Genomic DNA, 139820 nt, shown 5'->3' with positions numbered 1-139820 from the left:
AGAAATAAACATTTGTTTGTTGATTATTCACACAGTTTTACTTTAGAAATCCTTCTCCCCTCTGTGATTTTTGATTTTGTGACCTCCTTTCAAATTTACCAGGACATACTCCTTCAAGCTTTAACCCAACAAATATAATTTTTATTGTTTATTTCTTTCCCTCTGTTGAAGTGTTGGGGCCATCCATTTTGGTCACACATTTTGACGCACGCAGCTCAACAAATGTCGCAGCACTGACGTCACTGGGAGCATAAACCAGTTGAGATGCAGAGTTTCGTTGCCATTTCCCACCTGTCTCACAGGACAGCGCAATGGAAGCGCATATCTGGAGAGACAAGAGCTCGCAGGCAAACTTTTGCTCCACGAGGCCATTCCCGGAAGAGCTTGAAAGCTGGAAATCTGTCTGATACGAGAAGATCAGAGGATTTATTCACCGATTGAAGACCACGCCGACACCCAGCGCAGGTGGAAACCTACAGAGGTTCTATGTCCAAGGAGACAAGTTTTCCTTCTTGTGTAAGCAGTCGACTAACGGTTCATTTTTTCCCCTCATGGACGAATGAGAAATTACCAGTTTTGAGAGCAGAAATCAACGTCAAAGTAATTTTGTTCTTTTCATATTAAACCGGATAGGTGCATTTAGAGGTCTGGGCAGGATGAGGCAGTTAATGTGATGTAGGATCACCAGTAGTTAATCTCAGGTATTAACTTGTTGCATGCAATACTGATTGAATTATGTTATGCTGAGCTGTGTTTTGATTTGATTTGCTGTGCAAGCGCTGCTGAATTGTACATGGTTCATGTTTTGTCTGGCTGATCTCAAATCAGCCAGGAGTTAGAAGTTGGAGTTTTAAAAGTTTTTCACTCAAAGCAACTGCGGTTCGGGCCTCGCCCAACCACTCTTTGTTCCAGTTTTATTGCCGGAGATTTTCCACTGAGTTCCCGCCTCAGAGTTTATGACTCTTTGTTAAGATTTGCGGCAATCAGCTGGTTGAGGCTAAAGGGGCGTGGCCCCACCGTTTTATCAGCTGATCGCTGCAATCGAGACATCAGCACGACAGGAGGATCTCTTTACATTTAACCCAAATTACACATTTTGTCCATAAAACTACTGGTTTGATCTTCATAGACACTAATTGCGCATATATGTTTTTTTATTTTATTATTATTGTTAGGTAGTCATTTTTATTTCCTTTGTGTAGAATGGTGCTTGTTAGTTAGGTGAAGGTTTTTGGACCAGAATAATGGTATATCAGAATTATTTGGCTTCAATAAATCTTCATATATATAATTAAGAGAAGCATTTGTGTTTATTTCGTGCAAGAGTGATTTATCTGTCAAAACAAGGTCGAAGTTCCCCCACCTTCGGTGAAGTGGTTGAATAAACAGTGGCAGTTTGTTGTTTTGGTTAATAATTTGTAATTATTAGAGAGCTGTGAGCCCATAATCACAACACCAGAGGATATCTCTGATTTCTATTTGTAAGTAATGATTTTTGATTAATAAATTAAATTTTTTCAAATTATGATTTTAAATTATAATTCTTGATGAATATTAATTAATCAATAATAATAATCCTTACAGAAGTAACCCAGCCCACTCAAAAATGTATAAAACAGGTTCCACATAATTGTATTTTGTTAGTTGAAAGCAAAAAGATGAGTTAATCTTACCTTATGACATTATGGTTACTGGAATAAATTAATTTAATTCCACAAGCACATTTTTATGTGTTAGCTGGAAGTGAAACGCTAAGTCAAAAAATATCCAATCGAACCTATTTGTATGTTCTTCTTCAGGTGCTTTCTGATTTCTCTAACGTTTCCTACGGAGGATGGCTCTATCTTCCTGCAGTATGATCTGCTTACCTTAGTTTTGCCCTCATCCAGAGTTCCATTTGTTTCTCCTGTTGGTTCTTTGGTTAGAGCCTCCTGTGTGTTATGAGACAAAAACTTCACAGCAGATTAAAATCTATGAACATGTCAGTTACTCTCTCTCTGAATCCAGACTGGGTGCACACCCCGACTGAAGAAAGGAGGTGAAAGGTCAGGGCATGGTTCTTCATGTCAGCAGCTGATGGGGAGTTAAACCCCATAAGCTCAGTGGGTGATGATCTTATGTAAAACATCACCAAGGGCAGCGCATCCAGACACTTCATTTTTGTATCAGGACAAACTTTAGCCAATCGTTTTTTGATTGTGTGATTAGCTCTCTCAGCCGACCTGGTGAACGTGTCAAGCACATCTCTACATCCTTTCACACTGTTGTCAGTACCCATAAAATCAATAACAATTTCAATGCTCCAATACCTGTTTTCATGAGAATCTTATATGTAGATAATATAATAGAGTCATCCTCTCACCTTTACCCCAAAAAACATATTTATATTGTAACCCAGTTAGTTGCTACTTTATTGTCCGTTAACTAGTAGACAAAGTTAGATTTGTTCAAACCATTATTTTCCAAAATAATTTTTTGAAATCATCCCCAGAACAAAGTATTTATATCATTTACCATGGAGGTGTCCAGTGTTTTGGACAACCTACTTTTCAAGCACATTGATAATTTGATTAAATCTACCTAAATTAGACCTTGAAGGTCCTTCCCCAAAACCATGTTGTAATTATGAATCTGAAAATATTATTTAATATTTTAATATTTTATCAAATAATATTTTGGTCTGTTAAGGATTGTCCTGTGAATACCAGCCCAGTAAGGCGATGGTATTAGGACAAAATAGAAAGGTGTGAGACGAGCTCTGACATTATTGAACAGCATAAACTCTGCACATATATGGAATGAATTCACACAATTTCTTAAAATACAAGAATTTATTAACAAAAATAAGTCAACTCAAAGTCAAACATATTTCAATCAACAAACTCTTTACTATGCTAAAACAATCCAACTAAACTACCAAGCAGAATTAAAGAATAAAGAAGACTAATGGGCTATGTACAATATAAACAAGTTGATTAAAGATGCAACATTACCATGCAATGTTTATGTTTGAGAACCAAGGATTATCTTGAAGAATCTGGAAGTGAAGTTAAGTTAGTCTTGGAACTAACTTAGGCAATAATCAGCAAACATTTAGACAACCCTTCACAATGCAAGATCAGATAAAATATTATTTTAATAAAATAATGTTTTATATAATGATCTGCTGAATAAAACCAACCTTCTGGATAACTAATTCTCAACGGTGTTTAATTAACTGCCTTTATTTATTGAAATAATATTTGAAGAAATATTATTAAGGGAGTATTTTGGAAAAGAGCCAAATCTTTCTGGAGAAATGGGGCTTAATGGTGTTTACTTAGTTATCAAATCTAGTAAATGATGCTCAGGGACTATTATTCACTAGCTTGAAAACCAACAACCTTTCTGTTGACTAGCCTTAATGCTAACAAACACGTGTTCTTACCGTTAGCAGTTAAGCTAACAAAGAAGCGGATAGCTTAGCACCAGAATCAACACATACCTTTAAAATACCAGGGTTAATAAAAGGGTTAAATGCATAAGCGCGGACGGCGCGTTATGAGCGGTCTTCTGTTTAAAATCACCCTTCAAGTAAAGTTTATCTTAACTTTAAAACATACAAAGAACACAAACCGGCCTGTGTGCTACAGATAGCCTGCTAGCACTAAGATAGCCGGGTTCTACAAAACAAACTTCATAACATGAAAACGTTTAGATCATTTCATCCTAAACCTACCTGTTAATCTGCCCAAACTTAACCTCTGACCATGGTGAAGAAATGTTGTCCAAGGGGCGAAGCTTGAAGAAACGTCCACAGTCAACAAGCGGTTAGCTTTCAGTTAACCTCTGCGTTCGCTCTGTGAACAATAGGGTTAGCTCCGTAGAGCTGGGCGGCTCGCTCGGTCCGTCAACCAGCTGTTCATTACCGTAAACACGGTTGTGCAGGCCATGGTCTTCCTTCAGACTCGGCTTGTAGAAACAGCTTCTCTGCCGGGGATTTCTCTCGAACACCGCTTGCGTCTGCAGAGCCTCGGAGAGACAGTCAAGTAATGCTTGTACCTTAATTATCCCGTTCATGAATGAAAATACCGGATACACAGACAGTATTTCATTCTACTTAACTTTGCATATGATCGATGGCTTTGGATCCAGTTGAATTTATGTCTTTTTGCCAGCAAAAGACATCAGCGCGCTTTGTTTCCCTCCTATCCCGATGGTCATCGGTGTGGAAGGAAAGGTGGGGGCTTATATGCGGGCAGCGTCATCGTGGGAAGTCCTCTGCTACCCCCCTTCCCCCTTCGGAGCTGTGCTTTTATTTGGGTAATGGCGCCACAGGAAGTCCGCAGTTATCCCCTTTCCTGGCTGTGCTGGAAGAAGGTTAATGCACTTTATTTTGAAAAGTTCCAGAAAAGTATGTACTGGAGTTTTAATGTTGAAATCCATGGCTGTAGGTCCCAACAACTAGATAAAAGTAATTTGCATATTCTGTACACCCTTAATCATACCATTATTTAGTTATTCATTCCTGTTAAATATGTGATCACTATAACCAGTAATTTTTTTCCCCAACATATCCATTTCCATTTTTCCATCCTATGATTATTATTATTTCTTTTTCCTTTTTTTTTTTGTCCCCGACTGCCACGCAATGTTGAAGAGACGTGTCAACCATGACAGCCCTACAACATCCAGAGACTTGAGGTACTCAGGGCGGATCTCATCCACCCCTGAAGCCCTGCCACCCCGGAGCTTTTTAACCACCTCAATGACCTCCGCCTGGGTGATGAAAGAGTCCAACCCCAAGTCCCTAGCCTCTGTTTCCACCAGGGAATGCATGATGGCAGGATTGAGGAGATCCTCGAAGTACTCCTTCCACCGGACGGTTTGCCAGAATTGCTTCGAGGCCAACCGGTAGTCCTTCTCCATGGCCACACCGAACTCCTACCAGGTCCAAGTTTTTGCCTCTGCCACCGCCCGGGCTGCGGCACGCTTGGCCTCACGGTACCCGTCAGCCGCCTCAGGAGTCCCACAAGCCAACCACAGCCAATAGGACTCCTTCTTCTGCTTGACAGCGTCCCTTACTGCCGGTGTCCACGACCGGGTTCGGGGATTGCCGCCGCGACAGGCACCGCAGACCTTATGGCCGCAGCTACGGGCAGCAGCATTGACAATATATGCGGAGAACATGGTCCACTCAGACTCTATGTCTCCAACATCACCCTGGAATCTGGTCGAAGCTCTCCCGGAGGTGGGAGTTAAATACATCCCTGGCCAAGGGCTCCGCCAGACATTCCCAACAGACCCTCACTATGCGCTTGGGCCTCCCAAGTCTGTCCGGCTTTCTCCTCCTCCAGCGGATCCAACTCACCACCAGGTGGTGATCAGTGGACAGCTCAGCCTGTAGGATCTCAGCTCCTCTCCTCCTGGTTGGTTCTGGCAGCTCGTTATCAGCAGCTGCAACTCATCTCCTGATGAGCTCACGGGGCTTCTTAAGGTAGCTGCTGGTACAGGCCTTTGCTGGAACATAACCTGTGTTATGTGGACTGCCTGTCTGCCTACCTGCCCGGCTACCTACCTACCTGCCTGTCTACCTGTTGACCTGCCTATCTGCCTGCCTACCTGCCTGCCTGCACCTGGTAATATTCCCTCCTAAGGACTGCACTGTAAATATACTCACCATCAGCACTCTCTCCTTGGATTCCTGGATTCTGGCCTCCTCCCCTGGTTCCTGGACTACTCCAACTTAGTTTCCTAGGCAAGCCTACCCTAGAAATAAACCTCACTTACCATCTATATCCTGTGTGTTGAGTCTGTTTTCATCCTCTGGTTTGTTCTACTTTGACTACCTAAGTGATTCATGATAGTATGTTCCAGCACTCTAACCTGTCAAAGAACAATTCACAGGATGAACAGACTTCCATTAAAGAACACTTACAATCTAATGAAACCATGCTCCAACAGCTACTGCAACAACAAAGGACTACAGACTCCCATCTCACAGAACTTCATGGTATGGTTCATGCTCTAAGTGAAATACTAACCAAACTCTCACCTGCTTCTCCTACTCCTCCAGTTCAAATAGAGAATCCTCAATCGTCCACAACCCTCTCTTCTGGGATCCGTGAGCCTGACTTCCGTCCGTCTGAACTTTTTGATGGTAATCCTAATAACTTTGGTGGCTTTTCTCTCCAGTGTGAGTTAGCATTCAGTCGTTCCCCCTCTCTTTTCCCTACTGCTGCCTCCAAGATTACCTATATTGTAACCTCGCTAAGGGGACCTGCTCTGCACTGGGCGCACGCTTATTTGGCATCTAACCCTGTTGAGTCTCTTAGTTATGCTACTTTTTTCAGTCACTTTAAGAAGGTCTTCGACCAACCACTCCAGCAGGAGGCGTCGGCTAAGAGAATACTCACCCTCAAACAGGGAAGGAGAGCGTTGGCGGAGTTCGCCATCGACTTCCGGGTGGCAGCGCAGGAGGTGGGTTGGGATGAAGCGGCACTCAAGGGTATTTTTGTTAACTCCCTTGCAGATCAAATAAAGGACCAGTTGGTTCGATCCGCATTGACAACCGTCTGAGGGAGAGACGAACAGAAAAGGACTATAATTCCCAGTGGCATCACTCTCTGGCACCTCGAACCACTTTCCTCGACGCACCCACTTCCGTTCAAGCTACAGAGGGGTCTACGGAACCGGAGCCGATGCAGATTGGCCACACTTGACTCTCCCCAGAGGAACGACAACGGCGCTTTGAGGCTGGTCTTTGTTTATATTGTGGACAAAGAGGACATTTCATCGCAAGATGCCCTAAGAAGGGAAAAGAGAGAGCTCGTCAATAAAACAGGGGACGTTGATGAGCATATCCCATTTTTCCCCTGTCTCCCGTCCGTGTTTTCCGGCCACTATCATTGTCGGCCGAGATAAGTTCCCTGTTGACGCTTTTATTGATTCTGGTGCTGAACAGAATCTTATTTCCTCGGACCTGGTTAATAAACTTCAAATACCCTCTCAGCCTCTCAACCACTCGATTTCTGTCACTGGCATCACTGGTCAAAACATGTCTCAAGTGAGATTTAAAGTGCCTCAGCTTCACATCATCACCTCTGGTAATCATCATGAAAAGGGTGAGTTCTTTAATATCTCTTCCATCTCTCCACAATTAGTTTTGGGGTTTCCTTGGTTGCAGAGACATAATCCCACTATTAATTGGGTAGAGGGCAGAGTAGAGAGATGGAGTAATTTCTGTCTCCAGAATTGTTTAAGAACTGCCATCTCTCACTCTACTTAACAACTCAAACCTCCTGAGCCTGTTGATTTATCCAAAGTTCCACCTGAATACCATAATCTCGCACCTGTGTTTAGTAAACAAGGGGCTCTTTCTCTACCTCCGCATCGCCCCTATGACTGCTCTATTGATCTCCTCCCAGGTGCTCCGCTACCATCCAGCAGACTCTATAATCTCTCCGGACCCGACAAAGAGGTCATGAAAGAATACATTGAGGATTCTTTAGCTTCTGGGATCATTCGTCCGTCCACCTCCCCTGTTGGCACTGGATTCTTCTTCGTGGGTAAGAAGGACGGCACGTTAAGACCTTGCATTGATTATAGAGGGTTGAACCAAATTACTATTAAAAATAAATACCCACTACCACTTATTGACTCAGTACATGAACAATTACATTCTGCCAAGATCTTCACTAAACTCGACCTGCGCAATGCTTACCAATTGGTCCGGATCCGTGAGGGTGATGAGTGGAAAACAGCTTTCAAAACCCCCCTAGGACATTTTGAGTATCTGGTCATGCCTTTCGGTTTGACTAATGCACCCGCTGTTTTTCAGGCTCTCATTAATGATGTTCTTCGCGATTTCCTCAACCTCTTTGTTTTCGTTTATCTGGATGACATTTTGATTTTTTCCCAGGACATAGAACAACATGACCAACACGTCAGAACAGTACCTCCAAAGGCTTTTTGAAAATCAACTCTTTGTTAAAGCTGAAAAATGCAAGTTCAGCGTCACATCCGTGTCTTTTTTGGGTTTCATTTTTGAAGCAGGCAAATACAGAACTGATCCCGAGAAGACCAAGGCAGTGGCAGAGTGGCCTACTCCAACTGATCGCAGGCAACTTCAAAGGTTTCTGGGATTTGCAAATTTCTATAGGAGGTTTATAAGGAACTACAGTCAGGTCACTGTACCCCTCACTCAACTCACCTCCTCTCTGAGAACATTCCATTGGACCCCTGAGGCGGAAAGGGCATTTGGTGAGTTAAAGACTATTTTCTTCGGTGCCCATATTGACCCATCCTGATCCATATAAACAATTTATCGTAGAGGTTGATGCTTCTGACATTGGAGTAGGGGCCATTTTATCTCAACGGTCCTCTGTGGATGATAAAGTACATCCATGTGCCTATTTTTCTCGTCGCTTGTCTCCAGCAGAGCAAAATTATGATGTGGGCAACCGTGAACTTTTAGCCATTAAGTCGGCGCTTGAGGAATGGTGGCATTGGTTAGAGGGTACTGAAATCCCTTTTCTCATTTGGACTGATCACAAGAACCTCTCCTACATTCAAAATGCCAAGAGACTTAACCCCAGACAAGCCCGTTGGTCTCTGTTTTTTGCTCGTTTTCATTTCTCTATCTCCTACAGACCCGGTTCCAAGAACACTAAGCCTGACGCTCTCTCTCGCCAGTTCTCTCATTCTGACCAACCTAAGACTGAAGCCTCCATCCTCCCGGACTCTTGTATTGTGGGCGCCCTCACCTGAGCCATTGAGAAGGACATCAGGGAGGCACAGAGGTCCGAACCTGACCCAGGTACTGGCCCTGTGGGCAAGTTGTTTGTTCCCAACTCTGTCGTCAATAAAGTTCTGGATTGGGTGCACAACAATAAGCTGACTTGTCATCCTGGGTGACTCGCATGACCACATTTACCAAGAGGTATTTCTGGTGGCCGACTATGAATCTCAACATTAAAGACTTTGTTGCAGCTTGTCCCACATGTGCTCGGAACAAAAACACCAATCAACCCCCTGCTGGTCTTCTTCAACCTCTGCCCACCCCTAGCCGTCCCTGGTCCCACATGTCCATTGATTTCATTACTGGTCTCCCGCCATCTGACGGTAACACAGTCATCCTTACTGTTGTTGACAGATTTTCTAAAGCAGCCCATTTTGTTCCATTATCCAAGCTCCCGTCTGCATTTGAGACTGCCCAACTCCTGGTTCTCCACGTTTTCAGCATCCATGGCATTCCTATGGATATTGTTTCTGACCAAGGCCCGCAGTTCATCTCGCAAGTCTGGAAGGAGTTCTGCAAGGCTCTAGGGGCCTCCGTAAGTCTTTCATCTGGATACCACCCCCAATCTAATGGACAGACAGAAAGATGCAACCAGGAACTCGAAGCCTTAAGGTGCGTAATAAATGACAACCCCTCTTCTTGGTGCAAACATCTCACATGGATTGAATATGCTCATAACACACATACTTCCTCTGCTACTGGTTTGTCCCCCTTTGAGGCTTCCCTTGGCTATCTACCACCGTTGTTTCCCAGTATTAAATCTGACATCCTGGTCCCCTCTGTTCAGCATTATGTTTCCAGGTGTCGTAGGATTTGGCGACAGACCAGGAGGACCCTCCTACGCACTTTGGAACAAAATAAGAGGTTCGCCAACCGTCGCCGTTCTGCTGCACCTATCTACCGAATCAATCAGAGGGTCTGGCTATCTACCAGGAATATTAAATTAAAGGATACTCCCAGAAAGTTGGCCCCCCGTTACATTGGCCCTTTTCTCATTGAGAGGATCATCAATCCATCTGCGGTGAGACTCAAACTACCATCTTCCATGCACATTCATCCTACTTTCCATGTTTCTCAGATCAAGCCAGTCTCTGAAAGCCCCCTGAGTCTACCTACCAAGCCCCCTCCCCCCGCTCGACTCATTGATGACCACCCTGCATATACGGTCAATCGTATCCTGGATGTTCGGCGTAGGGGGCGTGGATTTCAATATCTTGTGGATTGGGTAGGATATGGTCCCCGTTCTCACATCCTTGATCCTGCTCTCATCACGACCTTCTACAAACACCATCCTGAAAAACGTTCTGGATTGCCTGGAGGCAATCGTTAAGAGGAGGATACTGTGGGATCTCAGCTCCTCTCCTCCTGGTTGGTTCTGGCAGCTCGTTATCAGCAGCTGCAACTCATCTCCTGATGAGCTCACGGGGCTTCTTAAAGTAGCTGCTGGTACAGGCCTTTGCTGGAACATAACCTGTGTTATGTGGACTGCCTGTCTGCCTACCTGCCCGGCTACCTACCTACCTGCCTATCTACCTGTTGACCTGCCTATCTGCCTACCGGCCTGCCTGCACCTGATAGTATTCCCTCCTAAGGACTGCACTGTAAATATACTCACCATCAGCACTCTCTCCTTGGATTCCTGGATTCCGGCCTCCTCCCCTGGTTCCTGGACTACTCCAACTTAGTTTCCTCGGCAAGCCTACCCTAGAAATAAACCTCACTTACCATCTATATCCTGTGTGTTGAGTCTGTTTTCATCCTCTGGTTTGTTCTACTTTGACTACCTAAGTGATTCATGATACAGCCCCTCTCTTCACCCGAGTGTCCAAAACATGCGGCCGATGGTCTGATGATACGACAACAAAGTCGATCATTGACCTCCTGCCTAGGGTGTCCTGGTGCCAAGTGCACTGATGGACACCCTTATGTTTGAACATGGTGTTCATTATGGACAATCCGTGACTAGCACAGAAGTCCAGTAACAAAACACCACTCGGATTCAGATCGGGGAGGCCCTCTCATCCACCGGGATAAACCCGGAGCTGGGGGGCAACAAGCAAACCCACCCCAGCCTGCCGCTTCTCCCCGTGGGCCACTCCAGAGTAGAAGAGAATCCAGCCCCTCTCAAGGAGATGGGCTCCAGAGCCCACGCTGCGCATGGAGGCGAGCCCGACTATTTCTAGTCGATATCTCTCGACCTCCCGCACAAGCTCAGGCTCCTTCCCCCCCAGCGAAGTCGCATCCGGGGATCGGCCCGCCGAGGTCTCCACCTTCGTCCGCCGCCCAATCCTCTTTGCACCGACAGTTGTTTCCATTATCTGCTAAACCTTAAACTTTACACAGTATTACACATTCCACTATTAGCTTTTTGCTTTTACTTTAGTCACAGTTATAAACCCATCACTTCATTCTTTTCATTCATACATCACAGCTGATTAACATTATACAGGTCCTTCTCAAAATATTAGCATATTGTGATAAAGTTCATTATTTTCCATAATGTCATGATGAAAATTTAACATTCATATATTTTAGATTCATTGCACACTAACTGAAATATTTCAGGTCTTTTATTGTCTTAATACGGATTATTTTGGCATACAGCTCATGAAAACCCAAAATTCCTATCTCACAAAATTAGCATATAATTAAAAGGGTCTCTAAACGAGCTATGAACCTAATCATCTGAATCAATGAGTTAACTCTAAACACCTGCAAAAGATTCCTGAGGCCTTTAAAACTCCCAGCCTGGTTCATCACTCAAAACCCCAATCATGGGTAAGACTGCCGACCAGACTGCTGTCCAGAAGGCCACTATTGACACCCTCAAGCAAGAGGGTAAGACACAGAAAGAAATTTCTGAACGAATAGGCTGTTCCCAGAGTGCTGTATCAAGACACCTCAGTGGGAAGTCTGTGGGAAGGAAAAAGTGTGGCAGAAAACGCTGCACAACGAGAAGAGGTGACCGGACCCTGAGGAAGATTTTGGAGAAGGGCCTATTCCAGACCTTGGGGGACCTGCGGAAGCAGTGGACTGAGTCTGGAGTAGAAACATCCAGAGCCACCGTGCACAGGCGTGTGCAGGAAATGGGCTACAGGTGCTGCATTCCCCAGACCTGGGCTACAGAGAAGCAGCACTGGACTGTTGCTCAGTGGTCCAAAGTACTTTTTTCGGATGAAAGCAAATTCTGCATGTCATTCGGAAATCAAGGTGCCAGAGTCTGGAGGAAGACTGGGGAGAAGGAAATGCCAAAATGCCAGAAGACCAGTGTCAAGTACCCACAGTCAGTGATGGTCTGGGGTGCCGTGTCAGCTGCTGGTGTTGGTCCACTGTGTTTTATCAAGGGCAGGGTCAATGCAGCTAGCTATCAGGAGATTTTGGAGCACCTCATGCTTCCATCTGCTGAAAAGCTTTATGGAGATGAAGATTTCATTTTTCAGCAAGACCTGGCACATGCTCACAGTGCCAAAACCACTGGTAAATGGTTTACTGACCATGGTATCACTGTGCTCAATTGGCCTGCCAACTCTCCTGACCTGAACCCCATAGAGAATCTGTGGGATATTGTGAAGAGAACGTTGAGAGACTCAAGACCCAACACTCTGGATGAGCTAAAGGCCGCTATTGAAGCATCCTGGGCCTCCATAAGACCTCAGCAGTGCCACAGGCTGATTGCCTCCATGCCACGCCGCATTGAAGCAGTAATTTCTGCCAAAGGATTCCCGACCAAGTATTGAGTGCATAACTGTACATGATTATTTGAAGGTTGACGTTTTTTGTATTAAAAACACTTTTCCTTTATTGGTCGGATGAAATATGCTAATTTTGTGAGATAGGAATTTTGTGTTTTCATGAGCTGTATGCCAAAATCATCTGTATTAAGACAATAAAAGACCTGAAATATTTCAGTTCGTGTGCAATGAATCTAAAATATATGAATGTTAAATTTTCATCATGACATTATGGAAAATAATTAACTTTATCACAATATGCTAATATTTTGAGAAGGACCTGTATAGCTGATTAAGAATCTCTAAACCTTAATGTTTTATTTTAATCATCAGTTCTCAATTGTATTTCAATCATATGTGTTTTAACTTGATAAATAAAGATAACTCATTTCATTTAATACTTGTAGAAAATAGAAAAGCATCATTCATCATTTCTTTGATTACACTTGTAGTTTATATTTATGCTAAAGATAAGACAGTTAATATATGACTCCATACAGGCCTCTCCAGACTTTTAGTTCCAGAATGTGAAAATATACTTATTTTACGTTTCATTGCTTGAACTGTGAGCATTTAATAATTGTCGCATGGATTACATGGAAAGTTTCACCTTATTTTGACAAGTCTCAAATACAAGAGGCTTCCTATTAAACTTTGGTGTTGCAAGGAGCCCACAAACAGGGAGGACACTGGGACATGTTGTGTTGTGCCTGACAGAAGAGAAGAAAAATACTTTTGTCAAGGTTTCTTTCTGCAAAGACATGAAGTCAACTACTAGTTTGATCATAGACTGCTGTTTGGACATTAACAGAATATGATTGAGCTAATTACAAGTCTAGCCAGTATATGTGCGAATGTAAATCTTCTTTTGAGGCAGACCTACATATAACCACATGAAACTTTCCATTACAGAGGCTTTCACGAGGCGTCACTGTAAAACTGGCAGGACCTGCAACCTGGAATCATTCAGCCGGACACCCACATAGTACAACATTGAGGGCCTGATCTTCAAAGATTCCAAAAAAGGACCGCTGAATTGCTTGTACAAAAAAAGAATTGCATGAGCAATAAGTGGGCGTGTTGCAGGGGGATCTACAAAGATTGCACAATGGACAACAGGTGCAAACGTGGTGCAGATCGCCCTATTTAAATGAGGAAATTGCGTGTGCTACTGATTGTCACCATGGAGAGCAGAGTGACCGTATAGGAAAGATGAAATTCAAAGCCATGGAGTAGTAGGTAATAATAATAATGAGAAGAAATATTATAATGCACATTATAAAAGCATTTGAAAAGATGAAATTAATAAAAGCTAAAGTTAAAAAATTAAATATCAATCATAAAACTTGGAAAAGCTGACTGTCATAGGGCCACACAAACTGGGAAACATCGGTAAAACTATGTAGAAAATAAAGATATAAGAATAGGACATTATGTAAGCAAAGCTGCAGATCAGGAGCAATAAAATATGAGGACAGTTGTTTTCATTTTCGGATGCCCTCCCAGGACACCCAGGGTTGCGCAGCTGTAAAGATGATGCCTGATTGCTTGGTAGCTGACCATCAGGATCACGGACACCATCAACCAACAGTTGAAAAGTGCTGTTCTCCACATTGAACTCAACCTACATACACATGAATGGTCTTAGTAAAGCCAACAGCATCTCAATAAAATTTTAAGCTGGACTTTGACCAGGCCAGTACAAAATCTTCGTTTTGATTTTTTGGAGTCATTCAGAGATGGACTTCCTGGTGTGCGTTGGATCATTGTCCTAGTTCACAACCTGAGCACAAGGACATTCTCCTTCAGGATTTTCAGGTAGAGAGCAGAATTTGTGGCTCTATTAATTATGACAGGACATCCAGATCCCAAAGTATCACACTAACACCACCATGTTGGAGCGTGATGCTCTTTCTTTGAAATGTTGTGTTAGTTTTACACCAGATACTTCATAACAGGATGCACACCTTCCAAACAGTTAAACTTTGGTCTCGTCGGTGAGTAGAGTATTTTCTCAAAGGTTTGGGGGATCATCAAAAGCTGTTTTAGCAAAGGTAAGATGGAATTTAGTGTTTCTTTAGATTAGCAGTAATATTGGCCCTGGACCATTGGCTTGCAGTACCTTAGGTATTGTTCTGGATTCTTTTGTGTTCTCCTAGATAAGCTGTTGTTTTGCTCTTGGAATAATTTAGTAGGCTACCCAGTGTTGGAAGGTTCACCACTGTTCCTGTTCTCTCCATTTATGGATAATGGATTTGACTTTGGTTAACTGCAGTTCCAAAGCATTAAGAATGGCTTTTTAACACTTCCCAGACTGATAGATGCTGAAGACTTTGTTCCTCCTCTGTTTTCAAATTTCTTTAGATTGGGTCATAATGTTTCTTTTTGACTTCCTACCCTACTTCATGTCATCAGGAAGCTTCTTTTAAATGATTTTAGTACTTTACAAGTCTGGTAGTAATCTGATAAAAATGACAAAGATAGAATATAGTTTGGACTTTGATCTTCCTTGGTGTGCTCAACTTGATCATGTACTTAAGGAAGTCATCATGATCTGCTCCTTCATGCCAGTTAACACTGCTTCTTCTCTGGAACAGACAGACTCAACCATTCATCTCATTGGTCACATGAGTTTAATCGAAGCTTCAGTGTTGCTGTTTTGGAGAAGGTGTTTCCTTCTTGACTTGCTCTCTTGCATAAGAAATCTGTGCATCTTTCAGTGAGCTGAAAGAGCAACATCAGTTTTACAGTACAGCATTTATTTCACCTTCTTTTGACTTCCTGATGTTATATAAATTACCATGTATTCACAGTAATAAATGAATCTGTCCCAGTGCCCTATCCATCATTGCACTGTGAGGGTTCAACAGCTTTTAATTACCATGTACTATTTCCCATCGTTACTCTTCTTCTTGTGCTGGAGGATTCTGTTCTGCCTGAGTGATATCCTGATCTTGCCGTCAGTCATGTACAGAGCCCTTCGGGTGAATTAGCCTTCATATAAAGAGAGACGTAAGGCCTGAGAAACACAAAGGTAATACAGTGTAACACCCCACCCCCCTCAAGGGTCACTGTAAACTCAATAGTGCTACTGCCTGCAGAAAATTATACATCTTTATAAACATTTAAATACCATTATAAGACATTTACATATTGTGTGTTGAAAAGTAAAGTTCTTTGCTGACGTTTTCCAACCTTCTTGCATAAATGTCAGCAATCCAGCCTTCAAAATTCTCTTCTTGCAGCGTGACATGAAGTGCTTGTTTCTGAATTACAGCCACATTATCAATGCTGAGATCCAGCCTGAGAAAAAAATGAAGTGTCAAAAGGAGCATTTCATTTCCATTAAGACTAAAATAATAACAAGAGGATGATAGCCTACCCTGTTGGCCTCCTCTCTGCACAAAGACAGTGCCAGACTCCATCATTGTACCATTCACCAGACATTAGGGTATAATTATAACTGTGAAATATTATAAAGCCATCAGCAAGAGAGAGCTGGAGGTCGTGACCAGTGGAGAGAATATTGCAAATGTCCTGATTTTCAACGTTTTATCATGCCATAAAACTGAACGCTGGAAATGGACTCTTTACTTGTGAGCTGCTATTAAGAAAAACAGCCTGCCTGGATGTGCTCCGAGAGTCCCGAGAGAGTCTTCATTGTCTATTCCCGACAAAAAAGGGAATCCAAAGAGCTGAATACAATGTGGCCTTACGAACAGCCTGCACAAACCAGACACAAGCTAATGTTAGAGTCCGAGGTGTGTGAGTCCTAGTCTCCCAAAAACAATTTACGTGATGTGAAAAATAGAAATAAAACTATGTGTTAATACTAATAATAATGAATGAATGGCAGTGTCCATGAACATCTGGACATCCCCCGCAATATTATTGCATGTTGGCCTTGCATTTCAATGGTGTACTAAGATGCAATTTGTATGTGAATACTGCTTCAGTACCACCATTAAATATTTGAAATTGTGGCAATTTGAACTCCAGTTCAGCCAGGATGCCAATGAGTTTTTCATGGACATTTTGCTTTGCAACTTAGACATAGTAAATATTGCAAAGGACGGGGGTGTGAGGGGGGGGGCTGCTTCAAAATCTTTGTAAAGACATAAATGTTGCAGTAATGACCCGAAAGTACACGTTACAGGAATTTTTTTCATGTTTAGACACATGTAAAATAAGTTTTTAGATACCCTGACATATGTGGTAAGATAAACACAGAGAGAAGCTTAAGTTACAGTTCCTGGCCTGTCCATCCACATTCCATATGTGTCCAGCGGAAAATTGTTGCTGTTAAAAACTAATATTAACAAGACAGTATTGCTCTTCTACATACTACTTTATACTAACTAACGGCTGTTCCCACAATTAATTGCTATTGAAAAATCTGATTGCTGTTCAAACACATGGGGGAGCGCTTTGCCCATAAGGAAACTGGGCATCCATCACTGACACCTACTGTCTTGCTGTACTTGCCAATCTCTGCATCTTCTGTCACATGATCCACACATTCACTGAGTGGTGCTCCTCTGAAGTTGTGTCTGTTGGTGAGAGGAACAAACATGGAAAAAAAAAAACCTCAGAAATCTAGTCTGGTGAGCTGATGATGTGAATGCTGCAAATATCTACTGTCTTACATCTGCCTGAGCCATGCTGGTAGGCCTCTGATGTAATACAATGTGTAGTTTGTTTGAACGTGATCCATATGGATCTACTTTGATCCATATCACATAACAAATCTGTCAGAAATTATAACTGCAGACTGCTTGTCCTAAGAAAGATAAAGAATACAAGATGAGGCACAGCATGCACCGACTCCTAACCCATGATCTTTCAAATCCACTGTCCAAATCTTTAAAAATCTTACAAATTGAGATACTTTAGCTGAACTCTGATTTCTGAGGACTATTCCCAGCAGTCACTGGGCAATACAAGGATACACAGGACAAATAACCTAACTGTATTTTTCAAATTTTGTTACATAATCAGGGACCCTTGCAACTTAGAGTGACAATTTTGGACCAAGAGTAGAAGCTGAAGTACCTCGAGAGAACCCATGCAGGTATATGGAAAACATGCAAACTCTTTTCAGAAATAGTCCCAGCCCTACATTGAAGTTTGTAGTTGCGACGTGACAAACTGTGCGAAAGTAGTGTGAATACTTTTGCAAGGTACTATTTAGCTGTTTGTCTCTTGTAGGGCTGAAAAAAATCAGATTAATCATAATTAATCTATTATTGAAATAATCGTCGACTAATTTAGTAATCGAATAATCGTTAACTAGAGTATACAGACTCTAAGACATGCCATTTGCTCAAAGTACAACCCACTCAGAGCAGTAATTAGGCCAAAATTGTACAAACAATATATACATTTTGTATTTAAGATGAAAAACTTTCTTCATCTGTAAATATGCTCTATCCAGAACTCCTCAAGTGGCAGCTTTAGCTTCACCTGGTTCAAGTTCTGTACATAATCTCCTATTAAGCTCCTTTTCCTATCCAATTATAAATCGATAAACTGAAAAAATAATCAACAGATTAATCGATCATCAAAATAATCCTTAGTTGCAGCCCCAGTCTCTAGTTAGTCAGTTTATTTTAGCAATAAACACAAACTTCATTCATAATGCAGAATTAATGGGTGTTCGTCTCGCAGCTGTTCATGCTAAATTGAAACAATTGTCTTTTTATCTTCTTCGGCCCCTTTATAGGCCATGCGTTTACCCGCCTCGTCATAATAATAACACACCTCTGTTTGGGGAACTCTAAAAAGAAAAAATACATCCTAATCGTGATTTTTTTCTTCAGACCGCCAACTCTTTTAATGAACCAGTCTTGCTTTACTATTGTAAAGTAAAACTGGCCTGGCCTGGCCTGGCCATAATGACAGTTTGTAGTTAAAATACTTCACAGGACTCTTGTTGATGTAGAAATGTTTCAGCTCTCCTCTGTTCTTAGGGAATCGAAGCTTCTCTGGAAGCTGAAAAATAGGCAAAACTTAGGAGGAGGTAGAAAAATGCCTTTTCCTTATAAATAAGTTTTGTCAACGTTGATTCTTGGTTGAAGACATTTCCGGCCTCTCAAGCAAAATTGCTGTCCAAAAAGGAAGTTTTCCATTAACCTTTTAACCCAAAGAATCGGAAACTGCACTTTTCTCATTGCTACTACGAGAAAACCACTGTCAGCTCTTAATTGTTCAATTTCAGCCACTCACAATGACCCTCATGGTATGTCTGATAAATATGAACCGCAGGTCTGCCAGGGAAAAGAAATGCAGTGATAGTAGAAAGAGAGGAGAAAATGAAATAATATAATTGTTGTGAAGCGACATCTTTGGTTTTGTTGTGGTCTCACAACAACTTTCCAAATTCTTTTAGTCGTTTTTTTTTCTATTATTTGTTATGGTTTTCTTATGACTATTATTATATTCGTTGTTATTCTAGTTCCCTTGTCTTTCTGTAGTTTCTAGTTTAGTTTCCCTTTTAGTATATCTGTGTTTATTTATGTTTAAATATTTGTTCACCTGCGCTCTTTGTTTACTAGTTTATTTTCTCTGTTCCTCCTCGTCCTGGTTCCCTTTCTGTGGTTTAGGATTTGTTTATTTACAGTCAGGGTTTCTTTATGTGTTCTTTATTAATTATTAGGTTTTGGTGTTTCTTCTATTCCCTCTAGTTTCTCAGTTTACTTTAGTTAATGATTATTCTAGGTTCTTATGTCTTTTTTGGTTTGTTATCTTCGTCCATAGTTTTGCTTAGTTCTGTTTCCTTGAGCTTTGTTATTTATAGTTTTGGTTTTGTAGTCAGGTTCTTCTGGTTATGTTCTCATCTAGCTTCTCTCGTGTTTCGTTTTGTTTCTTGCCTTGTCACCTTAGCAACTATTCACATTCCCTCAGTTCTCCACAACCTGGTCCACACCTGAATTTCATCTCATCTGATTATCTGCCCCAGTTTCTCATTGGCCCATACTCCATTTTCCTCTGTTCATAAGCTCTCTGTTTTTGTTTGTTCCTGGCTGGTTCCTTCCGTTCTCCAACCATGTCTATGTGCTTTTTGTACCATGTTCCTGCTAGGCCAATTTTGTAAGTTGTGGACTTTTTGTCTTTGTTAAGTACCTGCAATATTTTGCTTCGTTTTGGAAGAACCTGGGAAATAAAGCTGAAGAGTCCTTTAAACATGCCGCTGCCTAGCTCTTGTCTGCACGTTGGTCACTCTGAACCTCAGAACGTGACATAATAGTGAAAGATTTAATGCAGTGAATTAATCATTAGTAATCTTAGGAAACACATTGCAGGAGAAATAACTTAATTTAAACATATATGTTTTTCTTGATGTAAATACCTTTCCATATAAATAAATAAATGTTTTACATTTTTATCCTGGCATACAAATGGTATGTTGCCCATCTTTTTTAACCTGGCGTTTGGTTCTACAGAGCCCCCCAACCCCCGCCCCCCATATTTGTTGGCTCACCTAGTAAAGATGTGTAGAGAGCCTGTAAATTACTTCATTTTTGATTGCAGAATTATCCCACAGTTGTCAAGTAGCTATGCCAAATGTATGAGGGTCAGAACATACTCTGCATTCCTTGAAAGACATGTTCTCTTGTCTTTCCTATTATGATGTGTGGCTAGGAGAAACACGCCTATGTGTCGTTAAACAGGAAGTCAAAAGTCCAAATCCTGAATCAACTTAAAATGAAGAATAAACTAAGAAAATTATTCAGATACATTTTTTTGCAGTGCTTCCAATTGTGCCATCTGTGATTTTGTAAAACCCAGCTATTAATTTTTCAACATAGGATTTGTTTCACTGTATTTTACTAATATTTTAGGGTGTGCTCATGTTATTGCTAAACAACAGTAATTTATGTCATGGCCATTTACTGAAGTGTGAAAGAACCGTTGTAATTTGACCTTGTAGGATCTCAGCTCCTCTCCTCCTGGTTGGTTCTGGCAGCTCGTTATCAGCAGCTGCAGCTCATCTCCTGATGAGCTCACTGGGCTTCATAAGGCAGCTGCTGGAACACGTCTTTGCTGGAACATAACCTCAGTTATGTGGACTGCCTGTCTGCCTACCTGCCTCGCCACCTGCCTGTCTACCTGCCTGTCTGTCTACCTGCCTGCACCTTGTAAATACTCACCTAAGGACTGCACTGTAAATATACTCACCATCTGCACTCTCACCTTGGATTCCTGGATTCCGTCTTCCTCCCTAGGTTCCTGGACAACACCAACCTATTATCCTGTGCAAGCCTACACTAAGAATAAACTTCACTTACCGTCTACATTCTGTGTTTTGAGTCTGTTTTCATCCTCTGGTTTGTTCTACTTCGACTACCTTAGTGATTCATAATAGACCTTTTTTATCTCCAAAGTGCCTTAGCTTTTCAGCACACTTAGCTAACCAGCTAATTCTTTATTTTGCAAACTTTACTTCTGAAAACACTATTAGATTAGATTTTTAAAACTCAATGTGTGTTTCTGATGTTCCATAACTGTTATGTAGCATTTTGTTTATACTGTAAAGCCATGTGCAGCTGCAGTTGACTCTCTTATGAGACAAAACAAGGAATTATTAAAGGTTAACCACTTTATTTTCTGTAATTACAAAAATCCATGGTTAAGTTCAAAGTTGAAAGTTCATCCTGAAAGTGAAAGTGAATATTTTGTGAAATGACAAAAATGTACACACATGAATATCTCACCATGGCCGGTCTGAGCTAGAAACAAACGTAACGACCGATTAGGGCCATCTGCTGGCCTGCAGGTCCCAACAGAACTTAAATTCACACAGAACAAGCTACTTGGTGCATACAGTACACTAAGACCTCCGTAGCTTGACAGCAACCAAGAAAGAAACGGACCTTTCTGAACCCAGGACCTACCATGTTTTTAGGAGTAACTTTGTTGGCAGAAGGAGACTTTTGTATTTTAGCTTGTACGTATGAAAAATATGGTGTTATACAATGAAGTCGCTTTTCCAGTTATAATTACAAACTTGGTTTGCATCAGTCAGAACATTTCCAGTAATGTTAGTTGAAGGGATTCTTTTCACTCCGAGACAGATATTACCAAGGCGCTCTTTCACATTGATAACTTTAGAGTTTGCAGCAGAGGCTGTCATTTTCATTTTTTCTTTTGTTTTTTCACACTATCCTCTGAGTATTAAAGGCATGTGAAGCCACTGCAGAAGAGAAATGGAAAAGATTGGAATTTCTGCACATTCAGAGATGATAAACCACACATGCAGCAAATGCTACTTTTTAAAGTGTCGTTTGAGTGTCGTTGGGTTCTGCATGTAAATCAGCTGAATTGTCCTTCATCTCTTCAGCACTGATGATCAGACCTCCCTCCTACATGTCCTAAATTAATACTTCAGAATCATGTTAATACTACTGATGAACGTTCATTTCATCGAGCATTACTGTTAGAACTTGAGTTCCTTAAGATCCTTAAGGCCTGATCAGCAGCCCGTCTGCACTGGTTTACTGCCTGTAAGTCCCGAGCAAAGTTGGCATGAGCTCCCAAAATCCTGAGCAACTCGCTGCTGTTGGCTACATTATGAAGCACTCTGCAAGCACATTTAGGATATCGCGTTGCTGTATGGAAGAAAAACACAGCTACAGTGGCTTTACCACATTACAACCACAAACTTCAACGTATATTATTGGGATTTAATGTCATAGACCAACACAAAGTAGTGGATAGTTACAACTCAAGGACAACTTAAGATCTGAAAAGTGAGGTTCTCATTCGCATTCAAACCATCCCTTGCTGATGCCGAAACCGCTAAATAAAATGCAGTCTTCTGAACATATAACAGCTGCTCAGCCACTTTTGTCACAGATATGTTTGATGAAAGATTATTAAATTTATAATATCTAACTATTGTACATTTACTTACAGCCTAATACCAACAAACATGAATTTACAAAACATCCTACTATAATAATATGTAATTAATAAAACTCCAACATATTTATAGTCAAAGTGGAGTCTGTCTGGCTGTTCTGTTGCTGTCAGCGTGTCATTTTACCCGGTGGTATAAGTGTGGGCTAATATAATGAGCCCTGAATATGAAGGTGGATGCTTTAAGCATGAACCTGTGTATCTGTAATTATCATTTTCTAAGTCAAAATGGGAAGTAGTTTCTCAGTTACTGTCATGTTTTTACCTCTCAATGCGCTTGAGAAAAATACTCAGTTTCAAAATCATCAAAGAGGCATTAACCAATTTTTAACTATTTATCTGGGAACATTTTAGGTTAATACTAGAAGAAAAGGGTAACCAAATGGCAGACAAGATATAAATGATTAGTAAGCACGATGAGAATAACAAGAGTGATGAAGCATTCGCCACTAACGACGCTATGTGCTTCACAGCCATGTCTCTGTTTCTTTAATTAGTCCGAGCTATATTTAATCTTCTCCAGTTCAAAATCACTAATATTGCAACAGATCAAACCTAAATGGGATATTCTACACCGAACATAGACTAGACAAGCATAGAAGTCACATTATATGCACTCGTCAAACCTGGACTGAATTATTCTACACTGATTATTATATTATAGTGTGTCACCTAATCTTGTAAACTGGATGAATTGTCACACACCTACCAATTGTATAGAGGTGTTAAATAAATTCTTAGTTTATACTTAAGCTCTGACGTTTCTTATGAATGAAGAAGTTGTTGGACCACTTGAATATTGGACCATTTGCACATTTCTGGACGCCACCAGGCCTCCTGGCGTTTTCGGCCATTTTGTATCCAGGACAGTCCGTGCCTACAGATCCCGTCGGACATTGCGACTGATATGACGGGGCGCCCCAAGTCTGACGTCACAGGACACTATATAGGAAGGCGCCCATTTTGACCATTCGCCTTCAGCTGGAGACTGTGACACGGTTACCAACATCTGAAGCATCACCTGGAGAAGAGTCCCGAGTGGATTTCATTTATTCTCTCTCGTTGGCCAACGAAGAATTCATAACTGAGGTTTCTGGAATAAGAAGGCCAGAAATTTCACTTTGCCGATCGAAGACGTGAGTTTAACACGTAACTAAAAAACCACAGAGTTTCAAGGAGCCACCTTGTTTTGTCCTAGTCGACTGTGATGGTCAGATCATATTTTTCCCTTTCGCCAAGGAGGCCAGAGGACGAAGATTGACCGCTTTTTCTGAAGTTAACTGTGGACGCACAGTAACTTCCAACTTCCACCCCACTCTCTCTCAACTCCGCTCAGAAGGAAGACAACGACAAGTAAAACCCATCCTTTATTTTTTATTTCTTTCTTAGAAAGTCTGGGCAGGGTAGAGGAGGTTTTAGTGCGATGAGATTCGCTATTTAATCTAATGTGTTCTGAATGATATGTGCATGTAACCTTTTTATTGAAACCTTGATGTGCCGTGTTGGATGTCTGGAAGCCGCTGAGCTACCCAGCTTTGTGTGTGTTTTGCGGGGTTGTTGAATACCTGAGAGCAAGCGCAGGTGCGCTGTGAGACTGGACTGTTAAAATAACCTCATGGTGAAATTCCCCATTTTCTTTGTCTTCAACCTTACTGCTTGCTAGCTTGCCACCAAAAGTTTTATAACTCTTTGTCTGCTCAGGAGTTGGGGGAGGTTTTATGACTGAGTATAACTGAGCTACAGTTGGAGCTGCGCCCCACCTCCCCTCACCACCACATCTCTTTGTCATATTATCATTTTTGCCATAACTGCTGGTTTGATCCCATACTGCTGTTTTGCTTTATTTTGTTTAGTTAGATATTTTGCCTCTTTTGTGTAGAACTTTGCATGTTTGAGTAGGTGAAGATTATTAAATAGGAAGAGCGGATTGTATCAGGGCTGTGATTTAATAAATGTTCACATGGATAAACAGAAGGCGTTTTGTGTTTATTTTGTGCAAGAGTGATTCATCAGTCAAGATAAGGTTGAAGTTCCACACGTTTTGGCAGAAACGGTCGATTAAACAGTGACATCTCTGGTAATAGTTATTAATTATTACGGAGTATTTAACAGTTGTAATTATCAGAGGCGTTGAGCCACAATTACAACACCAGAAGACATCTCTGGTCTCGATTCATAAATGAGGATTTTGGTTAAGAAATTAATTTTGTCAAATTATGATTTTTAATTATAATTATTGATAAAGATTAATTAATCAATAATCATAATTCCAACAAAGTGTTCTGCTTCCACACTGGAAATATACCTCACAGGTGGAGTTTATAATCAAGTTTGCATTCAGTCTGCACAGCAAGAATCTGCCACAACATGGAAGCACACACATGAGAACCAACCAGATCACAAACCAAGCTCCTGTTTTCCACTCTCAGCCCTGTCTCTGTTAATAACAACCAATAAACAGATAACAATCTCTAACATTTGTGGGCCCCCAACAGCTCACTGTTTGCTCTGGCCCCCTGAGCGGTGCAGTATCTGTCATTAATTTCCGCCATGGTTTGCTTAGCTTCCTTCATTGTCTCACATTTTTGTTCGTCAGAAAGAGAGTTTGAGTATTCAGGTTTCAGTAAAGGATACTGCTTTGGCAAATCTGTCAAACCAATTAAAACAGAGGCAAAACTGTAAATTTGTAAATATCTGGATAATGTTCACCTTGGCAAATAGTTTTTTCTCCTTTCAAAATCTCAAGCAGTAGAAGCCGTTTAAACCTTTTGCTGCTTGGGTGGGAACAGCAGCTTCCAGGGGAAGGCCTTGCCCCTTGAATTTAGTTCCATTTAAGTTCCACTGAAGGACTTCTCCAGATCCAAGGTAATGTCAGGCATCTGCAAAATTTACCAAAATAAATGTAGGGAATTCTGATTTTCACCTTTCCATGATCTCAAATGGATGTATGATGTTCAAAGGTTATGATAAATAAAATACTGCTAACAGTCTATTTTTATGACAAAGCTGCAGACACATACATACATACAGAAGGAAGCAAGAATCAAAACCGGTTATTGAAGATTTTATAAAATATTTTTATAATTTATTGATGCCTAGACCGATCTCAGATGCTCCAGAACAAACTGCCCAAAATTTGACGGATCACTGAGCATTTTTACACTGTTTTGTTGAACTACTGGGTGTTGTCACCAAATCCAGTGTTTAACAGAAGAGTAAAAACTTTGTTTTATATAATTTTTAAGCTGCTGTCACGCTGTTTCTTACCCTTCTCATTTGTTAACCCATCTTTTAATTGGGTCAAACTGGAAAGACAGTTTATGCATTTCATGATTAATCTCATGGTTTCACGTCTATGAAGTATTGTAGTGTGTGTATTGGGATAAAGTTTGTAAAATGTTCAGTACTGTGTAAATATGGAGAAAGTTACGTTGTCTGTACAGTTGCAGGTTTGTAGGTCCCTCGATGTACCAATGGATTACCATATTAGCCAGATGCACACCTTCAAATTGAATGTGTTGGTATAAAGTATATGATCATAATACTGAAATGATTATTGATACTTTTATATATAAATATTTAGTTTGTGCCTCACCACTCACATTTGGCTCCCCTGTAACCTCTTTTACACAAACATCTCCTGGGCTGATGTCAAGGCAGGCTACAGCAAAACTTTGAAAGAAAGATAAAGCATTAAATTATTTATGTACACGCTAAAAAGGGACAAAACATGAGTCTTTAATAACTGTGGAGGTTCCTCCAGCTATTTCACAGTGCTAGTATTTTAATGTTTCTTCTACACATTATATTTGTTTGATGGCACTTTCTTGTATTATTTTGGATGTTTGCTAAGGTGGGTGCACACAGTTAGTAAACAGCCTATGTTTGTGCAGATTATTAATTGTTTGTTTCTTTTGCTGAGGTGGAAGGAACTGGCATATATGACGTGACACCAGGAAGTGGAGGAAGCCATCAGGCTGGGGAAAAGGGGGGACTTAATTCTGGAGAAGCTGTCAAACTCTGAAAGCTCCATTGTTTAAAAACTGTTTGGTGTTAGAATGTCTTAGTTTTTATATTAGTGTTGTAGGTATGATTTGTAAGGGTGAATTAGTTGTTTAGGTTTATTTATTGTTTGTCTTAGCCTTCTCATCCCTCCCTTCCTTGTTTCATGTAGGCTAGCCTGTATGTTTAAATTCCCTTGTGTTTGGTGTAATTAGTCATTACTGGTTTGTCAGTTTTTGTTAGGTGTTGGTTGATTCTTTCCTACGGGCCCATTTTTCTAGATTTTTTTTGTGTGCTTTTGATGGATTTTTGTCAACTTTCATGGAAGAATAAATGGAGGATATTTCTTGTATACTTTTGTCCTTTGTCTTACTGTTTGGTCCCTGACAATAACCCATTTTAAAATTGTTGGCATCTTTAGTGAGACATAAGTCCTGTACAATGTGACTAACAAAACTTTAATTTGCCTCTCATGAGTTTCTTGTTTTGTTGATTTCGATTGAAGCTTTGACTCACTGTAAGCCTGAAAAGTAAATTGTCTCTTCATCTTCAGTTTTCTAGCAGACACCTGATGATTCAGGTGTCAGAAGTGGCTGGTATTAAACTGTTTATGATTCCAACCACTCTAAAAAAAGTTTAGCTCCATCTAAAGTAAAGTAATCCCTGAGCATGATGCTGCCACCACCATGTTTCACTGTGAGTATGGTGCTCTTTTGGTGATAATCAGTGTTGTATTTGTGTCAAATACATCTTATGAAAATAAACCCAAAAAATCGTGTCTAGGGTTTATCAGAACATAACACAATTTTCCAAAATGTTTTGGAAGATTTTAGCCAGGCAAGGATGCTTTCTTTGGGAGAAGGAGGCGTTTGTCTTATAACAGTGTCCCTGACCACCTTCCCGTCTGTTTTAGAGGTTAATTTATTTTTCATAATGTCACTTTACCATTTTAAAATGTTTTCTTTAGTAACCAATGCATGATGGGATTTATGTAATGCCATGGAATGTTTTGTACCCTTCTCCTAGCTAACATCTTACTACAATGAGATTATTTTGATCCTTTCTAAGCTCTGCAAACTGTGGCTTTAGCAAGTGAGCAAACATTGAAAAATCCTACTCGGATGACTGAACTTAACTTTGTTTTATTCAGATTCACTATAATAGACGTCGGCTGCGAACTAAAGAAAAATACACTGCTCAAAAAAATAAAGGGAACACTCAAAAAACATTCTAGATCTGAATAAATGAAATATTCTCATTGAATACTTTGTTCTGTACAAAGCTGACAACAAAATCACACGAAAATCATCAATGGAAATCTAATTTATTAACCAATGGAGGCCTGGATTTGGAGTCACACACAAAATTAAAGTGGAAAAACACACTACAGGCTGATCCAACTTTGATGTAATGTCCTTAAAACAAGTCAAAATGAGGCTCAGTATTGTGTGTGGCCTCCATGTACCTGTATGACCTCCCTACAACGCCTGGGCATGCTCCTGATGAGACGGTGGATGGTCTCCTGAGGGATCTCCTCCCAGACCTGGACTAAAGCATCCACCAACTCCTGGACAGTCTGTGGTGCAACGTGACGTTGGTGGATGGAGCGAGACATGATGTCCCAGATGTGCTCAATCGGATTCAGGTCTGGGGAACAGGCGGTCCAGTCCATAGCTTCAATGTCTTCATCTTGCAGGAACTGCTGACACACTCCAGCCACATGAGGTCTAGCATTGTCCTGCATTAGGAGGAAACCAGGACCAACCGCACCAGCATATAGTCTCACAAGGAGTCTGAGGATCTCATCTCGGTACCTAATAGCAGTCAGGCTACCTCTGGCGAGCACATGGAGGGACATGCGCCCCTCCAAAGAAATGCCACCCCCCACCATTACTGACCCACTGCCAAACCGGTCATGCTGAAGGATGTTGCAGGCAGCAGATCGCTCTCCAAGGTGTCTCCAGACTCTGTCACGTCTGTCACATGTGCTCAGTGTGAACCTGCTTTCATCTGTGAAGAGCACAGGGCGCCAGTGGCGAATTTGCCAATCCTGGTGTTCTCTGGCAAATGCCAAGCGTCCTGCACGGTGTTGGGCTGTGAGCACAACCCCCATTTGTGGACGTCAGGCCCTCATACCATCCTCATGGAGTCGGTTTCTAACCGTTTGTGCAGACACATGCACATTTGTGGCCTGCTGGAGGTTATTTTGCAGGGCTCTGGCAGTGCTCCTCCTGTTCCTCCTTGCACAAAGGTGGAGGTAGCGGTCCTGCTGCTGGGTTGTTGTCCTCCTACGGACTCCTCCACGTCTCCTGGTGTACTGGCCTGTCTCCTGGTAGCGCCTCCAGGCTCTGGACACTACGCTGACAGACACAGCAAACCTTCTTGCCACAGCTCACATTGATGTGCCATCCTGGATGAGCTGCACTACCTGAGCCACTTCTGTGGGTTGTAGAGTCCGTCTCATGCCACCACGAGTGTGAAAGCACCACCAACATTCAAAAGTGACCAAAACATCAGCCAGAAAGCATAGGTACTGAGAAGTGGTCTGTGGTCTCCACCTGCAGAACCACTCCTTTATTGAGTGTGTCTTGCTAATCACCAAAGATTTTCCCCTGTTGTCTTTTCCATTTGCACAACATCATGTGAAACTGATTGTCCATCAGTGTTGCTTCCTAAGTGGACAGTTTGATTTCACAGATGTTTGATTAACTTGGAGTTATATTGTGTTGTTTAAGTGTTCCCTTTATTTTTTTGAGCAGTGCACACACCACTAGAACATGACTACTGTATGCAGGCAAGTATAATATTATAGATGTGATTAATGTTTGAGGGGTGTAACTAATTGTAATATTTTGTGAGCATCATCTTCTAATTCTGCATATTTCTGATTACATCTTAGTGATGTGGTCCAGCCAGTCCTTTAAACTTGATGACCATCCAGAAAGACAAACCGCAGGTCTCAGTTGCAGCATCCCATCCATGTCTCTGACCTTGCGAGAGATTTAGCCACACCGCCAGAGACTTTCTGTTCAGAAAGACATCTGCCTTTTTGTTCTGTTGAAGAGTTGTTCCAGGAACCGGTCACTCAGGTTGATCCTGCTGTCACCATTGTAAATACTTGTACATAGTTTTATTTTAAGCCTTTTGTGTTTTATTTGGGCCTGCAAGGGGCTGACTTTCCCCTGTTGGACCATCTTCTCCAGAATTGTCCTAAACAAGCAAAAGGAAAGAGGGAAAACCAAAAGAAGTATGTTAATCACTGGATGGATATTTATGAAAGTTAGAAAGATAGGAGTTTTTGAAACTGGACAGAAACTGACTGGAAAGAATGTTGTTATTGTACCTCCAAGCCACGGTGGCTGAGTTTTTAGCTCCAGTAAAAAGGTGGTGGTTCTCACCCCTGAGCTTAATAAACTGGCCCGTCTGCTCCTTTGTCCCTAAACAACAAAAACAACCAAAAAACCTATCTTGCTTAATATCAGTGTAAAAAAAGCCTTTTTTAATTTTACATTTGTCTTAATTTGCAGAACATATTAAAATATTTCTATGCAAATGCCTAAAACAAGCTATTTCAAACTTTTCACTTCTTTACTGAGATTTGCTTGCATTTGAAAGAGTATTTCTCTTCAGCTGTACGTGGAATCACAAATTATAATGCTAGCTGAATTATAAATATACTTTTAAAAACATACATAGCACATTTCTTCATCAAAATGAATATTTAAAAGCTTATTTATTCTCAATCACTCTCCAGCGATACGGTAGGAATACATAAAATCGTCCATTTATTCAGGTTAACTTTAATATCACCTGTAATGTCAAATTGACTTACATGAACAAATGACACAATACAATAAAATAAAAGTAACATAAACTGTTCGAAATCACTTGTGTTAAACGTTCACTGTGATGACTGCCAGCGGGAGCTCAGTGCCGACAGTCCGGTCTGATCTCTCCGGGTCTAGCTTGCTGACGGAGGCAAGCGGGCAGTTACTATGGATCGGAAAACTCCGAACACGTCGGAGCACATTTGAAATTAAGCGATGTCTTGATAAATCAAGCAGATTTTTCACGTCTACACAGTTATATTCCTGCACTAAAAACATTGTAAAAGTTCATTTGTGTCACAGAAAGTGTAATTTTTTACAGTTTACTCTCAGCTTTTGCCACTGTGGTCCGCCATGGCTGCCTCTGTTTGACCAAACCGCTTCGACCCGCAATGAATCATGGGAAAAGATGGACCGCGAAGGATACTCACAACCCATCCTTCAAATCGAGCAAAAGAAGGACACATTTGTCGGCAGCATCTGACAGACCTTACGCGCCGCACTGTGATGTAATCAGCCCACAAGTACGGACTTGGAAGGATCCAGCCCCTGAATTGGGACACACCCTCGGCCTGCACATGGATCCTCCTCCTTCCTGTATATTGACCAATAGGAGAGAAGCTGGAGAGAAGAAGGCAGCCCTCCTCATTTGCATAATGAAGCAGAAATGCATACGGTAAAGGAAAAAGAGAGACGAGGAAATGTAAAAAGAACAAAGGCATGTCTAAGGAAAAGAAAAAAGAAAATATATATATTTCTGCTTTTATTTTTAATTTTGTCAGGATCGGTCCTCCATAGTTTTTGAGCCTATATGTGAGTTGGAACATCAACCATGCAGTTCCCTGTTTGTGCATCACATAAATTAAATATTCTGTTGTAGCTACATGGCACCAACCCCCGTTTGGTTCTGTCCATTTTTTGCTGATCGGTTAATTCAAAGCTGCCTGACCTGGTTAGAAATAAATTTTTTATTAGCTCAAAATGATTCAATCCTCTCAATGAAAAGATTAATGTGTTTTGTCACAAAGAAATGTCTTTTCAGGTGTAGCAATGGGACATCTTAAGTTGGGATGTTGAAGAGAAACAGTTAAGCCCACAATTATTCATACCTCTGGCAAATTTAGATTTGAAATAATATTACAATTTTACCAAACTTGTTTCTTCTGACTGGAAGTTACGTTTTGGAGTGGGCCAGCCACAGTCCTGACTTGACTCTGGTCGAGACTTTGTGGAGGGACCTAAAGATTAGGGTGATGGGTAAGAGGCCATTTGAAGTCAAACACTTGGAGCTCATCACCAAAGATAAATAGTCAGAATACCAGTGGAAATATGCAAAACGCTGTTTAGGAATTATAACAACCGCTTGATTGCTGTAACTGTCAAAGATTTTTCCATTCCTATGAAGGGTGAAAATAATTGTTCTCATGACATCTTTTGATAAAATGTGAATAAAGACAGATAAATTACTATTTCTTCTGACAGATGCTTTTACGGATTATACTCACACAATACAAGGTGACAGAGCTTTGTTGCTGGTCCAAAACTGTGGAATGATTTACCATTACATGTCAGGCAGACTCCCTCTCTCACTGATTTTATGTCTCGTTTAAAAACGTACTTTTATTCCCTTGCCTTCGAACCAGTGTGAGTTGTTCTTAAACTCTTTGTGATTTTATTATTTTAATTATTGTAATTGTTTCTTTGTTTTACCTATGCTGCTTTATGTACTGTATGTGGGTCCTCTGCTAGTTCATTTATATTGTACAGCACTTTAGTTGGCCTTGGGTATGGTATGGTATGATACATTCTTTTTGTTTTCTTTTGAGTGATGTCTGTCTTATTTCCAATCAGAGACAATATTCTTGATTGAATAAAAATATTTTCAAATGTAAAAAGTGCCATCAGTATGAATTATGAACTGTATATAACAAAGTATAGGATTAAGCTTACTTAAAGTCTGGCACAAAATACTTGTACAAATACTGTTCAATAACATTCTCTAATACGTCAGTACAGATCATGTCACTTCCCTTCACAAAAAACAAAATAATGATTACAATTTGTCTTTGTATTTGCACCTCAACATGCATCATATATCCAGAGTAAAACCTCTAAATTGCTACCCTATCTGAGGGATAGCATCTGCTGTCTGGTTGCTGAAGGAGGGATCACAGAAATGTGAAATTTTTTGTGCCACTTTTCTTCAAAAGCTTCTGAGTGTCGCTGTCATGACAGGTCTTTGAATATTTCTGAGCAGAACGGCAAATTGGAGCAAAACAGAAAAACAACCACACTGCCAAGCAAAGCAAAGTCGCTTCTGCCTCATTATGCATGTTTCTGCTCGCCTCATTAAGCAAACTGGAAAAATCCTTCCTCTAAGAGCACCTTGTCTCATTGTTCTGCAATGGAAATGCTGCAGAAGGTGAACCTTGAAACTCTTCTGAGTGAAAATAAGTTTAGGTTCAAAGTTCACTGAGGTGCAGTTACACTTGGGGGCACGAGTTTCTTCAAGAAGCAATGGATAATGAAGAAATGAAATGAAGTATAATAAAAGCAAGAAAGACATTGAGATAAAAACTGATTCATTAACAGGTGGTGGTAAAATGTTGAATATAAAACAGTAAAACCATTGAAAAAAGTTAAGTAAAAAAAGTCACACAGGTAAAATATTTATTTGAGTAATTTGCAGTTTCAACATTTTATTTTTTCTGCCACTCACAAACTTAGTTTTAAACCTTTAACTTGGTCACATTAAAATGCATCTTTATCCCTCCAATTATCCTTTTAGTTCTCGGTACAAGAGAATATTGCAACCCTCGTACTCGTACTCGTCGTCTTCCGCTTATCTGGGACCGGGTCGCGGGGGCAGCAGACTCAACAGAGACGCCCAGACGTCCCTCTCTCCAGACACCTCCTCCAGTTCCTCCAGGGGGAGCCCAAGGCGTTCCCAGACCAGCCAAGAGACATAGTCCCTCCAGCATGTCCTGGGCCGTCCCCTGGGCCTCCTCCCGGTGGGACGTGCCTGGAACACCTCCCGAGGAAGGCGTCCAGGAGGCATCCGGTATAGATGCCCGAGCCACCTCAACTGGCTCCTCTCGATGTGGAGGAGTAGCGGCTCTACTCCGAGCCCCTCCCGGATGGCCGAGCTCCTCACCCTATCTCTAAGGGAGTGCCCGGCCACCCTACGGAGGAAGCTCATTTCAGCCGCTTGTATCCGGGATCTCGTTCTTTCGGTCATGACCCAAAGTTCATGGCCATAGGTGAGTGTAGGAACGTAGACCGACCAGTAAATTGAGAGCATTGCTTTTCGGCTCAGCTCTCTCTTCACCACAACGGACCGGCACAGCGCCCCCATTACTGTGGCAGCCGCACCGATCCGTCTGTCGATCTCCCGCTCCATTCTTCCCTCACTCGTGAACAAGACCCCGAGATATTTAAATTCCTCCACTTGAGGCAGGAACTCCCCTCCAACTTGAAGAGGACAAGCCACCCTTTTCCGGTCGAGTACCATGGCCTCGGACTTGGAGGAGCTGATCCTCATCCCAGCCGCTTCACACTCGGCTGTGAACCGCCCCAATGCATGCTGTAGGTCTTGGCTAGAGGGGGCCAGCAGGACCACGTCATCTGCAAAAAGAAGAGACGAAATCCACTGGTCCCCAAACCCGACCCCCTCCGGCCCTTGGCTGCGCCTAGAAATCCTGTCCATAAAAGTTATGAACAGGACCGGTGACAAAGGGCAGCCCTGCCGGAGTCCAACATGCACCGGGAACAGGTCCGACTTAGTGCCAGCAATGCGGACCAAACTCCTGCTCCGCTCGTACAGGGACCGGATGGCCCGGATGGCCATACTCCTGGAGCACCCCCCACAGGGCATCACGAGGGACACAGTCGAATGCCTTCTCCAGGTCCACAAAACACATGTGAACCGGTTGGGCAAACTCCGATGAACCCTCAAGCACCCTGTAGAGGGTATAGAGCTGGTCCAGTGTTCCACGGCCGGGACGAAAACCACACTGCTCCTCCTGAAGCCGAGGTTCGACTATCGGTCGGACTCTCCTCTCCAATACCCTGGCGTAGGCCTTACCAGGGAGGCTGAGGAGTGTGATCCCCCTTTAGTTGGAACACATCCTCCGGTCCCCCTTCTTATGAAGGGGGACCACCATCCCAGTCTGCCAGTCCAGAGGCACTGTCCCCGACTGCCACGCAATGTTGAAGAGACGTGTCAACCATGACAGCCCTACAACATCCAGAGACTTGAGGTACTCAGGGCGGATCTCATCCACCCCCGAAGCCTTGCCACCACGGAGCTTTTTAACCACCTCGGTGACTTCAGCCTGGGTGATGAAAGAGTCCAACCCCGAGTCCCCAGCCTCTGTTTCCACCACGGAATGCGTGATGGCAGGATTGAGGAGATCCTCGAAGTACTCCTTCCACCGCCCGATAATGTCCTCAGTTGAGGTCAGCAGTCTCCCGCCCCCACTATAAACAGTGTTGGCGAAGCACTGCTTCCCCCTCCTGAGGCGACGGACGGTTTGCCAGAATCGCTTCGAGGCCAACCGGTAGTCCTTCTCCATGGCCTCACCGAACTCCTCCCAGGCCCTAGTTTTTGCCTCTGCCACAGCCCGGGCCACAGCACGCTTGGCCTCACGGTACCCGTCAGCCGCCTCAGGAGTCCCACAAGCCAACCACAGCCGATAGGACTCCTTCTTCAGCTTAACAGCATCCCTTACTGCCGGTGTCCACCACCGGGTTCTGGGATTGCCGCCGCAACAGGCACCGCAGACCTTACGGCCACAGCTACGGGCAGCAGCATCGACAATAGATGCGGAGAACATGGTCCACTCGGACTCTATGTCTCCAACATCCCAGTATTGCAACCATGAAACAATATTTGAGAAATAAATGTTTCCATGTAAATCGCCTGGTGTTTAATGTGCAAAGACATTGGAAAAGTATGTTTCTTTTATTAAAGCTAAATTAATCCAAGTCAAAAAAGAAAACTTGATAATGAGCTTGTTTCTGATTTCTTCATCCTGCATCACTAGTGAACACTGGAGTTGGGGAATATCTTGTTCACATGCCAAATTTACAAAAACTTGCAAAATGCAAAAAGAATAAAGAGTAAAGAGGACAATGACACTAACTACTGCTGTCCACATGCGTGTTTCCACACATGACATCTTCTATAACTTTTCGTTAGCACATTGGTTAAGATTCAGGGGTTTTTTTGGCGGGGGGGGGGGGGGGGGGGTTATTAAAGCATATTATAATAAATCTCAAAAGATGCACATCAAAAGTTATCTGTAGATCACAACTAAAAACAAACAAGAAGATTTTTGTTGGTAGTTGAATAAAGAGTTAATTAACTAATTCATTCTTTTAGACTTTCTTTGTTCAGCACAAATTACTTACTTTAGTAAGTAATTTAGTTACTTTTGGTTACTGAGTTTTTCAATAAAGTTTTATACATTTGGGGAATTTTTTGTTCACAGACTGATTTCATAAGCAACTTTATTGTTAACAGAGTAAAAACTGAATGAGATAATATCAGCATATATTCAGTGTCAGGATGTCTCCTTACTGAAAATACAGTTTAATAGAAAATTAGTTTAAATGACAGAAACAGATGCAAGAACAGAAAAGAAAGAACAAGAAAATAAAAATAAATTTAAGCAATTTCTTTACTGTTCACTACACAAAGGCCAGAAGACAACGTTTTATTTTGAGTTGACTAGTTATTAGACTTCTTTAGCCCAGAGAAATATGTTAGCAAATGTACAGCCAATATGTGCTGCCGAAACATAAAGCTTTTAAAAGTCAGGTTTGGTTAGTTCGTTTGAGCAACCCCATCGTATTTTCAACCACATTTAGACAAAACTTTAAGTTTTAATCTGGACAGCTTTACAGCTTTCACTCTCTAATCACAACATCTGAGCAACATGAAAGTTGCTTAAATGGAAGTAGCTGTCACCATTTCTGTCTCAACATTTTTTGGGCGGGAAGGGCTCGATTGTGCCCCATAGCACTTTGATTAGTTATTTTGGTTAGTTATTGGTTTGTTCAATACATTTTCCAAATGTTAAGTGTCTGCTGAAAGTTAAAATAGCAACTATTTTTTAATATTTATTCCCTGCAAGTTTGATGCTTATTCAGAGATGCTTCAGTGTCATTCTGTAGGGAGGGGTGAGTTTGTGGAGTAGATGTAGAGAAACTACAGAGAAAAACAAACATTTCCTGGATTCATAGCTCACGGCATTGGACCAGAGAATGTGTCTAAAATCAGTTTGTCCACCAAGGCTGTAGCCGCATTCATCTGACCCAATAATTAATGATGGTTGGACATTTTCCCATACAAGAAAATGTTAGGGGCTATTTTTCCCATGTGTATAAAAGTACTTTAATGAAAGTTTGCTTCTTTGAGCAAGGTTAAATATCAGCAATTTAATTTCAAATTTAAGTTTTACAAACAGATAAATTTGAATAGTTGAAAATCCACCCCCTGAAGAAATGTTTCTTCTGCGTCCCTGAGAGAAGCAAAGTGTTCCCTGTAAAAGCTTTATGTCAGACAGGTTAACAAACTATGTCTAGTAAGAATACAAAAATTAAAGATATTGTTTGCGTTCGGAATAATGTTTTCTAGAGTTCTTAGAATCATAAAATTGGGTACAGAGCATAGCTTGCAATCCCACAAGTGTTCCTGCCATTCCGGACCATCCGCATGTATCCACCTTCACCCCAGCTGCTCCCCCAACTAGAAAAAAAGAGAAGAGAATGCAGTGACTCATCAAGGTAAATTATTATTGAAATGACACATTTTATTCTATATAAAAAGTGTTAAACAGACCTGTTTTTGATTATCCAGTAGTCTTGACCATCCTCAGAGCCGTAGCCAACCAGCAGCACTGCATGGCTCAGGTGGTCAGGGTTACAGTTGGGTTCGTCGTAAATTCCTGCAGAGAAATTCAAAGGCAAGGCTTCGTGTGAACTGGGGATCACTCTGCTCTTCAGTTAGTTTTAATTAATAAGCGAGATTAAATTTACATCTTACGAAATACATCACTAGTGCTACATAGTCAGGGGGTTATGCAGTTATTACTCATCTGTTACCATTCATGTCATTTTACATGGACGCTCAAACCAGCAACATTCCATTGGTACAGGTGTATTATAGTAATTCTAATTCAAAAGTGAAATGTATACAGTATAATATATAAATTAATTACACAAGCATATGTCTCTGTTGATTTTAATGATGAGGGCTTACAGCTACTGAAAAGCCAAAATTCTGTTTCTCTGAAATTTAAAATATTACATAATATCAATAAGCTAAACATTGTGAAAAGTGTGTCCATGTTGTGCAGTTATATTCACGCAATGCTTGGTCAAGGCTCCTTTCCCTTTTACAGCAGCTACATTGTTGAGTCTTGTGTATGTCATCTTCGTCATGCATATATACATTTATACATAAGAGCAACTTAGATTGGCTAATTAACCGAACATGCTTGTTTTGACCTGTGAGCTCAAGACAGAGAACCTCAGGAGAAAGCAAGGATCCACAGGAGAACGTTCAAAATCGCCGGCATCGGCCAATATTTGAACCCTCAGCCAATTAGCTGCAAGGCCACAGTGCTTACAACTGCACCACGGTTTTGAAGACTATCTACTGGACCACTGTTAACTCAGTCTGTGAAGGCAGCCTTCCCCATGATTATGTCAGCAATAACATTATATTTATGCTTTAAAAACTCTTTTGCTATTGGATATATGTTACATTCTGATAGTGTGACAAACTGAATTAACAGAAATAAACACAATATATCACTTTGGGTAACAAATCTGTATATGTTTTACGTGTTCTAATCTATTAAAAAAGGATCTGTTCATTGTTCTTTAATAATTTTTTTTTGCTAATGTGCACCGATTTGCAGAAATATACATTGATGTACATACATAAAGAAAATGCGCTAAAAACAAACATTTAGGTATTGATTTTGGACTGAAATCTCAATATTACCCCAGAAAAACTTCTTGCAGTCAGTTGCTTATATATAAATCATATGAATAAGAAGCACAAAAATGAACTTTGGTCTTTTAATTGAATGATGGTCTTAACCAACCAATGAGGACAAATATCTGGCTCTATGTGAGTTATTTGTTTATCTTCTGTTGCTGCTGCTGCTGCTGCTGCTGCTGGTGTTAGGCAAATGCAATGCCCTCAGGGATTTATAAAAGTTGGTTGGTCTGGCAGATAGTTATGCTGTTCAAAATTACAGGATAGCTAAGTTGAGCATAAATTAAATTAAACCATCCAACATATTTCATAAAAGCTCATTTATATTTAAACAGAACAAATATTGACCTGAGCTGTAGAAGAGGAAGCTTGCATTATCAGCATCAACAGCTACAGTAATTGGCCCGATGGTTGCCACAGCATCAGCCAGTGCCTGCTCGTCTCCTTTGGGAATGAACCTGTAGTCTCTTATATGAGCCACTGCAAGCTTGCTGTTGTAGAAACAAGGCTGCGTGTCCTGTGGAGAGAAATGGATCCTGAACAGTTCTTAGTTTGCCACAGTTTAGCCTTAAAGCGTAAGACTGGGCCTCACCACGGAGGTGTATGGGTAGGTGTCTGTCGCCTGCAGACCATTGCTGATAACATAGTCGTAGGCGTTGGCCATCCAGGCGCCGCTGCACCCATAGGTGCCATATGATTTGGAGCAGTCCACCAGGTTCTGCTCGCTCAAAGACACAAGCTGACCTGTTTTCTTGTAGAGTTGTCCTTCTATTGCCCCTGTGGTGCTGAAAGCCCAGCATGAACCACAGTAACCCTGAGAAGACAAACCACAAATTGTAGCTTTCATTGTAACTCAGTCTGGATGATACGTAATGAAACGACTGTTTTGACAGACGTCATCTTACCTGATCTTTAACCTCAGAGACATAACCCATGTTCCTGTAGTCAACAAACCAAGTATCTAGTTTCTTGGCGTTGTAGCGCAATCTTCGAGCCGAAACCTCCCTTCCTCTTGTCACAAACTGGGCATTGATGATTGCTCCCTGCAGATTTTGGTACTCCTGCCTTGTCTACAGCAGGAAATTACAGAAAAAAGGATGCACCACAGCACTGGACCTTGAAAAAACAGCTATAAATTCAGGTTCTAATAAGTTTTTATACGTAATGAGCTTGCCTATAGCAAGGCACACCTGTAGATAACTTATGTTATATTGCAGTGAGTTTGTAGGAAAGTAAAGAAATTGTTAGGTCTGGTATCTCAGTTGATGTTGTGTAACTACTACTAAAGTGACACTTGACGCTGTTGTTTGGCTGAGAAAGCAGCAACAAACTTAACGGTTTCTTGTAACACTGAAGATGTTTAAGGTCAACTTAAAACAGCATTTTGTCTCACAGATATCCAAGCTAAGAAGATTTCTTCAGTTTTCTAGAAGCTCAGATTACTGCTGGTACCTTTACAAAACACCACCTCAAAAATATTCGAACTATTCCTTTAAAAGCCTTTTTAAATAACATGTACTATGCAGAGATGGGTAAGTATGCTGACAAGGCTACTTGCTAAATATCTTTTTGACAACAGGTTTTCTCGTATGTCAGCACCCACCAACAGATTAGATCATGTGAGGACAAAGCCTAGAAATTTCAACTGTTTATGATTTTCTTTTTAGCTAGCTCTTAGTGTTTCTGTCAAAAGCACATTTAAGAGCAAAGCAGCCCTCCTTACAAGATCTCCATATTTATTCATGGCCATACTGAAGGACCTCCTCCCCATGAAAAAGCCTTGGTTGTGGTCTTCAATCTTCTGCTTGTTGTCCTCCCAGATGGCCCTCCGCTGCATGTTGTCCTGAAAACAAATCAAAGAATAAAAACTTAAGAGAAATAACAGGACATGTGCTCTTGATTGTGTCAGAGTGTTTTAACTGTCTATTCAGTCTCACTAATTCATCGTAGTTTATGCCATGGCTTTTTTTCCAGATTCCCCACTCAGTCAGGACCACCTCGTCCGAGTCTGACGACACCATCTGGGGGTTGCACAGCAGGACGGAGAGCAGTGCTGCCCTCAGCAGAAAACTGACCTGCCCAGCTAGAAATAAAGAAAATAAAAAGTAACAACCTCTCATTTCGTGGGGATTTTTGCATTCTATTATAAAGGTGGTGGCAGAAGTTCATTGACCCAAAAGGCAGCAAAACAACACTCTCAACCTACAGTATCTTCTTTAAAGCCCTAACTTTCATGATTACGTTATTCTCTTTTAAATCTTCAGTTTAAAAGCCCACAGACCCCACAGTCAAAGCTTTCTCCATCAAGTAAAATCATATTAATCTTGCGATACAAATCAAACAGTAGTAAGAGTTGAGTTTGTTTCCCAAATAAAACACAATTAAGAAGCCTGGGTTCCTACCTGCACACATGTGAGTCTGTTTTGTTCTCGTGTTCCAAGAGAAACTCCAAAAGCATACAGACTCCAACTATCAGCCTGCTATATAAAGCTTTCTGAAAACTACATGTTACTGCTGTACTTTTACCCAATCCTTAAATGAACCCCTGCGCCAGCACCTGACAGTGACATTCGTCAACAAAAATATGTTGTCTTCCCGGCTCTCACTCTGTACTGTCCTGTAGTTATCATTTAGAAACAGCTAAAGCTGCAGTATTGTTAATCCCTCAAATACATGTTTATAACTGAGCGCAACACCTGACATCCAACACAGGGAAAAGTGACAATGCATCTAAAATGATTAAAGTTTGCACTGAAACGACATCAAAAATCACACAAGTTACAGCCACAAACTTCAGTGTATTTTGGAGGGATTTTATGTGACAATAGAGCCTGACTGTGAAGTAGAAAGGAAATAATGCACATTTGTATTCAGCCAGGCATTGAGTACTTTAATCACCTTCCTCTACATGTGGAAGAAGGTGTTCTGATGTGATAAGACCAAAATTGAAGTTTGGTCCAACATGTAAAGCATGAAGATTGATGCTGGCAGTATCTTGCTGCTGCATGGCTTTTATTTAACATTGACATGGCAGCGTTTAGTGTTGATCATGGAGCTATTTACAGGTCAATCCTGGAAAATAGAGGCTGCAAAAGGACAACACTAAACATACAGCCAGAGCTACAATGGAATGGGCTAGATTGAAGCATATTCATGCTTAAGAAAGGCCTAGTCAAAGTCCAGACCTAAATCCAATTGAAAATGTGTGGCAAAACCTGAAAATTGCTGGCCACAAATGCTTTCCATCCAATATTACTGAGTTTAAGCTATCTTGATTAAAAGAATGGGCACAGATTTTGATCTCGAGATGTGCAAATCTAATAGAGACATACCCCGAAGACTTGCAGCTATGATCAAAAGGTGATCCTATTATTGGCAGATACCCACAACAATTTATCTGTAACACAACTTTAAAAACCATGCATTATTTTTCTGCGAGGTCACAATTATGCACAACTTTGTGTCGTTGTTACGTGACAAATGTGAAAAAGTTAAAAGGATATGAATACTTTAGATATGAACTGTAACTAGTATTCTTTGTTAAAGTATAAATGGAATTGAGGAATAAAAACATAGCCCGTCTTACCTTTAATTCAGTTTTTATGGTTTATCGTTTACATCTAGAAATTAGCTTATTATGTCTTTCTGAACCAAAACCTTCTCGATAAAGTTGCAAATCAACTAATATAAAATACAATATTATATTAATATGTGAAAGTTCATATACGTCTACATTAAACTTCGTCAAAAATACTTGGGCAAAAGTAATTATTAGTTACTTGAACGCAAAGCTTTGTATTTTTTTAAACATATAGTCAGCAGCGCACCCTGGTGGCGTTACTGTCTCCTTGCAGGATCCGCTGCATAGCCTGAGCTCAGCTGACTCGCTCCGCTGTTATTATGATGTCCGCGACGGGGCGACACCCAAACACGGTGCGGCAAAACAAGCAAATTACGCGCAGCATCGCGGCTAATGAGTGAGTGCGCATGAAGGAAGCATCATGAGTCACGACTGAGGTCTGGAGGATGTCTTTCAAGGTAAACCAGCTTTATCCATCCGTCTCTGTTCGGGCCTGGCTGAGAGGGCCTGCATCATGAGAGGCCAGATCGCAGCTGCTTGCTGCAGACTGCTGTATTGTCAGGATTTATTTGTTGACGTGATGTGTTTAAGCATGAAGCCCAAACAGGTGGCATTAGACTGACTTTAATCATACAATGTAGCTCTGCAGGTACATGCCTGGACACAATGGCTGCATAATAAAGTATTAAATTGCTTTCGATTCTTTGGCAAATACATCTTTCTAATGTGCACTTGGGTATTTGTGCACAATTCTAACTGCTCACAAAAGACTGGACGAGAAACACGCGTGAATGCGCCACTGCGCAAAACTTTTAGGTAATTCCTCGTTCTTTTACTAAAATGTTAAAGGGCTATTAATCAGTAGTTCTTTAGATAACCAACTAAACCTTGATGCATCTCCTAGGTTCTCTCAAGTCCAGATTATATTCCCTGCTTGTGAAGATCATGACACTTAGATACAGTAGATTTACTGTTGTATTTGTTGTTTTGTGTTGTTTTCATCTAAGAATTTCCCCCTACTTGCCCTTGTTTTTTTTAAACACACTGTACGAGTTTGTGTAATAGTCAAGAGCAAAGACTGATCAAAAAGAAGGAAAAAGCTGTCCATAGAAAACTGTTGAAAGACCTCGAGGAATCAGTAGAGTTCTTGAACAAGACCAATGAAAGATGACTGTTCTCTACTAATATGTGCATCACCCAGGTAAGGTATGAGAGGAGTTTGCAGCTTCTTAGAGAGAGCCTCCAGCTGACCTAAGGGCGCCCAGAGAACTTGAATTCCCAGTGGGAAGGTTGATCGATGTGTCAGCTGCGCACAAAAAAACTAAAGAAGGCGCTTATCTGCATTTAAACTGTTATAATTTACTGACATTACAGCTAATTTACTTATTTGTGCTGCTTGTTTCTGAGTTGGAAAAAAATGCAGGCATACATTAACTCTCTAGATAAGCGAGTATTTCATCTAAAGAAAAGTAACCCCAGAGCATGATACTCCCACCACCATGTTCCACAGTAGGAATAATGTTCTTTTTGGTAATGCCTGTCATGGTCCTAATGTTTCTAAACCTGGAATTTTAACGAGGGCCCATGCAATTTTGAGAACTACTGTTTTATAATGTAACATAGTACATGTATTCTGATTTAAAACACTTGTTAGCTTCATTAGGCTTTATATAATGGTAATTATTTCACTATATTTTTTTCTCTTCAGCTTCATTTCAAGGTAAGACAAACCATTCAAACATGTGTCTAGAAATAAAAGCCAGGCCCAAAATTGCTTGAATTTGTTTACTTTTACTGTTATGCTGGAGATGGGCCCCCATAGAAAATTCTGCTAGGTCCTTATTGCACCTTGGGCCTGCTCCTTATATTATTAAAGTTGTAAGCATAAATATCTGATATTCAGATCGTTCCTGATCCTGTTTCAGTTACAGGTTCAAGAGTTAGGGTTACCCAAAGAAACAGAAGTGTTGGGTTGCCAAGAGACCACTAAACTGTAAAAAATGTATGACTAACCTCTCAATGCAGACACAACACCCCGTGTAACATCTACACTTAGTGGCGACACCTGGACACACAGTACCGTGGTCATTGTCTACTTTTAGACTGCATAAGGCTATAATGGTGGTTTTAGTGTCAGTGGTTGTTGTGTGTATACCCTGCAGAAGGAAACACCCCTGGCTAACGCTGTGTTCTGGGCGGCGAGAAAGGGAAACCTGGCCCTGCTTCAGCTGCTGCTCAACAGCGGGCGAGTGGACGCGGACTGCAGAGACAGTGTATGGACGCTGCATGCCCTGGCTGCTCAGATGCGCGCTTTAACCATAATCCACCTGTTGTAGGGACACAGAGTGCATCGAGGTTTGCCTCTGTAGAGCATGTGTTTGTGTGTATATGCAAATATTTTATTTATCTGCATCTAGTGCCGTTTTCTTATCACCAAAGTGTTTTTTCTCAGATTTAAGGTATGTTGTGTCATTTCTGGGATTGTTTCCCTTGTGGCAGACCCATGTTTTTTGTGGTTTTTAATTTGTTTTGTTTTTTCCATTAGTTTTTTTTCTTGTCTTTGTAAGACAAAAATAAGGATGTTTTTTTAAAATAACACCTTTAAAGTCCAAGGTTGAAATAAACTTTATATACAAGATAAGCAGATGATTAAAAAACAGCAACTAAAAAAACATAATAAACATTTTAACTATAAAACAATCCAATAGATACTCTTAAAGCCAGAAAGAAATGATGTGGGACCAAATGTAAACAAGACTTTCAACAAGAGTTTCAGTGATCTTAGCACAATTCCATTAATATATGAATTGCTGGTATACATTGTTTAACAGCTAACAAAAAGCAAAGTTTAGGAATATTTAGCACGTAAAAAATAACTTGACAGGTTAAACATGTTTGTCAAATTTAAGTTGCTGGTCAAAGATGACGGCGAGTGTGTAGCAGACGATTTTACATGATCATCTAGAGAGATAAAAGACTGTAGAATGTTATAAGGAACATTTGCTTAGCAGTGATTAAGCTGCAGAAAATTTAAAGACTAAGAAGTTACCAATCTCAGCTAAAGAATCTGTAAAACAGCTACATGGCTTCAAATAAATAAAACAGGATTTCTGCATTAGGTGGCCAAAAGAGGGTATCACATTGAAAATAAAATAAGTCAAGCCATAAGCCAAGCCCTGCACACTCATTCACGCCTATGGACAATTTGGAGAAACCAGTTAACCTAACAGTCATGTTTTTGGACTGTGGAAGGAAGCCAGAGAACCTGGAGAGAACCCACCCATGCACGGGAAGAACATGCAAACTCCATGCAGAAAGACCCCCAGCCGGAAGTCAAACCCAGGACCGTCTTACTGCAAGGCAACAGTGCTACCAACTGTGCCACCATGCAGCCAGCCTAGAAATACTGTCCATGGAAATTACAAACAGGACCGGTGACAAAGGGCAGCCCTGCCAGAGTCCAACATGCACTTTTTAATCGACTGATTAAAATAACATGGTTGGTAATATTAAGGGCAGTTGATAGATTTTGCATCTTGATGAGGTTTCTTAGAAAGGTCAGGAAAGCAGATTGGAGGCGTAGTATCAAGTGGGCTCATAGAGGAGAGTGTGGGTGACATTGAGTAGCACATTGAGTGAAATGATAAAGAACCAGTGAAACAGACATAAACAACTTGGGATGATGAAAAGTAAAGGTAAACTTAAGAGGGCACTTCTGTTCCTCTAATATTTTAAACGTTATCATTAAAAACATAAGACCTGTTTTTTGTTTTAATTTTGTGCTTTTTTTGCTAACTTCTGTCTTTAAATGTAAATCCCTCTGTTGTTTTTTTTTTTTTTTCTCTTTACTGCTCATATATATTCTATATACTTATCAAAGGATTTTGAAAGATAGTTGGTTACAATGGGTTTATTTAGGGAAATGGGCTCAATGCAAATGCAAAAAAAACTTTTTTAGGTTCTAATTTTGTAAATATTTTTGAAAAACACATAATTTCCCTTTGACTTTACAGTTACACTCTACTTTCAGTCTATTAAATAAATCCCAACAAATAACTTAAAAAATAAGGCTTGATCAAATTGAAGATTGACAGTTTCATGTCATGCTGCAAATCTGTATTGAATTCCTGCTTACATTGCAACTATTTTTATTGCTGTTGCCAGAATAAAAATAAATGAAACCTTCTGCAGGGTTAACAAATTGCTTTTTTTTTTTGTTGCAGTATGGAACAACAGCCTTGATGGTGGCATCGTACGGTGGCCATTATGAGTGCGGCAAAGAACTCATTGTGCAAGGAGCAGACATCAATTATCAGAGAGAGGTAAATCTGCTCCAGGGTGCTACAGATAATCATCAAGACAATGCTGGAATTTTTCTCAACCATTCTTGTCATCAGAAAACAATTGCTGTTGTCCATGAAATAATCTGACCACCAATCTAACACACTCAGAGACAAGAACATGTATGCTTATCATATAACCAAGGTTTTTCTTTTTGTTGCTTTAATTTTCATATCTCGACATGTTCTTCATACAGGGGTTGGACAATGAAACTGAAACACCTGTCATTTTAGTGTGGGAGGTTTCATGGCTAAATTGGACCAGCCTGGTAGCCAGTCTTCATTGATTGCACATTGCACCAGTAAGAGCAGAGTGTGAAGGTTCAATTAGCAGGGTAAGAGTACAGTTTTGCTCTAAATATTGAAATGCACACAACATTATGGGTGACATACCAGAGTTCGAAAGAGGACAAATTGTTGGTGCACGTCTTGGTGGCACATCTGTGACCAAGACAGCAAGTCTTTGTGATGTATCAAGATCCACAGTATTCGGGGTAATGTCAGCATACCACCAAGAAGGACGAACCATGCCAATGCCAAACGTCAGTTTCAATGGTGCACGGAGCGCAAATCTTGGGCTGTGGACAATGTGAAACATGTATTATTCTCTGATGAGTCCACCTTTACTATTTTCCCTACATCCGGGAGAGTTACGATGTGGAGAAGCCCCAAAGAAGCGTACCACCCAGACTGTTGCATGCCCAGAGTGAAGCATGGGGGTGGATCAGTGATGGTTTGGGCTGCCATATCATGGCATTCCCTTGGCCCAATACTTGTGCTAGATGGGTGCTTCACTGCCAAGGACTACCGAACCATTCTTGAGGACCATGTCCATCCAATGGTTCAAACATTGTATATGTCATTCCCAAGACAAATTGACGCTGTATTGACCGCAAAAGGAGGCCCTACACCATACTAATAAATTATTGTGGTCTAAAACCAGGTGTTTCAGTTTCATTGTCCAACCCCTGTACATGCTGATACCTTGGTGAACTCTATAGGTGTGCTATGTAAATAATAGTAAAATCATTCATATAGAAAAAGGACAAATATGTTTCATGAATCAACCTTTATGTCTTCTTTTAAAAATGTAAAGCATATAACAGGCGTGAGTTGAATAATACGGTAAAAGTCTGTCATGTAAACACCTGTATCTATTTTTATCCTCAGACAGGTTCCACAGCTTTGTTCTTCGCCTCGCAGCAGGGACATTGTGACGTTGTGAAGCTGCTGTTTGAATTTGGTGCCTCCACTGAACTACAGACAAAGGTGTGCTGTGTGTAATGATGTTTACAGATTTCCAAATACAGAATATGAGCCGACAGTTACTATTAATACATTTCGGCTTTTTTCATTCTCAATTTGAGATTATAAGTCTCATGTTCTGTTCCACGTTTCGCAAACAGGATGGTGGCACGGCTCTCACCGTTGCGTCACAATACGGTCACTCCATGGTGGTGGACATCCTGTTGAAGAATGGAGCCAATGTTCATGAGAGGCTAAATGTGAGATCAACATCTAAAGGCCTCTTTCTCTCTCCTCATTGTCAGTCAGTCACACTTCATGGTCTTGTATTAAGTCTCCTTTTCTGTAAGATACCTGATGGTTAGTTGATCTCAGTGAAGCAGGAATCCAGTTTCTCTGGTTTCTTCAAACTGCAGTGTCACCTTGAACACGATTAGCATATGCCTGAAACTAAAACCTTACAGTGCAGAAATGGATTTAATAAAGTAATTATATATTACTTTAATTGTATATTTACTCTGAGTTTTGCTTCCCATGTTTGTAATTCTTTAGGATGGAGCTACCCCTCTATTCCTTGCTGCCCAGGGGGGTCATGTGACTGTGATTCGTCAGCTGCTGGCTTCAGGTGCCAAGGTCAACCAAGCCAGGGAGGTAATGCCTGCTCAAGCAAAAAGCATGTTACATGCCTACACTTGTAACCGGTTTGCTCTTAACCTTTGATATTTTTGTCCTGTCTTTCAGGCAGAGCAAGGCATTATGTTCTGCACTTTGTAACTTACAGTGGTTGTAGTATTGACAGACATTGTGCACTTTATTGTGGGCAATGTGCAGTGACGAGGTCGTACATGTTTGTAGGAGTAATGTTTTTAGGGTCTGGTTTTATGCCCATTTTCATAAATAACTTGCCAAGAGACAACAGTTGGAAATAAACAGGACAATAAAATCTGAGACATTTGCATGTAAATGTTCATTAATGTGTAAAGTAAATTCATTAAACTAAATACAGACTGAACAGGTTTTGTAATCATACCCATTATTGCCTTAAACCTCTTTCTTCTTTGAAGAGCACACAATATAGTTAAAATGCAGGAACACAAAGCAATGACCTCTTCCACTCCTTAGAAACTAGGAAGTTAGAATAAGTTTTTAATGAAATGATAAATTAAGCAGCCATCTCCTTTACATTAAGTGAGGTAAATGTATAAATCATGTTTTGTTTTTTGTTTTTTATTTTTGCCCACAACCTCTGCACCATCTATCTCTCTCCCAGGATGGCACTGCACCCTTGTGGATGGCAGCTCAGATGGATCACACTGAGGTGGTGAAGGTCCTACTTTTGCGTGGAGCAGATCGGGATGCTGACAGAGTAGTATGTTAATCTTTTTGGACTAATAAATCATGCGAAAGTAACCTGAGGTTGGATTGGATAGTTGTAAAAATGAACTTCTAATGTCTTACCCTAAGGAAATCTCATTGTCTGTGTTGGAAAAGGTCATGAAAAATAGTACTTTCTGTAAGGTTTTATCATGGATATTTCACATACTGTATATTTTTTCTATAATCAGCGCTAAACAAAACAGCCCAAAATGTAAATATTGTTATCAAAAAAGGCACACAGTCGTCTATTTGTCTCAGTGTTTATTTACAATAATTACTCACCTAATTAGAAAGTAAAAAGAACTTAGACCTAATTTGGAAGTTCTGGTCTCAAAGAATTGTAAGGTATTATTATAAATATTTTCTATATGTTTCATTTGCAAAAGGAAATATAAAAAAAAAAAAAAAGATTAATTAAATAACTGGTCTTTACTTAATATTAATATAATCCAGAAAGATCTAATTATAACTTCATCATCATTGGAGGTTCTTGCATGCCACCCCAACCCCCAAAACTTAACCATTTTATTCCTTTGTTGCTTAGTGTTGAGACACAGGATTGGTTTATGCTTCCCAAGGACTGTCATAGAGAAACTAGTTTGTGGCTAGTTAGAATAATTCCCCATATTGTACTTTTCAAAACCACCGATTGTTACTTTAATATGTTCAGGTTATTTGCCTCAGGAGTCTTCCTCAGCAACAAAAGGATTCGACCAGGCTGTTGCTGTTCTTGGAAATACTATTAAGTATTCTGTTTTAGCACAATATTAGTCCAAGAATGCTGGAATCTTTCCTTATAAACAAGAAAAATGAATAGCATTTCCACTGACGGTTCACAAGTATATTCATACAATATTCAACTTTGATTTTAATTTTTATGCTATGGACTTTACCAACATAAAGGGCCTTGCTAATAGTAAATATGTTGTAGCTAGAAAATCTGTAGATGTAGTTAAAAGTAGTTGAAACTAATTTCCGTATTGTGTCTTTTAATTTTCAAGGATGGATCAACGGCATTATTCAAAGCAGCATTGAAAGGACACAACAACGTCATCGAGGAGCTTCTTAAATTTTCTCCTACACTTGGCCTTCTCAAGGTTAAACATCTTTTAGCTATAATGGATTTTATCCGGTATCCCGCTGAACAGGAATCTTGAGATTTCTTACCGTGCAATTTACAAAAAAAAGGAAAGCTCAAACTGATAACAGAACAGGTTCTGTTCTTGTCTTGCCTCCAGAATGGTTCCACCCCCCTTCATGCTGCTGTCATGAGTGGAAATCTTCAAACTATTCTGCTGCTGCTTGGAGCCAACGCTGATCCCACTTTACCCAATGAGGTGACACATCTAACTTTGATGAGATATGCATAGATTATCCCATCTGCTAAAGCATTTTCCTGTGCATTCTGTTTTGCAGCATAATGAACTCCCTTCTCATCTTACAAAGAACGATCGCATTCTGAAGGTTTTACGTCAAAAAGTTAACGGAGACAGTTGATGAAAGCCTAGACTCTCCTCCTTCATGTCGGACTGTACATCTCTGATGTGTTGTGAGGGGGAAGAAAAACATTAACAGTGTCAAAACTACTCAACTGCAATATGTACTGTAGACGTTGCTTGGTTATTGATATTGGCTGAAATAAAGCTGTGAAATTATGAATAAAAAAGAACTGAATGTAAAATAACAAAAAATGCATTAGCCTTCTTTATGCTGTTGTTCCCTGGCACATGCATTTATTTGTTTACCTCAGGTAATAGAGGTTTTAAGGATATTTTGCTCATCATTTGCCTTTTCAATAAATGTATCAGTGTCCAGCGTTCGTTATGGTAAAATAATAAGCTTTGGAATGGGGGACAACATGAAGACACATTAACAATAATATAATGAATTGTGTAAACAGAATGTTTCATTTATTATGACAGAATTTTCAATTTAGTTTATTTATATAGCACCAATCTCATACCTAGTTATGAAGAGCCTAATTGGGTCCAGAATTATCCAATACAGTACATTCATATAGTCAAGTTCCAGTCCAGTTACTCATCTAATGTCAATTGGTAAAAACGTATTTATTTAATCTGAAGTGTGTATATATATATATATATATATATGGGGTCTCTGGGGTCCATTCCTCATCGGTTTAATGCCCTCATATACCACCTTCTTTTCTTTTTGTTTTTCCAAAGCTACAAGGCAAATTAGCCCTTCCTCCTCGTCCGATGATGCCATGACAGAAAGTGTGGAAGAAGTAGTAGTAGTCACCAGAAACGTAGGAAATTGTTCGCTGGACTATAAAACCTCAAACGTCCGCTCACAGTACACCCGACTCACTGGGACCTTCATAGGTTTACATGTTGTTGCTTGACGATCCAAACCCGTGAGTGCTGTGGTTGGCTATAGTCCAGAGCAGCCGAGAAGGTTCAGAGCCCCACTTTAAAAAAAAAAAAAACCTAAACACCAGCTACACCAACGAATAGGTCCAACAGAGTAGAGCAAACTCATATTAAATTTACATCTCAAGCCGTTTGGATGAGAGGCAGAACGTCTTCCAGAAACAAGAGTCCAGCTGCCTCCTACTTAAGCACCTAAAAAGGTTTGTGAAAGTCTAAAAGAACACCTGAGCCTTATGTCTTTCTTTCAAAGTATTTCTGAACGATAACTTCTGTGTAGTATTACAGCAATGGCTGAGTGTATTCAAGAATGAACATGAAACGATTCGGGATGATTGGAAGAAAGAAACTTCAACCCACAGCAGCAGATGACGGTCGGGTCACGTGACCACCGCGGAAGGCAGTTGAAGTTGAGATGCGGAAGAGAGACAAAACTTTGGAATATTTAAGGGTTCAACTGGTTCCAATATAACCCTTATGTAGCCGGACACAAGACAAGAACACAGTCAAGTTTTGATATTTTTTAAATCATTGCAGGCGGAGAGGTTTGAGAGACAGGAGGAGGTAATGGCCGGCGTCAATGTACAGGTAAGTGTCAGACTTCTGTAACAGTGACGCGACTCACCTGAAAACATGAGACACCAGCTTTAATAAACAATCTGACGGATTGTCCTTGTTTAAACTGCCACAAACGTTTGTGATTTTAGGAATTTTTCCTTTAAGGTCCTTATTGGCGCCCTTATAACTTAATACTAAACTTAGGTGATGGTTTGAAGTATTTAACATTTGTTTGATTTCTTGTGAAAGAAGCGCTTTTAAAAAGAATAATGTACTAATTCTTCATTAGAAATGTCAGTGTCGTCAATCTGTGGTTCTGAACATTTCTCTTTCTTTCTGTTAAATAAATAAAACTAGTCATAACTTGCCGTCTTATTTAATACAACTTTTCCTCCGAAAAGTTGTAAATAAAATGTTAGTGCAATGATTAATTAATTATGTGAGCCCTACACATAAAGTAGAATATTAGTAGGTGAAATAATATACTGTACATACATAGAAAAATAAACTCTCCTTTTGAATTTACTGTTGGCATCGTAACTAAAAATAGAAAGGATGGTGTGTTTATAACTGACGTCAGCTCTTTTTTAACAACCCTGATTATGTTAGCATCTATTTAAACAATTTTTAAAAATGTCTTCATTATTTCTTTGTCATATTGTTTGTCCTCAGAAAGCTATAGATCTGGCCAGCAAAGCAGCAGAGGAGGACAAAGCCAAAAACTATGAGGAGGCTCTCAAATGTTATCAGCATGCTATACAGTACTTCCTACATGCTGTCAAATGTGAGGAACCTTAGTCCTGCTTACTAGTCTACAAAGAATGAGACCCTTTATAGACTATTACCGTGATCTAATGCTCCCCGTGCTGTTGCTGCAGATGAGGTGCAGGGTGATCGAGCAAAGCAGAGCATCAGGGCCAAGTGTGCCGACTACCTGGACCGAGCCGAGCAGCTGAAGGTCTATCTGAAGAACAAGGAGAAGAGTCCTCCGGCTAAACCTGTCAAGGAGTCTGGGGATAAAGGGTGAGAGAGGTCAACAAATCAGAATTAAACTGGTGTTCAGGGGTGTTTGTTACCGGTGTAAACATTTTAACAATACCTTTGCGTTATAACTTAGAGAGAAAGAAAACTATTCTAATCTGCTATTTGTGACCAGCTGATTTATTTTTCCTTAAAATTCACAACTTATATCAAATGTTTAGTAAGATTGAAATAAATCTTAGTGTTGCCTGATTTGTATTAAACTTTAGGAAAGAAAATGATGAAGGGGAAGATGGGGAGAAGAAGAAATTCCAAAATCAGCTCTCAGGTGAATGAAATTATTAAATGATATAATTCTGTTACAAAAAGCAAAAAATACTTTGATGAATATGACTGACTTAACTCTTCTCTCTTCCAGGTGCCATTGTAATGGAAAAGCCAAATGTTAAGTGGAACGATGTTGCAGGACTGGAAGGAGCCAAAGAAGCGTTAAAAGAAGCTGTTATCCTACCAATCAAATTCCCTCATTTGTTCACAGGTATTTGCACAAAAAGATTTATCCTAAATCTAGGATAAAATTTACTGGAAACATATGGGCTGTTTCTAGATGAATACTGCCTGTGTTTGTGTAGGCAAGCGGACTCCATGGCGGGGGATCCTTCTGTTCGGTCCTCCAGGAACAGGGAAGTCCTACCTGGCCAAGGCGGTAGCTACAGAAGCAAACAACTCCACCTTCTTCTCCGTCTCCTCCTCTGACCTGGTGTCCAAATGGCTTGGGGAAAGTGAAAAGTGAGGTTCTGGTTTTGATGAAAAATTCAGTGTGAAAGAAAGAGAGTCTTGTAATTTTAACTCTGTTTCTAGACTGGTGAAGAACCTGTTTGCTTTAGCTCGAGAAAAAAGGCCGTCGATTATTTTCATCGACGAGATCGACTCCCTCTGTGGCTCGAGGAACGAAAACGAGAGTGAGGCCGCTCGCAGAATCAAGACGGAGTTCCTCGTTCAGATGCAAGGTGACCAGGAGGACGTACGAGTGCAGTTACTCAGAGCTAAAAGTTCTTTGCTTTCTACTTGACTCCTAGAATTTAGCTTTTCTTTTAAATATTTCTGTAAACAAACATGTAGAATATATAAACCTAGTAAACACATTTACTACTCCTTCAATTACCACCACTACTGCTAAAAATAACAATAATCTTCTATATTATGATCATCCTATAAGTGTGATAAATATTGTAATGATACAAAAAGATGAAATAATTAAATGAAAGTTAATATTACTACTGCTACTACTAATAATAATAATACGTTTATCATTGTTTTAATGATCTTTATCATCCAATGACTAGCAAACAAATACATAAAAAAGATAAATAAAAGACAAAAAAGATGAATAAAAACTAATACATTTACTACTACTATTAGCATCACAACTATCAACAATAATAAACATCATGAAATCATCATCATAAAATAAGTATAGTAAAAGACAAACTGCTTGCTCGGAGGTGCTAGTGCCAGAAATCACTGCTTGAAGAACACTCCTTCGTCTTTGATGTTTACTTTTCTAACTGTTGCAGCACTTTTCTCCCCTTAGGTGTTGGAAATAATAACGAGGGGATCCTGGTCCTGGGAGCCACAAATATCCCATGGACACTGGACTCGGCCATCAGAAGAAGGTTAGCTTAGCATGCTTCTAAAAGGTTTTCCAGAACAGGCTGTTGTCCAGATTGTGAGGATGGCAATGGGAACATTAAAGGTTAAAGGCCCTGTAAGGGTTTACTGAAGCTTTTGTTCTTGTGTTAGGTTTGAAAAGCGGATCTACATCCCTCTGCCAGAGGATCATGCTCGCTCCTTCATGTTCAAGCTGCACCTGGGCTCCACCCCCAGCGAGCTAGTAGAAGAGGACTTTGTGATTCTGGGCAAGAAGACACAAGGCTACTCTGGAGCAGACATCAGTATCATCGTCAGGGACGCCCTCATGCAGCCTGTCAGGAGGGTTCAGTCAGCAACCCACTTCAAAAAGGTCAAATGTCATCCTGCTTGGGCTATTTTTAACAGCAGCAATCAGTTTTCTGAAATTAGAAATGTGCCCTTGTTTGAAAGACATTTCCTTAATTATATCAATAAAGGGTATAAGGGTACATGGGTACATGGAGAAAATATTTGTTAGCTTCAGGGTCAGATAATGATCAAATGTTAGTGCAATAAACAGTTTTCAAAGCAGTCTTTTAGTAAATAGTCCCACCCTCAGAGATGAGCCTGTTGCTGCCGTTAAATGAGTTTTGACAGGTCTTTTGATGTCTTTGGGTTTGAGTGGTTCTTTTAGCTGCTTCTTTAAATAGATCTCATGAACTCACGGTAGTCTAAAATTAAACAACAGTAGCACAGAGTTGAGATATACAGGGGTCGGACAATGAAACTGAAACACCTGTCATTATAGTGTGGGAGGTTTCATGGCTAAATTGGACCAGCCTGGTAGGCAGTCTTCATTGATTGCACATTGCACCAGTAAGAGCAGAGTGTGAAGGTTCAATTAGCAGGGTAAGAGCACAGTTTTGCTCAAAATATTGAAATGCACACAACATTATGGGTGACATACCAGAGTTCAAAAGAGGACAAATTGTTGGTGCACGTCTTGCTGGCGCATCTGTGACCAAGACAGCAAGTCTTTGTGATGTATCAAGATCCACAGTATTCAGGGTAATGTCAGCATAACACCAAGAAGGACGAACCATGCCAATGCCAAACGTCAGTTTCAATGGTGCACGGAGTGCAAATCTCTCCTGTTTCCACCAGAACTGTCCGTCAGGAGCTCCACAGGGTCAATATACACGGCCGGGCTGCTATAGCCAAACCTTTGGTAACTCATGCCAATGCCAAACGTCGGTTTCAATGGTGCAAAGAGCGCAAATCTTGGGCTGTGAACAATGTGAAACATGTATTGTTTTCTGATGAGTCCACCTTTACTGTTTTCCCCACATCCTGGAGAGTTACGGTGTGGAGAAGCCCCAAAGAAGGGTACCACCCAGACTGTTGCATGTCCAGAGTGAAGCATGGGGATGGATCAGTGATGGTTTGGGCTGCCATATCATGGCATTCCCTTGGCCCAATACTTGTGCTAGATGGGTGCGTCACTGCCAAGGACTACCAAACCATTCTTGAAGACCATGTGCATCCAATGGTTCAAACATTGTATCCTGAAGGCAGTGCTGTGTATCAGGATGACAATGCACCAATACACACAGCAAGACTGGTGAAAGATTGGTTTGATGAACATGAAAGTGAAGTTGAACATCTCCCATGGCCTGCACAGTCACCAGATCTAAATATTATTGAGCCACTTTGGGGTGTTTTGGAGGAGCGAGCCAGGAAACGTTTTCCTCCACCAGTATCACGTAGTGACCTGGCCACTATCCTGCAAGAAGAATGGCTTAAAATCCCTCTGACCACTGTGCAGGACATGTATATGTCATTCCCAAGACGAATTGATGCTGTATTGGCCGCAAAAGGAGGCCCTAAACCATACTAATAAATTATTGTGGTCTAAAACCAAGTGTTTCAGTTTCATTGTCCAACCCCTGTAGCTTGTGAAGATCGTCTGAAGGTTGTGTGCTCCTGAGTCAGGTAAGTGGTCCCAAATTATTAATTCGTTTACTAATCACTACCATAAAGTGCCGGACATCCTTTATTGGCACCTCTGGCAGAGATGTTTAAAAAGCCTTTAAAAGTTGTAGCACACTGAGGAACTTTGAAAATCTTTCATTTGACTACATTTATCCAGTTTAAGGGGGCACTGTGTTCTGAAAATATGTTTTTGTTAATGGTTTGTGGCTGGTGGACCATTTCTGTGTTGATTTGACCACATGGTTTAAATTATTCTCCTAAAGTCCTAAAATTACCCATTTTCAATTTCCTGGTAGAGGCGCCCCAAGTTTTATTTAAAATCTCTTTGTATTTCAAATAATCCATGATACCATGTTGGGAACTTTTAAGGTTCCTAAATACTTTGGAAGAGAAACAGGCCCATTGCATCACAGATCCTCCACCATACAACAGTGGGAGTTAGGTACTTTTCTACAGATTGCACATTTGTTCATGCCAAACTTACATGGAGTGACAGTTGGTGAAAATCTGAATGTGCTGACAAGACAATTGGGGAGTCCATCACCAGCCTACTGCTCAGTAGCTAAAAGAAACAGGCCTTTGTTTCATGTTTTATTACAGATGTTAGGATTATTAATCTGAGAATATTATTTAATATCAATATTTTAATATTTGATCAAGTAATATTTTGGTCTGTTAAGGTTTGTCCTGTGAATACCAGCCCAGTAAGGTGATGGTATTAGGACAAAATAGAAAGGGATGAGCCAAGCTCTGACATTATTGAACAGCATAAACTCTGCACATATATGGAATGGATTCACACAATTTCTTAAAATACAAGAATTTATTAACAAAAATAAGTCAACTCAAAGTCAAACATATTTCAATCAACAAACTCTTTACTATGCTAAAACAATCCAACTAAACTACCAAGCAGAATTAAAGAATAGGGGAGACTAATGGGCTATGTACAATATAAACAAGTTGATTAAAGATTATTGAAAATCATGACCAAAAGAGTGATGTAACATTACCATGCAATGTTTATGTTTGAGAACCAAGGATTATCTTGAAGAATCTGGAAATGAAGTTAAGTTAGTCTTGGAACTAACTTAGGCAATAATCAGCAAACGTTTAGACAACCATTCACAATGCAAGATCAGATTAAATATTATTTTAATAAAATAATGTTTTAAAGAATGATCTGCTGAATAAAACCAACCTTCTGGACTAATTCTCAACGGTGTCTAATTAGCTGCCTTTATTTATTGAAATAATATTTAAAGAAATATTATTAAGGGAGTATTTTGGAAAGAGCTAAATCTTTCTGGAGAAATTGGGCTTAATGGTGTTTACTTAGTTATAAGATTTAGTAAAATTATGTTTAGGGACACATTATTTATTAGCTTGAAAACTAACAACCTTTCTGTTAAATACTCTTTAGTAGCACGTGTACTTACCGGTTAGCAGTTGAGCTAACAAAGAAGCTAATAGCTTAGCACCAGAATCAAACACACACCTTAAAAACACACAAACAAAGAACACAACATGAACACGTGTGCTGTAGATATTCTGCTAGCACCAAGATAGCTGAGTTCAACACAAACAAAACCAAACTTCATAAAATGAAAAACGTTTAGATCATTTCAATCTAAACGTTTCTATTGTTTTGCCCAAACCTAACCTCTGACCATGCTGAGGAAAAGCTGTCCGGGGCGGCGAAGTTTGAAGAAAGCATCCACAGCTACAGCTAACCTCCTTAGCTGCGGAGGGGTTTGAAGGTGCGGCTGCTCTGTCGGGCCCACCAAACTGCACGTTACCATGGTGATGCAGCCTCCGTTGTCCTTCCTTGGGAAACTGCTGCTCACGGCGTCGTGCTGGGAACTCTCTGGAAACAGTTCGCTTCTGCAGATCTCAGAGAGAACAGTCGAGCAATGTTTGTACCTTGATTACCCCGTTGATGAATGAAAATCACCGGATACGCAGACAGTGATTCATTTCTACTTATCTTATGCATATGATCGCATGATCTTATGACACCCTTGGATCCAGTTGAGGAGTTTATGTCTGTTTGCCAGCAAAGAGACATTAGCGTTCTGGGCCTCCCCTATCCTGGTCCCGCAGAGGAGCAGTGGAAAGAGATCGGACCATTGGAAAGGGGGTGCTTTTAAACAGCCAGTGGCATCATGCGAAGTCCGCTGCTACCCCCCTTTCCTCAGTTTGTACCGGAGTTTTAATGTTGTTTCCATGTCTGTGGGTCCCAACACAGAGCTCTAAAAACTCTGACCAACTTAGAAAAAAGTAAAGTCCATTTATTTAAGAGATTGGCATGGCTACCTCCAACAACGGTCTGGTTTGGAATGTTTTCCTCTCCACAACTGAATAAATGTACTGAGATCAAATGTTTTTGTCTAAAATGTTCAGTATGAGATACAGGGGTTGGACAATGAAACTGAAACACCTGGTTTTAGACCACAATAATTTATTAGTATGGTGTAGGCCTCCTTTTGCGGCCAATACAGCGTCAATACGTCTTGGGAATGACATATACAAGTCCTGCACAGTGGTCAGAGGGATTTTAAGCCATTCTTCTTGCAGGATAGTGGCCAGGTCACTACATGATACTGGTGGAGGAAAACGTTTCCTGACTCGCTCCTCCAAAACACCCCAAAGTGGCTCAATAATATTTAGATCTGGTGACTGTGCAGGCCATGGGAGATGTTCAACTTCACTTTCATGTTCATCAAACCAATCTTTCACCAGTCTTGCTGTGTGTATTGGTACATTGTCATCCTGATACACGGCACCGCCTTCAGGATACAATGTTTGAACCATTGGATGCACATGGTCCTCAAGAATGGTTCGGTAGTCCTTGGCAGCACAAGTATTGGGCCAAGGGAATGCCATGATATGGCAACCCAAACCATCACTGATCCACCCCCATGCTTCACTCTGGGCATGCAACAGTCTGGGTGGTACGCTTCTTTGGGGATTCTCCACACCGTAACTCTCCCAGATGTGAGGAAAACAGTAAAGGTGGACTCATCAGAGAACAATACATGTTTCACATTGTCCACAGTCCAAGATTTGCGCTCCTTGCACCATTGAAACCGACGTTTGGCATTGGCATGAGTGACCAAAGGTTTGGCTATAGCAGCCCGGCCGTGTATATTGACCCTGTGGAGCTCCTGACGGACAGTTCTGGTGGAAACAGGAGAGTTGAGGTGCACATTTAATTCTGCCGTGATTTTATGTTTTTTGGATATAATCCGGGTTAGCACCCGAACATCCCTTTCAGACAGCTTCCTCTTGCGTCCACAGTTAATCTTGTTGGATGTGATTCGTCCTTCTTGGTGGTATGCTGACATTACCCTGGATACCGTGGCTCTTGATACATCACAAAGACTTGCTGTCTTGGTCACAGATGCGCCAGCAAGATGTGCACCAACAATTTGTCCTCTTTTGAACTCTGGTTTGTCACCCATAATGTTGTGTGCATTTCAATATGTTGAGCAAAACTGTGCTCTTACCCTGCTAATTGAACCTTCACACTCTGCTCTTACTGGTGCAATGTGCAATCAATGAAGACTGGCTACCAGGCTGGTCCAATTTAGCCATGAAACCTCCCACACTAAAATGACAGGTGTTTCAGTTTCATTGTCCAACCCCTGTAACTCTACTACAATACTAGAATAAGTTAACCTAAGGATTTATTTTTTTTACACGGCTTTACCAGGGGTACACTTTGTATAAATACACACCAACACTATGTTAGGAAAATAAAAAAGGAGGAAATCCATTCTTTACTAAACTATGCACACGGATTTGCATTTTGTTCGCTCAGTGTCAGACAAATAGATCCTTGTTTGCGTTCAGTGTAGTTAAAAATCTGGGTAAATTCTCACTTACAGGAGTATACGTTCTAATCTTTACCTCAGTTCAGAAAGAAAAAAGTTAACTTAAAAATACAGCCCAATTATAATGAAAACAGGCATATCTAAGCTGGGTAAGTACTTAGGAACCATCTGTGAAATAACCAGAGAATGAAGATTCTCCAAACACACGTTTCTAATTTATACGTTAGGAGACAAATGTGTAATGCATAATTGTCCAATGTGATTTTAACGATACAATAATTCGCATCAGCGGTGGTATCAAATACAATAGCCTGATGTTGCAATTTATCTGTCCACCCAGGTGTGCTTCCTATCTGTTTCCACATTTAGATGTACCCCTGCAACTCTGAACTGACAGCTCAGCACAGCTCCTTCTGAGAAAACATTTCCTTCTGTCCATCCAAACACTGACATAAAAGTTTTGTTCCAATTTATCTTTAAAGGTTCAAGGATCCACATTTCACAATCCCGGCGTTGTGGTCAACGACCTGCTGATGCCGTGCTCACCCGGAGATCCCAACGCCACACAGATGACATGGATGGATGTTCCCGGGGATAAGCTTTTAGAGCCAGTGGTGTCCATGGTAAGAGTTAACGATGTTGATGATCACAGATATCTGGATCTGTTGTGACCTGGTTGGTGTTCTCTGTGCAGGCGGACATGCTCAGGTCACTGAGTAACACCAAGCCCACTGTCAATGAGCAGGATTTGGACAAGCTGAAGAAGTTTACAAAAGATTTTGGTCAAGAAGGTTAATCTACTGAAGATGGGACTTCGGTTATTTTTTTTAGCAATCAGTCATACTTAATGTGCCATTCTTTCGTTCAGTGAAATCTAAATGGATGGTCCTGTTGTTCCACCGAGGCTTGTTTACGAATCCAACTCCACATCTTTTCAGCACTACAAACATCACCACATAAATGTGGATTATTTTGCACCTAAGAAACGTTGCTCTATCTTTTACTTTATGAATGGGAGATTGTTGAAATTTACAGATGTTGCCTCCTTAATGAACACAAACGCACTCGTTTTATTTCATCAGATTCGTTTCACCCTTTTGGTGTTTTGGGTTTTGTCGTTTCTGAAATGAATTAGTCTGTTTAATGAAGCTTTTAGAGCGATCTCTGAATTATGCATTTTATTACTGTTATTGTAGATATTGCAGTTGGTCATGTTTTGATCAATGTGTTGACATGGTGACTTTGGGGTCAAAATGTTTTAAGAACTTCTTTCTTTTTTGTAGACATATTGTTTAAATCTGAGGTCATTTCTTGCATCGTCTCATGTTCTGTGAACAACACTCAGGGTTCAATAAACAATGCAAAAAAAGAAAAGGCGTCAGCAACGTTCTGAATATATTTATTTGTTAAAATAGATCTTTGTTAACATCTTGATTTGATCAGTGCAACTGTGTCCAATTATTTCACACCTTTAAACATTGCTGAAAAAACTGACTTCAGTGTTACGTTGTTTGGAAAAATGACTTCTTTCACATTTCTTATGCAAATTAAATCAAATATCACGTACAAAGCTGTCCATGCAGAGGAATAGTCCTAATTGTGATGCACATCGTGTTAGGTTTTTAGAGAAGAAATAACTTTAACTCAAACATCACTGGAGGCTGATGTGCTTGCCGTTTATGCATGAACAATAAAAACAAAGACGAATTCATCAATACAAACAAATCAAACTGGAGGTACAATTCAACAGCTGCCGATAAGTTAACAAAAAAGACAACAGGATGAATGGAAATAGAAGAATGGAGAAAAACAATGTGCCTTTAAACTTCAGGCTAATGCTAGTGTGCCTGCATGCATGGTGTCATGTTTGCTCATCAAAACTATGAAACCCAGGATTTCTCCAAATGAGTTGCTAAATGCTACAATCCAAGTACTTATTGCTTTAGTGTGGCTCATACAACGTCCTCCCTAAGCTGACTCGAGCACAAACAACCCAGAGACACGGTGCAGATCTGTGACTAAAACAAAGGAAAAGTAAACAAAGGTTACAGTACAAAAAAACATGAGTGTTGAACATGAGGTTCATTTTGCAAACACAAAGTCCAGCTGTGTGTGAAACTGAAACCAACTGAAGAAATGACATGCACATAATGAATTATCGTCCTTCGCGACGTTTAAAGAACAGTCCAAAGGGAATAATAGTTATGATTTTGGTTAAAAATACTTCTATACACACACATCACAAGAGGAGCAACACTGTCAGGGAATACTGGAAAGTGCTAAAGTATTTACTCTGTCTATCACAGTCACGTCTCATTGATGTAGTCCACAAATGACACACTTCATTTGAAATTATGTGACTGCACTGACAAGAGCCCATAAAGTAAGCTGTAAATACAGGATGAACGGTTAGTGAAGCGGTACAGATTAGAAGACAGAGAAGAGAGAGCCGAGTGCCAGGCCAGTCGCTGCTCCAGCGAGCATGCCCAGAGCCACGTCCCCTGCATCGTCACGCTGCCGCTCCCGAATAATAACGTGGTTCACTCCGGGGGCAACGTATCCACCTTCACAACACGACAATTTCATGTATTAATCCTACAGCCAACAACCTATTCCTGCTGCAGTTCGGCTAGGCAGTGTCCAGTTACTTACCTTGATATTGATATGGATAGGCAACAGCGTAGGGTTGCCCATCCCCAGAATATATAATCTGTGTGGGATGAGCAGGTGGAGCTGTGTAGTCTCCATATGGGCCTGGGGCATAAACCTGGAGAAAATACCAGAAGATTTATATTTTGGTCAAATTCCACAGAAAAGAGTTAGGGACACAGTTAATTACTTCCACAACCTCTCCACTAGATGGCAATAAAACCTAGCTTTGAGCTAATGAGCCGTTATTAAATAGTAATAATTTTAGAGTTTCACTTGGTTTGTAATGTCTATACTAATTACTCATTTCACCTGTGGTTGGGCATATTCTGAATAAGGGGGAGGAGCAGAAGCCACGACTTCCTGTGCAAACCCATACTGAGGAGCAGCAACCACCTGTAGACATCAAAATAAAATATACGCCAAAATAAAACATACAGAATTTACCAACAATACGGAGCTACTGGCTAAGACAAATGCAACAGAGAGCTCCATTGACTGCTGAAGTTCTAGGAGTGCAGTGCTTTGCAAAAGTAACCAATGTCTTGAAATTATGCATTTTGTCTGTTTATGAAATTTATTTAACGTTTTGCGATAGACCAAAACTAAGTAGTGTTTAACCGTGAAATGATAACACTAAATAAAGTTCATTGCATTCAATTCAGAGGTCATCTATTTAATAAACAGAGTCTGGCTGTTTGTACTTTAAAGAGGTCCAATTTGCAGTTTGCTGCAAGTCAGGGGACAGAGCAAACAACATGTGATAGAAGGTGATCTAGTCAGATGAGACCAAAACTGCCATGTGTCGTAGAAATGTAGCATTAAACGTCGCCCTAGAACACACCATGCCCATTCTGAAACAGGGTACTGGGAGCATCATGCTTTGGGGATGGTTTTCTTTAGCAGGGACAGGAAACTGGTCAGAGTTAACGGAAGATTGATGAGCTTGTGGAGGGCAATCCAGGAAGAAAATGTGTTGGAAGACTTGAGACTGGGCAAGGGGTTTACCTTCCATAATCATGTAGTAGAACAGCCTAGTCAAAGTACCACGCATAAATCCAATTAAAAATTTGGGACAAGACTTAAAAGTTAATATTCACAAATGCACTATTTTCAGTTTGACTGAGCTCTTACAAAAAAAAAGGTGTAATGTCAGTCATGTGTAAAGCTGGTAGAGACGTACCACTAGAAACTGCTGCTGTAGTTGCAGAAAAAAGTGGTTCTAAAAAGTACTGGACGGCTAAATAAAAATACACGCAAAAATTTACAGATTTCCTTTAGCAAAAAAAAAAAACTTGTATCCTTTTACTTTCATTTCAGAACTTGGCACTGCTTTGTGTTCACCCCATACAATTTCAATAAAGTACATTGAACTTTGCGATCATGTTGTGACAAAATGGAAAGCAGTTCAGTAAGGCCATGAATAGAGAGTAAAGAACATTAGAACATTTAGTGCAAAGTATGAGACCTTACACCCAAAATATCTGTTTTAAATGTACAAAAACACTCACCGCATTAACTCTGGCATCCTGCAATGCCATGGTCCATGCTCTGCAACCAAGAATGGAAACCACATCAACACAATTCCACATATTTACTTTTAACAACCTAGTTGTCAATCCTAGACATACAATTAATCCCAAAATTATTCATATTTCTGGCAGATTTAGATATAAAAATTATTTTCATATAGCCAACAAGTTTGTTTATGAGCTCCACCTCTTTCAGGTTAGAAGGCCTCTAAGCCATACCCCTAATGTTTAGCTTCCTCCAAAGATTTTCTATCAGACTTCAGGCACAAATCTTGCTTGGTCACTTCAAAACATTAATAATACTTCCACTCAGAAAAACTCTAGTCTAATTAAAGGATTACTTTAAAACTAAATGCATCAGGGTTATGGATAATTTGGGGCTGGAATTCAATTAATCACTCTGATATAATAGCTTGAGAGGACATTTCCTGCCTTACAAGGCATCATCTGCACTGTCTGCACACAAGCTGATGACCCGCCCGTCTCTGCACACTATCTGGAACAATGCATCATGTGTTTTCCCATCCGGTGGGTTCAACTCTAGAAGGTAGGACAAAAACACAAAGGTGACGCATGCAGAACAATATTAAAACGTCTAGTAATAACGGCATCTGATTAATAAGCAAAAACATGTGACAATACCCTGACAAGCAGGGGAGCTGCGGATGTTAATGCAGTGGACTCTCATGTGGATGTCATCCTCCATGTCACGCCGCTGCTGGTCATTGTAGAACACCAGGCGGCCGTCGGCCCATAGGTCAAACCAGTTTCTTTTCCACCGACGTAGGATGGTGCCTTCAGAGTAGACATTATAAAATCAGGCCATTTTTCACCTTCATCAGGAAAATATCGCGTTTACATAAACATATATTTTACTGTGCTACTTAACTGCTGATTTGCAAATATAAGGCTTAAATCTGCTTACTTTGTCTATGGAGCCAGCCACTCTTTACCATAGCCATTTTAGAAGAAACACCTAAAGGGGAAATGTAAATATTAGACTCTGTTTGTCACAGCTCCGGGGCTGGTGACCAGGCGGGGCATATCTAAGACAAACAATTACCAAGTCCACAACGATGTCCATAAAACATAAATAAGCATTAAAAGAAAACATAACATCTGTTGTCTGATAACTCAGTCTAGTGATTCAGCATTCATTTAGGATAAAGCGCTTTCTTACCATATTTAAGCTTATAACCCTGGATGAGACCATTAGCTTCAAGGTAAATTGATGATTTTGAATCACATTGACAGTATTTAATCACTAATTTCAAGTAAAGTTGAAGAGCAACCTTTCAATTGACTTTGACTATCAAGATGCTTTAGCCTAATACTGTAGAGGCCTAGAAAGGAAGAAATGAGAGAGAATATGATGAAAATACGAACACATGAATAAGTGAAAGAAACAAAGAAAACATTGTTAGCTGGTTGTTTCCTCTAAATAGCTAAAGAAGAGCAGCAGACCTGTTAGCGCGAGTTTAAAATGTTTATAGTAAAGTTAATACTAGGACACTGGACTAATACGTCCTTATATGACGTTAGAAACGTGTTGTTGCTCTTATATACTTACTTGAGTCCTTAAATGTTTTGGACAAGATAACCTTTCTTGAGGATATCGAGAACGCGGAAGTGATGTGCACAATAATACGACGTATTGCTCGGAGCAAGAAATATCTGACCGTCCAGCAACGTGAACACATCTAAAGTAGCCGTTATGTCGTCAGTCTGGAGTTCGCGATAAGTCCCGCCCAGAGAGCATCTTCACGCACCAACAGTCTCTGTGGAGAGGGAGGCGTTTGTTTTCAATGACGTAGCCTATCAGCTGACCGCGGTGGAAAATGCTAGCAAACGAAGCTAGGGTGCGTTTGGTTAATGTACCCTCCTGTTCCCGGTTGTCCCCACATCTTGGGTGAGCAATTATGTTTTCTCTTTTTATATGACTTAAGGTTATCGTTTGGTCAAAATGTGATTTTATATAATCAGCAATCTGATTTTGTTGTGTTATTTCTGTCAAAAAACAAAAACAAATTAAGATATAAGCTATGGCTCACTGCCCAGGGGAGCCAGGTTTGATGGGTCCTCAAAATTATACCTTTCAGAAAGGCCTCAAACATTTTTTCTATTGCCTGACCAATCAGTGGTGGAGAAGGTGTATGTGGTAATCACTTAGAAAAATATGGCCATACACCATGAGTTGCTATTGAGATTGTAGTTGGTGTCAAAAGTCATGTTGGTGAACTGCACCCTTGGCAAGCAGGAAAACTGGCATGCTAAACCTTTTAATGGTTATAATACCTCAGTCTTAAGAAAGTCGACTTTATTTAGAAAATCTCTCTTTAATTGATAGGAAATGTAAAAAGAAATGATGAATGAATGAAATAACTCATTCCTTGGTAAAGCAAAAGGACATTTCTATTTAAATATTTTCCTGTCAGTGTGGTAGCCAGCATCACAACCAGATATGCTAAAAGCCAGAAAATAATATAACATTTATTGATATTGGTCCTGTATAAAGTTTCCGAAGTTGAGATTGCTCCTTTTAATTCTATGAATTGCTTATTTTGAAACTCAGAAATTACAACTCTATAATGTGTATTTTTTTAATTGCGCTGATTCTTTTAAAAACTGGCTATAAGGCTGTCAGAGTCCATCATGAAAATATAATAATATCAAATCTGGACAAACTGTAGAGGACCAAATAATACCATGAATGTTTAGATTCTTCTAATAACAGACCATGGATTTATTATTTACTATGTCAAAAATAAATACAAGAAACTCAACATTTGGCTTTAATATACATATTTATTTGATGATACAAAAAGTACAGTGTACATGTTTTGTTTGAAACCCAACTCTGAAACTGTCTCCGGGCCACTAACTGACGGCCAACCCTGTAATCTTAAACAAACGCTCCCTACGACTAACAGCCAGCCAGCTAGGGAGAGTACGCAGAAGCTAAATAGAAATCGGAAAAAAATGGCAACGGCAATTTACTTGGAGCATTATCTTGACAGTGAGTAGCAGAAAATGAACTACGTCTTAAATAACATTGTCATATACAACTTTGTTTGAGGTTTAGTCTTATGTATTTATTTTGTCGAAGGACGCTCGAAGAACTAGAGGTGGTTTGTAGTTTAGGCACGTTAGCAAATAGCTCGCTTGCTAACCGAGTAGCGTCGTTCCGATGTTATTAAAGTACCTTAAACTGTCCCTTTAAAGTGCTCAGTTTACTGATATAAAGAAACAGTAATAAATTGCTCGTAATAAACAGTGCACAGCGTAACCACTTTACGACATGGATTATTTCCTGTTTGTAAAAGCCAGTAGAACGTCTTTAAAAAAACTACAAGATAAAAACTGTTTAGTTTCTTTATATTTAGATTTCGCTAAACATATATCGTGTTGTCTTTTAAAAGTTTGGAGTTTTGCTATTAAATATTGCACCATGCATGTGCAACCTGTTGGAGACCGCGTTTCCCGTAGGCGCCGGGGGTGAGGGGCGGGGCGGGGCGTCTGAAGTAGCGCCCAAACTGAGGTTCTCCAATGTTGGACCCAGTTCGCTCACTCTGCGCCCCAAACTCAACAGGACCGCGTTGTTAAAGCTGTATCATTTTGGTTCTTAATTGAAACTGCTATTTAATAATTTCCCTTTTGGTTTACGACGCATTTCTACTTTAAAAAAAAATATATATATATATATATATTTCACCTCAGTTTGCCATAACGACGTGAAAAACGGGCTGCTTTATTCCTATTATCAGAAAACCAGGGCGCCTGCAAATTCAACATATCAAATTTTAGATCCCATATTCACCATGTCTGGTGAAGATATTTTAAATGACATAAAACTTGAAAGTTCTTATCTAAACACAGTCTGATGAATCACATAATTTATAACAACTATATTTTGACTGATGTATTACTGTGCTGTAATAAAGGTACTCCAACCCTATAACAAATGTCAGTGGTGCTGGAAAGTGCTGCAGAAGATTGGGAAATTATACAATGTGTAATATTACTATTATTCCAGTCCTTCTGCAACATTATTATTGCCAACACTGACACTGAGATTACCAAATATATGTCAATATATTGTGCAGCTTTAGTAGTGAGCAATAGAATAAATTAATTATTTGTGAAGAATTTTAAAATGTAATAATCATCTATTTGTGTTTCTTTCTTGCAGCACAGTCTAAATACAATCAGAAAAATGTTATGTGTTTATTATTGAAATTATTATAAATTTCCTATTCAAATTTCCTGAGCAAAATCTCAGTTGATCTTCACTACACGAGAAACGAGAAACACATATTGTAGTGTGAGATTTGTTCATATGCTAGAAAACAATCCTATCCTCACTATGTTGTTGATTTTAATATTTGAGAAAAGGTGCGCATTAATGTTAATGTCACTCTACTTTCTGCTTCTATATCAGGAGCATCCAGATTTTTCCATTGTCCCTGCCAGCTTGTGTAAACTTTGATTGTAATAACAAACATCGCTAGCACATTAGCCTATTAGTGGTCTTAAATCAAATTTATTTTTAATAAACAAGAAATGTCTTTTTTAATTATAACCATTCATTCTCTTTCTAGGTATTGAAAATCTACCATGTGAGTTACAGAGGAACTTCACTCTGATGCGGGACCTGGACAACAGAACCGAAGGTGATCATGTTCTCTGATACTTTCACTTTTTTATATTATTTTTCTACTTGCAGTGACAGGCTTGTTGTGCCGTGTAAAAGTGGGAGGTTTGAAGTTGCATAATAAGTTGGGATCCACGATATACCGGCATTGACATCGGTATCGGCTGATGTTAGTAAGTTTTTAACATATCAATATCTGTCCGATAAGTAAAATTGGGTTGATATTAATAACCGATGTTTATTACCATCTTATTGCTGTTTGTGTATGTGTTTTTGGAGGGGGTTTGCCATGTGGTATTTCTTTGTTCATGTGAGAGTTACTACAGTTAAACACTCTACAGTGCAGGTCTGTAGGGTGTTTAACTGAAGTAGAGAAGCAATGTCAGCGATGTGGTCATTTTTTCACGGTGTTCAAAAGGTAGTTAGATATATATATTATATTGGTTATCTCCCATAACAGCAAGATTAAGAATGGATATAGATATCGGCCTAAATTTTGATATCAGTGCATCCCTAATAATAAGCTTTAAAGTCGCGGTGGTATCGGTGGAGTTTACTCATCTCTCCAATAATCCCCCTGTTGTTATGCAGAAAAGAAAGGAGAGATCGACAAACTGGCTGAGGAGTACATAGCGAATGTCAAGAACCTGGCCTCGGAGCAGAGAGTGGAACACCTGCAGAAGATCCAAAATGCTTACAGCAAGTGCAAAGAGTTCAGTGATGACAAAGTCCAGCTTGCAATGCAGACATATGAAATGGTCAGTGTTAGCACGGCCCCCCAGGATTTTGCCTAATTGTCAGTCAGACCGTCTTCCTGGGAGAACTTTTTCAGTTCAGGCCACCTTAATGTATTCTGACTAAAAGGGTTGTTTTTTTTTAACAAAGGTGGATAAACATATCCGCAGACTGGATGCAGATCTGGCTCGGTTTGAGAATGAACTGAAGGAGAAACTAGAATTGAGCGGGTATGAAAGTACAGATGGAAGAGGACTGAAAAGTAAGTTGGGCAACTGAAAGGTTTTTCCTGAATCTGTCTGCATGACAACTTTAATCTTACGAACAAATATTTTACCCCAGAGACCGAAATGCGGGGCCAGAGGGAAAAGCGTGGATCCAGGGGTCGAGGAAGGAAGGGTTCTGATGAAGATTCTCCCAAAAAGAAAAAGAAGACCAGGTAACTTGGCCTTTAACCTCAGGGTTTACAGTATCTCAAAGATGTTCTGTTTGTTTTTGAGTCATCCTGAATTCGCTATGTTGTTGTTTTTAGTCCAGACCTCAGTGATGCTCTTCTGCCAATGCAGCCGTCAGACGTTTTGGACATGCCTGTGGATCCCAATGAACCCACGTACTGCCTGTGTCATCAGGTTTCATATGGAGAGATGATTGGATGTGATAACCCTGATGTAGGTTTTAAACTTCATTTTATTTGTATCCTTTTTTAGTCAAGTTCATATGAAACCGTATGTAGCCTGACACGATTTTCTTCTTCTTTCAGTGTCCCATTGAGTGGTTTCACTTTGCTTGTGTAGACCTCGCCACAAAACCAAAAGGAAAATGGTAAGAATTGGACTCCTTAAAAGAAATCAGTCTGTTTACTGAAAGATAAACATTGACCCGGTAACTTAATGCTCTCTGAACATTTCTTCTTTCCCTTAATCTGACAGGTTCTGTCCAAGGTGCACTCAGGACAGGAAGAAAAAATAAGGCTTCCTTTCAGAAATGGCTAACTATTTTTTGTTGTTGGTGTCACTAAATAGTCCACTGTGTATTTGTTTTGGCAATACTCCGTTAAAAAAGGTGGTTCATACAGATTTCCTTAAAAACCGTGTCCAACTTGGTGTAAAGCTACTTTTGTGAAATATTTCCCTACCAGCTTCCCTGTGTTCCCTACCTCCTTTGAATTTTAGCACAGCTGTCTTTCTTTGTCTTGTAGCTTTAAATCAAATAGTTTTACAGTATATTTACTCTACGTTCCGGGTCTTGTCAGAACAGTCCTTCCTTCAGTAAAAAGTCCATACTGTCTTGACTAACAAAGTCGGAGATCCCAGATTGTTGCTTTAGCATACTTGAACTGTTAGTTTTATAAACAACTATTAAAAAACAAAAACAAATGAACAGCCTGCTGAGAATTACATTTTAAACACATATATCTTTACGGAAACAGTGGTGGTAAAAAGGAATTATGTGACAGATTTAGTCTGTTGTTGCTACCTCTTTAGGGTTTACATTAGGACTGCATGAATGAAAAGAGGGGTATTACAATCAGCTTAAGCTAGACTAGCAAAGAAAATAATGTAAACTCAAATTTCAACACAAGCCTATGACATATTTGAATGTATTGTGGTACTAATGGTCAGTTGTTCTCTTCTGTCATCTGAGTGGCGTATTTAAGCACTTTGAATAAAATTGTTGCCCCTGAAGAGGTTTGACACTGCAGGCTAAGTTTAAGATCTTGTTTCTCATGTTAAACTTTGCTATTGAATGTCTGTTGTTTTCCTAACTTGTACAAAACTGTAGGGAAAACACTGGTCCTTCACATCAAACCATACATGGAAAAATATGTGTATTTTGAATGAAACAATATTTTGTAGACACGTTGTTCCAAAGAGATATTTGTTGTGTTTAAAAATACTGGCGACTCGGATTTAATTTAATAAGACTTTAGCAGCCTCCTTCATATTTGACTGTGAATATCCCTCATTTAGGTGTAAACCACAAATATAAAAACCAAAGTCAATGTATTTTGTAAAATTCTTGTATTTTATAACAAATAAATTTTCATTATTAATCCTACATTGTTTGGTTGTTTCATGACATGGAACGTCTAACGTTTGTCCGTTTTTTTGGTGGTGTCTCATCCTATGATGAAACGTCTGCCAGAATATGTCAGGTTATGTCCAGACAGAACTGGCCAGAGGTATAAACAGTTTGTGTCTTCTTGGGCCCTCTGAAGACCCCCAAAAGCACCTGCATTAATGCCGAATAAGGTTTCAAAATGCAACAGATGTATACTAAGGAAAACCTTCACAAAACAATAAATTCTGGCCTTCCTCCCTGACTCTTCTAAGTCTATATTAATTGCAGTGGACATAACTGGAAGTTCCAGTTAAGGTCTCATTCAAACCTTGGGTTGCCCTGTGTTTATTCTGCCTGATGTTACCACAATAGAGCTTTGGTTGTGAACCTCTGCTGTGTCATATATTGTTTTTTTCTATGTGGATTCATGAACTACATTCTTAATAAATGGTGTAGTCAGTTTTAAAATTCATCATCTGATTCCTCATCCCAGCTGCACTTTTCTTGGTTGGGTTTGTCAAACTCCACCTCCAGATCATAAACAAAGTCCGGGTCATCTGTCCGCTTGCAGTTCCTCTCGAACAGTGTGTCCATTTGGCCCTTTTTGCGAGCTAGCTCCTCATCATCCAGTTTGTTCAAATCTTCCTCTGGGTCCAGGCGGAACGAAGCAAGGCTGTCCTCCAGACTTAAACCCTGCATGTGATCTCGCAGGATGATGTGGAGTTTCTCCAACTGGCTTTGAGGTACTTGATCCAGATAGTCCCTGTGCCTTGGGTGGTTTTTCAGTCTTTCAGCAGCCACGCTATAGTCTGGAAGTTGGAGAAAATCAAGGTTTTAGTTCACTAGAAGCAAATTTACAGTGGCTTGCAAAAGGAGTCCTACCTCTTGAACTTTTTCATATTTTTCCAGAGCTTTTATGTATTGTAATATGGTAGACAAACACAAAGTAGTAATTAGCTGTCCAACACCAACCCCAGAGTGGAACAAGGTAATGGCAGCATTATACTGTGGGGATGCTTCTCTTCTGCTGTGACACTAAAGATGGCAACATGGGAATTAAACATGAGACTTCCAAAGATGAGGACCTTAAACATTAAACTTCTGCCATTCTGATTGAGCTTAAACTATTTTGCAAAGAAGAATGAGTAAAAATGTTAGTCTCTGGAAATGTAAAGCTGGTAGTGATATAACCCAAACTACAGCTACTTGCAGTGAAGATGGTAAAATACTCAGAGGTTTGTGGGTGTGACATGCTCTTTGTGAAAACGTGCAAGGGGTATTGATCCTTTTGCCAGACACTGTTTCTTTTCTATGTCATCGCACTTAGTCTAGGACCTAGGAATGTTTTTTTACATTTAATTCATCACAGAGTTGAAAGATTGCAGCATTATTCATTTTCATCGTCTTTATCCAACCAGAAAACAATTATTTACTCAACGGCATTCATTACATTGCTGCTAAAATTATTTCTATACAAGCTATATGAATGCTGAAAATATTGTCTTACCGGAATATTTCGAGAAATTTCGTACAGGTATAATTCTTTTCCGCATCTTTTTGGTGTCAGTGTGGACATAAATCAGAACTATGGAAGGAGGGCTAAACTGCACTCCGCAGCGTTTTGCCTCAAAACCCATTACCTTTTTTTCGTTTTGGAAAAACAGTTAAATATATCCTCCTTCTGGTATTTAAGGTTAGAAAATAACATATTCAATCCATAATAACTATGTTTCTCACTAAATTTAAAACAAATAGAGATATCTCTAAAGAAATTAACTGCAGGACCTTTCAGAGGAAGCGTTACCAAGGAGCCTTATATAAGGAAATGTTTTTAGTGAAGCCTGTTTAAAAACATTTTTAAAAAGGTAATATGAACCACTGTTTCGTAGTTGTAACAGTACATTCATCAGCATGAACTGAAACTCGGATAATTTTCTTTTTAAGTCTGTCATTACCGCTTGAGAGCAATTTTAAATTCCAAAGGAATTGGATTTATAGTCAGGCAGGGTTGTGGCTTCTATAAAACTACAAAATGGTCCTAAGAAATTCTCTTCCGTAAACAGTTCTATTGGGAAATCTAACCTAGCAGTATGCGAAATACTTTGAAAATACAAATGAAAGTTTACTTTAAAGTTTGTTATGTTCTTTAAACTGTTTTTTGTGTTGGCTTGCTTATCTAAATGCTATTGTTTGAACAGGGAGGGTAAGTAATACAGACGTCTTCGTTTTTGGCAAGATAAACTTTTCTCAAATTTACGGTCTTAGAAGCAAAATAAGTTTAGATTTTCTCTAAATGTAAAATAAAGGTCCTCCGTGAAGCACAAATTTGAAAATACCTTTGAACATGAAACATTTTGCTATAGACAGATTAAGCCAAGAGCTCATAAATAACTAGAAGACTGAAATAAACACAATGAAATACCATTTGCTAACTCTTTCTGATCTGTCTTCATCTGTGTAACGTTCACGTTTTTGCAGATGATCAGGAACACTGTGATCAGCTCAGACAGTGGCTAGAATCTTCCACTGTGTCCCTGAAGCTCAGCAAGAAGGGCTTCCACAGGTATTGGGTTCTACACCCATCATAACATTATGACCACTGACAAGTGAAGTGAATAACAGTGCTTATCTCATCATCATGACACGTTCGTGGTTAGTATACAGTAGGCAGCGAGTGCTCAGTTTGTCCTCAAAGTTGATGTGATAAAACCAGGAAAAATTAGCAAGCCTAATGATTTGAGTGAGTTTGACATAGCAAAACTGCGATGGGTACATGACTGGGTCAGAGGATCTCCACAACTGTAGCCCAAGTTGCTGGAGTAGATAATGCTGGTTGTGAAAGAAAGGTACTGTTTGCTGCATATGGCGATTCAAAGCAGTCAAGAGTAGAAATCAAATTTCTTTATGTCCGTGGCCACCCTGCAACAAAGCAAAAAACGGTTCAGGAATGTTTTCAAGAGCACAACAAAAGGTTCGAGGTGTTGACCTGGCTTTTAAATTCCCAAGATCTCAATCCAGTTGAGGATCTGTGGGATGACAAACAAGTCTGACCCATGGAAGCCGCACCTTTCAAGGAACCACACTTAAAGGATCTGCTGCTAACATCATGGTGCCAGATACACTACACACAAGACTAGTTGGGGCTTGATGAACTAATATCTGTTGTGTTTTAGGGAGGTGACAACCACTGTTGATCTCGTACAAGTTGGACTCAGTGGTGCCAGGGCTTTGCCTTACATTAGGACTGCATGAATGAAAAGAGGGGTATTACAATCAGCTTAAGCTAGACTAGCAAAGAAAATAATGTAAACTCAAATTTCAACACAAGCCTATGACATATTTGAATGTATTGTGGTACTAATGGTCAGTTGTTCTCTTCTGTCATCTGAGTGGCGTATTTAAGCACTTTGAATAAAATTGTTGCCCCTGAAGAGGTTTGACACTGCAGGCTAAGTTTAAGATCTTGTTTCTCATGTTAAACTTTGCTATTGAATGTCTGTTGTTTTCCTAACTTGTACAAAACTGTAGGGAAAACACTGGTCCTTCACATCAAACCATACATGGAAAAATATGTGTATTTTGAATGAAACAATATTTTGTAGACACGTTGTTCCAAAGAGATATTTGTTGTGTTTAAAAATACTGGCGACTCGGATTTAATTTAATAAGACTTTAGCAGCCTCCTTCATATTTGACTGTGAATATCCCTCATTTAGGTGTAAACCACAAATATAAAAACCAAAGTTGATGTGATAAAACCAGGAAAAATTAGCAAGCCTAATGATTTGAGTGAGTTTGACATAGCAAAACTGCGATGGGTACATGACTGGGTCAGAGGATCTCCACAACTGTAGCCCAAGTTGCTGGAGTAGATAATGCTGGTTGTGAAAGAAAGGTACTGTTTGCTGCATATGGCGATTCAAAGCAGTCAAGAGTAGAAATCAAATTTCTTTATGTCCGTGGCCACCCTGCAACAAAGCAAAAAACGGTTCAGGAATGTTTTCAAGAGCACAACAAAAGGTTCGAGGTGTTGACCTGGCTTTTAAATTCCCAAGATCTCAATCCAGTTGAGGATCTGTGGGATGACAAACAAGTCTGACCCATGGAAGCCGCACCTTTCAAGGAACCACACTTAAAGGATCTGCTGCTAACATCATGGTGCCAGATACACTACACACAAGACTAGTTGGGGCTTGATGAACTAATATCTGTTGTGTTTTAGGGAGGTGACAACCACTGTTGATCTCGTACAAGTTGGACTCAGTGGTGCCAGGGCTTTGCTGCTTTACAGATGGCCGAATGGTGTCTTTGTAGATCCATATCAACTGGCATCCCAGAGTGATCTAAGTAACTGGGAGGTAACACTATGACAAACATGGTACAGTATATTTGTTTTAAAATGTTTTTTAAAAGTGCATATTTATAATTGTCTGACTTAATTTCTGTAAGATACTGCTAGATTCAGCCATTGACCTAGAAGTGCCTGCTCCCAAGACTTCAGGATTTCTTACCTATGTGTTCCCCTCCAACACTGGACCGGCTCCTAGTTTCCTAAAAGTAACAATTCCAATACACGGACGTTATCATGAGCCTTCTTCTACTGGAGAAACGTTCACATCTGTTCAGATTCAGCCTCCTGAGCTGCTACTGCGGACTGAAAAATGTAAACAGTTGATGTTTATTTTCCATTCCTAAATTTTCAAGATGCACCGAACAGATATTTCCTGGCTTATACAGATTACTAGTTTTCTTTGAGATCCACACCAATTCTAGTTTTGGCAGATTTGATTTTTTTTTTCCCTTAAAAACAAAATTACAGCCCTGAGAAATATGCTGCAAATTTCGTGATCGATGTAGCAGTTTTGAATCTGACAGAAAATAAATATCTGCATCAATTACATTATATGCATCAAAGTACATGTCCCTGACTTGTATGTGATTTTTAATTAATTAATAAGGAGCATCAAAGTTTCACCATGTATTTATAGTTTGTAAAGTGTAGAAGTGTTAAGTATTTGACCTACTAATAAGAACTGATCAAGGGGGAAAAAAAGTCTGATTCTAATCTCTGGCTGATTGATTGATGCATCTCTATTAAATTGACAACTAATTAATTAATCTAAATTAATTTGAAAATTTTGTATTGATTATATATTGATTATGCCCTTGTTTTCACTCCATATCAAATAAGAAAAACATAGGGATGATATTTTGCATATGCTGCTGTGAGGTGGAGGGAAATATTGTATAGATAGAGCTAGTTTTAATCACACAAGTCTTATAATTTTTCTTCCTTTCAGGCACAGATCTTCACAGATTTGAGTCTCATTCTGTAGTGGATGCTCCCTGTACTGTCAACAATTCCAGCACATGTTTATGGGTCAAAAAACCTCTGCAGCAGGTACTTTTTCACCAAATCTTTACAAATCATTTGTTTGAAAAAAATCAAAGAACCCAAATGTTCCATTTTTCCTTTTCTCATTCAAAATATATATTGTTTCCTTCAGGAGCCCAGCACCGTCAGTATCATGTTACCGGTTGGTGACGGGTCAGCGACGACGCTTGTATGTGGCGGGACTCTTCTTGTGACTATGATCTGCTGCGTGATGCTCTCTAAATACATGTTGAAACATCGAATCATTTAAGCTGCAACAGTCAACAGAGCCTGTGCTCATCAGGTTATAATGTTAAACAGTTGTGTCTGGGACCAGGATCATTCTAGCTGTTTGTATCAGGTGTGGAAGAATTCCAGGTATCTACATTAAATTCACTCCAACGAGCTTAATGTGACTCAGATGGGTTTTTTCTTTTTTTCTGAAGTTGATCATCTTTTGCACTTTTTTCTGATATTAAATTGATAATTAGCTCAGGCAATACCAAAAGGCAACAAGTATTTGTTGTTTCGGCTGCTGAAATAAAGATTACAAAGCTACAAATAATATTTTAGGTAAAATATGTTAACCTAATACTAATTGAGTTTTTTTTTGTTTTTTTGTCAGATGTCAGGGTGATTTCTAACGTTGGTGAAATAAACATGTATAATAAAATAAATGTATGCTTTGTTTATAACATGTTAATTCACTTTTAACTAAAAACCCTTAGAAAGCTCCTCGCTTTTAATAAAACGTTAACTGCTCCAGCTGGGAAGGAAGATAATAACATTATTAATGAATTGATTTTTTTTTTTTTTTTCAAAATTTTGTGGAGATTTTATGTTTTAAGTTCTGGGCATGTTTGTGTTTTAAGGACGATGAAAGTTTTAAAGACCTGCCTGATTTCTAACTTTTCTCCTCAGTCCATTCATTGAAGCCCTGGCTTGCTGAAGGGGCCAGGGCTGGGTCGGTAGTTCCGCTTCCCCTCCGCCACAGCGGAATTATCCCAGGGCCGAATAGACTGATGAAAAGTTGAACTGGAAATAATTGGACTCACATTTTTTACTAAGGTATTTGTCCACAGGGTGTACCATTCAGACCACAGATGTTACTTTTGGAGCTCTTTTAGCGGATTTCTCATCGTTTTTCCAAGCCGTCGGGGATCGTCCAGGAGTCAAGTTGTAGCGGTGTGGAAACTCCGGTGAGCTCCGCCGCTTCTGCGTCGTCTCCGTTAGCCCGCTAGTTGAGAACATTTGTAAGGACCATTTTGGCCTTTTTACATCCTATGTTGGGTTGTTGAAACTATAAGTTAATGGCAAAAAGTTTAAAGCTGTACTCTAGTTGTCAGCTATAGCTAAAAAGCGTTTAGCCATGTTAGGTTTATTAGAGCTGGTGTAGCATAACTCTTAGCTAGCACACTTGTTGGTCAAGCAGTGAATGCTAGCATTAGCCTGCTAACGTCCTGTGTTGGTGCTCAATTAAATAGCATTTGGAGCCAAATAAAAGGGTGGAAATACGCCTTTTATTGGAAAGTCTACCAAGACGGAGACGAAATGGTAAATAAAAGAGCTCAGCTTTGCAGTCCAGGGCATAAAGAGGGAGCAGCTTCCAATGTTTTCATATTCATCAGGGCGTCTCCTTTACTTTAGACGCATCTACTTTATATTTATATTAATTAATAGTTTCCTCCAATGAAACTGGCGTAAGACATGTCTTTTTGTTCAAGTAGAAAGTTTGACCAGATAGAGAGGAAGCCAGGCTGTGACAGAATAGCATATTTCTAGAAGTATTTCACATTTAGTCATGTTGCCACTCCAAACTGCAGTGTGTTTTTAGAAATCACAAATGCATGATTTTCTAAACATTTTACAAGTAAAACTCTTACATGCATAAGTATTCAGCCCTCTTTATTCCAGTAAGTCCAAGTAAAATGCACTGCAACCGATTTTCTTCAGAAGTGGAGTTCACTGAGTATAATTCAGTGGCGGTGGCAGCTTCAAGCTGTGGAGATTGTTTTTTTTTTTTTTCAGTGAGGACAGTCATTAAATCTGTGCGAGTATTGATGGTTGATATTCATGAACTTGCTCTGTGCAATCTGTCACAGCTTAAGCTATTTTGCAAAGACTTTTGGGCAAAACCTTTAGACTGTAGATGTGTAAAACCATTAGAAGCTGTAATTGCAGCAACAGGTAGTTCTATTGCTACTAGAGGGCTGAATACAAATGCATACCACAGTTCTAAGACTTTTATTTGTAGAAACTATTTTAAATCCATGTATCATGTTCTTTTCCACTTTTGGCTGCACCCTGACAAGAGCCATAGATACTTTGGCAAGGCATTGTATATACTTTGATGGCTTAAGTGACCCCATTCATGGCATTGTTTTATAAGAGAAATGATCTCTTAAATGGTTTATAGTCTCACGCTGCTGTATTTAAAACTTTAATACACTTATTTTATGATCTAACAATAATTTGATTTCTGCCCAGGTCCCTCTTGGTGCTTTGTCTCACCTGTATTTGTACACTAATGCCCCTTCTGATGTGAGTCTTGCCTCCCTTCCTCGCTGTTTGCCATCATCTCCATCCTGAACCACTTTGTTCGGCTGCCTGCTTAGCCCCGTGTGGCACGCATTGACCTCTCTACGATGTGCGATAACGGAGACCCTGAGGACAAACCCCCTGCTCCCCCGGTCCGGATAAGCAGCACCATCTTCGGCACCGGCGCCAGCAAAGACTCGTTCTCAGCCAATCACAGCTCCAAACCGCTGCCCTCTGTGCCTGAAGAAAGGAAACAACGGAAAGGGATCACCTCAATCTTCTCAGGTGTTGAAAAAGGTGAAGTAAACAGTTTAATCTAAAGTCACTGCCGTGTTAACAGTATGATTGATTTCATTGAAGTTTAGGTTTTCTTTCATATAGGTAGGAAAAAAGATAGAGACAAAGAGCGACCAGAAATCTCACCGCCTTCTGATTTTGAGCACACCATACATGTCGGGTTTGACGCTGTAACAGGAGAGTTCACAGTGAGTTTTCACCAATCAGGCAGTGTTTCTTGTAACCTGTAAACATAACACGCTATCTGCATCATGTGTGAACTTTCTTTTTGGTTTGTCTCGTGCTTAGGGTATGCCAGAGCAATGGGCTCGACTGCTACAGACCTCAAACATCACCAAGTCAGAGCAGAAGAAAAACCCACAGGCTGTGCTTGATGCCCTTAAGTTTTACGACTCCACGGGCAACGGTCGCCAGAAGTACCTCAGCTTCTCGTCCTCTGGTGAGAAAGAGGATTCAGTTTGTTTATAAAATGCCAGATTACAGCTTAAAACATTTCAAGGCACTTTAAAAGACAAACGGCTGGAAATCTCACATTCAATTATAAAGAATCAAATTCACTCCAAATTGAGTTCAAATCAATCTGACCCATTCCAGGGCAGTCTAAATATGTGGTCACATTTAGATCAAATTACACACCCCAGTTCAGTCCTGGTTAAAATAAAACTCTGTTGATCATAAAATACCAGTTAAAAAAAGGCTTTATATCTAAAGGAAGCCAATCATTGACTTTTCAGCAATCCGTCTTGAACAAACAGTGAAAAGGAATGACTTCTTTTAACAGGATAAATCCTCCATCAGAACCGGTCTCTTCTGCCTCAACTAGCTGGGGAAGGAGAGGACTGACGAGTTGCAAAAAATACAGCAGCACCAAGACAGAAGTACTTTCTATGGCAAATAGAGAAATTACACAAAATAGTTATTGGTTTTTTCTTTGGGGGGGAAGAGTTTGGTGGCTTCCGTGCAGTGTGCTGCTCTCATAATGAGGTCTATGGGAAAAAGAAACTGCTGTAATTATCCCTTTTTGTTTTTATACAGAAAAGGAGGCATTCCCTCCAGGACCTCAGTCTGTAAGTAATTCAAGCTTTTTAACACTAGTCTTCATTTTTATTCTTGCTCTGTATTATGAAGCTGAACAAACGTTGCTTTTATTTAAAAAAAAAAAAAGCCGATCAAAAAAATCACCGAACCCTCATCTCCAAACATGAAAAACATCGATGACGACGATGATGATGAAACTCCCCCTCCTATCGTTGCTCCAAGACCAGACCACACAAAGAGTGTAAGTTATCCCCCATAGGCCTGTGTAAAAAAAACCTACTTACTCTTATTCACTCTGTTAACTTTTTAAATAACGTAAAAACCTTTTAAATACGTTATATGTTTAGCTCTTATTTATTTCATTATGTATTTCCAGAGGTATACCCGTTCTGTAATTGACCCCATTCCTGCTCCAAGTACATGTCCAGATGGGGATTCTGCCTCTAAGACTGCAGATAGACCGAGAAGTAAGACCAAGATGACAGATAAGGAGATCATGGACAAACTGAGTGAGTTATTACCAAACTACACGTGTTAGTTGTCCTGCGTATAATTCCCTTTGCTTTTCTCTTGATGATTGTGGTTTGGTTTACAGGAACCATAGTGAGCATTGGAGATCCCAAGAAGAAGTACACAAGATATGAGAAAATTGGTCAGGGGTAAGATCAGATGCATCATGCAAAATCTTGTATTTGTAACTGAGGAAGCTGTTGAAGGTGGATTCCAAATTATTTCAGAGTTAACACGTCCCCCCAGGCCAGTCTTTTAAACCATTGAGAGCATCATCAGTTTTCACTCTTTTTCTTTTGTTGTTGTTTTGTTTTTCATATAAAAACAGACAATATTTCAATATTTCCATATATGACATGTAAACAGTTGTCCTTGTTGGATACTAAACCGTGCATCAAAATAACTCAAGCTTGCCATAATGTTGGATGGTGTGACAGTGAAATATTTAAAAATTATATTATGTGTGGCCTCATTGCATCACCTGAAGCCAGCCAATCGTAACGACTGAAAAGGTCCTGAAGAAGTTGGTCACTCTTCTATTTGCTTTCAGCTATTTGTTTTCCAGAGTGGTTCTAGCAGCTTTTACACCATAGTGTTGGTTACCTTTTCACACAACTTCTGCATTGTGGCTTAGATTTATTAAAGTAATGACAACCCATATTTCCTGTGTTCTTTTTTAAGATCTGCTCATCTAAATTTCACATTTTGTTATTAATATTTTATCGCTATTATTTCTTGTCTTTTTAATTTATTTTATTTTAGTGAATTAAAAGATGAGTGGATTGTTTCTAAAATGGTTGTTTTACACTTTTTACAGGGCATCAGGAACAGTATTCACCGCTATTGATGTTGCAACAGGACAGGAGGTAATGGAATAAGAAAATGTTGTTGCTGTTTTTCTCATCATCGTTGTGAAAGTAAAGAGTAATTCAGTAAAAAGATTTAACCTTTTCTTTATATTTACCTCAATATTCTGCTTAGAACTGTAATGTAATTTAAGAAAGCCAAATTAATAAGCAATTTATTATGCTTCAGTAATAATATTGGTAATGACTTTTGGCAGGTGGCCATTAAACAGATCAACCTACAGAAACAGCCCAAAAAGGAGCTCATCATCAATGAGATTTTGGTGATGAAGGAGCTGAAGAACCCCAATATTGTCAACTTTTTAGACAGGTGAGAATATAATTAAACCTACATCGTGTAGATTGTTTAATAGTGTTTCATTTGGGAAACTTCATTGGTTGATTGGTTTTTATATAGACTGTAAACCCTATCTGTTGCTGTTTTTCAGTTTCCTGATGGGAGAAGAGCTGTTTGTGGTGATGGAGTATCTGGCTGGGGGGTCGCTGACAGATGTGGTCACAGAAACCTGCATGGACGAAGCTCAAATAGCTGCTGTCTGCAGAGAGGTGCTCTACACGTTTTACCTTAACTCAGCTCTGACTAACTGAGCCAGAGGGTAGAACAGAACTTTGATTCTTAACGCTTCTTCTGCTCTCCTCTCGTCTTCTTGATTCCAGTGTTTACAAGCTTTAGACTTTCTACATGCTAACCAAGTCATCCACAGAGATATCAAAAGTGACAACGTGTTGCTTGGGATGGATGGTTCTGTAAAGCTGAGTAAGTACTATCCCGCTGATTGCTTTACAAGCAACTTTATTTTTCAGCTTAAAAAGCGTTTTTCTTTCTTTTTTTGTTTTTGTTTGTTTCTTCGATAGCCGATTTTGGCTTTTGCGCCCAGATCACTTCTGAGCAGAGCAAACGCAGCACTATGGTAGGCACGCCCTACTGGATGGCACCTGAAGTGGTGACCAGAAAGGCTTATGGGCCTAAAGTAGACATTTGGTCACTTGGTATTATGGCCATTGAGATGGTTGAAGGAGAGCCTCCCTACCTGAATGAGAACCCACTACGAGTGAGTACAGAAAATGTCTTTACCTCCAGGTTTTGAGGCTGGTAATTTAGTGTGGAGCATTAGAAGTTGATTTGTGTTTTTGAACAACTACAGCCTTGTGATTTATATGAATCAACATTAAAGAACAGGAATTTTCATCAAAATTAGTTTTTTATATTTGAAGTTACTTCTTGTTTTTTTTTTAAGAATAGTTGTTTTTTAACTTTTATATGATAAATTGCCACAAAGTTGTGGAAGAAAAATTAATTGTGGGTTTCAATTAGATTTTACACAAACTAGTTGGTAATAGTGAAGCAGTAGGAAAACAAAACACGGGGTTTAATCCTTTTACAAATAAGAAATCTAAAAAGTACGGTTTGCCTTTGTTTTCAGTCTCCAGAGTCAATATTTGGTGAAAACACCTTTCACTGCAAATAGAGTTGCAAATCAATGTCAGACCTGAATACACATTCTCAATGGGATTTGGGTTGGGCTTTGACAGGACCATTCTAATACATAAATACGCTGTGATCTAAACCATTTTATTTAGCTTCAGAATCAGATTTTCAGCCATGTTTGTGTATACTGCTCCAAAAAATTAAAGTAACTTTTTTTAATCAGAGAATGATATTCATTTATCCCCTCCTCAATTGTTTTGACTACTTTTCAGTAGTTTTGCACTTGACCAGCATCGGTGTCACTACTGGTAGTACGAGTTGATACCTGGACACTACAGATGTTGCACAGGCAGTCGAACTCCACCAGGATGGTACATCAATACATGCCATTGCCTAAAGGTTTGCCATGTTTACCAGCACAGCCTCAAGAGAATGGAGAAAATTCCAGGAACCCTCAGTTACTCTAGGAGAGCTGGACAGGGCCAGCAGAGGTCCTTAACCCACCAGTATCTGCTCCTTTGTACAAGGAGGAACAGGATAAGTACTGCCAGAGCCCTACAAAATAACCTCCAGTGGGACGCTGGTGTGAATATCTCTATTAGAAACAGACTTCATGAGGGTCCAGATGTTCTCTAGTAGGCTCTGTGCTTAATGCCTGGAACCATGGAGCTCGACTACAATTTGCAAGAGATCACCAGAATTGGCAGATTTCGACCGGCGCCCTGTTCTCTGAGCAGGTTCACTTTGAGCACATGTGACAGATGTCAAAGGGTCTGGAGAATCTGCGGTGAACGTTATGCTGCCTGCAACATTGTTCAGCATGACTGGTTTGGTGGTGGGTCAGCGTTGGTCTGGGGAGGCATTCCCATGGAGGGACACAGACCTGTACAGGATAAATGATGGTACCATTAAGTATCAAGAGGAGATCTTTCAGCCCATTGTTAGATCCTCTGCAGGTGCAGGGGGTCCTGGGTTCTTCCTGGTGAATGATAATGCCCGGTCTCATGTGGTAAGAGCATGAAGGCAGTTCCTAGAGGATGAAGGAACTGATACCATTAACTGGCTTCCATGTTCACCTGACCTAAATCTAATAGAACATCTCTGGGACATCATGTTTAGGTCCACCTGACACCACTAGGGGACCCCTCAGACTGTCCATGAGCTCAGTGATGTCCTGGTCAGGATCTGGGAGGAGATACCCCAGGACTCTCTGGGTTGATGGTTTGCATCAAATGATGCAGCATCTCTTTGTTCACAACACATTACCTGTTCCATATCAGTATGGAGCTCTAGCAGCATTTTTTTTCTAGTTGAGATCTGATGTTTTCAAAGTGTTCCTTTAATTTGTTTGAGCAGTGTGCATACATATAAATGTTAGAGGGGGAGAAAAGATAAAAGAAACAAATATGTACATTTATGTTTATGCACACCCAATTTTTAGATAAGTTAGAATAGTGCAAATATGCATATGGATTGTTGTCATGTTATAAGAAGAACCTTTGCTTCAGCAGGTATTAGCATATTTTCTTCCATGTATGGTCTCTATTTAGCTCCATTCTTTTTTTAATCAACTCTGACCAGCTTCCCTCTTCCTGCTCAAAAAAAAGCATCAACATACTGCTGCCACCACAGTGTTTCACCGTGAACCCATTATCTAATTGCTTTCCTCGCCCTTCCTGTCAGTTTTTGGGGGGTGACGATGTCTAGATACTATACTCTTTTCATTTCTAGATGATGACTTGAACAGAGCTCTGTGAGATGATCAAAGCTAGGAATATAACCAAACCCTGCTTTAAACCTTTCCCCTCTGCTGTGTTCCTTGGTCTTCAAGGTACACAGTACAGCTGAGGTTAAATTACATACATAGACTCTTTGTACTGATTAGGTGTTTTTTTTTAAGGCAATTGGTTACACTTGATTTGAAACCATGATTCGTTTTTCTTCCACTTTACAACTATGCACTACTTTCAGTTGGTCTATCACATCAAATCCCAATATAATATAACACTGAAGTCTGGTTGTAACAAAAGGTGAAAAGGTTAATCCAATGTGACATAATTTGTTTCCACAAGTCAGGCTCCCAAACCCTAACTTTTCTCAAATATCTCAAACACTTTGGCAGGCGTTATACCTGATTGCCACAAATGGCACACCTGAACTTCAGAATCCAGAGAAGCTGTCGCCAGTTTTCAGAGATTTCCTGAACCGCTGCCTGGAAATGGATGTAGAGAAGAGAGGTGGAGGCAAAGAGCTTCTACAGGTAAAATGTTGCAACTCATTACATTAATGTTTCTTTTGATTATGTGGGGTTTTTTTTAAATGTAGTTTTCTGAATTTGTTTCCTCAATTCCTGAACGTTTTGTTGATCTGTGTCCTCGCTGTTCAGCATCCGTTCCTGAAGCTGGCAAAGCCCCTCTCCAGTCTCACTCCTCTCATCCTGGCAGCCAAGGAGGCCATGAAGGGCACTCGTTAATGGCGGAGCCCAACCACCCTGCCTAACCATGCTGCGCACAGATATGTGCCAACCTTTTAGATTTCGTGCCAGACAATAGGCTGAGAGTTACTCGCCACCCTTGGTGCACCAGCATTGTAAGCCCTGACGAACCTCACTGTGAAGACCAAAAACCGAGAGCACAACCCTACCGCTGTCAACATGAACTCTCATTTCCTCTCAGACATCAGAAGACGAGTCAACCGTGAAGTGCTTAGTTACAGAGTCAGGGGTAGTTAATTTTGTACATCAGAACTGGTGACAAGTTAGGACTAGGCTTGTATTTAACTTGGAATGAAGAAGATGCCTAGTTCTGTTTAGTTTTTTATTTTTTAATCAACTGCCTTAAACAAATGCAAATTGTTGCCTAATGTATTGTTGACTGTGTCTGTGTTGTCTCCCATGATTTTTACTACCTTTTGTAATTGACATTTTCAGTTTGTCAGTATCGTAGTTATTTTGATACTTGAATTTCATGTCGGTCCCTCCCGCTTGGTCCAAATCGTCTCATTCAGTGTTCCAGTCGACCTGTGTTGTATGGACGTTTCTCATCACGGTTTTATAGGAAACATTTCAGTGCATTATTCATCATGACCATGTGATGTGATTGTGATGTTCTTTAGCTGTCTCCACCTGACAGATCTACTGTACCAGTTCTTCCCCTGTATCTGTAGTGTCCTGATGCCAGAGGTGCACCTTACAGGCAATTAAGTTGTTAGATTGACAGGGTTTATACTTTATTCTCTGTTGCTATTAAAATGAGTATTGTATGTCGAACTCTGTCCTTTGTGTTCTTCCAGACTAACCCAGTGCACTTTTCTCATACCAAGATTGTGTATTTAATGTTTAGCAAGATAACTAGTGACCATATCATGCTAATTAGATGCATGAAGCTGTAGAGCAATTCATTTACTTTTTTTTTTTTCTAGTCTACACAACTAACAACTTTGTCAGCACACAAATAAACAACTGTTTTTAATATTATGAACTGGTTGTGAGATTATTTGTGCCAAATTACAAATATTTAATTCACTGTTTAAAAGCTGATCTCAGTAAAAATCAGTCCTATAAACAGGGTAGAGTAGCCAAAAATTGTAGTTAGCTGGAAGTAGAAGGGTAAAAGTATTTGGTTAAAAGTCTACTCGTGTACCGAGTACATGTTTGATCATATCTGATTTAATTGGTACAAAAATGTGTGATCAGACTCATATGGCTTTATGTCCAAATTCTGATTTTAATTAATAAAATAAAAAGGTTAATTCACAAGATAATTCCAAACAGAAGAAACACATTTCCAAATCTTTCTTACAACATAAATCTCCTGAAGCTAATAATCACAGTGTTTTAAACTGCACGCTACAGAGAAAAATCTCTATCATGCCACTTTCTCTGACCAATAAAATACGCCAAATCCTTATTTTCTACGTTTAACTCTTCAGATAAGTTACTCTTTATTTAAACATTTTAAAGTGGTTTAATGAAGTAGACAAACCTTTGTGTTTTTCACAGATTGTTTCAATGTCTTTTTTTTTTCTAAGCTTTTTCATACATTTAAAGGGAATAAAATCCATTTTAAAAGTTCCATTTCTTCCCATCTCTGCTGCTTGGTCTCCACTGGTTACATGGATTAACCCACTGCGTCATCAGCCTTCGGGAAAATTTGATTCGCCTTCGGGCATCTCCGTATTTTATTTATTTATTCATCTATGTCAGCAAAACTAATGTGCCGACTGCTCAAGGTGTATAGAATCGGATTCCACTTTCCTAACCCCATTATACATCGGTGAATGTGGTGAGACATCCCTTTCTGTTAGTCGGGCCCGGTGTGCTTTTATTGTGAAAGGTACTCTCGGAAATCCGCCCTAGAAATAACGAGCTTCAGACGTCGATACCAATAAGCTGAACGCAACTAATGTCGGTTTGAGAGCTCGATGCGCAATGGCAACCCATCTGAAAGACAAAGAAGCTTACCAAAGACTGAACTATCTGTACCAGGTTGGGAAAAGTTATAAACGAAATGCTGCTAGCAGTCACATGCTAGCTACTTTGCTCTTGGGCTATAAATGACAGTGTCTGTGGTTCTTGTGTCTCCACAGGCTGCACATTGTGTCTTATCCCAGAGTCCAGACAATGTGGAGCTGGCTCGGTTCTACTGCTTCACGCAGAAAACAATTGCAAGGCGGCTGGTTCTCAGACAGTAGGTAGACACATAAGGGGTCTAGGCAATATGGTTTTATTTTGTAGGCGGATTATGAAAAGAATAAACTCGTCACTTCCTTGTAAATCCGCAACTTTTTAACAGTTTTTAAATTTGTCATTTATTTAGGATTTTCTTATGAAACACGAACATAAGTACGGTTGTAAACTGTGTTTAATCAGCTGTGAACAAATGACAACATGAAAACAAACGACTCTGCTTAGTAGATATGTTAGCAACATTTTCAAAGCAGTTTTATGTCGAAATTGTTTTATTATTAGAAGGAGCTTAAAATACATTTTCAAATAACATCAGTATAATGTCTGCTGGTTAAATGAGATCACAGTCCCACACATACAGTTTTGTGGGGATTAATAAAAAGATGCACTTATGTATTAATTCAGTTGATTTTATAATGGTGGACATTAATAGACTTTGAGGTTGATTTTAAGAGGTTTGTTTTATTGTAGGATCTAATTTTTGAAAGAATACTTCCTTTTTTATAAATTGACAATCTCATGAGTGAATAAAGTGTAACATGCTTAAAAGATAAAATACAACACAAATTTATTTTTATTTTTTTTACGAAGAACTCCTTATATATTAATAGAATCCCTGCCCCAGAATCACTAATACCCACATCTGTTAAAACCTCAAGAGTCAGGGCCAATTTTGACATTAATTTGTCCCAGAGACAAGGTTTTTATTCAGAATATACCTCGGCTGGGTTAGTTGATAGCTTCGGATGTCTACTTTGTGTCAGGGCCAAGCATGGTGGAAGAACAGTATTTTTCTACCTTCTTACAACTCAACTTTGGTGAAACATATTTGACTCAGGTAAGGTAGGCACTCAATTGGTCTGTCTTTTTAGAAAAATCTAAAATTATTTACTGAAAACATAAAAATGAACACATAAAAAAGATTGGATTTGCGGGACAAACTTGAATTTATCTTGAAAATGTCTTGTGTACATATAGGCATGAGGTCCCAAACAGGAAGGGCAACATCCAGAGAGTACCTTTTAATTTCGAATTTAATTCATTTTTATTTGCAGAGACCCATCAGTGAAGAGAACGTTATGCAAGAAGTGCTGTTCATTGCTTATACCAGGTGTTACTGCCACAACGAGACAGCGGAGTAAGTCAGATTGTCATCTCAATGGCATGTTTGTTTTTTCTTTTTTATCTGTACCAGTGTTAAATGACGGTGTCCATTAACTCCTGGTAATAGAGCCCACTTTATTTTTTACTTTGAGGAAAAAAGAAAAAGACCCGCTTCACTGTGGTGAGGTGTCTCAGCTGCGGCCAGACCAAGACTCTGCTGAATAATCCAGATCATTGTTTGTGGGTGGACCAACCCAAGGCGCAGCTGGAGCAGCAAAAACAATCTGGTGAGGAGGCAAACTTTATATTTTTTTTATAACAAAGACAAACTGCAAAGTTCACACACTTGAATTTTGTTACTAAAAAAATCTGTTTGCTGTCTTTGCTACAGATCCAGCCTCGTCAGCTAAAAATCAGCCTAAAGACACAAAGGCTGATGGGTCACAGTGTTCTAAACCACATGATGCTCCTAGTTCTGCCTGAACACATCAGCCTTGTTGGTTGTAGAAAACATATTCTGCATAAATCCAATGCATGAGAATGTTTTTTTTTTCTTTCATTTATTTGACTGAATACATGCTGTAGATTACTTTTCCTCCAAAAAAAACCATTTTGAGTACAGGTAACAAAGATGCAGCTATGAGTTTTTGATTATTTCCAAATATTTTACATATGTTTCTATTACTGTTCAGGTAAAGTACATTTCTCATTACCAGTGACAATTTCCTTGAGTGTTTTTCTTTTATCTGTCAGTTTTTCTTCTTTTCGGGTTTGTCTCCTTTCGGCACTCTGAAGCGCGTCTTTTGGACGTACAGAAGGTTTTTGGCAAAAAGCCTCGGAATGTGGCCCATGTACAGGAGAAGAGCCAACATCATGCCTAGAAAACAAGCGTTTTAAAGTAAACCATTAAAACCGGTCAGCAGCACACGTGCATGTACAGTTTGCTGTTGTGTAATATGATGTACCTGTGAGAGAGCTCAGCCAGTAGACCACTGCGTACTCTTTGAAGGTAAACCCAGGACAGTGGAAGGTGAGTCCATATGCCAAAGATGGATTCATGAAAGCGGAGGTGTAGCTCCTGGCTGGAAAATAGAATGGAGAGGTCAGGAGGTTAATGCCTTGAAAGATTTAATAAGTTGGAACGAAACAAGACCTGTTGCTTCAAAGTCCTTTAAACATAAAGGAGTTTTGATAGACTCACCGATATGGGAGAAGAAGGTGAGAAGAACTGCGGTCAGGGGTACCCGGATCAGAGCAGATCTGCGTTGCAGATTTAACTGGATGAGATGAAAGATGAGAGCGCAGGCACACTCTGTAAAAAAGCCTTGAACCACAGACACCAGCAGGGACGTGCTGCATTCTGTCGACATCAGGTTTTTGATCATGTGCATGTCTGTCAGCTCCAAGCTCCAGTAGTACCTGGCTGTTAGCAGGGCCAGGTGAGCCCCGATGAACTGGGCTGCAACAGCGAGCGCTGTAGGCAGAGGGCCGGCTTCAAGCTGCAGGAACTTCTGCACGACCAGGCTGGGATTCCCCGGCGTTCCGGCACAGAGCACACCGTTGGTCAGCAGCAGCACAAACAGCATGGTTACAGTCACATCCTGGCCCAGGCCCCCAGCCCACTGGCCCACCTCCATGATGGTCTGTATCTCCAGCCAGCATCCCACCAGCATGAAGGAAGAGGCGAACTCAGAAACAAAGTTGAACCGAGGCCATTTTCTGAGGAGCATTTGAACCAGTCCTGCAAAGATCGCCACAGAAAGGAAGTATCCGAGTGATGCATTAAGTCCAGACATCTCTGAGTTCAGGTGTCTTACTCTGTCTCTTGAAAACGAGAAATGAATAAAGGGTTGATTTGACAGCCTGGTTTCTCTTTGACAACGTGGCGCATGTACAGACCCATTTCTTATCAGAGACACGTCAGGTTTTTATCCCAAAATACACACAGGACTTTAGGTCAGGTCAGGGAGCTGGCTGTCTTTCAATGATTATTTGATGTTGGTTTCCATCCCTGGCCTAATGATTGCTGCACCAACAGCACGGCTGGTGTGGAAATGAAATGAAGTGCTGCAGTAGGGATCTACAGCTAAGAGTTTTGAAATAGATTACATACGTGGGTTTCTTTTTGTATTTATATTTTATGCTCCATTCAACCAGAGATGCTACAGGTGCTGGTCATAAAATTAGAATATCATGAAAAATTTGATTTATTTCAGTAATACTATTCACGTATATTATATTCATTCATTACAAACAGACTGATATACACTGCTCAAAAAAATAAAGGGAACACTTAAACAACACAATATAACTCCAAGTAAATCACCGAGGCTTTGCTGCCCACTCACAGGCGCTGCCCTTGCTAGATTAGAAAAGAGACCACATTAGGTAAGTAGAGGGGAAAAAAATAATATTTCACACTTTATCCTTAGCAGGATACAGTTTGAGATTGCAAAAAAACTTCAGCACAAAGAAGGAACACGTATGCAAAATAACATCATGCCGGGATCGGTGAAGGCAGTGTAAGTGGGTGCATATGTTATTGTGGCGTGGCACTGCTCAGGTGTTATGAGAGCCCAGGTTGCTCTAATAGTGGCTTTCAGCTCTTCTGAATTGTTGGGTCTGATGCATTGCATCTTCCTCTTCACAATACCCCTTAGATTTTTAAGGTCAGATGAGTTTGCTGGCCAATTAAGAATAAGGATACCATGGTCCTTAAACTAGGTACTGGTAGCTTTGGCACTGTGTGAATGAAATCTTTATCTCCATAAAGTTGGTCAGCAGCAGGAAGCATGAAGTGCTCTAAAACTTCCTGGTAGACAGCTGCGTTGATCTTGGACCTCAGAAAACACAGTGGACCAACACCAGCAGATGACATGGCACCCCAAACCATCACTGACTGTGGAAACTTTACACTGGACCTCAGGAAACATGGATTATGTGCCTCTCCTCTTCCTCCAGACTCTGGGACCTTGATTTCCAAAGAAAATGCTAATTTTTTTCCATCAGAGAACATAACTTTGTGCAGCGCAAAAAATTTGACTTATTGGCTGTTTCATGCATCCATTAAAAATATAAGAAATAAAGGGAAAATTTAGTCATTCTAACAGCCTTGTAACATTTCTTTACCCCGTGGAAGTATATTTACAGCAGCCCTAAAAATATCTGTCACATTATACATATTTGCTATTCATGTACAAAAGCTTTTAAAGGATTTCTGAAGTTCTTTGACAGCAAATGTAGTTTGTATCTGCAAAATTCATTGTCATTAACCTCAAATGTCTCTGTGGTCTTCATCTTTTTCTCCTTCTTGGCAGCTCTATTTTGAACACCTTTTATCAAATAAATTTCCCAGTGAAAAGTTTACTATCCTCAGCTCTGTCTTCTGTCTCTTTACCTCTGTGTTTACCAGTGCCACTGTCTCAAAGCCACATAATAGCATGTAAACTGTAAACCTTCCCTTTCATTGACCACCATCTCCATCCACCCCACTCTCTCCTGCTGAGCACTGCCTGTTGCATTGTATGGTTGACCTCGGATAGTTAAACTCATCCACCTTCAAATTCTGTACGGCGTGCATCTTTGTTGTGCCACCCGTCTCCCTCCTAATCACACAAATATGATTTGCTCTTTTCTCCGGAGGATTCCTCCAGGCTCTCTCCCAGCTGTGCTCTACATTCCTCACAGATCACTGTAGTCTGCAGACATCGTAGTCAACTGGGACTCATGGCAGACCTAACTTCTCCAGTGGTCCATCACAACTCTTATCAAAAAGAGTCTCAAAGGTGATCGCCGATCTAATTCCACCTTGAACCCATCCCTTATCACCTCCCTGTCCTTGTGCTTGTCCTACACCACCTTTACATAGGTGAATCATCAGTGGCAGTGTTTGATACAGGTAATACGGCGTTCTGCCCAGGTCGGCACAGCCTGCGATTGGAAGGTGGTGTCCTGCATGGGTTTTCTACGGCTTATTTGCATATCTAGTCGACAGGAATGACAGTGGCCCCTTGTATCATGGATATTGTATCCAATGTAAGAAATTATTGCTGTACCATACAGGTGCTAAAGTTTCAGTCCAACTCACAATTTAGGATTTAGTAATAAAAGAAAAAAATGTTTTTCTCTAGTTCAAAATCTTAAATACTTTGGCTCAATCCCATTACACCCCTTACTACTCACCCTTAGTCTTAGAGTATATGTTTCTAAGGCATGTTGGGACAGTAGGTTTGAAGACTTTTCTGGGGCCGAATTGGAAACAAAGGGTTAGAAACTGACAAATCTAAGTATTTCAAACATATTTTAATGACACAAAACCACTGTAATGTGTCATTTTAAGGTTAATTGTTACTCATTCTAGAAAAAAAGTGAAGATCAAATACTTCCTCAAAGTATCCATCCATCCATCCATTGTCTATCTATGTTTTCTTGTAGTGTCTATTTCTAGTGGTCCTTGGGCAAGGGGGCACACTTTGGTCATCATTCAATCATAGATGTGTAGTTTAATAGATATTGCTTTTCTAATAAAGCATTAATTTTTGTCATATTTCACTGTATATGTGGTACACTTGTGATCAGCATGGTGTGCTATTCGTGCCAGACCAAACAACACAACCCCTCTGGCTGACTTGATGGTAAAACCCCGGTTGGCGAACGGGATGCAATCCCACAGCAGTGTGTGACCGTGCTGGTAGTCAGTATGAGAAAGAGGTGTCATGCCTGTTGTTATGCACAGTTATTTGTGAAATTAATGTACCTGTTAAGGTACCTGTTTGTTAAATTAATTAACTGATGACATATCTTTAATCAACCAACCCAATAAACAAAACTCCTGGATCATTTTTCAAGACACAACGAGGGAATTCAATTTAACACAAAAATAACTTTTGAGGACCCAGGCGGGAGGTTTCAGACTCACACCGGAAGTTGTAAAACGTCGACGCCCTGTCCCAATACCCACACTACACCCTACGCCCCTCTATGAAGTGTTTACTTTGTACAAGTGCATGTAAGGGTTGAAGTGCGCAGGTTACAAGCGTGCAAAATTGGGACAGTAGGGGTTACGTCATCGACTTGCACCTCTGCACCGTAACTGCAACATCAAAAAGGGCGGGAACCAGCGCTGTTTTCACAGTCTTGCTGCTAAAAAATCTATTTAAAACTGCAACAAGCAATTGTTTTGAGGAGAAGAAAGTGCAGGAAGCGAAGGAGGCTAATACACCACTCTCGCCACGCCAGTGTTTGGTGGCTGATTACGTTGACGGTTGTGATTGGTTTTTGCTCAGAACGTCATCTGCAGCAGTGAATTGTGGGTAATATACTTCGGCGAAGATGCGGGCTTCGCCGAAGTGAGGATTGAGGGCACAAAGGGTGCGGGGCGGGGCTAAGGACCACTCTGGGACACAGCACGCGAACCCGTCAACGGGAACGCGCAATTTCAGGGACACAAGGGTGGAAGTATTGGGACAGGGCCCTGTGTTGTGCGCACGCGCACCATCTGCGCGTGTCTGAGATGGAGCGGGTGTGCTCCTGAGGTGGTGATGATGGCAACAGGGGAGCGCAGAGAGAATGAGAAGTTGTCGGTAATGGCGGATAAATCTTCCACACTGTACGTGAAGCTGTTTGCCGCCGTGTTTTACGGTCTCAGTTCGTTCCTCATCGTCGTGGTGAACAAAAGCGTCCTCACTAACTACAGGTAACTGCCTCCCCAGCGCCACAGCGGGGCTACTGCGGGGCTGCCAAGCTAGCCGTACCGGCTGGGAGGTTGTGGTGCCTGGTGCAGCGAGGCAGCCCCGCCGTGATCATTGGCTCCACTGTCCGCTAGCGAGGTTCACTGACGCATACAGAGGGTTAACGTTTTGCTTTATTTATAAGTCGTTTATAGCTTTTGCTTGTTTTGTACATGTTGGCTAACGTTGCTTTTAAATTCTCCAGGTTTCCCTCATCAATATGCGTGGGAATAGGACAAGTAAGTTCAGTGTTTCCATGCTTTTTTACATTTTTTTGTTGTTGTTGCAAGCGGGTCACACAATGGTCATTAAAGCAGGCAAATAGAGCTTAAGTGATTTCCTCTGGTGTGTCTCTGGTGCAGATGTTCGCCACAGTAATTGTGCTGTGGGTGGGCAAGGCTGCGAGGGTGATCACCTTCCCAGATTTGGATGAAAGTATACCTCACAAGGTAGGACATACAAATAGTTAACTTTGTAGTCTAAAAAAAATTACAAATTGACATCTTTCTTTTTGAGAAATGTGACCCCTTAACTTCTCTGACTATATATTTATATAGTTTGCATTTGACTTTTTTCTTTACCCTCAAGAATAAGTGTGTGAAGTAAAATCCTTGTCTTCCCAGACATTTCCTCTACCTCTCCTGTATGTGGGAAATCAAATCACTGGTCTTTTTGGTACCAAAAGGCTCAAGTAAGTGTTGATCCGTGCAATAATTTGACAGAATAACGTGACTCGGGGGGTCATTCTCTTGCACCTTATGTCCTCTGTCACCAGTCTGCCGATGTTTACAGTCCTCAGGAGATTCTCCATCCTATTCACGATGCTGGCTGAGGGATTTCTGCTTAGGTAAGATTACTTATGACAACATAACAGACTTTCTCAATTACTCACTAGTTTAGATGTTGAATGTACCGCAAAATTTCAGCTGCAAAATTATTTGCAGTCCGATTGAGTTTCGTTATAATTGACTCGTGGCAGGAAGAAGTTCTCCAGGCCTGTTCAGCTGACAGTGTTTACAATGATGCTTGGGGCGTTCATAGCCGCAAGGTAAGCTCTACTGTTTCCAGGTGTCCTGGCTTTTAGCCGCACATGAATTGCCTTCACTTCAAAGCGTGTCTTTGTCTTGATATATGTTCGCCACAGGGTTGGTGTGAACTTTGGGGTCACTGCTGTGCATCTACAGTTAAAGATGCCGAAAGTTAAACTGTAAAGGACAAAACGTAATAATCTTTCATTTATATGCCTTTTTCAACTATCTTGTGTTTATAGTGCCGACTTATCCTTTGACCTGCAAGGCTATGTCTTCATTCTGATGAATGACGTTCTAACTGCAGCCAATGGAGCCTACGTAAAGCAAAAATTGGATGCAAAGGTATGTGGCAGTACCAGCCCGATGAATGGTGGCCGTTGTTGGGATAGAATCCTGATTGGCATTGAGGTCCGGTTAACTGTAGAGATTTAGAAGTTTCCTTTAAGGATTTCAAGCTGCAGTAGTTTAAGTGAGCAGTTATTTGACCCCTAACAAAGTTGATTTAACAGCATTGAAATGTGTTTTTGTTGAGAAGATACCTTCAAAGTGCACTTAAATACCCTCTCTTGTACCTATTGGATTAATGATCCTTTCTTAAAGCAGGAACAGGTTTTAGCTTGTTTCATTTCTTTTTTGTCACAAGAGCAGCTAGCTCAACTCTCACATTACAGCAGGATCCAGATTTAGCCTGTGATGTCTAGAGTACACCGGCGTCTGCTTGTGCAAAGCAAGACTGGCATCTTAGTAAAACGAGGGAGCTAAAGATTGTAGACAGAGGAGGACAAATGTGTAGTAGCGGTTCAGCGTCTTGGCATTGCATGACATCAGTACTCTGTCTGTAAAACTGGTGAATAATGCCCCCTGTTCTCACTCTGCTGATTTTTTTCCCCCCTACAGGAGTTAGGGAAATATGGATTATTATACTATAATGCATTATTTATGATCCTGCCCACTCTTCTGTTGGCTGAAGTGACAGGAGACATGCAAAAGGTAAGCGGTTTGACTTTTCTGTTTGTTTTTTGGTCATTTGAAATAAAACCTTGGATTTATCCCTGGTGACTCCATATTATCTTTTAGACAAAGTTTCACTTACTTGAGGACATAAGCATTGTGTCCATCACTTCAGTGTCTTAAACTGAATGCTGTAAATATGAGCTGTCCCTTGTGCATTTTTTTTTTTTTTTTTGGTAAGTCTTGGCAGGGGCCCTCTGGTCTGCCCAGCTGGGCCCCAGCAGCCTGAGAAGCACAAAGATGCCATTATGCACCTAGCAGAGTTATTATTGCACCGCCTGCAGCAGCTCTGGACCGAATAACCCCAGTAGAGATACAGTTAACTACCTTGTTAAAGTTGATGGAATATTAGTGCTGGACTTGCATGTTTTTGTCAGGAAATTTGAAAACTTTCAATGCTCAGGTGACTTACGCCGTTTTGTTTGCTTCAAATAAAACCTGACCTTGACACACCCAAAATCAGTGACTCAATGATTCCTACTTGCTGTGACCTATCTAGATCTGCTTCCCCTCTTTATTTATCTTTATCATGCCATGCTCTTCCTAAAGCTTTGTTTCTGATCACAGGCAGCAGACTTTGATGGCTGGTCTGATGTGTTTTTCCTCTTGCAGTTTGTCCTCTCCTGTGTCATGGGGTAAGATCTTTGCACGCATACATCTGCACGTCACGGCATCTGGATTGCACTAAGGGAGTGTGGTTTTATGAGTGATGAAATCTAGATGCCAATCCTGCTTGATTTAATGTGAATCAGAATGGCCCAGTCACCAATATGTTGCTTCAGTGCTGCACAATCTGTATTTGTGCTGGAACAAGTGTCAACTTGTATGTGATGAGCAACATTTTCCCCTTCATTTCTAGGTTTATTCTTATGTATTCCACTGTACTATGCACACAGTACAACTCCGCATTAACGACTACTATCGTGGGATGCATTAAGGTGAGCGGCAGTGTTTCTCTAAAGTTACAGATAAATGCATTCTGACACCAAACGCATGTATTTATTGATGAACTCTGCAGAATGTCCTGGTGACGTACATTGGGATGGTGTTCAGTGGAGACTACATTTTCTCTTGGACTAACTTCCTAGGGTTGAACATCAGGTAAGACCAATTAAGGCTCTTTGTCGTTGCATGTGCTTGTTTTTTGGTTTTCCTTGACCAAAATGTGTAAGTAGAGCGGATGCTAGATGTTAGGGACTCTAAATGCAACAATTTGAAGAGAAAATAGAAGGCGAACTTTATGGTACAGCATTTATATGTGTTATTATTGTTGAATGGGCCTGTTGGCAGCCGGGCTGTGTTATGACCATGTGCTTCACTGTTGTGGATTTCTCGATGGTCAAATCTATTAGATGGGTATGATTATTATCATCATTATTATTATTGGGTCAATACTGAGTTTAATGATAACACAACTTTATGAGCAAAATCTGAACTGTAACATTAGTAGTTGTGGATTAGAGTGCGTAGATAAAGCATTAGGACTCCTTGAACATTTTCATATTTTGATATCCTATAACAACAAATATCAGTGTATTTGAATGGAAGTTTATGTGATAGACCAACACGACGTATGGTTTTGTGAAGTAGGCTCAAATGAACAATGCATGCAATGCATTTGTATTTAGACTCTCTGAGTCAACACTTTGTTGAACCATATTTGGTTGCAATAACAAATGCAAGTTTTTTGGGGTATTTTTCTAATAACTTTGCACATGCAGACATTAAAAGTTTTGCCATTCCTCTGTAGTATAACTCAAAGCCAGTGAGATTGGGTGGATGGCGACAGATTATCAGTTGGATTTAGGTCTGGACTTTGACTAGGCCATTCTAAAACATGAATATGTCTTGATCAAAACCATTACATTTTAACTTTGGCTGTAGCGAGCCCCAGACTCAGTCTTTTGCAGACTACTGTAAACAGGTTTTCTTCCAGGATTGTCTTGTATTTAGCTCTATCTAAATACCTATGAACTCCAACCACCTTCCCTGCTGGTGCCAAAGAAAAGTTTTCCCACAGCATAAAGCTGGCAGCACCTTGTTTCACCATGGGGTTAATTTTATTAATGGTAATATGCAGCTTCGATCAAAAACAGACCTTTGCATGTATGCTGGAAAAGGTAAGTTTGGTCTCATTTCATCAGACCTTTTTCCAAATGTTCCAAACTGTAACACACCTCCTTATAGCTTTCATTAAACACTGACTTTGTTCATTTGTAGATTGCACAACAACCAAGCGCTGGATCCGAGCAGCTCCTCCAGAGTTACCATCTATCTTTGGGCTGCTTCTATGTATAATGTATAATATCTATGTATAATATATCCTTGCCCTGCCTGTCGGCCTGTTTAGTTGAATGGCCATGTCTTGGAAGGTGTGCAGTTGTGTACCCTACTTTACCCTTGAATGACGGATTGAATAGTGTGCCTTGTGAGGTGTCCAAGGCTTTGGATGTTGTTTTAACTCATTTGGACAGTTCTGAAGGCAATTATTTGTTATTATATGGGTTTTATTTAGGGGTATCAGAATACAAATGCTCACCAAAATTTTCTAATTTTTATTTCTATTTTGTATCTTTTCCTACAGTTCACAATTATGCACTTCTTTGTGTTGGTATATTACATAAATGTGGAAAAGTTCAGGGGGTATGAATACTTTTGCACAGCTCCTTAGTGAATGCAAAATCATTTCCATCTCTCCTTGCTTCACTATATATGTTTCCAGATTTGTAAATATAAAATACTATTAAAATCTACTATGAATATTTTGTTAAAATTCCAGATTTATATTTTTGGAAAACAAAAAGACATAAAGAAAGAAGAGCCATCTTTAGAGGCCCATCATCCCTAAACTTAGACTTTTAAAGCCATGTTGTGTTTTGTGTACCAGCTTAATTAACTGTCTGTATTGTTTGCAGTATTGCTGGCAGCTTGGTGTACTCGTACATCACCCTCACAGAGGAGCAGTCCAACACACCCAGCGACAGCACCAAGCTCGAGATCAAGGGGAAGGTAGTTGTGTGACAGACACTGGATTTGGTCCTTTTAATGCCGGTGAATGGAAAAACTCTATTTCTAGTGCTCCTTTTATTTATGGAGTGCCCCAAGAGGCAGAATAATGGATGTCTCGGAAATGATGCTCCATAAACGTTTCGTAGTGTGTCTTAATGGAAAAGAAGCTGCACCATCATCCCCACCCCTCATGCTGCTGCCATGATTACAAAATCCTCCAGAGGGATCGCTGCAGGATTTTTTGATGATGTTTTATGTCTTATAATACTGTAACTGGGAGTATTAAGAACAAGGGAACAATATTTATATTCAGTAATTTTCAGTTTTTTAGATGGAAACTTTATATTTCAGGGTTTGAACATTTTAGAGTTCAATCTTGGGATGATGTATTATCATCTGTTGAAAGCATGAGTGTACTGATGCATCACTGGGATAAAAGTCATGGTTATCTGAAAGGCACCGTTTCATTTTAAAGCCTTTTCTGTTGTGCTGTTTACAAGGCATGTGACCTTTGATGCCCTCTGAGAACCATGAAATGCACTGACGACGTCTATCCCTCAGTCTTCAGCCTTTAACGTTTTGCAGTTTTTTGGGAGATGCTGCTGTAAACCTGTTCCAGGCTTTATGGCAGTGATGTGGGGAGATGAAAAGACTGTATCTTTATCAATATTACAGAGTTCTGTTTTTTGTGGACTCTTAAATCCTGCAACTGGTTCTGTCGATGAAGAATTGACAAAACCTAGTATGGTTTTGTTTGCATTGTTTTTTAATTTTTTTACACAGTTGCACTTTTAACATGGGTACCTCTTACAAAGCAGTAAAAACAAATTCTCACCTGGTGTTACATTTGATTGGTGAAACTTAGAGATTATTGCACGATCTTGGAATTCAAGTTTCTTAGGGCTTTTAAGTATTACAAGTGGATCTGTTTTATATTTATTCCCGTTTTTAGTCCTTTTCTCTCTGCATTGAATGATAATGAATCATTGATGATTTGTAGCTGGAAAAATTGTATTTTTACATTGAAAAAGAACCTAGGCATTTTACTTTTTTCATTTTCTTTCAATAAAACTTTTTTATGAAGCTCATTATTTTGAGGGTCTTTACTGCCAGTTTGTCCACAATCATGAATAAGATTTATTTTTATGTTTTAAACAGTTTAATCTGCTGCTATGTGATTTAGTGACGTAGGCAAGAAAAACACAGCACAAAGGTATTAATGCAGTTCAGCCAGCTGACCAGCAGTGGGGGACTTTGCTCCATACAGCCAGAGAAAACACTTGCTGTGATGCCCTGTTAAAAGCTGAAGGAGTAGTATGATGAAACAAGTTTGCATGCCTGTTCTAAAGCACCGGCTCCCAAAACTTTCAGCCTGTGACCCCCAAAATAACAGTGCCAGAGACTGGCAACCCCCTAAAAATATATTACACTATATTTATAAAATATAGTGTAATATATTTTACATTTATTTCATGATAAATTAATTTATTTAATTTGGCCCTTTTGGCTGTCTGCGGTCACATCACAATGATACTGAAAATCATCTCGTGACCCCCCCACCCTGTTCTGAAGCATTCTTATTCTGTCTGGTCTGTTAATTTAGATAGAAAACCCATAACCAGCAGAAAAATGTCAAAAAAATAATTCTTCTTGTCCTTTCCCCCAAAACGTCAAACATTACTATTACAGATTATGAAGCAGAAATCTTATTTTAAAAAGTTTTTAATGAAAAAAAAAGATTATGTTTTAAGAATTTGCTGATAAAAATCCCACAGCATCACCAGATGTGCACTGCAGACATGTAGCATAAACAAGCAAAACATATTTTCAACCATAACCCTATGACCTTCATCTTATCTTTACAACACAGATATAAATATTAACAATTGAATGTATAATTACATGTCTACATAATATAAACTAGTCAAGTTTGCATATGAGACATATGAATTAAAACAGCTACCAAATAACATTGCATTGGTTTTGCCAGTAATGTGCATATTTAAACACGTTCACCATTCCAGGCCAAATTTCAGTGTCTACTTGGCTACAAATATCCCAGGACAGGGTTTCTGTTTGTGGTACTTCTCCTCACATTCAGTAGATGTGCATCCAAGGCAGGCACAAACCAGGGTAGGAAAAAAACTCAAAGCGGACAGGGATGAGAGCATTTGAAATATTTTAAAAAACTACCTGAAAGATCTGAAAAAGCAGACAGGCACAGATCCTCTCTTCACAATCCATCCAGGTTGCTCCTATCACAGATAGGACAAATAACCATGCAAACACATATTCATACCTAAGGACAATTTAGAGAAACCAATTAACCCAACAATCATGTTTTTGGACAGAGGGAGGAAGCTTGAGTACCCGGGGAGTACAGCCTCCATGCATAAAGACCCCCGGCTGGGATTCCGAACCCAGGACCTTCTTGCTGCAAGGCAACAGTGCAACCAACTGCGCCCCCATGCAGCCCTCTCGTCACAATATAAAGCACAAATAAAAACAGTACGAACATGTTACGTTGGAAAACATCCCACCAGCCAATACAGCCTATGAAAACAATACGTTGGCACCTGTTGATGTGTAACTTCCGTTTACCAGATAACAATTTAACACAAACACACCAACATGCAACAATCTGTTAAATAAACCAAACAAAACTAAAATCCTTCACCTGTATGTACAAAAGATGCTTTCCATAAAAAAAAAATGTACATGTAACTTCTACAACAGTACAGGTTTATTCTGGAGAGGCTTGCTGTCTGTTAGTGTTTGTCCCAGTCTTTCTCCTGCTACAAGCAGCCAGGAGAGCTAAAGATAGTACATCCTTCAACTCTAAAACGTAAAAGGCAAGAAAGCAAGCCAGAAAAACCTGCAAAACACTAACAGACAAAACTCCACCCAAACAGGGAGAGCAGGAACCACGCAGAAGGACTTCCTTCAGTAAAGGTTCTGGTGTGTAGGTATATTAAAAAAATGGTATAATCTACATTAAGCCAACCACACCTACACCATCTCAAATTTACAATAATGCATAAAAAAACATTCAAACCATTTCAGCTAATGGCAGGATACTATATTACATAGGTAAAGGTAAATCAAGAGAAATTTCAAGCAGCTGTCAGCCAAACTAGGTGAAAGGTGAGGCACTTCAGTCACTGATTCATCTCTGCATAACCCTCAGGCAAGACACGAGGTGTTACTGTCCCTGAATGCGGCTGGTTCCTTTCATTACTTGTAAAAACCCGAGGAAACAGAGAGAAAGACATTAGGAATAAAATATATCCACTGCTGCCAACGGACACGGATGAAATCGCACAGTTGTGTTGGAGTAGAGATTGGAGTCCAGCTGCTGTGTGTCAGCTCTACAGCTTGACAAGGTTCTCAGCCATGTACGAGAGACTGTAAAAGTTGCAACCTATGCAGCAGAGGTTACACAGAGAGGACAGCAGTCTGTACAGCCACAGGCGTCTGCTGAGGTGTCTGTATTTCACATCCAACTCACAAAGCTTGGCGTACGCTTCACGGTTGGAGGACAGACCAATATCCTGACCCAGTCCACACGTCTGCTCGATGAGATGCATGTCCGCCATTATCTCCGATGTCATTTGGCCAAACCACTGAGCGTTGACCGCTGCAACCGTCACTGACACAAAGAAGATGAAGATCTGAAGACAAAAAGCCAGTTGGATTTATGAGGAAAGGTAATGCAAGGAAAGGAGACAAGGAGATACAGCGCCTCGGAAAAATATTCACACCAACTTTGTTTTTTCTAATAGTTAATTAATAATCTTAGATACCTATGGTAACTCTGAAGGAGCTGCTCAAGTAGAAGAATTTGTCAACATGACAACTATTTGCTGTGAACTCTACAAATCTGGGTTTTATGGAATACTGGCAAGAAGGAAGTCATTTTATCTATACTGCACTTTTTACAGGTCAAAAACCCCAATGTGCTTTTCAATAAAAACAAGCATAAAAACACAGAAAATAAAACATAAAAGGAAAGATAAAACAGCATTAAAAGGAGATTATACAGGATAAAACTAGTTAAAAGTCAGTCTGAATAAATGAGTCTTTAGCTGCTTCTTAAAAGAATCAAGACAGGGCAAAGATGGGGGCAACACATTTCACAACCTGGAGACCACAGCTCTAAAGGATTTATCCCCTCTGGTCTTCAAATGTGATGAATTTAGCTAAATGCAGGACAATCCTAGGAGAAAACCAGACGCTGGAAAAGACTTGAGACTGGAGTGGAGGTTCACCTTCCAGCAGGACAACAACGCTAACCATATAGCCAGAAATACCATGGAATGGTTTAGATCACATCATATTCACGAATTAGAATAGACTAGTCAAATCCTTGGGAAATACAGCACGGTTCGTGTTTGTTTGGGACAAAGTGAAAAGGTTCAATGAATATCACCAAAAACACCCACCATACCTGAAATGATTCCCTGTCGTCCAGGATGTCTCTGGGATGATACACGGCGTAGATTGTGAGGTTACAGAAGGCACAGGCTGAACCCAGGTGGAGGTAGAATGGAACAAGGCGGCTCTGAATAAAGCCATACGTGTGTCTGTTCAAGTTGTGGTCCATTATAAAGCCTGGGCAGAAATCACAGTAACACATTACAACCACGAAGAAGATCATGATGTTTTGTCTCCTAAAGAAAATATATCCCTCATGCACTGGAGGTTCCTTTCGTTGTTTTTCTTGTTGACCTACTTGCGAATTTTTCACAACTTATGCTGCGTTCTATTTACCTGGGATGTCGGAGTTTACGTCATCTCTGAGTTGTAGTGTTTTTGTTTCCTGCTTGTTTTTGTTCGTATTGCTAGCAACTGTAACAGCAGTCTTACAACAATAACAATAAACACTGTTGTACACGGCATTTCGTGCATATAAACAGCATTGAAACATTTGGCTTTATAAACAATGAAAAGTAGTAAGTTCACGACTGACTAAATGTTTCATAAATAAAGAACTGCTAAAAACTGTAAGAAAGTAACCAAGCATCAAGTTTATGGTTTACAACGAAACTTTAACATTTTACTGCTTAATTTATTCTTATGAACCTTCTTCTTTCTGAGTCAGGATCACAATTTAATCTACATTTTAAGAATGTGGCATATCACAAGTTAATGAAAAAATGCCAATTTATTTCAGTTTTTTTTATTTATATGAGCCCAACAACGCTCCTTTTTTCTTCTATTTCTTGTGGAGGCGCATCAGATTTTATTTGATCATGTAGCCATTTCTTTTTAAATAAAATGACTGCAGTTTCTTCACACACACTTGTGGATCACACAGCGGTGACCGAGGCCGCATCACAAGGTGGAAAGTCACAAGATAGTTTTCACAATATGCCTATTGCTAAAAGAAACAGAACCAAGTACATTAAGCCACCCAATCCTCTTTGCACCGGTCCCTCACGGTTCCCCCTGCAGGTGGTGGGCCCACTGGGGGATGGCCTTGCGTCTCTTGTTCGGGCTTAGCCCGGCCGGGTCCTGCGAGGAGCAACCCGGCCACCAGGCGCTCTCCGACGAGTCCCGACCCCAGGCCTGGCTCCAGGGTAGGACCCCGGCTCCGCCGTACCGGGCGACGTCACGTACCTCGATATTTTGTTCTTCATGAGGGATTCTTGAACCACTTTTGTCTGACCCATCACCTAGAGCTTGTTTGCCATGGAAGACCCTACCAGGGGCATTTAGGCCCCAGACAACATAGCCTCTAGGATCCGTTGAGCACTCAAACCCCTCCACCACGTTAAGGTGGTGGTTCAAGGAGGGGGGGCTCGGAGTAGAGCCGCTGCTCCTCCACATCGAGAGGAGCCAGTTGAGGTGGCTCGGGCATCTATACCGGATGCCTCCTGGATGCCTTCCTGGGGAGGTGTTCCAGGCACGTCCCACCGGAAGGAGGCCCAGGGGACGGCCCAGGACACGCTGGAGGGACTATGTCTCTCTGCTGGCCTGGGAACGCCTTGGGCTCCCCCTGGAGGAACTGCAGGAGGTGTCTGGGGAGAGGGACGTCTGGGCGTCTCTGTTGAGTCTGCTGCCCCTGCGACCCGGTCCCGGATAAGCGGAAGACGACGAGTACGAGTACCAAGTACATTAGAACCGCAGCTGATCCCATTGACAACTGTGCTTACACTACGAGTTTGCCTGCTAAACTATCAATAGCCATGAAAAAAAAAAAAATGACAATAGCTTAAGTATGGAGGTCAAACTCTAGTCCTCGAGGGCCAGCGTCCTGCAACTTTTAGACGAGTCTCTGCTTCAACACACCTGAATTAAATAATTAGGTAATTAGCAGGACTCTGAAGAACTTGACTGCATACTGAGGTAGAAATTTAGCCATTTCATTCAGGTGTGTTGGACCAGCGACACATCTAAACGTTGCAGGACATCGGCGCTCGAGGAACGGAGCTTGACGGGTTCACCTTCTAGTTTTTATTGGAAACTTTACATTATTATTTATTTTTTGATTTGATGTGTTATAGGCAAACTCAAACACCTGAAATGCCGGGGGGTTCTCACCATCGGTGCTGGGGCTATTTTTGACCCATCGATGTCTCAATGGGTGAATGAACAGGTTTAGCAAAAACGGATAAAACCGATGACATTCTGCACGACATACCTGTAAACTACACATCTACAGAAATGATGAATAAAATACTGAATAAAAATCAAATTATACATATATTTGAGGGGAAAAATGTATTGCACCATTAAGTATATAAATATATATACATAAAGAAATGAACTAACTTTAGGAACATGCAAGAAGCTGAATAAACGGCTCACAAGAGGTTGTGATAGTCTGATAAGACAGTTCCTCTCAGAGCCTTTGCTGTTATCCTGAAAACAGTTAAATCTGTTTCCCCTTGATTTAAGTCTCTGGTTTGTGTGTGGTACCTACTTGAAATAAAAGTGACCCAGATTTGCATCCCCCAGTAGGTGGAGAGCAGCAGCAGCTGCAGCAGCTTCACGGTGTAGGTTGGCTCCTGGTCAGTAGCCATGCTGTTCTCCAGACCTTCTCTCCTCTCTGGTCTGCTTTAAATAACAAAACCACACCGTCCAGATAAACAGGTAACGTCTTATGCCCCAATCGTACCCTTTTTTTGTCATAAAGGTACTAGATATAGCATACCAAAGACTCAACAAACCTTTTAGAATAATGTTACTCAAAAGGTTGTTGATATATTCAAGTACCGTATTTTCCGCACTATAAGGCGCACCGGATTATAAGGCGCATAGAATAGAAGCTACTGCAGTCAAACGTTTGACTGGGGTTGCGTTATGCATCCACTAGATGGAGCTGTGCTAAAGAGAATGTCAACAAAATAGTCAGATAAGTCAGTCAAACTTTATTAATACACTACAAACCAGCGTTCTGATAACTCCATTCACTCTCATGGTAAGGTCTCCTCTACATAAAAATCTATTGAATAGAGCCAACCGCACGTTAGGAATGCATTGGAGTCTATGAAGATGAAGTTGAAATCAAACGTTAGTTAAAACGTGAAAGGGAACTTTTCCCTGATTCAGTAAACACGTAAAAGAAACAGTTTGATGCACTAAATCAAACGTTAGTACTGTTAACCTTTCCTGTTTCTGTCCCCTGACCGTAGTCTGATGACACAGGGGAGACGCTTTCTCCAGGGCCGAAGTTACTAGTTTCCTCGGGGTTAACTCCCTCACTCATACGTTGCTGAGTTGAGCATGAAGAAACAGCATCAAAACACTGAGTTGTTGACGAGATTCGGGGTTCTTTTTAATGACTTTGCAGCACGTAAAAACACAGGGCTTACAGACTCATACACCGCTGCTCCGGTCGCCGTCTCTACCCACCCCACACACACAATAATACCGACGTCACTCCTTCACTCTTGATTCTCAGCTACAGCAGCACACAGCGCCACCTCTGTCCGGAGGAGTAATGTCAACATCTTCCATACACACACACGAAACATACACCCCACACACCGAGCTTCTAATCACATATAGTTCAGGCAATTCCTGCAACAGTACATTCAAACGTTATACACACACAAGTGGTGTTGGACTAGGAGTAAGCACAGTACAGGTGTTTACCGCTATTACTTCGGCGACGCCCCTGACTACGGTAGCCGTAATGTTGCAAGCGGTGCGGCTTTGTAGTTTACCAGTCGTACTGAAACATTTTGACAGAGCGCCGTGTACAACCAGTATGGATCAACCAATTAACCAATTGATCCATATATAAGGTGCTCCGGATTACAAGGCGCACTGTCATTTTTTGAAAAAATTAAAGGTTTTTAAGTGCGCCTTATAGTGCGGAAAATACGGTAAGTAACTAAGACTACAGACTCAATACCCCACACCTTTGGATAAGCAGGAAGAAATGCTAGGAATTTATAAAGCGACAGCTTATCTAGCTTCCTCAAGTCAATGAGACGCTTCTGCCCATGTTGATAGTGCATTAGTCCTCACCTAACCCAAACGGGTTTGGGAACTTCCGCACTGTTGTCAGGGTAACAGGCTAGCAGGGTTGACCTCACGCAATGTGTAAGACACTACAAGCTAGCCCACCAGGGGACATACAACTACACGATAAATTGAAGTCATTACATGTCTAAGTATGTGTGCCCAAAACCAACAACAGAAATGAAAGTTGCATTTATATGCCAGGAATAAATACACAAAGTAGTAACTGTCCCCAACAATGATCCATTTGGTGAAGAAGCTATCTGTCTAGCAGAGTAATAAACTCCACTAAACAGCAGTTAAAAGCTGCTTAAATTACCCACAAGTCAAAGAAACCTAGTTTCACCTAAAGCAATTAATTACTTCGGTAAAGTTTGAAAGATATTCACAGATTCGGCTTTTCCGGATCAATAACTCATCAGCGGAACATTGCCTCTAGAAAACCAACACCTCTCTGCAACCACAGCAAGGCAGTCACTGAGCTACAATCGTATTTTCCTCAAACCGAGTCTAACACCTCGCTGGGAGACTTGCATTGGCCTCTATGCAGAGCTCGCTGCTCCTCAAATGCGCAGGAACCGTCTGCAAATTGCAACACCAGAAAAATATGATGGAGAAATATTCAATAAAGTCGCCAAGGAGAGGTGTATTGTCATTAAAATCATTGTATGTGTATGTGATGTCACGTTTTTCATACTACATTTCTTGGATTGGAAATTAATACTTAAAAAAAATGGAATTTCCCAAAGACTATAGCCTAAATATTCAGTAAAATATGCATAAAATGGTCAATAACTTCACTATAGCATGTTGTCGTGCCATCAAACTCATAGCACATAGAACATCTCATCTTGAATCTTTTGAATAAACATAACATTGCCTTTATTGATGCAGACTTTCTTATACTGATAATAACTCTGTAATACAACCAAATAATATTAAACTTTTCCTTTACTACTTGCAGTGTGTCACAACCTGAGATCGGACACCATACATGAGCACACAAAAAAGTCTTACAGCTTGTTCATGCAATATGACATAAAATAAAATCACAATGAATAATAAAAATCCCAATATAAAAGAAGCCCTAACAGCTGCACACAAAATCCTGTTCACCTGAATACCATTTTCTGTCTTGTTTCTTGCATTATGATGAGGGAGACTGCAGTGGGAATTGTCTGCAGGCTCCACATCACTCCAACTTACTTGTTATATTTTCAATTAAACTATGATTTTATGTATAGTAGATTCATAATACATTTGGAATATTGTAATCTTAAGTACACTCACAAGTAGACCCACTTTTTCTGTTACTGAATGCTTAAACTTGACTTTAAATAACTTAAAATGTTCCGACTATTGTAAATTTAAGTTGACTATACCTAAACAAATTAAATGAATAACCAAAACCACTTGATGCAAATGGTTTATGTACTACCGACTTTACCAAGGTTTACAGTAGTTCCATCTACAAAGAAAAAACCATAAAGTCTACACAATATAGCATGCCCCCAAACATGCAATATTCATATTTTCATACTGTTAATCTTTGAGTTTTAACAAATTTTATTTCCCACACTCTCAAACATAAATAATTCAGTATTTGGTTACAGTCAGCAAACGTGACCTAGAGACTCTCTAGTTATTGTACAACACACAGTACGAAGGGGTGTCATCTCAATGCATTCAGTGTGTAACCATCGCTCACAGGTTTCACATTGTATCTACAGCATGGGAATAAACATGTTTATCTTTGTAAAACTTTTGATATGAAGAAAGTCATAGAGAATAAAATATTGTTAGGCACTGCAGTTAACGTATTATGGTTTATTAAGTGAAAATTGATTATATTAATCTATTAAACCTTTTTGTCTCACCCAAAGGGCAGCAATGACAGGATGGAGCAGGTTCCCATTTCCACAGAAGGAGCAGAACATATACCATGAATCTTAAAAGAAACGAAGAGTATAAAATAACCTATGATTATTATTAGTAACAAAAGAAATAAATGTTTACAAAACCTAATCTTTTATTACCTGATCCTTTGAGAATTTCTTCTGCCATATCTTGTCTGAGTGTTTTAATACACCATTTAGATGATTCAACGTGGAAGTTCCTCTGCAAGGGTCAAATGAGGCTGTGGACTCCATGAAGGCTGGCTAAAGACTTCAGTATTGTTTTTCAGTATTTTTAAAAACTGACATTTTACACCAACATTTTTTACAGCGGAACAATACAAACCTTGATAAGTCAAAATAAATGATCCTTGATTCCCGTAGACAGTACTTCAAGATGTGCCGGAATAGACTTGGCAAAGCAGACTGGGTTAACATCAAGTGACAACCTGGGACGATAACCCACACCTTCCAGAAAGATGGGACCAGCTGTGGGGTTTTTGTCATGGAGGTAAATATACACACCATTTTTGATATTGTTGATAAATAAATATTTTACAGTGTGGGATCAAACATAATGCATGTGCTTGTTTGCTTTTCATACAGACGGCCAAGATGACGGTGATGAAATTTCCCAACATTCCAAGGAACTTCCACGTTGAATCATCTAAAAAGTGTATTAAAAAACTCAGACAAGACATGGCAGAAGAAATTCTCAAAGGATCAGGTAATAAAGGCTTAGTTTTTGTAAACATTTATTTCTTTTGTAACTATCTATTTAAGCACATTTTCTTCAAGTAATAGTTGTAGTATGATTAAGATGAGGTGCTCTCTGTGTGCCATGAGTTTGTTGGCACTACAACATGCTATAGTGAAGTTATTGACCATTTTATGCATATTTTACTGAATATTTAGGCTATAGTCTTTGGGAAATTCCATTTTTTTTAAGTATTAATTTCCAATCCAAGAAATGTAGTATGAAAAACGTGACATCACATACACATACAATGATTTTAATGACAATACACCTCTCCTTGGCGACTTTATTGAATATTTCTCCATCATATTTTTCTGGTGTTGCAATTTGCAGACGGTTCCTGCGCATTTGAGGAGCAGCGAGCTCTGCATAGAGGCCAATGCAAGTCTCCCAGCGAGGTGTTAGACTCGGTTTGAGGAAAATACGATTGTAGCTCAGTGACTGCCTTGCTGTGGTTGCAGAGAGGTGTTGGTTTTCTAGAGGCAATGTTCTGCTGATGAGTTATTGATCCGGAAAAGCCGAATCTGTGAATATCTTTCTAACTTTACCGAAGTCAATTAAATACAATCTAAGTCATGTTACTTTGTGATATCAACAGAAAACAAGTGAATAATTGTTCGGTTCTCATATTAAACGTAGAGCTGAGTTTACCTGAGTTGTAAAACGTTTCTGGGTAACTTGTCGCAGTGACTTGGTTCAGTAGCAGTTCAGTCCTAAGTAGTTGTTCCTCCAGGTCAATGCACTGTCACACCGAGGGCGGAACGTCGTTCTTCTCCTTCTTCTTCTTTTGGTGTTTATTGGCGGTTGGCAAAAAAAGGTCTGCATTACCGCCACCAACTGGTATGGAGTGTGGTTCATCATTATTTAATCCCTAGAGCGCGTGTTTATATGTACAGTATATACAATATAATAAAATTCTATTAATCAGTTTTGTTTTCTTAAAAATGTTAACAATAATTTGCACATGTAGTTCCCTTGCTATGCGTTAGCTACATGAAACTTTAATCCTTTCAAATTCTCTCATATATCTTCTTTCTTGCTCATACTTCTGAAATTCCAATATGACATGCTCCCCATTAGTTGTAACATGCTCCTTTTATTTAAAAAAAAAGTTTATAATTAAGTCATGTATGTTCAAATCTTAGTCTTATTAATCTTTCCTCCATTCTGCTCCTTCTTCCAGTTTTTATTTCTCTTACTGCCTTTTTGATCGCCTAAAACCATCTTCCATTTCTTTCCCCATCCTACCATTCTTTCTTTGGTTTTTGTTTGATGATCCTTCTTGCTTCTGCTGTACTTGTATATTCTGTAAGGTTTATATGATTTTGAGTTGCCTTCTTTGCCATCCTCTCTGCCATCTCATGTCCTTTCATCCCAATATTTGCTGGTACCCATAAAAATACTATTGTTAAACCCATGTTTTGTATTTTGTATTATGTATGCAGTATTTCTAGTAAAATGTCTGGTCTGCTCTTTGAATGACTGTGTTTTAAACTCATTTATACTGAACTTGAATCTGAGCAAATCACAGTTCTCAATGGATTTGTGTCTTCTTCAACCTACTGCACTGCCAATAAAACTGCAAACCTTTCTAGGATTGACCTGCATTTAGTTCCATCCATCTTCTCATCAACTCTCACAATTTTCAGTCACACATTGAAAAAAGCAACCCCATAGCCTGATACCTTTACCACTATATTTCCCAGTGGAGATGATGTGTTCATGGTAATATTTTTAACAAAACACAACCACGTATGCCATCTTATTTGAAATAATTTGGTTTACATCTCAACAAACAACTTTTTTTTTGTAGAATAATTTAGAATTGATCAGCCCAGGTTGGACCAGTCCATATACAGGTCCTTCTCAAAAAATTAGCATATTGTGATAAAGTTTATTATTTTCTATAATGTAATGATGAAAATTTAACATTCATATATTTTAGATTCATTGCACACTAACTGAAATATTTCAGGTCTTTTATTGTCTTAATACGGATGATTTTGGCATACAGCTCATGAAAACCCAAAATTCCTATCTCACAAAATTAGCATATTTCATCCGACCAATAAAAGAAAAGTGTTTTTAATACAAAAAACATCAACCTTCAAATAATCATGTACAGTTATGCACTCAATACTTGGTCGGGAATCCTTTTGCAGAAATGACTGCTTCAATGCGGCGTGGCATGGAGGCAATCAGCCTGTGGCACTGCTGAGGTCTTATGGAGGCCCAGGATGCTTCGATAGCGGCCTTTAGCTCATCCAGAGTGTTGGGTCTTGAGTCTCTCAACGTTCTCTTCACAATATCCCACAGATTCTCTATGGGGTTCAGGTCAGGAGAGTTGGCAGGCCAATTGAGCACAGTGATACCATGGTCAGTAAACCATTTACCAGTGGTTTTGGACACTGTGAGCAGGGTGCCAGGTCGTGCTGAAAAATGAAATCTTCATCTCCATAAAGCTTTTCAGCAGATGGAAGCATGAAGTGCTCCAAAATCTCCTGATAGCTAGCTGCATTGACCCTGCCCTTGATAAAACACAGTGGACCAACACCAGCAGCTGACACGGCACCCCAGACCATCACTGACTGTGGGTACTTGACACTGGACTTCTGGCATTTTGGCATTTCCTTCTCCCCAGTCTTCCTCCAGACTCTGGCACCTTGATTTCCGAATGACATGCAGAATTTGCTTTCATCCGAAAAAAGTACTTTGGACCACTGAGCAACAGTCCAGTGCTGCTTCCCTGTAGCCCAGATCAGGCGCTTCTGCCGCTGTTTCTGGTTCAAAAGTGGCTTGACCTGGGGAATGCGGCACCTGTAGCCCATTTCCTGCACACGCCTGTGCACGGTGGCTCTGGATGTTTCTACTCCAGACTCAGTCCACTGCTTCCGCAGGTCCCCCAAGGTCTGGAATCGGCCCGTCTCCACAATCTTCCTCAGGGTCCGGTCACCTCTTCTCGTTGTGCAGCGTTTTCTGCCACACTTTTTCCTTCCCACAGACTTCCCACTGAGGTGCCTTGATACAGCACTCTGGGAACAGCCTATTCGTTCAGAAATTTCTTTCTGTGTCTTACCCTCTTGCTTGAGGGTGCCAATAGTGGCCTTCTGGACAGCAGTCAGGTCGGCAGTCTTACCCATGATTGGGGTTTTGAGTGATGAACCAGGCTGGGAGTTTTAAAGGCCTCAGGAATCTTTTGCAGGTGTTTAGAGTTAACTTGTTGATTCAGATGATTAGGTTCATAGCTCGTTTAGAGACCCTTTTAATGATATGCTAATTTTGTGAGATAGGAATTTTGGGTTTTCATGAGCTGTATGCCAAAATCATCCGTATTAAGACAATAAAAGACCTGAAATATTTCAGTTAGTGTGCAATGAATCTAAAATATATGATGGTTAAATTTTCATCATGACATTATGGAAAATAATAAACTTTATCACAATATGCTGATTTTTTGAGAAGGACCTGTATTGTCATACTCATGCTTATTTCAGTCTAAAGTGGTCATATTTCCACACAAAAAAACCATCACTGATAATGCTGATTTCACACTTAAATCCGAAATAGTGTTTCAACGAAACTCTGTTTAGTGAAGAATATTCTAGTTAATGTGTATTCAGTCTACTTGTTTTATATTTCAAATCAGAAATGCAGTCCAAATCTTTTTCAAAAATTGCCTGTTTAATTTTGCACCAAATTGGAAGCATTCTCCTAAATTACGACACCACAGCTTTTAAAGGCAAAATTAGCTTCCCCAACAGCTTTGGTATGCTCATACATATATCTTCTGAAATGAACTCAATGTTACCACATGCATATATAATTGATATTTAATTGTATATTTACATGTAATGACAGTTGGTAGCACTGTTGCCTTGAAGCAAAGAAGGTCCTGGGTTCGAATCCCAGCCTGGGGTCTTTCTGCATGAAGTTTGCAAGTTCTCCCCGTGCATGTTTGGGTTCTCTCCAGGTACCCCGACTTCCTCCTACAGTCCAAAAACTTGACCATTAGGTCAATTGGTCTCTCGGTATGAGTGTGTGCATGGTTGTTTGTCCCATGTGTCTCTGTGTTGCACTGTGATGGACTGGTGACCTGTCCAGGGTGTACCAAGCAGGTATAGACAATGGATGGATGGGTGGATATAGGTGCAATTAGTACTGGTAATTCAAATTGTGACTTTTAAGCTGTATTTTTAAATAATTAGTTATTCAGGAGTTATTAAAAGTTTATTTTATAACATGGAAAAGTATGGAAATCTCCCCATGGATGAGTACAAAACAAACTCATTTCAATTTATAAAAAAACAAAAACAAAGAGCAAATATGATAATGTTGCCACCAAAGGATGAGAATTAACTTTATTATAAAATATATTTTTTATTTGTTTGATTCGGACATTAAAATAGCAGGAGTTGTGCTATACAACAGGTTTTTTCTTTGAAATGATAAAAATATTTCAACAATGCATTACCAGGAATGGTCAGCAACTGAAGATGAAAATATTGCCAAACATTAAGTTTTAAGATAAAAATAGGACATTTAATAAGAGCTTGGGGGCCAATGAGAAATAAAATAGGCTCTGTGCAGAAAAAAAGGATATTAATGACATATCCCTGGTATAAACTCATCAAAAACTGTCATGGCTTTCTTTCATGTCACACAGGAAGTTCTGCAGTCTGCCAAAATAAGTACTTTAGTTTAAAAAAAAAAAAGACTAGTTCAAGAATAAAGAGTGTAGCTCTGTCCTCATGTACAAGAGTTTTTGTTTTGGTAGAAACATTCAGATACTAATAGCTGATTTCAGTGGTGCAACTGTGACAGGATCTCAGATCGGAAAGCAGAACGGACCTCGGCTCAGTGACGGGCAGATTTACAGATTTTATCATAAACTTCAGGGAAAGCTTCCATACAGCCAAACTCAGCTCTTAGCTTGTGGTATAGCTGTCCATCAAACATCTCCCAAAACTCCTCTCGATCCATGTACACATCTGCATACAGCATCTGGAACCTGGAGAGGAGCATTTTATTGCCACAAGTGAATGTTAAATATCAAGTGTTGCCTGTGGCACTTCAGTTTTGACTTTCTGATAGGAGGCTTACCCATGCACCTCTCTGACAAACTTCTCCAGCTGACGTGTTGATGCTCTGGCTTCAAAATGTTTGACCTTTGGCTCCCCGTACGCCCCGATGTCCACATACAGCTCCTCCTGCTGGCCCTTGGGGTGAACCATTCCTCTGCCCGGTGGCAAGAGGAACGGGCACAGCCACAGAGGGTAAACCTGGAAAAAAAAAGCACGAGTTATTTTGACGATTCAAGCGGGACACAATTCATCATAAACAGAGTGCAATGTGACACGTCAATCAATATTTGAGTCTCACGTTGATTTCCTGGTGAAAGCGCGTGATGGCAGCCTGCAAATGCTTCATGGGTACCAGCATGTCCTGGACCACGTGGTGCTGTTCATAGAGACGTCGAATGGTTTCTCCCTGGGTGAGTTTCAGCAGAGAGATCTTAGGAGGAACCATCCATCCAAAAAGCCAGCGGAACACAGGATTGTTGCCAAATGGGATAATATCCTGTAAAAAGGCACAGATTGGAATAGTTCACATCGACATAAAAGGTTAGGGCACTACCTTGTGATGCCAACTGCTTTTAATGAGCTGCGTCATCGGATATTCTTGGAAACAGGATTTAGCCGTTAATGATTAAGTTTGGCCGTTAGATGCTGCTTTGCTTTGTTATGGTCAGAGGTTTACATACACTCATCATCGACGTATACGTCATTTATTGTGGATATCTTTCTAATCCACACAGAGTCATAATTATATATACAGGCTTAAATATATACATATAATCCCTCTAAAATTTAGTCAAGTGTTCTTTAGCAAGTTGCCCCGCACCAAATATTTTTTGGAGCCATCAACAAGCTTCTGGCAGAATTGTGGATGGCTATCTGATCCCTCTTTTTTGCAGAAATGCTGCCATTCATTTAAATTGGTTAGGTGTCTGGCAGGGATCTAGCTTTTAAGCACACCCCATAAATTTCAGTACAGTTTCAGAATGGTTCAGCCGGAAAATTGAATGTTTTAGTGTGACAAGGATTCCAAACTCATTTGAAAGCAGGTTTTGAAATGAATAAAACAGGTTCACATTAACCTTTAAGTCAGGCCAGTGGCAGGAGACTCATCCATTTTTATAAATTTTACCATTTCATATAAGAGGGGTGCTCAAATATCCAGTCAGGCTTATGCAGGAATAAAGGAAGGTGTCATATCAATGTTCACCAGAACATTTCCTGTGAAGGTAATACCAACATCCAAGTCTTGGTTTTACAATAACATGATCATGATCTCATGTTCATAGGTTGCTTTTGGCTGGCACCAAATCAAAAATCCATCAACATCTCCCTGCCGAAGCAGACTAATGATTCATCACTGGAAATCTGTCTCATCCAATCATACACTGTTCACATTAGCTCCTTTTCAGCCCAGTGGAGCCTTGTGTCCTCTTCTGTTCAGGTGTTAATGATGGTACACCTTTCTAGGTTTGTTTCTTGCCTTGATGTAAATCTCATTTCATCATCATCATCATCGTTATCCTCCTCCTCATCATCATCATATAAGTTGATCCTATCAGTTTGTACCCTGCCCTCTGTTTTCAGGTCTGCCCTTTCTTGAATGCAGATTGTGTGTGTGTGTGTGTGTGTGTGTGTGTGTGTGTGTGTGTGTGTGTCTCACACAAGGTGAGGTCTTCATTGTAGTCAGGGGTTCTTATTTTATTTGTGCTCAGATTTTTTTCTCTGCTGTAAGAAACATGCCATAAAACAAGTTTAAATATATATTTTAAACTAATTGTAAGACTTTTTTACCAAGTCTCTTTTTACTTTAAAGTCAGATAGCTTAAGGCAGTGTTTTTCAACCCTGGTCCTCAAGGCACAGTGTCCTGCATGTTTTAGATGTTTCCCTGCTTCAGCACACCTGATTTCAGTTGATGACTGATTAACAGGCTTTTGCTGAACTGCAATCACCCGAATCAGGTGTGTTAAAGCAGGGAATATCTAAACATGCAGGGCAGTGTGCCTTGAGGACCTGGGCTGAACAACACTGGCTTAAGGAATATCCTCTGAAAGTGGTGATTCCATGTTTCCCTTCCTCACTTTCTCTAAATTTCCACCAGAGGGCAGTACTAAAACAACCAGAACAACTTCTGTCTCCGGCCACTAAATTCACAGATGATTTCCATCATTGGCTGTTCTATTTCTGTCTGCTTTTCCACTGAAATGGGAACAGAGACAAAAGTCTTTTTGTCAAACAACACAACAAAAAAGGCAACAGCCTAATGCTCAGAGGACACTATCTCAGGCATCTGTCAAACCAGCACTATGCATAATTCATCAGGCCATTTACTGTTACTGAAAACACCACTGTCATGATATTCTCACTAATGGCTAATGGTGTGTGTGTGTGTGTGTGTGTGTGTGTGTGTGTGTTGTTAAAATGATCTGAGCTCCTGGAAACACAGCTTCTGTGTAACTAAGTGGACCTGTTCATTCAGTTTTTGATTATTAAGAGTTAATTATTGTCCTTATGGGGCCTAAAATGCTGATTTCTATAGGTTAAAGTGTTTTACTTTGCTTTGTGGTGACAGTAAGAAAAAGAGTTGAATTGTTAATCAGAACAAGATTTGTAGGGTTAAAAGGGATAGTCCAGGATTTTTATAGTAATGTTAAAAGCATGAGCAGTTAATTAATCATTTCCTACAGTAGATAAGTCTCTTGGCGCCGTCTTTCAGTATAAATCAAGATTAGTTGGTCCCAGAGGATGAAGCTCACAGCTAGTCCAAGAGGAACCAGGACTAATACAGACTTCCAAAACAACTCCAGCCTCCAATGCGTCACAGCAGTTTATGCAAATGCTATTTTATAAACCTGTAAACGGTCATCATGTTCACATTAGCCGGTTATTTACACCAAAGCTGATGATTATTTAAATGGGCAAAGTAGGTAAGAGGTGGTGTAACCATTTTAAACAAAAGTAACGTGTTGTAAAAGGCAAACATGTGTGTGTGTGCCTACTCATGCACATACACAAACAGGCAGTCTCTCTGATGACCTGTTACTGAAAATATATGAATCTTCCCTCGCTTCAAACTTTACTATCACCTTCTTCTTTTAAAGGGAACAATAAAGGTTCATGCTCTAAACATAAAAACGAAAAGAGTAATAGACTTTTTTTGCAGCCTGACTTTGTTGTTACTGAAGCACCCAGGTGTGTTTCCAGCAGCAGCTGAGACGAGTTCAGAAAGAGGCAGCTTAGTGTAATTTATGAAAGTGGTCTGCCAGCCACATAGTGGTTCAAAATACTACTAATGGAGTATTAATGGACTGCCTCTCAGACAAACTTTCAGACTTTTACTTTCTGATGATAAAAAGAATTGTCAGTATATGAATGAGAGTGGCTTTGAAAATGTGTTAACCTGATATAGATACTGTAACTGCTAAAGGCCAGGTTGTAAAATCCTGCATAATTACATTCAATATAATTTAAATATACTTATTATTCCCAAAACATAATCCATAGGTTTAACTGGTGGATGACATCATGATATATAAATAACTTCACTTCAGACAAAATATATGTGAACTGTGAGCTTGGTTAGGAATGTTTAGGAGGTGAACTATGAACAGTAATGAATTCATTATAAACTGGCTAAACTGAATTTGGAACTTGTTAAGCGTGAACTGGAGAATCACTGAGTCTAGATTCAATGACATAGAAAGAGCCATTTCTTACCTTTTTACAGTAACTCGGTTCAAAAATTGCAAAATGTCCTTCTAAGAAATCAAGGGAGCATATAGTCTGAACTCTGTAGTGATGGAAAAAGGTCATGTAGTTTAATTATTTATTTTCCAACAAAACAGCTTCGGCTGATTACCAAAAAATACTGAACAAGCATTTTTATTTTAATCAATATTATGGTCTTTGATGGTATAACCATGTTTCAACCTGATGATGCCAGGATGTATTGGACCTAAACAGAAGATGAGGCACCATTAAATGTTATTTTTACAGGTGTGTGACCCACCACAGGTTCCAGACCCGAACCCTGTTGGAAATCTTTGGGATGTGATGAAGACATTGCACAGTAATTAAGATCAAGATTCTGGCAGAAACATTCTGGGTGAAAATATTCTGCTCCAAGGTCCTATCCATTATCGATGAGAACAAGCTAAAGATGGGCCTACAGTATTAATGTTAACAGCAGGATGTCATAAATGTAAAAGAACAAGGATGTGTGTGAGTATGTATACCTGAAGCTCCCAGAAGATACTGCGTGTGTGTCGGTGATAGTACTGCCTCAGGGGAATAAACTCCACTCCACTGTGGTCTCCTTTCAGGTAGCTCTCCACATGTTTAAAGAACCAAGGTTTGAAGTGCAGTCCGATTCTGTTAATCTAGTATCCAGGAGGAAGTTCCGACATCAGATGCAGTCAAATAAGTGACAGTGGATTTGCAGGCACGCGTGCCATCACCTTACCTTGTCTGGCTCTGCGTGGTCAGTCAAGGTTCCTGTCATGATAACGGCGGAGTCCAGGCTGTACTGGATACCCTCGACAAACGTGTTCTGCTTGTTCTCTGATGCCTCTGTGAAACGTTTACAGATGTTCTCCAGGTCTCTGACAGGCTCATAGTGCAGCTTCACCCAAGCTTTAGCTGGGACTATTTTAATCTCTGCTGCGACCAGGAACCCCAGAGTGCCGCAGGACCAGGGGACAGCATGGAACAGATCAGAGTTGTCCTCCTGTTTGGGCAAATGCTAGCTAAGTTGCTTTGCAAGAGTACTCAAGCTCCTTTTACTATTTTACTATTCAGCATTTTGTCACATTACAACCACAATGATACATGGTTTTCAATTTTTTTACAAATTCAGTGTCATATGACTTTGTATTTCACTTTCGGATACCCCAAAATTAAATCTGCTGCCATTAATTGTCACCCAATTAGAAAAGCAAAGTTAACCTATGAGTAAAATAATTTCAGGATAAATACATCCTGAAGGTTGTGTGCCATCTGTGGAGGAGCTCCAGAGATCCAAAGCTCAGGTGGATGAATTTGTCGACAGGACAACTAGTCATTAACTGCAAAAATCTGGCTTTTAGAACAGAGTGGCAAGAAGAAAGCTATTGCTGAAAGACCGCCAGAAGAATTCTTGTCTGGTTTTTCAACAACCCAGTAAAGTACACTGGTCACATGACACCAAACTGAACACTTTAGCCAATTTAGAAAACTAACTCTGAACATCACCCCGAACCTACAACCCCCATGATGAAACACGGTGGTGGCAGCATCATGCTGCAGGGATGCTTTTGTTTTCTTTTTAGTTGAAAGGAAGAAGGATGGAGCTAAATACAGGACATTGCCGAAAGATAACCTGTTAGAGGCTCGAAAGACTTGAAAGTGAGGTTGAGGTTCACCTTCCAGCAAAGCAACAACCTTAAACATACTATAAGAACGATGGAATTGGTTCGATTAAAGCATATTTATCTATTAGAATGGCCTAGTCAAAGTACCGACCTAAATTTAATTGAGGATCTGTGGAAAGACATGACAACTGATGTTCACAGACACTCCCTTTTCAATCTGACTGAGCTTAAGTTGTGTTGCAAAGAAAAATGGGTTTGCATAGAGTATGAATGCATGCCACACTGATTTTCAGAAGCAAAAGAAATGGTTTTTGCAATATATCATCTTAAAAATTGTGCTCTACTTTGTGTTGGACTATCACAACAAAAGTGTCACAGGTTGTACTCATCGTCTTCCGCTTATCCGGGACCGGGTCGCCGGGTGCAGCAGAAACACCCAGACGTCCCTCTCTCCAGACACCTCCTCCAGGTCCTCCAGGGGGAGCCCAAGGCGTTCCCAGGCCGGCCGAGAGACATAGTCCCTCCAGCGTCCCTGGCTCCTCTCGATGTGGAGGAGCAGCGGCTCTACTCCGAGCTCCTCCCGGATGGCCGAGCTCCTCACCCTATCTCTAAGGAAGTGCCCATCCACCCTACGGAGGAAGCTCATTTCAGCCGCTTGTATCCGGGATCTCGTTCTTTCGGTCATGACCCAAAGTTCATGGCCATAGGTGAGGGTAGGAAAGTAGACCGACCGATAAATCGAGGAGGCTTCGCTTTTCGGTTCAGCTCTCTCTTCACCACAACGGACCGGTACAGTGCCCCCATTACTGTGGCAGCCGCACCGATCCGTCTGTCGATCTCCCGCTCCATTCTTCCCTCACTCGTGAACAAGACCCCGAGATACTTAAACTCCTCCACTTGAGGCAGGAACTCCCCTCCAACCTGAAGAGGACAAGCCACCTTTTCCGGTCGAGAACCATGGCCTCGGACTTGGAGGAGCTGATCCTCATCCCAGCCGCTTCACACTCGGCTGCGAACCGCCACAGCGCATGCTGTAGGTCTTGGCTAGAGGGGGCCAGCAGGACCATGTCATCTGCAAAAAGAAGAGACGAAATCCACTGGTCCCCAAACCAGACCCCCTCCGGCCCTTGGCTGCGTCTAGAAATCCTGTCCATAAAAGTTATGAACAGGACCGGTGACAAAGGGCAGCCCTGCCGGAGTCCAACATGCACCGGGAACAGGTCCGACTTAGTGCCGGCAATGCGGACCAAACTCCTGCTCCGCTCGTACAGGGACCGGATGGCCCCTAATAAAAGGGCCCCCGATTCCATACTCCTGGAGCACCCCCCACAGGGCATCACGAGGGACACAGTCGAATGCCTTCTCCAGGTCCACAAAACACATGTGGACCGGTTGGGCAAACTCAGATGAACCCTCAAGTACCATGTAGAGGGTATAGAGCTGGTCCAGTGTTCCACGGCTGGGACGAAAACCACACAGAGTTTTTGCCTCTGCCATAGCCCGGGCCGCGGCACACTTGGCCTCCCGGTACCCGTCAGTCGCCTCAGGAGTCCCACAAGCCAACCACAGCCAATAGGACTCCTTCTTCAGCTTGACAGCGTCCCTTACTGCCAGTGTCCACCACCGGGTTCTGGGATTGGTGTTCCTTATGGACAATCACAGAAGTCCAATAACAAAGCACCACTCGGATTCAGATCGGGAGGCCATTCCTCCCGATCATGCCTCTCCAGGTGTCACTGTTGTTTCCCACGTGGTCGTCTATCACAACAAAAGTGTCACAGGTTGTCCCCTGACAAAATGTTGCCTTGTAAGAAGCAAATCTGCTTTGCTTACTATTTTAGTTTTCCTTATTTCTGTTGTCAGACCACATTGCAGTTACTTTCTCTGGCTGGCATGGAATACTCTGTCACCTTACTGGAAAACCAGTCATAACTTTTAACCTCAAATATTGTTTTTTGTGCCCATAACATAATTTGCGCTTCAATACTAAAAAGCTTCATCTAAACCCAGTGTTTCCCTTCTAAATGACTGGTCTACTTTAAGATGCAGGCCTCTGAACTCAAACATATCAATCTTACAGTACTTACCTCTGTGCAGCGCACTAAGCTGCCATCAGCAAGGACCAGTTCATATGCAACACATATGTGCTGAAAAAGCCCATAAACATGGGAAGAAGACTCGATGCCTGTACCCATCACCAGCCCACCTGAAAAAGGAGAGAAAATGTTCAATGCTGCACAAAAGTAATTACATTTCTGTCTGGGTGAGAGCAACAGGGGGGCAAACACATGAGCAGATAACAGCATTCGCCTGCTGTGAGCGTGTTGGTCTGTGGACAGCAGGATAAATGAATGTATCACTGCCTGATGGGAAAACATTAGATCGCTGATGCGTAGATTATGGCATCAGGAAATCCATTATGAAACTCTACCCAGGGGTGCTTCCACTGCTGCAGCCATTTCCTCCCGGTTTCATCTTCTGAGCTGCAACACCAGCCCTCTAACACAATTAGAGAAGTCGCCGTGGCTCTAAACAGGATGTACTGATTGATGGAGAGTATGCAGATCTCCATCTCTCAGTAGGCTGTGCAAATCACAGCTTACTAAGAGATGGATTTTCTATTTTTAGAAAATCAGAAAGATAAAAATGAAACAGTACCATGACGATTACCCTAAAAATAATCCAAAGCGTGCCTAACATACCCACAGTGAGATCATCCAGCTCCGGCAGCACCGGCAGCGTCCAGCCTATGGAGTTAAGGAGCGCGGTCACTTGACCCATGTTGGCAAGTGGCTCGACTCTCACAACCTACAAGATATAGAAAATATACTACCTTACTTGTCCTACTGCTTTTAAAAAAAATGCTTATTAATGATTATTAGAAAGAAATACAAATATTAATAAGTTTTTGGTCAAAGAAAGCCTGACCAAACACATTTTACAGTGATTGATTTAATTAAAAAATAAAGCAGATTGCAAGGCTTGTAGTGCCTATATTGAAACCAGATGTTTACAGACAATGTATAAAAAGACACTTAACCTTTTCTTCTCACATTCTGACTTTAAATCAAACCAAGCTGTCTCTGTTTAAGGTCAGTTGTTAAGATGAACTGAATATTTCTATTAGCAGAATGGCAGAATAATGAGAGAGATTTTTGATTTTATTTGTATTAATACTATGCCTTTAAAGAACTTGTAAAAGCCCAAATGATGAGGTCATGATTTTATAAGCTTTTGAGAGCTTCATTCAAAACTTCAGAGTAAACTGGAGGCACAACTGTGGATGTGTTTTAAGGTAATATACCTTTTTCTTGTGTGACATAATGGTAAAAAAGATCTAAAGAAATTAAGATATCAGGAAGAGAAATATGGGCCTGCTCAAGTCAGGTTTACCTTGGGTGCAATTTCCAGATGCCTAAAGATGTATCTGTTCAATCAATGATATGCGTTTATGAACAAAATGAAAATGTCCAGCCAGCATATTGTTTAGGAAAAAGACAGGTTCTGTTTCCTAGAGTTGAATGGGGTTTGGTGCAAAATCTTTGAATCAACCCAAGAATGAAAATATGTTGAAGCTTGTAAAAGATATCCATTGTGAAAGGAATCATGCAACAACACGGGCAGCAAGGCTACTCTGACAGGAAGAATCCATTGCTCCAAAGCAAGCATAAAAAGCCAGATTACAGGTTGCACATGCACATGGGGACAAAGACCTTAATTTTTGGAGACATTTCACTTAGAAGAGAACAAAATTCCCAACAACACTCATGAGGTTGAATTTAATTTTGCCATCACACTCTCAGATAATTATGCATTTAGTTAGTTATAACTGAGGGTTTCCTGCTTTAATGAGTCAAAATGTCGATTACAGAGAGGGCTTCAGGAGTAAAGATAACCTGAGTAAGTGGATGCAGAAATGATTTAGGCCTAAAGAGAAACTCAGCTTCTTTTGGCTCCTGCTTCCTCCTACCTGCCTCTCTGTGTCCACCTCCAGTATGTTCAACATATTGATCGTAATGTTTTTGTGGGTTGTTTTTTTTTTTTTTTAAACCATGCCCTGTCCAGCAGAGTGCCAAGAAAAAGCCCAACAGATTACAGGTAACGCTTTAAAGCTCTCCTTGATATTTATAAAATAAACTTTATTAGAAACTGCTTTGGGATTATTTAAATTGTTATGAACACAGAGACAAAAACAAAAGAAAAAAAATAAGAAGCACGAAAGAGAGAGAGGTGGGGCAAAAAGGAAAAGGACAAAGAAGGACAAAAGAATGGAGGAGAGAAAGAAGGATGAAGAGATTACTAGATAACACCCTGCTTGCTTCTACACCTGCAGAAACATACATAATAACAGCTTTTTTACCGAAATGTGCACAGTACTAATGAATGCCAGATGTAATTAGAGGTAAATGCAGATCAATATAGAAAATTTGTGCATCTGTTAACACCTGAATCTAAACACCTATGGGCCTGACTGTGAGCGCGCATGTGTATACAAGGTTTCTCCATAAAAATATGCAATAGCGAGTGTGAGCGATGAGCCCACAGGCCCCGTCAGCAGCCGTCTACGGCCAAGTAGATCCAGCCATGGACCCAGAGACCCGAGACCCCGGGACACATCACTCCCCAAGCAGAGGCCCGACAGAGCCCAGGGGTCCAGGCCCCGGGAACCTGCCACCGGGAGTTAGCCGGAAACACCAAAGCACCCAGCCCCAGACACCGAGAACCGCAAGTATACCAGCGGGCAGAGACACCAACCACCAGCAGGTAGTGTAACGGGGAGGAAATAGGCCCCACATTTGATGGGGGGCCTAAACAGATCCAGGAGAGGGAGCAGTCCAAACCTGACACAAAAAACAGGCACACCCAGTCACAATCACACGTTCATACCCTCATGCGTACACATAAAAACACTCACACCCATGCACCCAACGTAAAGACAAACAACAATGGACGTCGTACCCTTACTCACACTCCCCATACACACTCTATACTCCCAGGTCCAGGTGCCAATACCCCATAGGGGCAACCAGCCCGCGGACCCAGGAGGTGGTCCCCTTCCCTCCGGGGGAGGAGACAGGCAGACCGCCCGGCACTTGAACCTGGGCTGGGGCTGGGATAGCACCTAAACATTAGCGACCCTGACCCAAACCCCCGCCCCGACCCCAGTCCCCAACGGCCCCAATTCTCATCCAGAGAAGGAGCCATGTACAAAAGAGGGGTCTACATGGTCCAAACTAGCCTGCCAACCAGAGCCGCCACAGTCCCAAACCCCCAATGAATTCTGATCCTAACCCCATGAGTCCCTCACCCCCAATGAACCCTAACATTATGGAAGGGTCACAAGTATAGTTGGTTATAACTGAGGGTTTTATGCTTTAATGAGTCAAAATGTTGATTACAGAAAGGGCTTCAGGAGTAAAGATAATCTGAGTGGATGGAGAAATGATTCAGGCCTATAGAGAAACCCAGCTTCTTTTGACTCCTGCCTCCTCCTACCTGCCTCTCTGTGTCCACCTCCAGTATGTCCATCATATTGATCATGATGTTTTTGTGGGTTTTCTTGTATTTCCCCACTCTGAGGGAAACAGTAAGCCAGCCGGGTCGACCGGTGCACATGTAGGTCCCACCGCCATTCTTCCTCCACTCACGGACCTGTGTTTGATACAGAAAATATTACCTCGTGTTATTTTGTATTATACAGGGTATCTACTTATTCTCTCCAGCTTATGCATCATGTTTAATTCCAATCAAAGCAAGCCTGAGGAATAAACAGTAATTGCGGCCGTTTAGTGCCTACTTCTGGCCTAGAAACTTAAGAGCACTTGAATTTACACTTAACTGTGTATACAGGACACTGAAAAACCTTCATAAAAGAGACCACATTGCAGTTACTTTCTTAAAATGATATAAACAGTCATTTATCACTGCTAATTCAGTCATTTCTGCTGCTTGTGTCTAAGGTGGGATCACACTTAATGCACACTTTAACAGGTTGTATGTTGATCAGCATGTAATAGCCTTGTGGTTGCTTGTGATCAAAACATTAAACTTTGAACCTCCTAACCCACCTCCACTCGGATTTCAAATTTTGTATTTAGAAATACAACAAGAAGGCACTCTAAAGTCGGGATTCCACCTGGGAAGGGGAATTCACCATGCAGACTCAAATTCAGTATCAAATATGGCCGCAGAGCACATAAAACATAGTAAAAGCTGCAGGTATAACCCCCTTATTAACACTTCTCACATTTAGTCTCTTATTAAACCAATAACAAACATCGCCAAAACCTGTAACTAGAAGGCAACATTGTTCCCAGACCTGAGCTCAGCCAAATCAAACACAGCATGATTACTATGGAGAGCCGTTTCATTCAAAATTAAATAAATAAATAAATACTGCTATTGATAAAGTATTAATGAAAATTCCATGACATAAATAAATATCCCCATGAAATAAAACAAAATAATTATGTTAAAAGAAATTTTCATCTTATTTTATTTAATTAATTTCCAGATTTAAGGATTGGCGAACATTTTGGGGAAAACCTGGTCTGATCCGGAGAGACGGCATCCATCCCACTTTGGATGGAACAGCTCTTCTTTCTAAGAATCTGGCCGAATTTATTAGTTCTCCAAAACTCTGACAACCCAGGGTTCAGACCAGGAAGCAGGGTTGTAGTTTAACACTCCTCTCTGCAGCTTCTGTACTGCTACCCACCCATTACCCTATTAAGACAGTGTCTTGCCCATGGCCAAAATTGAATAGATTAAAAAATAATCTAAAAGGAGGAAATCAGGAAAATCTAATAAAAATAAACACAACTCAGACTAAAAATAAAAATAAAACAATTAAACGTGGCTTACTGAACATAGGATCTCTCTCCTCAAAGACATTGCTAGTTAGTGACCTGATTTGTGACAATCAGATTGATTTATTTTGCCTCACAGAAACCTGGCTGCAGCCAGAGGATTATGTTACTATAAATGAGTCAACTCCTACTAATTATTTAAATTTTCACATTCCTCGAAATACTGGGCGAAGAGGAGGAGTAGCAACCATCTTTCAGTCTGATTTACTGATTAGTCCCAGACCAATCAATAGCTACAACTCTTTTGAATATTTAATCCTTAGTTTTCCTCATCCAAATCGCAAAGCACTAAAACCACTTCTGTTTGTTGTTTTTTACCGTCCACCAGGCCCTTACTGTCAATTTTTAGATCAGTTTTCAGACCTTTTATCTGATTTAGTGTTAAATACAGATAAGGTTATTATAGTGGGGGATTTTAACATTCATGTTGACACTGAAAGTGACAGCTTAATATAGCCTTTAATGCTATCTTGGACTCAATTGGCTTTGCTCAAAACATTAACAAACCTACCCACCTTTGTCTTCATTCTCTGGACCTTGTGCTGACATATGGCATTGAGTGTAAAGACATAACAATATTCTCTCATAACCCTGTCCTGTCTGACCATTTTTTAATAACCTTTGCGTTTAATTTAACCGAGTACTCTACACCTGAAAGAAAATTTCATTATAGTAGATCATTATCAGGCGATGCTGTAACAACCTTTAAAGAATCTGTTCCACTTTTGTTTCCTCATTATCACAGAAAAGCACAGTGGAGGGCAATAATTTTGTTTCTTCCCCTTCACAAATTGATTCTCTTGTTCATAGTGTTACTTCATCATTGCGTGGTGCATTAGATATTGCAGCAACTTACACAGAGTCATAGCTCTGTTGATCCATCCATTCCCTTAGCTCTCAGCAGTCATGACTTTATGGGATTCTTCCAAAATAAAATTGATTCTATTGAAAAAAAAATCTTTGACATACTCCCGAAGACGATTACTTCATCCTCAGCAAGTGAGACAACATTGGAAGTAAAAGTAGAACCTGATCTGTGTTTGGACTGCTTTGATCATGTGGAGCTTCCTGAGTTATCAGAAATATTAGCTTCATCTAAACCTTCAACTTGTCTGTTAGACCCAATCCCAACCAAATTATTTAAGGAAGTGTTCCCTCTGATTACCAGCCCCATTTTAGATATGATTAATTTATCTTTAGTAAATGGATATGTACCACAAGCTTTTAAGGTAGCTGTAATTAAACCTTTACTTAAGAAACCTTCACTTGATCGAGATGACTTGATAAATTACAGACCTGTACCTGAATCTTCCATTCTTATCTAAAATTCTTGAGAAAATAGTTGCTAATCAAATGTGTGAGCATTTACACAGCAATGACCTGTTTGAAGAGTTTCAGTCAGGTTTCAGAGCTCATCATAGCACTGAAACAGCTCTGCTGAAAGTCACTAATGATATTCTTATGGCCTCAGATAATGGACCTGTGTCTGTACTGGTTCTGTTAGATCTCAGTGCTGCATTTGATACAGTCGATCACAATATTCTCTTAGAAAGGCTGTAATATGCTGTAAGGATCAGGGGAACAGCGCTAGGCTGGTTTAAATCTTATTTGTCTGACAGATTCCAGTTTGTTCATGTAAATGATAAATCATCTTTAAACTCCAGGGTTAATTGTGGAGTACCACATGGTTCAGTACTTGGGCCAATTCTCTTTACTATATATATGCTTCCAATAGGTCAAATTATCCTTTAATTATCAGGCTCCTCTCCTGTGGAACCAGCTCCCCGTTTTAGTCCATGAGGCAGACACCCTGTCTACTTTTAAGGCTAGGCTTAAAACTTTCCTTTTTGATAAAGCTTACAGTTAGAGTGGCTTAGGTTATCCTGAGCTATCTCTGTAGTTACGCTGCTGTTGGCTTAGGCTGCTGGAGGACATAATGACCACTTTCACCCTCTTCGCTACTTTCTCACACTACTCTCAGATTTTGCATTATTTGCTGTTATTTCAGCTTTTAACCTTGTTCTCTCTTTTCTCTTCCTAGAAGCTACACCTGGCCTGACTCTGTGTCTACCTGTGACACCTTTCTGAAGGGGGACATCATCCAAGCTTCTGCTGGCAACAACTTAATGCTCAACCTCTACCAATGATCCACATGGCCCTGTCTTTCAGTGTTTAACCCTTTCTCTCTCCTAGACATGGCGATTGACTGAGCTTTTACTGTGACTAATTATATGTGCTCTCTTTCAGACTCTAACCTTGATAACTGGCTCAGAGTTTATCTGTTCTTTCTTTTCTAAAGGACTAAAGGAGCTACATCCATTAACATTTACCTTTCCTTCCCATAGAAAGTACTCCTGGATCAGTGCTTCTTTGTTCTCTTTGTGTATCTGCTCTGTTCTCTCAAACCCCCAGTCGGTCATGGCAGATGGCCGCTCACACTGAGCCTGGTTCTGCAGGAGGTTTCTTCCTGTTAAAAGGGAGTTTTTTCTCTCCACTGTCGCTACATGCATGCTCAGTATGAGGGATTGCTGCAAAGTCAACGCCAGTGACTGTCCACCGTTTCTACATGCTCATCCGGGAGGAGTGAATGCTACAAATCTCTGACTCGATGCAATCTGTTGGGTTTCCTTAGATAGAAAAACTTTTTATCCAATTTGAATAAATAACTAACTCTGACTGAACTGTTCAATGGTTAGGATTAATTGGAATGTATGTACCTGACTTTTGTGAAGTGCCTTGAGACGACATGTGTTGTGAATTGGCGCTATATAAATAAAACTGAATTGAATTGAATGGCCCCCAAAACATTCTGTTAAGGGCCTCATTGACTCTTGGACCGGCCCTGGTTCCGAGTTTCACTTACAAGCTTTTTACATGCATGATTAAAAATACATTAAAATATAATGAACTTCAAGTTGAGCTACATATATATATACACACTGATGATTATTGTGGTACAGGAAACGAGAATAAACCCAGGACACCTGTATTATGCAGGCATGCTGTGAACAGATGATGACGTAGTACTCACCTGTCGCTGGATGTCCCGCACGCGCTGGTCGTGCAGTTTGGGTGCCGAGCACATCTTAAAAATGAGCCACGCTCTCACATAATAATACACATCAAATACAACAGAGAGAGGCAGCAAAAACAAACACACGAATATCCACCGCTGGTGAACGATCACGTAATCCAGACCTTTGACTCTGATCCACAGCAGAAATAAAGCCAGCAGACCTCCTAAATACAACAGCGGACTCATCGTGTCAGCTCAGATTAGAGGCCGGTCTATTATCCCAAAGTCAAGCTTTAACTTCCAACTTTCCAGCTGGGGCAACAGAATAATTCCTAATTTCTGATCACCTCTTTGCTCCGATAGGTGAGAGGAGGTAGGTGGTCTTCAAAGTCCTCCTATACTTAAGGCTAATTGGTCAATATTATTAAAAAGGTGGGGCCTGCCTTCCAGGGTTATATCCTATTGGTTAACCATGCGACTGTAGGGAGTAGCAGAGAGGCTGCATGTCTGCTGATTGGCCAATCATGAAGCAGTGAGGCTCTCACACCATGTAACCTCCCCACATGGGAGTGGGTGTTCATTAGAGACTGTGAATTAACATGGCTAAGTACAAGACAGCAGACTTTAGTTTGTTTTTTAAAATTTGACAGTCTGCATCACTGAAGTAATAGATTTAGAAATGAAAGCAGAAACGAAACAATTCTCTTCCCACCATCTCTCATTTGAGAATGAGAGAATGTGGGTTCATATATAATCTGTGAATCAGTGAAGAAAATGATTATTGAACTTTTATAGAAAACTCAAATTTTATAGAGCTTGGACATGTACTGGGGCAATAATGTTCATTTCATTGTTTTATTAAGTAATTATGAAATGACCTTATTCATTTTTATGTATAATTTATTTTTATGTACTTACTGAAGCTACAAAAGCATGATTAGGAAAAAAATATTGTCACTGAAAGCAATCTTCATTTTTAATTGTTGTTATTTTCTTGTGAGAATCAACTCTACAATCATCAACTTTCACTGATATATATACAGTAAAACAGTGTGAAGAGGCATGTTCAAGTTTCACCCAATAGTGTGAATTTACAAGAAGCAAGATGTTTTTTGGACATAGATTATTTTTGTCTGACTGGGACAATAAGTAAATATTAAGGAATGATTTATAGGAAAATATAGAGCTGTCTTTCATTTGTGTCTGCAGACAGCATTCCACCTGCTTTGTAAGAAAACCAGTAGGAAACCTACTAAGACTGGACAAAGGGAGCATTAATCAGAAAAGCAGCCAAGATTTCCATGGTAACTGGAGGAGCTGCATAGACCCACAGCTCATGTTGGAGTGTCTATTGACAACCAGTTAACTCTACAGACTTTATGGAAGACTGCAAAAAGGAAAGTTACTGGTGAAGGTATGTTTTGAGATGTCCTTGTCGACTGTTTGTCACGCACGGGACTCAGCAAACATGTGGAAGGTGCTCTGCTCAGAATACCAAAACTGAATTTTCTGCCTACATGCAAAATAGTATGTCTGGTAGAAAAATTACACTCTACATCACCCTAAACACACAGCACCCACAATGACGCACAGTGGTGCAGGATTATGCTGAGGGGAGACTTTTCTTCAGCAGAGAGAGGGGTAACCTAATTAGAGTTTTTGAAAAGATGGATGGTTCTACAAGCTGTACGGTAGCACAGTTGGTAGCACAGTTGGTATCGTTGTCTTGCAGCAAGAAAGTCCTGGGTTTGAGTCCTCGGGTCTTTCTGCATGGAGTTTGCATGTTCTCCCCTTGCATGCGTGGGTTCTCACCAGGTACTCTGACTTCCTCCCACAGTCCTAAGACATGCCTGTTAGGTACGTTGGTCTCTGTAAATTACCCTTAGGTGTGTGAATGAGTGTGTGCTTGGATTGTTTGTGTGATGCCCTGCGACAGACTGGCGACCTGTCCAGGATGTACCCCGCCTCCTGGCCATAGACTGCTGGAGATAGGCACCAGCTCCCCCACGACCCACTATGGAATAAGCGGTATAGAAATGACTGACTGACTGACTGATGGTCTGGATGGTCACTGGAGGTTCACATACCTACCAAACTATAGAATGGTTTAGATCAAATCATATTCATGAATTAAAGTCCATACCTAAATCCAAGACTTAAGAAAACCATATTTACAAACACACTCCAGCCAGTCTCAATGCAAGGAAGATTTTCAGTGTCTAAATGTGCAGGTAGACACGTTTAAAAGACTTGCAGCAGTAATTGCAGAGAAAGGTGGTTCCACAAAGTACTGACTCAGAGGGCCTGAATACTTTTTAATCATTTTCCTTCCACGTCTCTGCTATACACTCCTTTGTGTTGGTTTGTCAAATATAATCTCAATAAAATAAAGCTGAAGTTGGTAGCAGTGACATGACAAATGTAAAACAGTTCAAGGGGTATAACTACTTTTGCAAGGCACTGAAAAACTGTCTTCTTCTCTTTATTTAAGACTGGCTGCACTTTATACATTTCTCAAACTAATTAGGGGTCTGAGGTTAGAGTCATATCGCGTTGTTGAACACAGATTGCTGAAGGATTTAGACGTACTATAAATTGTTCTCTATATTATGCCCATTTGTGCTCAGAAAAATCACTTTAACGCACACTCTTACACTCTCTGTCCCTCTTCCTGTCTGATTCCCTCTTGCAGACACAAGCAGGCTAAAGTGGTACCCTTCGGACACATTAGAGGGAGGGTGGGGCGCCAGTAAAGATTTCTTAATGGGCTCTGCCGTTCTCTTGTCCATCTGCCTTGATGATAAACACACAGCTGCTCAACATAAGCCTGATGCGCATCAAAGCTTTCACCATATCCTTTCTTTTTTTTTTGTTTTGCAACAGAACAACAATTTGAAACCTTTTTCAACAGAAGCGGAGCTCCAGGGAGTGAGGATAAACACGTGGACTAAATGATCAGCAGTGTTTCAGCAGTATTGGAGATGATAATGATGGAAACCAAACAGTAAGATTTAGAAGGACTTCTCTGTCAGGGTTTCTGTAACTGTGGTATAAATCTTTTGGATTTCTAGTCTTTGTCAGAGTGCATGGGGACCGCACTCTGTGCTACTGTTTATATGTGAATGACACCATCCAGCCAGTTCCAACCAAACAGAAACCTCAGAGACAGGCTGCAGTCCTGGAGGAGGATGCCTTCTCTGCACCACGGAGCAATCTTCGTCGGAGCCTTCCTCATTGTAACCGGAGGCTCCACAGCCTTCCTGGCCTCCTACCAAAGCCGCCTGCAGGCTTTCTCCCTGTGCTGCGTGGTGCTGGGAGTAGTTATGCTTATCCTGGGACTATTCTGGGCCATGAACAGCAAAAATGTAGTGAACTACAACCACCGTGAGTTTGACCCAGACTGTCCCCATTACCCATACAACGACTACTCCAACTATCCAAGCCATGGTCTCTTCTCTCCTCAGCTGACTCGATTCCCAGAGTCCCAATCAGTGTTTCTACCCAGGTGGGTGAATGAAAAAAATGTGCTGATTGTAAATATTAGTTGTTGTGCACAGTACAGTTTTTCAGAATTTGACTATTCATTTACTTATCTGTCTGACAGAAGCCAGAAAACATGACTCTATCAACTGATAATGCTTTTTCTCAGCCTTATGCTTAAATCCAAAGGGTAGAAAAAAACAATGTTTAAACATCCTGGCCAGTTTATTCTTCCCAGTGCTGTCCTTTTCATAAGGGTTCATATTTCAGTTTGCTTTGATAATAAAATTTGACCACTGACTGTTCACTCACTAAGACCACTTTCATTCCACAAAACACAAATAACATCATCAAGCATGTTGCTGATCAGCCTGAAATATATACAGGAACAGTATATATAATATTGAAAAGCTGTATCTTGAGCTTCAGAAAAAAATAACAAATTTAAGCTTCAATACATTTGAAAATAGTGAATATAAAACTCAAGCAAGACACTTAAGTGATATGTTTAGGAAAGATTTGCGGATGTCAAGAGGTGGCTCTGTGACACTAGCTAGTTGCTTAAATTCCTTTATATCCACAATCAGAGAAGTATGTGGAGATTAAAATATGACTGGATGTGGACCTCTATTGTCTTGCCACCATGCAGAGTAAGATGGATTTTTGAAAATATAAAATCCCGGTGGGTTTGTTGTGAAACAAAGATGAATATGTGGAAGAGCACCACATGCCCAAAGTACATTGGAGGATCTGTGATGCTGTGGGCTTGTTTCCCTTCCAAAGCCCTAGGAACCTGTTTGGAGTGGATAGTATCATGGACTTTTTGAGACTAAATAAATTGTCATTTTAAATCTGGCTTCTGCCAGAAAACTGAAACTGGGTCATCATTGGGGCATTTCAGCAGGATACTCTTCCAAAATAGGTGCCCCCATCAACAAAGAAAACTTTCACCAATGACAAAATCAACAATTTTAAAGCCATCTAAGTCATTAGACCTAAACCTTAGAGAACACATGTGGGGTGAGGTGAAGAGAAGACCTAGCATGTGGATGATCTGGAGAGAATGTGCTAACATGAATTACCAACATGCACCATCCTGGTGAAATGTTGTAGGAGACTCACACAAGTCCGGCCTTTTGGCAGTATTAGTAACAGAGTGCCAATAAGTTTGCTATTTAAAATTTAGTTTAAAAAAATAACATCAACATGTTTTTTCTGCAATAAATAAATGTAATCAAATTCAAGGTTCAATCTTTAAAAAAATATAATTCCTATTTAAGATTATGCTACTGCAATAAAACGTTAATTTGATTTGAGGCATTTTTATAATTTTTTTCAAAGGGTGGAAATAATTATGGAGGACACTGTATAACAAAATTAAATATTTATATTTGCTTTCACATGATTGTTCTCAAACCATGTCCTACTTTTCCTGGCTGTAGGACAATGGAGTGCCACAGGAATGCTGCCCGTGGTGAAGATTTTGACTATCCACCCATGGACTGTGGTGGGTTAAGCCCCGCACCTCGCCCACCACCATGGCTGGAGCCCCCACCACCGTATGAAGTTGCCATCAAGACCACTTGTAGCTCTACACACCTGCGGCGTGCATATTCAGACACGCACCTGGCAACAGAGCCCTTGTTTGGACAGTCGAGGGAGATCAGCTTCGAGGTGTGACACCTCGTCTTCTCTGTATGTCACACCAGAGGATAAATAGGGACAAATTTGATGTTTGCTCCCAACTTCATGATTTAATTGAAGCCTACTTCTCCCTGGTTTATAGCATGTTTTTTTCTATGGTTAATAATTTAAACATGATGAAGTTACTTTGGGGTAGTTTTGTAGTTAGTTTTGGGGCAATTGTTTGGGCAAAATGAAGCACTAAAACTACATAATGATCGCTTTTAACACAAAAAAATATTGAGCTAGCTTAAAAATCATGCTTATATTCCATACTGAGTGTTACGAGATTGTAATTTTAGGGATTAACATGATGATTTGCATCATAATACATGTATTAGAGATACTGGTACAAATGAAGTATGAACTTATGAGTAGCCATGGCACGTTAGCTTAGCTCAGCTTAGCTTAGCAAAACATAATGATGAGGTGAGTTTAGTGTTTTAGAAATGTGGGTTACAACAGATAAACCATGTAATGGTGACATATCAACCGATTTGTGGGTTTTACATTTTTAACTACGTCATTTCTGAAACCAAACGTTTTAATGAACATTGTTTACCTCTATTTGAATGAGACTAATTCATTTAAAGGGAGCAAGGCCTCAGTCATACACCACTGAGCGTTAATGCAGTTTTAATGGCTAAAACACTAAAACCTACAGGAGAAACAGAGATTGGTTCACTTATGGAGCTAGATTTGAAGGGAACATTTGAAGAAATGCTTTTTTTTTTCTTTATCCTCTCTCCATTATAAACCTCAAGACTTAATACAGTGGCTCTCAAAGGTCTACAAACACATGTCAAATGTTAAAAGAATACACCATGATATGTAATGTCTAATATTTTTCCACATATAATGTGTCATATAACCTGCAAAATTCAACTGAAAAGCAAAAAGATTTGCTAGAAGCAGTGAAAAAATACAAATAATTGGCTGCATAAGTGTGGCTTCCCTTAACTTAATACTTTATTGTACCTTTTGACTCAATTTCAGCATTTCTATTGACTTGCCAATATTTGTCCACGCTAAAGTTATCAGAATGTCTCAGATTATCCACAGCCCTCTTTGAGGGACCTTCATTCTGTCAAATTTAGTTCTGAAATTTTACTAAGCCATTCCAAAACATGTCTTTTAAAAACATGTTTGTGGATTTGGGTGTATGCTTAGACACACGGCGATACCCCCAGCTACCACCACCATGTTTATCTGTAGGAATGGTGTTCTTTTTTTTGCACCTAATTGTTGCACAAAACTTTAAATTTGGCTTTATCAGACCATGACATGTTCTCGATGGAGTTTTTTTTGTGTGAAGAAAACGCTCCTGTCTCACAACCGTACTCCATAGCCTAGAGATAAGGAGAATGCCAGATTATTTTGTCACATGTCGAGCTAAACCAGTCCTTGTTGGAATATCTTCTAGATTCAGTGTTGTAGTGAACCTCTCTGCAGCCTCCTGCACAGCTTTAGTAATGTCACTGTTCCAGTTAATTATGAATCACTCCTGACTGATGTACAGTGAGATTCTTCTGATACGTTTTAAACTCCATGTAAACTGTAGCTTTAGCTAATGCAAATGTAGTAAAAAGAGGAAAATCCAACAAAGATAACTGAAGTATATTTTAGGTCAATCAGATTTATTATCCTAGTTCATAAGATGATTCTGATGGAGTTATAATTACTATGGTTTGTCCAAGCAGGCAATGTTTAGAAGTTTACTGAAATCATATGGATGACTTATAGTCGATAATACTGCCATCACATTACATTGCACTATTCATTGTAAGGAAGACGCTGCACTGTCCTTTGATCTTTGACTGAACAAGCACAATAAATGCAGCCTACAGTCACAGCACTACAGCTGGCTAACCGTGTCCTTTTGCATAAAATCACGAAGTGTGCATGTTTATGTGTCTGATTATCATTATTCTTGGAAAATGCAAGATAAAGGCTATGTCAGATTATGTGAGTGCATATTAAATTTCCTTTAAAAAAACTGTGGATGGAGGAGGTTGCTTCATATGTTTGGCTGTTTCTTTAACCATTAATAAACATCTGTAGGTTTTCATTTCCTCCCTAAATATGGTTTGACATGGGTTGAATTTTGGAACACATATACCATATATGTTCCAAGGCTGGACAGAGAAACCAGAATGAGAAGCACAAAATAATGACAATTTGCTGTTGTTTTGTGTCAGTAGCTGTTTGATCAACAGAGGGTTTGTGTCATCATGTGTGTGGCAAAATTTGTGTGTGGCTATCATTTTCTATCTTTTGTTCCAGTTTTACTCATTTTTGTCATGTATTAAGTGAATGTGATCCCAGTCCTTAACCCATATACTGGAGAGCACACTATTTTTGCAATGTAAACATCTACATAGTACAGAAACAGCATGGCTGAGGGTTTTTAATGATGTTCTTTTATCAACTGGTTCTGGAACCGTTATGATGTTGGTACTTTTAGATTATTTGATACTGTTGACCATCATATTCTTATATAATATTTGGAACATTGGGTGAGGTATGAAGGTGCAACATTAGACTGGCTTTGTTTATACCAGCAAGACAGAAGTTTCTTTGTTCATACAGTCCATACAAGTCCATTTCAGCAATTCTTTGCTTTGAAGTTAGTCAGTGTTCATTTCTTGGCCCTCTCTCTTTTTTATTGTATCCTCTCCCTTTAGGATCGGTTTTGAGAAACCAAGGCATATCTTTTTGCTGTTGTGGAGATGTTGTACAGAGAGTTTATCTCCCCATAAAACCGAATAGTCCAT

At 40.2% G+C, this 139820-nt stretch overlaps 14 protein-coding genes across 24 annotated transcripts; 8 read left to right on the top strand and 6 right to left on the bottom strand.

The window, feature by feature from the left end:
• Positions 1–35751: 35751 nt before the first annotated feature.
• cts12 (cathepsin 12) lies at positions 35752–40813 on the bottom strand. Its single transcript, XM_047375289.1, has 8 exons — positions 40671–40813; positions 40206–40351; positions 39992–40111; positions 39174–39338; positions 38861–39082; positions 38617–38785; positions 37102–37207; positions 35752–37008 (listed from the first exon to the last, which is right to left on the bottom strand). Exons 1-8 carry the CDS (start codon positions 40678–40680, stop codon positions 36909–36911), a joined length of 1038 nt encoding a protein of 345 aa, XP_047231245.1. The 5' UTR covers positions 40681–40813; the 3' UTR covers positions 35752–36908.
• Positions 40814–42120: 1307 nt separating this feature from the next.
• Positions 42121–50500, top strand: ankrd29 (ankyrin repeat domain 29). Of its 4 annotated transcripts, XM_047374860.1 has the most exons (11): positions 42121–42306; positions 43557–43568; positions 44011–44121; positions 46072–46170; positions 47359–47457; positions 47595–47693; positions 47986–48084; positions 48704–48802; positions 49812–49907; positions 50049–50147; positions 50227–50500. In XM_047374860.1, exons 1-11 carry the CDS (start codon positions 42295–42297, stop codon positions 50305–50307), a joined length of 906 nt encoding a protein of 301 aa, XP_047230816.1. In that variant the 5' UTR covers positions 42121–42294; the 3' UTR covers positions 50308–50500. The 4 variants fall into 4 exon arrangements, with proteins under 4 accessions (XP_047230816.1, XP_047230817.1, XP_047230818.1 ...); XM_047374861.1 differs by lacking the exon at positions 43557–43568; XM_047374862.1 differs by lacking the exons at positions 43557–43568; positions 44011–44121.
• A 463-nt stretch (positions 50501–50963) lies between these two features.
• LOC124873851 (vacuolar protein sorting-associated protein 4B-like) lies at positions 50964–61576 on the top strand. The gene is made up of 12 exons (XM_047374859.1): positions 50964–51403; positions 51481–51788; positions 52431–52542; positions 52637–52781; positions 53009–53067; positions 53158–53277; positions 53372–53528; positions 53601–53749; positions 54334–54415; positions 54543–54762; positions 60682–60822; positions 60894–61576. The coding sequence occupies exons 2-12, from the start codon at positions 51768–51770 to the stop codon at positions 60993–60995; spliced, it is 1308 nt and encodes a 435-aa protein (XP_047230815.1). The 5' UTR covers positions 50964–51403; positions 51481–51767; the 3' UTR covers positions 60996–61576.
• Positions 61577–61582: 6 nt separating this feature from the next.
• plekhb2 (pleckstrin homology domain containing, family B (evectins) member 2) lies at positions 61583–66094 on the bottom strand. 3 transcript variants are annotated; one of them, XM_047374864.1, is made up of 9 exons: positions 65951–66019; positions 65673–65723; positions 65306–65356; positions 65023–65175; positions 64818–64920; positions 64360–64399; positions 63161–63244; positions 62852–62966; positions 61583–62763 (listed from the first exon to the last, which is right to left on the bottom strand). In XM_047374864.1, exons 3-9 carry the CDS (start codon positions 65340–65342, stop codon positions 62627–62629), a joined length of 669 nt encoding a protein of 222 aa, XP_047230820.1. In that variant the 5' UTR covers positions 65343–65356; positions 65673–65723; positions 65951–66019; the 3' UTR covers positions 61583–62626. The 3 variants fall into 3 exon arrangements, with proteins under 3 accessions (XP_047230820.1, XP_047230821.1, XP_047230822.1); XM_047374865.1 differs by lacking the exon at positions 65673–65723 and having other exon boundaries at positions 65951–66094; XM_047374866.1 differs by lacking the exon at positions 65951–66019 and having other exon boundaries at positions 65561–65932.
• A 1163-nt stretch (positions 66095–67257) lies between these two features.
• Positions 67258–71824, top strand: ing5a (inhibitor of growth family, member 5a). The gene is made up of 8 exons (XM_047374136.1): positions 67258–67396; positions 68979–69050; positions 69623–69789; positions 69917–70028; positions 70109–70205; positions 70299–70434; positions 70527–70588; positions 70696–71824. Exons 1-8 carry the CDS (start codon positions 67360–67362, stop codon positions 70733–70735), a joined length of 723 nt encoding a protein of 240 aa, XP_047230092.1. The 5' UTR covers positions 67258–67359; the 3' UTR covers positions 70736–71824.
• On the bottom strand, positions 71771–73630 carry cep19 (centrosomal protein 19). Its single transcript, XM_047374138.1, has 2 exons — positions 73335–73630; positions 71771–72636 (listed from the first exon to the last, which is right to left on the bottom strand). Exons 1-2 carry the CDS (start codon positions 73462–73464, stop codon positions 72290–72292), a joined length of 477 nt encoding a protein of 158 aa, XP_047230094.1. The 5' UTR covers positions 73465–73630; the 3' UTR covers positions 71771–72289.
• A 240-nt stretch (positions 73631–73870) lies between these two features.
• Positions 73871–77612, top strand: pigx (phosphatidylinositol glycan anchor biosynthesis, class X). Its single transcript, XM_047374137.1, has 6 exons — positions 73871–74030; positions 74306–74390; positions 76050–76185; positions 76277–76490; positions 77128–77228; positions 77335–77612. Exons 1-6 carry the CDS (start codon positions 73967–73969, stop codon positions 77470–77472), a joined length of 738 nt encoding a protein of 245 aa, XP_047230093.1. The 5' UTR covers positions 73871–73966; the 3' UTR covers positions 77473–77612.
• Positions 77613–78112: 500 nt separating this feature from the next.
• On the top strand, positions 78113–87354 carry pak2b (p21 protein (Cdc42/Rac)-activated kinase 2b). 4 transcript variants are annotated; one of them, XM_047374133.1, is made up of 15 exons: positions 78113–78400; positions 79817–80036; positions 80121–80224; positions 80325–80475; positions 81072–81103; positions 81202–81315; positions 81451–81583; positions 81670–81733; positions 82402–82450; positions 82648–82760; positions 82879–82996; positions 83108–83207; positions 83306–83502; positions 86002–86139; positions 86266–87354. In XM_047374133.1, exons 2-15 carry the CDS (start codon positions 79847–79849, stop codon positions 86350–86352), a joined length of 1590 nt encoding a protein of 529 aa, XP_047230089.1. In that variant the 5' UTR covers positions 78113–78400; positions 79817–79846; the 3' UTR covers positions 86353–87354. The 4 variants fall into 4 exon arrangements, with proteins under 4 accessions (XP_047230089.1, XP_047230087.1, XP_047230088.1 ...); XM_047374131.1 differs by having other exon boundaries at positions 78116–78400; positions 79689–80036; XM_047374132.1 differs by having other exon boundaries at positions 78116–78454; positions 79689–80036.
• A 684-nt stretch (positions 87355–88038) lies between these two features.
• On the top strand, positions 88039–90389 carry rpp21 (ribonuclease P 21 subunit). Its single transcript, XM_047374436.1, has 5 exons — positions 88039–88365; positions 88467–88567; positions 89622–89704; positions 89823–89957; positions 90062–90389. The coding sequence occupies exons 1-5, from the start codon at positions 88309–88311 to the stop codon at positions 90151–90153; spliced, it is 468 nt and encodes a 155-aa protein (XP_047230392.1). The 5' UTR covers positions 88039–88308; the 3' UTR covers positions 90154–90389.
• On the bottom strand, positions 90212–91902 carry aqp12 (aquaporin 12). Its single transcript, XM_047374432.1, has 3 exons — positions 90872–91902; positions 90636–90752; positions 90212–90547 (listed from the first exon to the last, which is right to left on the bottom strand). The coding sequence occupies exons 1-3, from the start codon at positions 91464–91466 to the stop codon at positions 90420–90422; spliced, it is 840 nt and encodes a 279-aa protein (XP_047230388.1). The 5' UTR covers positions 91467–91902; the 3' UTR covers positions 90212–90419.
• A 3073-nt stretch (positions 91903–94975) lies between these two features.
• On the top strand, positions 94976–101538 carry slc35d1a (solute carrier family 35 member D1a). 2 transcript variants are annotated; one of them, XM_047374431.1, is made up of 12 exons: positions 94976–95365; positions 95605–95638; positions 95762–95848; positions 96023–96090; positions 96175–96246; positions 96379–96447; positions 96670–96772; positions 97328–97420; positions 98054–98076; positions 98301–98379; positions 98460–98542; positions 100357–101538. In XM_047374431.1, exons 1-12 carry the CDS (start codon positions 95211–95213, stop codon positions 100460–100462), a joined length of 972 nt encoding a protein of 323 aa, XP_047230387.1. In that variant the 5' UTR covers positions 94976–95210; the 3' UTR covers positions 100463–101538. The 2 variants fall into 2 exon arrangements, with proteins under 2 accessions (XP_047230387.1, XP_047230386.1); XM_047374430.1 differs by having other exon boundaries at positions 94978–95365; positions 98009–98076.
• Positions 101539–102154: 616 nt separating this feature from the next.
• On the bottom strand, positions 102155–111466 carry si:ch211-121a2.4 (transmembrane protein 205). Of its 2 annotated transcripts, XM_047374433.1 has the most exons (6): positions 111422–111466; positions 110959–111306; positions 110800–110870; positions 107376–107509; positions 104898–105061; positions 102155–104121 (listed from the first exon to the last, which is right to left on the bottom strand). In XM_047374433.1, the coding sequence occupies exons 2-6, from the start codon at positions 111070–111072 to the stop codon at positions 103819–103821; spliced, it is 786 nt and encodes a 261-aa protein (XP_047230389.1). In that variant the 5' UTR covers positions 111073–111306; positions 111422–111466; the 3' UTR covers positions 102155–103818. The 2 variants fall into 2 exon arrangements, with proteins under 2 accessions (XP_047230389.1, XP_047230390.1); XM_047374434.1 differs by having other exon boundaries at positions 107376–107506; positions 110959–111428.
• Positions 111467–115901: 4435 nt separating this feature from the next.
• Positions 115902–132251, bottom strand: dhcr24 (24-dehydrocholesterol reductase). Its single transcript, XM_047373925.1, has 9 exons — positions 131899–132251; positions 127495–127650; positions 124701–124806; positions 124086–124204; positions 121113–121376; positions 120886–121029; positions 116954–117151; positions 116675–116853; positions 115902–116582 (listed from the first exon to the last, which is right to left on the bottom strand). The coding sequence occupies exons 1-9, from the start codon at positions 132127–132129 to the stop codon at positions 116429–116431; spliced, it is 1551 nt and encodes a 516-aa protein (XP_047229881.1). The 5' UTR covers positions 132130–132251; the 3' UTR covers positions 115902–116428.
• A 2453-nt stretch (positions 132252–134704) lies between these two features.
• si:dkeyp-51f12.2 (uncharacterized protein LOC100151460 homolog) lies at positions 134705–139010 on the top strand. Its single transcript, XM_047375591.1, has 2 exons — positions 134705–135388; positions 136806–139010. The coding sequence occupies exons 1-2, from the start codon at positions 135006–135008 to the stop codon at positions 137041–137043; spliced, it is 621 nt and encodes a 206-aa protein (XP_047231547.1). The 5' UTR covers positions 134705–135005; the 3' UTR covers positions 137044–139010.
• The last annotated feature ends 810 nt before the right edge of the window (positions 139011–139820 follow it).

Source organism: Girardinichthys multiradiatus, chromosome 9 (genome assembly GCF_021462225.1).
Source record: "Girardinichthys multiradiatus isolate DD_20200921_A chromosome 9, DD_fGirMul_XY1, whole genome shotgun sequence".
In the NCBI taxonomy this organism is placed as follows: domain Eukaryota; kingdom Metazoa; phylum Chordata; class Actinopteri; order Cyprinodontiformes; family Goodeidae; genus Girardinichthys; species Girardinichthys multiradiatus.
The sequence above is the reverse complement of the archived record's forward strand: the minus strand, read 5'-3'. Positions and strand labels throughout refer to the sequence as shown.

Bases quoted from the DNA above. Each gene is read 5' to 3' on its own strand.
- si:ch211-121a2.4 (XM_047374433.1), bottom strand. From the start codon at position 111,072: ATGGAGTCCACAGCCTCATTTGACCCTTGCAGAGGAACTTCCACGTTG. The intron at 110,871-110,958 runs GTAATAAAAGAT...GTTTCTTTTAAG, and splicing joins AGAAATTCTCAAAGGATCAG to ATTCATGGTATATGTTCTGC. The intron at 105,062-107,375 runs GTAGGTACCACA...ATTTCTGCCCAG, and splicing joins CTGGGTCACTTTTATTTCAA to GCTTTATAATGGACCACAAC.
- LOC124873851 (XM_047374859.1), top strand. From the start codon at position 51,768: ATGGCCGGCGTCAATGTACAG. The intron at 51,789-52,430 runs GTAAGTGTCAGA...GTTTGTCCTCAG, and splicing joins TGGCCGGCGTCAATGTACAG to AAAGCTATAGATCTGGCCAG. The intron at 54,416-54,542 runs GTTAGCTTAGCA...TTCTTGTGTTAG, and splicing joins GACTCGGCCATCAGAAGAAG to GTTTGAAAAGCGGATCTACA.
- cts12 (XM_047375289.1), bottom strand. The intron at 40,112-40,205 runs GTGAGACTGAAT...ATTTGTTTTCAG, and splicing joins GCATAAACTACGATGAATTA to GACAACATGCAGCGGAGGGC. The intron at 37,208-38,616 runs GTCAATATTTGT...ATTTCTCTGCAG, and splicing joins CTTCCTCTTCTACAGCTCAG to GAATTTACGACGAACCCAAC.
- dhcr24 (XM_047373925.1), bottom strand. From the start codon at position 132,129: ATGAGTCCGCTGTTGTATTTAGGAGGTCTGCTGGCTTTATTTCTGCTG. The intron at 121,030-121,112 runs GTAAGGTGATGG...CCTGGATACTAG, and splicing joins ACCACGCAGAGCCAGACAAG to ATTAACAGAATCGGACTGCA. The intron at 116,583-116,674 runs GTAAGCCTCCTA...GCTCCTCTCCAG, and splicing joins TTTGTCAGAGAGGTGCATGG to GTTCCAGATGCTGTATGCAG.
- pak2b (XM_047374133.1), top strand. From the start codon at position 79,847: ATGTGCGATAACGGAGACCCTGAGGACAAACCCCCTGCTCCCCCGGTC. The intron at 80,225-80,324 runs GTGAGTTTTCAC...TCTCGTGCTTAG, and splicing joins CTGTAACAGGAGAGTTCACA to GGTATGCCAGAGCAATGGGC. The intron at 81,316-81,450 runs GTAAGTTATCCC...ATGTATTTCCAG, and splicing joins GACCAGACCACACAAAGAGT to AGGTATACCCGTTCTGTAAT.
- cep19 (XM_047374138.1), bottom strand. From the start codon at position 73,464: ATGGGTTTTGAGGCAAAACGCTGCGGAGTGCAGTTTAGCCCTCCTTCC. The intron at 72,637-73,334 runs GTAAGACAATAT...TCCAACTTCCAG, and splicing joins AAATTTCTCGAAATATTCCG to ACTATAGCGTGGCTGCTGAA.
- rpp21 (XM_047374436.1), top strand. From the start codon at position 88,309: ATGGCAACCCATCTGAAAGACAAAGAAGCTTACCAAAGACTGAACTAT. The intron at 88,366-88,466 runs GTTGGGAAAAGT...GTGTCTCCACAG, and splicing joins GACTGAACTATCTGTACCAG to GCTGCACATTGTGTCTTATC. The intron at 88,568-89,621 runs GTAGGTAGACAC...TTTTATTTGCAG, and splicing joins AGGCGGCTGGTTCTCAGACA to AGACCCATCAGTGAAGAGAA.
- ankrd29 (XM_047374860.1), top strand. The intron at 47,458-47,594 runs GTGTGCTGTGTG...TTTCGCAAACAG, and splicing joins CCACTGAACTACAGACAAAG to GATGGTGGCACGGCTCTCAC. The intron at 47,694-47,985 runs GTGAGATCAACA...GTAATTCTTTAG, and splicing joins ATGTTCATGAGAGGCTAAAT to GATGGAGCTACCCCTCTATT.
- ing5a (XM_047374136.1), top strand. From the start codon at position 67,360: ATGGCAACGGCAATTTACTTGGAGCATTATCTTGACA. The intron at 69,790-69,916 runs GTCAGTGTTAGC...TTTTTAACAAAG, and splicing joins CAATGCAGACATATGAAATG to GTGGATAAACATATCCGCAG. The intron at 70,029-70,108 runs GTAAGTTGGGCA...ATTTTACCCCAG, and splicing joins AGATGGAAGAGGACTGAAAA to AGACCGAAATGCGGGGCCAG.
- slc35d1a (XM_047374430.1), top strand. From the start codon at position 95,211: ATGATGGCAACAGGGGAGCGCAGAGAGAATGAGAAGTTGTCGGTAATG. The intron at 95,366-95,604 runs GTAACTGCCTCC...TAAATTCTCCAG, and splicing joins AGCGTCCTCACTAACTACAG to GTTTCCCTCATCAATATGCG. The intron at 96,773-97,327 runs GTATGTGGCAGT...TCCCCCCTACAG, and splicing joins AGCAAAAATTGGATGCAAAG to GAGTTAGGGAAATATGGATT.
- plekhb2 (XM_047374865.1), bottom strand. From the start codon at position 66,080: ATGTGTTCACGTTGCTGGACGGTCAGATATTTCTTGCTCCGAGCAATA. The intron at 65,176-65,305 runs GTAAGCAGATTT...TCTACTCTGAAG, and splicing joins TGGCTGGCTCCATAGACAAA to GCACCATCCTACGTCGGTGG. The intron at 64,400-64,817 runs GTAAGGCAGGAA...TCTTGGTTGCAG, and splicing joins GACAGTGCAGATGATGCCTT to AGCATGGACCATGGCATTGC.
- pigx (XM_047374137.1), top strand. From the start codon at position 73,967: ATGTTCTTTAAACTGTTTTTTGTGTTGGCTTGCTTATCTAAATGCTAT. The intron at 76,491-77,127 runs GTAAACAGTTGA...TCTTCCTTTCAG, and splicing joins GCTACTGCGGACTGAAAAAT to GCACAGATCTTCACAGATTT. The intron at 77,229-77,334 runs GTACTTTTTCAC...TGTTTCCTTCAG, and splicing joins TCAAAAAACCTCTGCAGCAG to GAGCCCAGCACCGTCAGTAT.
- aqp12 (XM_047374432.1), bottom strand. From the start codon at position 91,466: ATGTCTGGACTTAATGCATCACTCGGATACTTCCTTTCTGTGGCGATC. The intron at 90,753-90,871 runs GTGAGTCTATCA...TCTATTTTCCAG, and splicing joins CACCTTCTTCTCCCATATCG to CCAGGAGCTACACCTCCGCT. The intron at 90,548-90,635 runs GTACATCATATT...CTTGTTTTCTAG, and splicing joins CTGGCTGAGCTCTCTCACAG to GCATGATGTTGGCTCTTCTC.
- si:dkeyp-51f12.2 (XM_047375591.1), top strand. From the start codon at position 135,006: ATGACACCATCCAGCCAGTTCCAACCAAACAGAAACCTCAGAGACAGG. The intron at 135,389-136,805 runs GTGGGTGAATGA...TCCTGGCTGTAG, and splicing joins CAATCAGTGTTTCTACCCAG to GACAATGGAGTGCCACAGGA.